The sequence below is a fragment of the Chlorocebus sabaeus genome, chromosome 5 (genome assembly GCF_047675955.1).
Source record: "Chlorocebus sabaeus isolate Y175 chromosome 5, mChlSab1.0.hap1, whole genome shotgun sequence".
NCBI lineage: Eukaryota > Metazoa > Chordata > Mammalia > Primates > Cercopithecidae > Chlorocebus > Chlorocebus sabaeus.
The window spans coordinates 70617390-70737180 of record NC_132908.1 but is presented as its reverse complement, the minus strand read 5'-3'; the positions used below and the strand labels follow the sequence as shown (position 1 = coordinate 70737180).

General features: G+C 47.3%; 3 protein-coding genes and 2 non-coding genes across 17 annotated transcripts; 4 read left to right on the top strand and 1 right to left on the bottom strand.

The window, feature by feature from the left end:
• Nucleotides 1-1684: 1684 nt before the first annotated feature.
• FCSK (fucose kinase) lies at nt 1685-29705 on the top strand. 12 transcript variants are annotated; one of them, XM_038008280.2, is made up of 27 exons: nt 1686-1913; nt 5514-5576; nt 8919-9010; nt 9299-9449; nt 10927-11030; nt 11382-11533; nt 12850-12900; nt 14644-14769; nt 15697-15769; nt 16189-16286; nt 16690-16770; nt 17659-17778; nt 17940-18111; nt 19419-19531; nt 20072-20173; nt 20283-20453; nt 21674-21738; nt 22113-22483; nt 23204-23414; nt 23600-23766; nt 23862-24083; nt 24459-24602; nt 24757-24876; nt 27690-27877; nt 27969-28068; nt 28610-28833; nt 29008-29705. In XM_038008280.2, the coding sequence occupies exons 4-27, from the start codon at nt 9352-9354 to the stop codon at nt 29107-29109; spliced, it is 3375 nt and encodes a 1124-aa protein (XP_037864208.2). In that variant the 5' UTR covers nt 1686-1913; nt 5514-5576; nt 8919-9010; nt 9299-9351; the 3' UTR covers nt 29110-29705. The 12 variants fall into 12 exon arrangements, with proteins under 12 accessions (XP_007991861.2, XP_037864208.2, XP_007991851.2 ...); XM_007993660.3 differs by lacking the exon at nt 9299-9449 and adding an exon at nt 8625-8730; XM_038008279.2 differs by lacking the exon at nt 1686-1913 and adding an exon at nt 1920-2204.
• A 295-nt stretch (nt 29706-30000) lies between these two features.
• COG4 (component of oligomeric golgi complex 4) lies at nt 30001-68863 on the bottom strand. 2 transcript variants are annotated; one of them, XM_007993676.3, is made up of 19 exons: nt 68682-68863; nt 65597-65679; nt 63876-63990; nt 60927-61101; nt 58872-59065; nt 56542-56647; nt 55861-56018; nt 55045-55103; nt 50909-51042; nt 47900-48018; nt 47176-47342; nt 45899-46064; nt 40258-40320; nt 33185-33301; nt 32168-32260; nt 31526-31609; nt 31198-31299; nt 30792-30920; nt 30001-30575 (listed from the first exon to the last, which is right to left on the bottom strand). In XM_007993676.3, exons 1-19 carry the CDS (start codon nt 68850-68852, stop codon nt 30441-30443), a joined length of 2370 nt encoding a protein of 789 aa, XP_007991867.1. In that variant the 5' UTR covers nt 68853-68863; the 3' UTR covers nt 30001-30440. The 2 variants fall into 2 exon arrangements, with proteins under 2 accessions (XP_007991867.1, XP_007991869.1); XM_007993678.3 differs by lacking the exon at nt 40258-40320.
• A 234-nt stretch (nt 68864-69097) lies between these two features.
• SF3B3 (splicing factor 3b subunit 3) lies at nt 69098-119548 on the top strand. Its single transcript, XM_007993675.3, has 26 exons — nt 69098-69235; nt 71167-71306; nt 73373-73699; nt 75200-75372; nt 76870-77011; nt 80091-80203; nt 83686-83823; nt 84455-84558; nt 88139-88304; nt 91192-91287; nt 95064-95136; nt 101121-101272; nt 101719-101874; nt 102827-102982; nt 103512-103655; nt 106936-107058; nt 108085-108239; nt 110296-110470; nt 112040-112245; nt 112343-112499; nt 114352-114477; nt 115509-115721; nt 116267-116365; nt 117230-117373; nt 118340-118444; nt 118919-119548. The coding sequence occupies exons 2-26, from the start codon at nt 71237-71239 to the stop codon at nt 119057-119059; spliced, it is 3654 nt and encodes a 1217-aa protein (XP_007991866.1). The 5' UTR covers nt 69098-69235; nt 71167-71236; the 3' UTR covers nt 119060-119548.
• On the top strand, nt 74007-74085 carry LOC119627772 (small nucleolar RNA SNORD111). The gene has a single exon (XR_005244005.1). It is a non-coding gene; the product is annotated as a small nucleolar RNA SNORD111 (small nucleolar RNA).
• LOC119627771 (small nucleolar RNA SNORD111) lies at nt 83370-83460 on the top strand. Its single transcript, XR_005244004.1, has one exon. It is a non-coding gene; the product is annotated as a small nucleolar RNA SNORD111 (small nucleolar RNA).
• Nucleotides 119549-119791: the final 243 nt, after the last annotated feature.

The window sequence follows — 119791 nt, the reverse complement described above, 5'->3', positions numbered from 1 at the left end:
AAAGGCACCTGAGACTGGTCTCAATCAATTTACAAGTTTATTTTGCCAAAGTTAAGAACGTGTGTACCTGGGAGACAGGTCTGTACCTTTCTCCAAAGATGACTTTGAGGGCTTCAATATGAGAAAGGTCAGATATTGGGGAAAGAGGAAATTTTTTTTTTTTTTTTTTTGAGATGGAGCCTTGCTGTGTTGCTCAGGCTGGAGTGCAGTGGTGCAATCTCAGCTCACTGCAACCTCTGTCTCCCGGGTTCAAGCGATTCTCCTGCCTCAGCTTCCCAAGCAGCTGGGACTACAGGCACGTGACACCACACTCAGCTAATTTTTGTATTTTTAGTAGACAGGGTTTCACCATATTGGCCAGGCTGGTCTCAAACTCCTGACCTTGTGATCCACCTGCCTTGGCCTCCCAAAGGGCTAGGACTACAGGCGTGAGCCACTGCGCCTGGCCTGAAAGAGGAAATTTTTTAAAGGCATGGGTAGGTAAGAGGCAAATGCATTCTTCTGAGCCTTTGATCAGCCTTTCACATGTGAGAGGGGGATAGCGGACTAGCCACTTATGCTTTCATCTAGCTTAGTGAATTTGCATCTTTACATAAGAAAAAATATGCCGGGCGCGGTGGCTCAAGCCTGTAATCCCAGCACTTTGGGAGGCCGAGACAGGCGGATCACGAGGTCAGGAGATCGAGACCATCCTGGCTAACACGGTGAAACCCCGTCTCTACTAAAAAATACAAAAAACTAGCCGGGTGTGGTGGCGGCACCTGTAGTCCCAGCTACTCGGGAGGCTGAGGCAGGAGAATGGCGTAAACTCGGGAGGCGGAGCTTGCAGTGAGCTGAGATCCGGCCACTGCACTCCAGCCTGGGCGACAGAGCCAGACTCCGTCTCAAAAAAAAAATAAAATAAAATAAGAAAAAATAAACATAGGGCAGAGGAAGCAATGAGATATGCATTTGTCTCACGTGAGCAGAGAAATGACTTTGAGTTCTGTCAAAGCCCAGCACCTGTGAAGATAAGTGATCAATTTACATTGCTAGAGTGAAATTCCACAGAACTGTTTGAGGGTACAGATTTTGGGGTACACACGAATTTCCTAAGTGGGCAAATTGTGAGAGCCGGGCCATATCTAGCTTTTTTATCTTTGTAGTTATCTTGTTTAGGAATAAAATGGGAGATAGGTTTGCCTGATGCAGTTCCCAGCTTGACTTTTCCCTTTGGCTTAGTGACTTTGGGGTCCTGAGATTTATTTTCCTTTCACATAGTAACCTAGAGAGAGACACTCAAGAATATTTCCAATTTTCATCTATGACAATCAATGCTACCATTCACAACTTTCCCGAAAGCTCCGCAGATCCTCTCCCCACTACGGAGTTGGAAAGTTTCTTCGCAAAGGACCCACGTGATGAAACCAGCGCAAACTCTTCTAACTGCAAATCCAATGGCAGCTGCTTCCGCTTGGGCAAATTGTGATTTTTTTCCCCCTTCATCAGTGGATTTCTCTCCCGAGGAAAGCGACAGCTCCTGGTGCCGTCCAGAAGGGGTTAAAAAAACAAACAAATAAACAAACCCAAACCAGAAAACAAACAAAAAAGCAACACATTAACCTGGATCCCCGAGTCCCAGAAAAAGGGCCTGTGTCTTTAAGGCGCATCGGTCCTCTGGGAGTTGTAGTTTCGTGGGTCCTGGAGCGGCCCTCTTCCCACCTCCCTGCTGGATCGCAGCCCCGCGCACTTCAGGAAAGCGCTGCCCCGGCCACCCACGCTGGCCTGTGCGGTGGCTCCGAGAGTGTCTTATACCAAGCGGGGGCCCGGCCAGGCGGGGCGCGGAGGTGAAACTACATTTCCCAGCGTGCGCCGCGAGGGTCGCGCAGCCCTGCGCTAAAGAGCCCGCTCCGCCGAGCGCCGGGCTGCTGCAGGTACGTCAGTCCGTGAGGGTCTCCGCAGGGCTTCTGCGCCCCAGCAGCTTCCCGGTGCACCCTCACTGACTGGGAGCACCGAGTCGAGCCGCGGGCCACCCGGGTCCTGACAGGGAAGAGTCCCCAGGGAGCTTTGCGGTGTCCCCGGGAGCCCACAAGGGTTTCGGCGCTCCGGCGTTCCGTTGGCCTGGGTCTTCCAAGGAGCCCCGGGACCCGGCTGGTGTGGCGGGACCTGCGGGCGGCTGGGACCGGGAGGGATGCGGACCTCAGAGGATCCTCACCTTGAAGCAGGTGGGACTCTGGATGCCGGCGCTGCTCTGATTTTACTTTGAGGCCGCTTCTCCTGTCTCAGTTTACCCGGCCAGGGCTCAGTATTATGCACGAATCTCAATGATACGCTGTTGGGTAATTTACAACACGATTTTACTCCCAATTAACTTCTTTCGGTCTGTTATTTCAGAAGGCAGCAAATCAGAGTTCTCCGTGAGCTTTTTTTTCCTCTTTAAAGTTATAAAATGTGCAGTCCCTGACCCACTTGTCTTCAAAAGGTTCATATGAAGAGTTCTTAGTACTTTATTCTCTCTCTGACTCCCCAACCCTATCCCAGTCTTGGACAGACTGGGGGTGAGGACACTAAAAATATTTCAACTTGATCTCAGCAGATGAGGCTCTGTTGAACGTGGGTAGAGGCCGGGTGCCAAAGCTCATGCCTGTAATCCCAGCTACTTGGGAGGCTGAGGCAGGAGAATCTCTTGACCTCAGTAGGTGGAGGTTGCAGTGAGCCGAGATCACCCCACTGCACTCCAACGTGGGCGACAGAGCGAGACTATGTCTCAAACAAACGAACAAACAAAAAACGAACCTTAGGGCCTTAGGGCACACTTTCTCAGTACCTCTTGAGATTGTGTAACTCCAGCGAACTATTAATTAAAAACAAAACAAAACAAAAAAAACCGGGTGAGGTGGCTCACACCTGTAATCCCAGCACTTTGGGAGGCCGAAGCTGGTAGATCACCTGTGGTCAGGAGTTTGAGACCATCCTGGCCAACATGGTAAAACCCTGTCTCTACTAATAATACAAAAATTAGCTGGGCGTGTTGGTGCACGTCTGTAATCCCAGCTGCTTGGGAGGCTGAGGCAGGAGAATCGCTTGAACCTAGGAGGTGGAGATTGCAGTGAGCCGAGATCACGCCATTGCACTCCAGCCTGGCGACAGAGTGAGAGTCTCTCAAAAAAAAAACAAAAACAAAAACAAAAAACAAAAAAGCCAGGCATGGTGGCTCACACCTATAATCCCAACACTTTGGAAGGTCAAGGCGGGAGGATTACTTGAGTCCGGGAGTTGTAGGTCAGCCTGGGCAACAAAGCGAGACCCTATCTCAACAAAAAATAAAAACTAGCAGGACTCACGCATAGTCCCAGCTACATGGGAGGCTGGGATTGGAGGATCGCTGGAGCCTAGGAGTTTGAGGCTGCAGTGAGCTGTGATCACACCACTGCATTCCACCCTCTGGTGACAGAGAGGGACCCTGTTTCTCAAACACAAAACAAAACAAAACAAAACAAAAACCTAGCCTGCCTGTACTATTAAAAGAATGGCAAAAGGCAAAATTACTTTTGTGCCAACCTAATGGCTATGTTTCTGCTTTTTTTTTTTTTTTTTTTTTTGAGACTAGTCTTGCTCAGTGGCCCAGGCTGGAGTGCAGGGGCGCGATCTCGGCTCACTGCAAGCTCTGCCTCCCGGGTTCACGCCATTCTCCTGCCTCAGCCTCCCAAGTAGCTGGGACTACAGGTGCCCGCCACCACGCCCGGCTAATATTTTTTACAATTTTAGTAGAGACGGGGTTTCACCGTGTTAGCCAGGATGGTCTCGATCTCCTGACCTTGTGATCCACCCACCTCAGCCTCCCAAAGTGCTGGGATTACAGGTGTGAGCCACAGCGCCCGGCGTTTCTGCTTTTTAAACTACACTTTTCTTGTCTAGAGCTTCAGTGAGATAAGAGCCAATTCTTAGCACTGATGGGTAGGTCGTATGAAGTGACACTGATGTGCCTTTGCCATAGTGCCTGAGAAAAGCACTCCATATGTATTGGCTACCTGTATCATTTTACCTTTTGTGTTAATCTCTCAGGGGATGCCCCTTAGCCTTGCTTGATTCCCTAGGCCTTCTCTGATTTTTTTCTTCTTCAGGGCAATCTTTAACTCAGAGAATGTTTGAGAGCTTCCAGTCCTTCCCCTTCAGGGACAGGTTAAACTTTCCTGCTTCCTTGCCTGGCTGGAAAGATCTGTCATTCATTGAGCCACTGGTGTGTGCCACATACTTTACATTGTATTTCATGTTGAAAACAGTCCTGGGAAGTTGATGTCTTTGGCCTTAAATTTCAGATTAGGAAACTGAGGCTTAGAGAGGTTAAGCAACTGCTGGGCGCAGTGGCTCATGCCTGTAATCCCAGCACTTTGGGAGGCCGAGGCGGGCGGATCCCAAGGTCAGGAGTTCAAGACCAGCCTAGCCAGCATGGTGAAACCCCGTCTCTACTAAAAATACAAAAAATTCTCCAGGCATGATGGTGGGTGCCTGTAGTTCTAGTTCCTCGGGAGGCTGAGGCAGGAGAATTGCTTGAACCTGGGAGGTGGAGGTTGCAGTGAGCCAAGATCACGCCACTGCACTCCAGCCTGGGCAACAGAGCGAGATTCCATCTAAAAAAAAAAGAAAGAAAAAAAGGTTAAGTAACTTGCCTAGGATCCTACAGGAAGAGGTAGAGATGGGGACAGAGCCTTTTGGGACTGATACTCAACCCAGGACTGTTCCTCTGCCCCTGTCATTAGTAAGGGATACCCTCCCCACTCTGACCATGGCCTGTCACCTGCCCATGCCTCTTCAGCACTATGCTGAGATGAAGACTAGGCTCAGACCTTCTGGGCCACTGGACTCTCTTTGGGGCATTTCTTTCTTTTTTTTTCTTGAGTCAGAGTCACTCTGTTGCCCAGGCTAGAGTGCAGTGGCACGATCTTGGCTAACTACAGCCTCCGCCTCCTGGGTTCAAGTGATTCTCCTGCCTCAGCCTCCTGGGTAGCTGGGACTACAAGTGCACATCACTACACCCAGCTAATTTTTGTACTTTTAACAGAGATGGGGTTTTGCCATGTTGGCCAGGCTGGCCTTGAACCCCTGACCTCAACTGTCCACTTTGGCCTCCTAAGGTGCTGGGATTCCGGACGTGAACCACCACAGCCTGCCATTTCAAGGATTTCTTTCTTGCTGTCTTTTTTTTTTTTTTTTTTTTTTCCCCAGACAGGGTCTGGCTCTGTTACCCAGGGTGGAATGCAGTGGTGCCAGCTTACTGCAATCTCTGCCCCCAGGGCTGAAGCAATGCTCCCGCCTCAGCCTCCTGAGTAGCTGGGACTATAGCACAGTCACTATGCCCGGCTAATTTGTGTGTGTGTGTGTGTGTGTGTGTGTGTTTGGTAGGGATGGGGTTTTGCCATGTTGCTCAGGCTGGTCTCAAACTCCTGGGCTCAAGCAATCCATCAGCCTTTGCCTCTCGAAGTGCTGGAATTATAGGTGTGAGCCACCGTGCCTGGCCTCTTGCTGTCTTTCAGTGCCTTTGCTTGGAACCAGATAACATTATCAGCATCAGCTGAATAAGAATCCAGAAGACCCAGGTATGTTGCCACTTTGACTATTCCTGGCCTCTGTGAAGTGGAGATAATAGGAGATAATATTTATCTTGCAGGGTCTAAGGGTGTTGTCAGGATACAAAAAATCACAGCACCTTAACTGTGGTCCAGAGTGCTCAGTCCTAGTGGCTTTTCCTTCCTTCCTTCCTTCCTTCCTTCCTTCCTTCCTTCCTTCCTTCCTTCCTTCCTTCCTTCCTTCCTTCCTTCCTTCTTTCCTTCTTTCCTTCCTTCCTTCCTTCCCTCCTTCCCTCCTTCCCTCCCTCCCTTCTTTCCTTCCTTCCTTCTTCCTTTCCTTTTCCTTTCCTTTCTGAGGCAAAGTCTCACTCTCACCCAGGCTGGAGTGCAGTGGAACGATCTCGGCTCACTGCAACCACTGCTTCCCAGGTTCAAACGATTCTCGTGCCTCAGCCTCCTGAGTAGCTGGGATTACAGGTGCCCACCACCGTGCCCAGCTAACTTTTGAATTTTTGGTAGAGATGGGGTTTCACCATGTTGGCCAGGCTGGTCTCAAACTCCTGACCTCAGGCGATCCACCTGCCTCGGCCTCCCAAAGTGCTGGGATTACAGGCATGAGCCACCGTGCCCGGCCTATTAATTTTAATTTAATTTATTTTTTAGACAGAATCTCGCTCTGTCACCCAGGCTGGAGTGCAGTGGCATGATCTTGGCTCACTGCAACCTCCACCTCCCGGGTGCAAAGGATGCTCCTGCTTCAGCCTCCTGAGTAACTGGGATTATAGGTACCTGCCATCATGCCTGGCCAATTTTTGTATTTTTAGTAGAGACAGGGTTTACCATGTTGGCCAGGCTACTCTTGAACTTCTGAGTTGAAGTGATCCGCCTGCCTTGGCCTCCCAAAGTGCTGGGATTACAGGCGTAAGCCACTGTGCCTGACCTCCTAGTGGCTATTACTAAAATCATCCCTCCCTTGTATTTGGTTAGGGTTTGTCATAATTATAATAGATAATACATACTGAGCTGTTTACATATATTTACTCCTTTTGTACTTCAGCTCTACAAAGTAGGTTTATTGTAGTGGTTGAGCAAGTGGACCCTGTAGTAGCCTGGGAAGCATGAATTTAAAAATTAATTAATTAAAAAAAAAAGGCTGAGGCAGGAGGATTGCTTGAGTCCAGGAGTTTGAGACCAGCTTGGGCAACATGGCAAGACCCAATCTCTTAAAAAGAAAACAAATAATGAAAACATTAGCTAGGCATGGTGGCGTCTGCCTATGGTCCCAGCTATACAGGAGGCTGAGGTAGCAGGATTGCTTGGGCCTGGAAGGTTGAGGCTGCAGTGAGCTATGATTGCACCACTACACTCCAGTCTGGGTGACAGATTGAGACCCTGTCTTTAAAAAAAAAAAAAAAAAAAAAAAGTAAAAAAGGCATATATAAAAAGAGGCTGGGCATGGTGGCTCATGCCTGTAATTCCAGCACTTTGGAAAGCCGAGGCAGGTGGATCACCTGAGGTCAAAAGTTTGAGACCAGCCTGGCCAACATGGTGAAACCCCATCTTTACTAAAAATACAAAAATTAGTCAGGCGTGTTGGCACGTGCCTCTAATCCCAGCTACTCGGGAGGCTGAGGCAGGAGAATTGCTTGAACCCAGGAGGTGGAGATTATAGTGAGCTGAGATTGTACCACTGCACTCCAGCCTGGGGGATACAGTAAGATCCAGCTCAAAAAGAAAAAAAGGGAATAAAATGGATACTCTGGAAAAAAAGTTTAGTATCAAACTTGGCTCTGCCACTTGCTAGCTTTGGCAAGTTATTTCATCTCTCTATGCTTCATTTCTTCTTGTTTGTTTGTTTGTTTGTTTTGTAGATTCAAGGTCTCCGTATGTCGCCCAGGCTGGTTTCTAACTCTTGGGCTCAAGTGATCCTCCTGACTTGGCCTCTTGGCCTCCCAAAATGCTGGAATTACAGGCATAAGCCACCACACCCAGCAATTTCTTCATCGTTTTTTTTTTCTTCGAGATAGATTTTTGCTCTTCTTGCTCAGGCTGCAGTGCAATGGTATGGTCTCGGCTCACTGCAACCTCTGTCTCCCAGGTTGAAGTGATTCTCCTGTCTCAGCCTCCCAAGTAGCTGGAATTACAGGTGCCTACCACCGCACCTTGCTAATTTTTGTATTTTTAGTAGAGATGAAATTTCGCCATGTTGACCAGGCTGGTCTCAAACTCCTGACCTCAGGCAATCCGCCCGCCTCAGTCTCCCAAAGTGCTGGAATTACAGATGTGAACCACCGCATCTGGCCTCTTTTTTTTTTTTTTTTTTTTTTTGGAGATGGAATCTCGCTCTGTCACCCAGGCTGGAGTGCAGTGGTGCAATCTCAGCTTACTGCAACCTCTGCCTCCCAGGTTCAAGTGATTATCCTGACTCAGCCTCCCGGGTAGCTGGGACTACAGGCAAGTGCCACCACACCTGGCTAATTTTTGTATTTTTGGTAGAGATGGGGTTTCATCATATTGGCCAGGCTGGTCTGGAACTCCTGACCTCGTGATCTGCGCACTTTGGCCTCCCAAAGTGCTGGGATTACAGGTGTGAGCCACCACGCCCGGGTGGCAGTGCAGTTCTAAGACAGTGCAGTTCTACGCTGCCTGCCAGAGGAGTCTGGAATCTCACAGGAATAGGTCTATTTCAGTGTGCCAGCTGTGCTCAGTCATTAGTTTTGAGAAGGTGGGTTGGAAGTGTGGCCTTCATGTAAACAAGGTGGGAGATTCAGATCGTAGCAGCTGGGGGCATCTGTTAGTTAAACTCCCTGCTGCAACTGACCTGAGGGTTAGAGGTGCCTACAGCCATATGGTGAATTGGTGGCAAAGTTGGAGGGAGAGCTTGGTGGGTGTCCTGGGAGAAGCCTTCACCCTCAAGTGCCTGGCTGGGATTTCTAGCTGGAATTTCCCCTCTGGTTTTCTCTTCTGGGCTGAGTAGGGAATGGAGCAATTTCTGTTACTGACAGAGGCTTTTCCTGAAGGTGTGGGTGTTGCTGAGTGGTAGTGTCCTGTCAGCCTTTTCTCTTCTGGTGGCAGCAGAGCCTGGCACAAGAAGAGCCTGTGGCTGAGCTTCAGGTTTCCTGTCACTTTGGCTGGGATGTGGGCTGACCACCAGATGCGTGCTCAGGGCGCAGCTCAGCCAGTGGTGAGCAGCTTACTTGCGTGGTCTTTTCCCATGCTGAGCTTTCAGGGCTGGAGGGAGGAAGTGGGGGTGCTGCTTTGTGGGACAGCAGTGGGAGCCCTGCCAGAGGTGAATGTGCAGGTACTCCTGGGGACTCATTGGTCTCGGGGAGGCCAGGGGCTCAAGAGTCAGATTGGTTTTCCATCTGGCAGGTTGGGGGAGACAGGGGTAGAGGTGAAGCCGAATCTTTGGCCTTGTTTTGCCCCTACTTGCTGAGAGTGCCCTGGAGGAAGATGGCGGGCAGGTAGGGCTGCAGCCCCCGCTGGGCTGGATGAGACCCCTGGGAAGGGAGGTCCCTGAGTGCCCGCTCCTGCAGCTCTGTGTGCATATGTGCTCCCCACAGCTGCCCCCTCTCCAGGGAACCCCCATCAGCTTGAGGAGCCTGAGGGGTGGGGTTAGGCATTTGCTCTCAACCTCCTTTCCCCCTTGCTCTGGGTGGCCCCAACTCTTACCCTATCCTGCTGCCCTCCCTTCCTCCTTCCTGGGCACACTCCCTGGGGAAATGGCACCCATCCACATTTTGTAATGTCAGCAGACACGCTAACCGTGTGACCCACTCGTCCGCCTTGGTGTCCGCCTAGAGAGATGAAATCTTCTGTTCACACGAACCTGTCTCCGGAGGTTCATAGCAGGACTATTCATATCTGCCAAAAACTGGAGACAGCCCAGATGCTCTTCAGTGGGTAAATGGAGAGACATGCGGCCCGCCTGTGCGAGGGAACACTGCTCCTCCGATAAAAGGCTCGGGCCATGGATATGCGCAATGGCTTGGATACGTCTCAGAGGCATCATGTTGGATGAACGAAGATAATCTCAAGAGATTATATTCCATTTTATTTGACTTTTTTTTTGAGGTCTTGCTCTGTCAACCAGGCTGGAGTGCAGTGGAGTGATCATGGCTCACTGCAGCCCTAACCTCCTGGGCTCAAGCAGTCCTCCCACCTTGGTCTTCCAAAGTGCTGGGATTATAGACGTGAGCCACTGCACCTGTCCTGGCCTTTATTTTATTTTAGTTAATTAATTAGAGATAGGGTCTTGTTCTGTGACCCAGGCTGGAGTGCAGTGGTACAATCATAGCCCACTGCAGCCATAATCTTCCAGGCTCAAGCAGTCCTCCCACCTTAGCTTCCTGAGTAGCTGGGACTACAGGCACACGCCATCACACCTGGCTAATTTTTGTATTTTTAGTAGAGAAGAGGTTTTGCCATGTTGGCCAGGCTGGTCTCGAACTCCTGACCTCAGGTGATCTGCCTGCCTCAGCCTCCCAAAGTGCTAGGACTGCAGGCATGAGCCTCTGCGCCCGGCTGACATTTTTTTTTTTTTTTTTTCTTTGAGACAGAGTCATGCCCTGTTGCCCAGGCTGGAGTGCAGTGGCGCGATCTTGGCTCACTGAAAGCCCCGCCTCCTGGATTCACGTCATTCTTTTGCCTCAGCCTCCGGAGTAGCCGGGACCACAGGCAGTTGCCACCACGCCTGGCTAATTTTTTGTACTTTTAGTAGAGACGGGGATTTCACCGTGTTAGCCAGGTTGGTCTTGATCTCCTGACCTCGTGATCTGCCCGCCTCGGCCTCCCAAAGTGCTGGGATTAGAGGCATGCGCCACCGCGCCCGGCCCCGGCCGACATTTTTTAAGTCGATGAAACTAGCTTTAGAGAGCAGATCAGAGGTTGTCAGGGGTTAGGCGGGGAGGAGAGGTTGCACGAGGAAGTTTGTCCGAATGTAGATAGTGGTGATACCAACACGAATCTATACACATGTTAAAATCATAGATTGTATGCAAAAATAATTAATTTTGGCCGGGCGCGGTGGCTCAAGCCTGTAATCCCAGCACTTTGGGAGGCCGAGGCGGGTGGATCACGAGGTCAGGAGATCGAGACCATCCTGGCTAACATGGTGAAACCCTGTCTCTACTAAAAATACAAAAAAATAGCCGGGCGTGGTGGCGGGCGCCTGTAGTCCCGAGCTACTCAGAGGCTGAGGGAGGAGAATGGCGTAAACCCGGGAGGCGGAGCTTGCAGGGAGCCGAGATCGCACCACTGCACTCCAGCCTGGGTGACACAGCGAGACTCCGTCTCAAAAAAAAAAAAAAAAAAAAAAAAAAATTAATTTTAGTTATGACAGTTTAACAAATAGTCATATCTACCCATATTGCCGTCTCAGGAAGCCCCTCTGCTTGGCCAGAATGGAGCAGCCAAAGGGAGTTGATTGGACGGTCGTCATCCTGACCTGCCAGTACAAGGACAGTGTCCAGGTCTTTCAGAGAGGTAGGGGACTCCCCCTTCCCACCTTGCCCCTAATGGAGAACCTCCCTCCCCTTCCTGGCTATGTCCCTCCAACACCAGGTGCCAGGCCAACCTGGGTTCAAACCCAGATCGCACTTCTCCCTAGCCATGTAACAGCATACATGGCATGTCATTCCTTGTGTCTCAGTTTTCTCATCTGTAAGATGGAAGTAATAGGACTTCTCTCACTGAGTTGGGTGAAGATCTAATGGCCTTCTATATGGAAAGCTAAGTCAAGGAAGATCAAACACTGATGATCAATAGGCTTGCTCAGGTGCTTTGGGCCAGGGCAGAGAGCTGGGGGTCAGGTCCCAGTGTCTCTTCTGACCCTAGAACTGGAAGTGCGGCAGAAGCGGGAGCAGATCCCTGCTGGGACGCTGTTACTGGCCGTGGAGGACCCAGAGAAGCGTGTGGGCAGTGGAGGAGCCACCCTCAACGCCCTGCTGGTGGCTGCTGAACACCTGAGTGCCCGGGCAGGCTTCACTGTGAGTGCTCACCAGGGCCACCTCCCTGGTCCATGTCCCTGCTGGAACCAGGTCATTTCTGAGATCCCCAGCTCCTCTGGCTCCATTGCCCTGGCTAATTCAGCATTAGCTTCCGCGTTGGCCTCAGTTTTTGTTTCTGTAAATTGGGTGGACTCATCTTTGCCTTGTTGTCTAAGTGAGGGCAGAAGGCAGGGCCAGCTTTTGCAGTGTTTTTAGAGAGTTGGAGCCAATATCTCAAAGTGAGGCTTTCTGGCTTCTCTTGAAACATTCAAAGCTCTTGCTAGTCAGGGCTGTCATCCCCACATGGCAACTAACTGTTCACTGGAACTGAGATGTGACTGCCTGCTTTGGGCAGAGCATGTGAGTCAGCATCCCACTGGTCCCGTGTCTCCTGTGCAACCAGCCACTTCACCTGGTCACCTCATCTGCATAGCACCTTTGTGTGCAGAGTGAGGGTAGGCACAGGCTTGGACATGCTCTGCAGAGGGAGATGGCACCAGCAGGGGAGGGGACCACTGTAGTTGCTATGGAGCTGACTCCCCAGAGTCACCCAGCCAGGCCCCAGTTGTTGTTGCCTATAACCTCCCCTTCAAAACAGATAGCAGAGGCCAGGCGCGGTGGCTCATGCCTGTAATCCCAGCACTTTGGGAGGCCGAGGTGGGCGGATCACCTGAGGTCAGGAGTTGAAGACCAGCCTGACCAATGTGGTGAAACCCCCTCTCTAATAAAAATACAAAAATTAGCCGGGCCTGGCTGCTCACGCCTGTAATCCCAGCTACTCGGGAGGCTGAGGCAGGAGAATCGCTTGAACCCGGGAGGCAGAGGTTGCAGAGAGCCGAGATCATGCCACTGCATTCCAGCCTGGGCAACAGAGCAAGACTGCATCTCAAAAAAAAAAAAAAAAAAAAAAATTAAGAGGTAGCCAGGCGTGGCAGTACACACCTGTAGTCCCAGCTAGTTAAGAGGCTGAGGTGGGAGGCTCACTTTAGCCTAAGAGACCGAGGCTACAGTGAGCTGGGATCATACCACTGCACTCCAGACTGGGTGACAGAGTGAGACCCTGTCGCAAAACAGCCAACAACAGCAGCAACAAACCAGGCAGCAAGAAGGTGGCCCAGGTGGAGGGCCCTGGGCTGCCTTATCCAGGAGGGACCAGGGCTACCCCTTGCCTGCCTGTGGCCATTGGTTTGACCTTGCTTTTTGTCCCTTGGGTACCTGAGTGAATTTGTGTTGGGGTCTCTCTCTGGATTGGAGGGTACCATCCTCCAGGGCCTCTGCCTGAGGCCTCTGTTCACAGGGCTTTCCCACTCCTGCAGGTGGTCACATCCGATGTCCTGCACTCGGCCTGGATCCTCATTCTGCACATGGTAAATGAGCTTTGGGGCAGGGGCCAAGCAGAAGGCCAGAATCCCAGTTCGTGGAGTTGAGCAGGACTTCAGGCATGTTCTGCCACAGTGGTGTGCAAGGTGAAATCTGGAAGATTCTAAATGTCTAAAAATTGTGAATTGGCTAAATAAATACCACGTATTTTCCCAGCAGAATATCAGATTAAAAGGTCCATCTAGGGCTGGGCATGGTGGCTCACGCCTGTAAATCTCAGCACTTTGGGAGCCCAAGGCGGGAGGATTGCTTGAGCCCAGGAGATTCAGACCAGCCTGGGCAACATGGTGAAACCCCATCTCTATAAGAAATACAAAAATTATGGCCGGGCGCGGTGGCTCAAGCCTGTAATCCCAGCACTTTGGGAGGCCGAGACGCGCGGATCACGAGGTCAGGAGATGGAGACCATCCTGGCTAACACGGTGAAACCCTGTCTCTACTAAAAAATACAAAAAACTAGCCGGGCAAGGTGGCGGGCGCCTGTAGTCCCAGCTACTTGGGAGGCTGAGGCAGGAGAATGGCGTGAACCCGGGAGGCGGAGCTTGCAGTGAGCTGAGATCCGGCCACTGCACTTCAACCTGGGCGACAGAGCGAGACTCTGTCTCCAAAAAAAAAAAAAAAGAAATACAAAAATTAGCTGCCATGGTAATGCACGCCTGTAGTCCCAGCTCCTCAGGAGGCTGAGGTGGGAGGATCACTTGAGCCTGGGAGGTTGAGGCTGCAGTGAGTTATGGTTACACCACTGCACTCCAGCCCGGGTGACTGTCTCAAAAAATAAAAATATAGGCTGGGTGCAGTGGCTCACACATGTAATCCCAGCACTCTGGGAGGCTGAGGCGGGCAGATCACGAGGTCAGGAGTTCGAGACCAGCCTGGGCAGCATGGGGAAACCCTGTCTCTACTGAAAATACAAAAAATTAGCCAGGCATGGTGGTGCATGCCTGTAGTCCCAGCTACTTGGGAGGCTGGGGCAGAAGAATCACTTGAATCCAGGAGGCAGAGGTTGCAGTGAGCTGAGATCACGCCATTGCACTCCAGCTTGGGTGACAGAGCAAGACTCCATCTCAAAAAAAAAAAAAAAAAAAAAAAAATATATATATATATATATATATATATATATATCCATCTAACTCTTTGCATTGATTAGAATCCAGGGTTATCAGCTCTATGACCATGGGGAAGTCACTTAACCCTTTTTAGGCCTCAGTTTCCTCCCAACGTGGATATGAACATTCTGAGACACTACATGTAAATGCTTAAAACAGGGCCTGGTGGCCGGGCACGGTGGCTCATGCCTGTAATCCCAGCAATTTGGGAGGCCAAGGTGGGCAGATCACTTGAGATCAGGAGTTTGAGACCAGCCTGACCAACATGGTGAAACCCTGTCACTACTAAAAATACAAAAATTATCCAGATGTGGTAGTACACGCCTGTAGTCCCAGCTACTTGGGAGGCTGAGGTGGAAGAATTGCTTGAACCTGGGAGGTGCAGCTTGCAGTGAGCTGAGATCGCGCCACTACACTCCAGCCTGGGCAACAGAGCAAGACTTCGTCTAAAAAATTTCAGTGCAATGCAATGCAATGCATAATATAAAAAATATATTGTAGGAGAAAATATCAAGAGAACATTTTTTATAAGCCCTCCACTGGATGGCTTTCTGCCTGCAAAGCTGATGAGGTGGCCTTGGGCTGTCTGCACCGGGGCTTCCTCACCAGTCCCCCCACTCCCAGGGTCGAGATTTCCCCTTTGATGACTGTGGCAGGGCCTTCACCTGCCTCCCTGTGGAGAACCCCGAGGCCCCTGTGGAAGCCTTGGTCTGCAACCTGGACTGCCTGCTGGACATCATGACCTATCGGGTAAGGCTGGGTGGTGACCCCTAGTGCCTTGTCTCAGGTAGAGCCACTTCCCTCCCCCTGTTCCCCAGCTATGATCTATGCTGGCTCAGCTGGGGGGCCCCAGGAGGAATGGTTTTGAGGGTGCCTAGTGTTAGTTAAGAGCTTCGGCCGGGCGCAGTGGCTCAAGCCTGTAATCCCAGCACTTTGGGAGGCCGAGACGGGCAGATCACGAGGTCAGGAGATGGAGACCATCCTGGCTAACACCGTGAAACCCCATCTCTACTAAAAAAAAATACAAAAAAACTAGCCGGGCATGGTGGCGGGCACCTGTAGTCCCAGCTACCCGGGAGGCTGAGGCAGGAGAATGGCGTGAACCCGGGAGGCGGAGCTTGCAGTGAGCTAAGATCTGGCCACTGCACTCCAGCCTGGGCGACAGAGTGAGACTCCGTCTCAAAAAAAAAAAAAAAAGAGCTTCAAGAAGTTAGTTGTGTCTGGGGGCAGTGGCTCATGCCTACAATTTCAGCACTTTCAGAGGCCAGGGTGGGAGGATCACTTGAGGCCAAGAGTTCATGACCAGCCTGGGCAACACAGCAAGACCCCCTCTCTACAAAAGAATTTTTTAATAATTACCTGGGCGTGGTGGCATGCACTTGTAGTCCCAGCTACTCAAGAGGCTGAGGCAGGAAGGTCACTTGAGCCCAGGAGTTTGAGGCTGCAGTGAGCTACGGTCTCACTACTGCATTCTAGCCTGGGTGACAGAGTGAGACCCTGTCACAGTAACAACAAAAAAGTTAGTCACATGGGAGAAGCTGTAAACCCGGGTCAGCCAGAGGGCGGGGCAGACCAGGTCTTGGAGGCCCCTGTTACTTCAACAGCACAGTATCCTTGAGGGCAGGTGAAGGGCTGGGTCAGACACCAGCTGTGTTCTGTCTCCTTCCCCCGCCGCAGCTGGGCCCGGGCTCCCCGCCAGGCGTGTGGGTCTGCAGTACCGACATGCTGCTGTCTGTTCCTGTAAATCCTGGTGAGCCTGAGACTACCTGGGACCACCTTCCCTCGTCACAGCCACAGCGAGAAGCCAGCTCTGCCTTTCTTCGCCCACCTTGCCTCTGGGCCTGCCCCACTGCCCTGTTAGATGGGAAGCTGGAGGGTGTGGAGAATGAAGCCCGGTGGAGTCAGGGCTTCTCCTGCTGTGCCTCAGTCTGTCTGTCTATAGGATGGACAGAAGCAGCCCTGCCCCTTCTGCCCCACAGGGTTCTGCGGAAGAACTTTGGCAGAGGAGGGTTGTCATTTTCCCAGGGGAATGTCCATTTGGCTTGGAAGCCGTATTTCCCTTTAGAGGCGCCCGGGTGCCCCAGCCCTGGGCTCTTGCTTCCTCCTGGTGGGGGACTCCCTGCCCTGGGTCGAGGCCCCTGGGAGCCGTCTGACTGCCCCACCCCACAGGGATCAGCTGGGACAGCTTCCGGGGAGCCAGAGTGATCGCCCTCCCAGGGAGCTTGGCCTACGCTCGGAATCATGGCGTCTACCTCACTGACCCCCAGGTAGTTTCCCTGGGGGCAGTGGAGCCGACTGGGGCAGCCTTCCCCCTGTCACTGGTCAACCTCTCATCCTGGATTTCTTGGCATGCTCCTGAATCCAAGGAGTTTCCTTCATGGCAACGGCGCCAGTGCTCTCTCACTCTGGCCAAAAATACATTTCACACTGTCCGCCTGCCTGGTCTCTGTGCCCGGTCTCTGTGCCCGGGCTCAGGGCTGCGAAGATATTTAAAGCCTGTCCTCCGCCATCATGGAGTAGAAATCTCAGGCCTCCTGAGAACGCCAGCAACTGCCAGCCTTGCATCTTCAGCTTTGCTTTGAAGAACGCCCTTGCTGCTACCTGTGGCTGTGGCCTCCTTCCAGATCCCTTCCTGCTCCCTCCCCTGATTCTGTTTCTCCCTGCATATAGGGCCTCGTTTTGGACATTTACTACCAGGGCACCGAGGCAGAGATTCAGCGGTGTGTCAGGCCTGATGGGCGGGTGCCACTGGTATGGCTGCTGGGCCCAGGTTGTGGAGCTTTGGGGACCTTATGGGATGGGGAGGGAGGGTTTGTCTTCCTTCAATTCCTTCTGGAAGCCTCCAGGACAAGCTAGTGCTAGAATCTGAGGACAGGGTAGTCTTGAAATTCAGGGTCTTGTCCTGAACCAGAAAGGCTAGAACCAGGTGTGCACGGTGGCTCATGCCTGTAATCCAAGCACTTTAGGAGGCTGAGGTGGGTGGATCAGTTGAGGTCAGAAGTTCGAGACCAGCCTGGGCAACATGGTGAAATCTTGTCTCTACTAAAAATACAACAGTTAGCTGAACATGGTGGCGTGTGCCTGTAATCTCAACTACTTGGGAGGTGGAGGCTCGAGAATCGCTTGAACCCAGGAGGTAGAGGTTGCAGTGAGCGGAGATCATGCCACTGCGCTCCAGCCGGGGTGACAGAGTGAGACTCTGAATCAACCCCCTGTCCGCTGCAAAACAAAACAAAACAAAACAAACCTCAAAAGCTCAAACACAAAAAGGAAGCCTAGAACCAGAATGTGAGCAAGTTAAGGAGTGCGACGGGAGGAGGCCTAGAGCCAGACTCTGGGAATGCTTCCAGCATGAGGGGCAAGGATTGGAGAGGCGGGGAAATCTGGGAGTGGGCCACTGTGAGGGTAGAGAGCTGGGTTCGGGAGGAGGCCTGACAGTTGAGGGGGTCCCAGAAGGTGCCTTGGTGGGAGCTGCCCCAAAGAAGCCTGGAGTCTGGGTGCTGGAGTGGTCAGAAGGCGACACTCCCTGCCTGGTGTGGCACTCAGCTTCACGTGGCCCGTCTGCATGTGCCCTCCCTGACTTGTACCAGGGCCCGGTCCAGGGCTCTCCATCTCTGATCCTTTTGGGGTCCCTTCCAGGTCTCTGGGGTTGTCTTCTTCTCTGTGGAGACTGCCGAGCACCTCCTAGCCACACACGTGAGCCCGCCCCTGGATGCCTGCACCTACCTGGGCTTGGACTCTGGAGCCCGGCCTGTTCAGGTGACTGGGGGAGGGCAGCTGGGGGGGCCTGGCCTGGGGATGAGGCCACTTCCCCTCTCCGGGGCAGAGTCTCCACAGACGGGATGGCCCTGGTTTAGCCTCAGAACTTGGGGGCTAAACCCCTGCCACGCCAATAGCTGTGCTTCTTCCCCTTCCCCCAGCTGTCTCTGTTTTTTGACATTCTGTACTGCATGGCTGAGAACGTGACCAGGGAGGACTTCCTGGTGGGGAGGCCCCCAGAGTTGGGGCAAGGCGATGCGGATGTAGCAGGTTATCTGCAGAGTGCCCGGGCCCAGCTGTGGAGGGAGCTTCGCGATCAGCCCCTTACCATGGGTGGGTACTGCCTTTCAGCTCCCTGGGGTGGGGAGACCATGGGAGTGAGGACCCCAAGAATGGAGCTGCTCACTGCATGCGGGGCCAGGCAGCCTAGCACAGGGACTGGGCAGTTCCCCTGTCCTGTGCCAGAGCCCTGCACTGAGCTACCTCCTTCCCCTTCCTGTCTTCCTTTTGTCTCATTCCTAGGCTCTCCCAGCCTGTTCACTTTGTTTGTTTTGTTTTTTGAAATGGAGTCTCTCTCTGTCGCCCCGGCTAGAGTGAGGTGGTGCGATCTCAGCTCACTGCAACCTCCGCCTCCTGGGTTCAAGCGATTCTCCTGCCTTAGCCTCCTGAGTACCTGGGATAATAGCCGTGCATCACCACACCCGGCTAATTTTTGTATTTTTAGTAGAGATGGGGTTTCACCATGTGGGTCAGGCTGGTCTTGAACTCCTGGCCTCAGGTGACCCGCCTGCCTCAGCCTCCCAAAGTGCTGGGTTTACAGGCATGAGCCACCATGCCTGACCCTAAGCTGTCTACTTAACTTTCTTTTCTTTTTTTGAGACAGAGTATGGCTCTGTTGCCCAGGCTGGAGTGCAGTGGTGCAATCTTGGCTCACTGCAACCTCTGCCTCCCGGGTTCAAGTGATTCGCCTGCCTCAGCTTCCTGAGTAGTTGGGATTACAGGTGCGTGGCACCATGCCTAGCTAATTTTTTTTTTTTTTTTTTTTTTTGGTTTGAGACAGAGTCTCGCTCTGTTGTTCAGGCTGGAGTGCAGTGGCACGATCTCGGCTCACTGCAAGCTCTGCCTTCCAGGTTCATGCCATTCTCCTGCCTCAGCCTCCCAAGTAACTGGGACTACAGGCGACTGCCACCACACCTGGCTAATTTTTTTTTTGTATTTTTAGTAGAGATGGGGTTTCACCACGTTAGCCAGGATGGTCTCGATCTCCTGACCTTGTGATCCGCTTGCCTCGGCCTCCCAAAGTGCTGGGATTACAGGCGTGAGCCACCGTGCCCGGCCATGCCTGGCTAAGTTTTGTATTTTTAGTAGAGACGAGATTTCACCATGTTGGTCAGGCTGGTCTTGAACTCCTGACCTCATGATCTGCCTGCCTCGGCCTCCCAAAGTGCTGGGATTACAGGTGTGAGCTACCGTGCCCAGCCAACCTGCCTGCTTTCTAGCTGTGTGGCTTTGGGCAGTTCCTGACTCAGTTTCCCCTAACAGGCTCATTGCCACACCTGCCCCCATGTGTCTCTGCTGCTGGGAGGCCAGCCTGAGTCGCAGCAGGCATGGGGTTGGGGTCCGTACTTATGTCTTTACAGCCTATGTCTCCAACGGCAGCTACAGCTACATGACCTCCTCAGCCACTGAGTTCCTGCACAGCCTCACACTCCCCGGGGCTCCTGGGGCCCAGATTGTGCACTCTCAGGTGGAGGTGAGACCTCCCTGCCCCTCTGGTGCCTGCTGGGTGCCTGGGGTCAGGTGGGATGTGGATTCCCGGGAAGACAATAGCCGGCCTTGGAACAGATGGCCTGAGTGCAGGTGTTACCCCCAGCTTACTCATGAAGTGCTGGAGGCTCAGAGAGGCTAAGTAACTTGCCTAAGGCCACACAGCCAGTAAGTGACCAAGTCAGGATTCTGCATGGAGCTTACCTGATTGAGAAGCTAAAGAAGACCTTTCTTTGGGGTCTGCCTGGGGTGACAGTGGTGGGCCTGGGTCAGTGCTGTGCTGCTGAGAAAGGGGACAGGTAGGGTTCAGAGGTGGCCCCCAGGGTGGCCGGGTTGGGTGTAGCTGGACAGGTGGGATGGGAATAGGCCTCAGGCTGGGGCCAAGGCAGGTCCAGAGAGGAATCTGGGGGCTGCGGGGCAGGGGAGCAGTAGGCCTGGACGCTTCGCCCCCAGATGCTTGGGTTGGGAGGAGAGTTGAGGCAGCCCTGGCCCTCGACCCTCATGCTCTTCCTACCCGGCTGCACAGGAGCAGCAGCTCCTGGCGGCTGGGAGCTCTGTGGTCAGTTGCCTGCTGGAGGGCCCTGTCCGGCTGGGTCCCGGGAGTGTCCTGCAGCACTGCCACCTGCGGGTGAGGCCTGAGCGCGTGGGCATATTGGGGCAAGGGTGCTGGCATCCCGTGTGTGTTGGGGGGTGCTGGGTGCCTGCCCACCCAGGATGTCTGCCCTGTCCCCCGCCAGGGCCCTATTCACATAGGCGCTGGCTGCATGGTGAGTGGCCTGGACATAGCCCACTCCGAGGCTCTGCATGGCTGGGAGCTGCATGACCTTGTCCTGCAGGGACACCGTACGCGGCTACGTGGCTCCCCAGGCCACGCCTTCACCCTTGTTGGCCGTCTGGACAGCTGGGAGGTAGGCAGTCGCCCTGCATTCCCTCACCCCCATCTTCAGGCTTTGGGGAGCCCCAAGGAGTCCTGGCCCCCACCCCACGGCGGGGTTCTCTGAGCACTGGTCCGTGGGACAGGCTGTGAGGAGGGTAGGATGTAGGAAGAGAGGATGAGGGAGGAGGTAGGGTGAGGTTAGGCTGTGAGACCAGCAGAGTCTCCACAGGCTTTCTCCCTCCTTGCATCTGCTCAGCCAGCTGGGCTGGGTGGGGATTTGTTTTTTTTTTTTTTTTTTTTTTTTTTGGAGATGGAGTCTTGCTCTATCACCCAGGCTGGAGTGCAGCGGCCCAATCTCAGCTCACTGCAACCCCTGCCTCCCAGGTTCAAGTGATTCTCCTGTCTCAGCCTCCCAAATAGCTGGGACTACCAGCGTGCACCACCACGCCCAGCCTAGTACAGATGGGGTTTCGTCATGTTGGCCAGGCTGGTTGGGTGGATTTTTTTTTTTTTTTTTTTTTTTTGAGATGGAGTCTCACTCTGTCGCCCAGGCTGGAGTGCAGTGGCGCGATCTCGGCTCACTGCAAGCTCCGCCTCCCGGGTTCACGCCATTCTCCTGCCTCAGCCTCCTGTGTAGCTGGGACTACAGGCGCCCGCCACCACGCCCAGCTAATTTTTAAATGTTTTTTAGTAAAGACGGGGTTTCACTGTGTTAGCCAGGATGGTCTCAATCTCCTGACCTCGTGATCTGCCCACCTCGGCCTCCCAAAGTGCTGGGATTATAGGCGTGAAGCCACCGCGCCCAGCTGGGTGGAGATTTTTATCCCCATTTGGCAGGCTAGAGACTGAGGTTCAGAGAGGGAGGTAACCCGCCTTGGGCTGCAGCCAGTTGTGGTGGGTTGGGCCTGGAACCCAGGGTTCTGCTCCAGATTTCAGGCACCTCAGCAGGAGTGTTGGAGCTGCAGGGCTGAAAGCAATTTCAGAAATTGCTCCATGGCTGGGTGTAGTGGCTCACGCCTGTAATCCCAACACTCTGGGAGGCCGAGGTGGGAGGATCTCTTGAGGCCAGGAGTTCATACCTGCAGTGAGCTGATTGCACCACTGCGCTCCAGCCTGGGTGGGTCAAGTACGTGCTTTGTCTGTCTTTCTTCCCTCACATGAGCACTTGAGCAGCTCCTGGACCCCTGGCCTAGTGTCTCTAACCCTTTCCTGTGGCCCCTGCAGCCCTGACTGCTTCCTCCTCTCCCCCAGAGACAGGGGGCAGGCACATATCTCAACGTACCCTGGAGTGAATTCTTCAAGAGGACAGGTGTTCGGTAAGGTGGACACCCCTAGGGTCTCTGTGACCTGGGCAGCTGGGGTGACTGCTGTTTTTCGAGGTGTGTCTCTCCCCTGCCCCAGAGCAGCACGGGCCGGGCCCTGCTACCATCCAGGGGCCTGGGTGGTTTTGAGATTCTCTCCAGTACTTTCCCCTGGGCAGCTCCCAGTCTCTGGCTGTGCTGACTTTGGCATTCTTGTTCAGCGGTCTGGGAAAGGATGCCAGGCAGCCTGGCCCCAAACCTGAATTGCCCACTTGTGCTACCTTGGAGGAGACTGTCCTGTCCCCATGAACTGACAGGTAGCTCAGGGCTTGGGGAGGAGACTGGAGCTTTTGCTTCCCTCCTGGGAATGTGCCTTCTCCCCACATCAGAGCCTGGGACCTGTGGGACCCTGACACGCCGCCAGCAGAGTGCTGCCTTCCCAGCGCCCGCCTCTTTCCTGTGCTCCACCCTTCGAGGGACCTGGGACCCCAGGACCTGCTGTGGATGCTGAACCGCCAGGAGGATGGGGGCGAGGCCCTGCGAGCCTGGCGAGCCTCCTGGCGTCTGTCCTGGGAGCAGCTGCAGCCATGCCTGGATCGGGCTGCCACGCTGGCCTCTCGCCGGGACCTGTTCTTCCGCCAGGCCCTGCATAAAGCGCGGCATGTGCTGGAGGCCCGGCAGGACCTCAGCCTGCGCCCGCTGATCTGGGCTGCTGTCCGCGAGGGCTGCCCCGGGCCCCTGTTGGCCACGTTGGACCAGGGTGAGTGTGTGGGCTGGTAGTGCTGCAGAGTCAGGCCAGGGGCACCTGCCCTCCCTGTCCTCTGGGCCATCCCCTGAGGGGACTAGGGGGCCATGAGGTGCTCAAGCAGGGAAGGGGCATGCTGGAGTTTACTTTTAGGATTCTGGAAGGCCTCATCCTTGTCAGTGGGGTTTGGTCAGAGGTTGAGGCCTGGCAGCTGAGCTCTAGGTCCTAGGCACATCGGCAAACCCTGCATGTTCTGTACCGGGTGCCGGGATGTGGGTGCAGAGCGTGGGGAGGGGACAGGGCCCCCAAGGGACATGGTCAGTTCTGCATGAGGTCCCAGGCACACTGCTGGGGGCCCACAGCCTTAGCCTCCTAGGCCGTACCTCGTGGAAGGTCCCAGGGACCATGGACATGATTGGTATTGAAGCTACTCACCCAGAGCCACATGGCTAGCTGGTGGTGAGGCTGAGCCCAGAGCCTGAGCTCTTCACCACTATGGGAGTCCTGGGTGGGGCTGAAGAGACACCTTTGGGCTGGGACTCTGGGACTGGCAAGACGAGAGGATCTCTGCCAGGCAGAGAGGAGGGGTGCAGTTACAGTCAAAGATACATTGTGGGCAAAAGCCAGGAGGTGTGAGGGGTCTGGCGCATTTGGGGACTGTTGAGTAGCCTCTCAGGGCAGAGGATTTTGAAGACAGGCCTCCTCCCCTGCCACCCCCAATTCCTGGTCCCTCAGTTGCAGCTGGGGCAGAAGATCCTGGCGTGGCGGCGCGGGCACTGGCCTGTGTGGCGGACGTCCTGGGCTGCATGGCAGAGGGCCGTGGGGGCTTGCGGAGCGGGCCAGCTGCCAACCCTGAGTGGATGCGGCCCTTCTCATACCTGGAGTGTGGAGACCTGGCAGCGGGCGTGGAGGCACTTGCCCAGGAGAGGGACAAGTGGCTAAGCAGGTGGGTACTAACAGAGGTCAGATCCCTTGGATATGCCCCTGGCTATCTGGGAAGTGGCCGCTGATGGATGAAGCCCAGAGAGAGGTGGGGCACCGTTGGGTACCCCAGGACAGTCAGGTCCCCAAAGCCAGGCAATCTGCCTCCAGCTTGGGCTGCATGCCGCCATCCCACCCTCCTTTTGGCAGGCCAGCCTTGCTGGTGCGAGCGGCCCGCCACTATGAGGGGGCTGGGCAGATCCTGATCCGCCAGGCTGTGATGTCAGCCCAGCACTTTGTCTCCACGGAGCCAGTGGAGCTGCCGGGACCTGGGCAGTGGGTGGTGGCTGAGTGCCCGGCCCGTGTGGATTTCTCTGGTGAGCCCCTTGTGGCAGGTGGGGGTGAGGGTACCTGCCCCAGAGCCAGGCTGGCAGCTTCTGTGACCAACTTGAGTCTTGCCACGCTGCCGTAGGGGGCTGGAGTGACACGCCACCCCTTGCCTATGAGCTTGGTGGGGCTGTGCTGGGCCTGGCTGTGCGAGTGGATGGCCGCCGGCCCATTGGAGCCAGGGCACGCCGCATCCCGGAGCCTGAGCTGTGGCTGGCGGTGGGGCCTCGGCAGGATGAGATGACTGTGAAGATAGTGTGCCGGTGCCTGGCTGACCTGCGGGACTACTGCCAGCCCCATGCCCCAGGTCAGGCACCCTGAGACCTCTGCAGGTGGGGCTGGCACACATGGCCAGCTAGGGGTGGGGGGCAGAAGCTAGAGACTGCAAGCCACTGGGGTCTGGCGTGAGGAGCCAGCCAGTCTGGCTGAGGAGCCTGAAGGGAAGGAAGGGGCTGGGAGTCAACCTGCATAGGCACCTACAGACACAGGAAGTAGAGATGACATGTGTCCCTGTCTGGGAGTCCAGAGGCCCTTTTATGGCTTGGGGGTGGGGCCAGTACTGCTGCTGGACTTTTGTCCCACCGGATGAGTCCCACACTGGGCTGGGAAGTCATGAGGGTGGGTGGGTGTCTGCGTCTGCCCTTGGAGACCAAATTCCTTCCTCATGCCTGTCCCTCTGCAGGGGCCCTGCTGAAGGCGGCCTTCATCTGCGCGGGGATCGTGCATGTCCACTCGGAACTCCAGCTGAATGAGCAGCTGCTCCGCACCTTCGGGGGCGGCTTTGAGCTGCACACCTGGTCTGAGCTGCCCCACGGCTCTGGCCTGGGTAAGCGGGCCCTGCCACCTGCTACCCACTGACTGTCACAGCCCTCCAACCTTGCCTGTGATCCCTTTCCCTGGCCTCTGCCCTTAGAGGGAGTCAGGCAAGCCTGGGCAGGGCAGAAGTGTTTCATGCCTGCTCTCTCCTCTCCGCCCTGCAGGCACCAGCAGCATCTTGGCAGGCACTGCCCTGGCTGCCTTGCAGCGAGCCGCAGGCCGGGTGGTGGGCACGGAAGCCCTGATTCATGCAGTGCTGCACCTGGAGCAGGTGCTCACCACTGGTATGTGACTGCCCTGGAGTTGGGGAAGGTCACTGACACTCTCCCAAGGGCCTGCGGGGGGAGTGGGACTCCCCTGGATTTGCATGTGATTGGCCAACAGCCACATGACTGTGCTGCTGTTGAAAATACTTTCCTTCTAGTCACTTTGACCTTCTCTGGTCACTTTCAACTTGAAATGTTCTACCTCCCAACGAGCTGTTTCACGAGCATCTACTGAGTGCCAGATTCTGTGCTGTGCCTTTCTTTTCTTTTTTTTTTGAGACGGAGTCTCGCTCTGTCGCCCAGGCTGGAGTGCAGTGGCTGGATCTCAGCTCACTGCAAGCTCTGCCTGCCGGGTTCCCGCCATCCTCCTGCCTCAGCCTCCCGAGTAGCTGGGACTACAGGCGCCCGCCACCTCGCCTGGCTACATTTTTTTGTATTTTTTTAGTAGAGACGGGGTTTCACCGTGTTAGCCAGGCTGGTCTCGACCTCCTGACCTCGCGATCCGCCCGTCTCGGCCTCCCAAAGTGCTGGGATTACAGGCTTGAGCCACCGCGCCCGGCCTGTGCCTTTCTTTTCTTTCTTTTTTGAGATGGAGTCTTGCTGTCACCCAGGCTGGAGTGCAGTGGTGTGATCTTGGCTCACTGCAAGCTCCGCCTCCCAGGTTCATACCATTCTCCTGCTTCAGCCTCCCGAGTAGCTGGGACTACAGGCGCCCGCCACCACACCCAGCTAAGTTTTTCTATTGTTAGTAGAGACGGGGTTTCACCGTTAGCCAGGATGGTCTCAATCTCCTGACCTAGTGATCCGCCCGCCTCGGCCTCCCAAAATGCTGGGATTACAGGCGTGAGCCACCGCACTGGGCCTGTGCTGTGCCTTTTATGCTTGTTGGAACCAGGTGCTATGCTTCGTGACTGTGCCTATCCAGGGCTGTGCTCAGGTAGGGCTGGGCAGAGCTGGTTTGGACCTTCTGCCTGCCCTTCTGGCATCATGCCCTTACTTGAGATGCGATCACCTGTGCCCCCGCCCCCACGCCCTGGCCATATGGTAGGGCAGCAAGAGCCCAACAATGACTATGATCTAATGAATGTCACCAGTGCCAGGCTTCTCACTCCTCTTGGCCACCGAGCCCCCTGGAACCCATGGCCAGTGTAGAGCAGCCACAGGCTTGTCTGGTTTCAGGTCCACCTCAGGGTGTCAGGCCCCGTCTCCAGCACACGCCTGGAAGGAAACTGCTGCAAAGGCCTACTGAAGCCTGATTGTGGTGTTTTCTGTCACTCTGTAGCTCAAGCCTCTCATTTCACTGTAGTGACTCATATCCCATAATCGGTAGTCATGAGCAAAAGGTGCAGATGGGGAAGCCTTTCCAGCTTTCTTTTGAGGTGTGCCATTCAAGTTCTACATTGGCCAACGGATGACTATTTGTTGAGAACCCACTCTGTGGGGCCCCAGTGATAAAGTGAGCAAAAATGGGGTCCCTGCCCTCAAAAGTCCTGTGGTCTCCTGGAGACAGACATTAATCAGTAACCACTCAGGTGCATGTGTATTACAAACTGTGCCAAGTGCTCTGAAGCAGAGGGGCACAGTTAAGTCTTGACATTTCAAGACTTAGCCACTTTGCAGCCACCAGGTTTTGGCTGCAAAGTTCCAGATGGCTCCTGTCTTTTGCATTTCGTACTCTAAACCCTTGCAGGCCCTTCCCTAAATATCAAGGGTCTGTCCCAGAAGCAACTCAAGTTTTGTTATTTTTAATTTTTTTTAAATTTTTGAGATGGAGTCTAGCTCTGTCACCCAGATTGGAGTGCAGTGGCACAATCTCGGCTCACTGCAACCTCTACCTCCCGGGTTCAAGCGATTCTCCTGCCTCAGCCTCCTGAGTAGCTGGTATTACAGGTGCCCGCCACCATGCAGAGCTAATTTTTTGTATTTTTAGTAGAGATGGGGTTTCACTGTGTTGGCCAGTCTGGTCTTGAACTCCTGACCTCGTGATCCGCCCGCCTTGGCCTCCCAAAGTGCTGGGATTACAAGCGTGAGCCACCATGCCTGGACTAGTTATTTTTATGCAGCTACAAGGAGGAAAATGATACATACCTTTCATTACTGAAGCTGGAAAGATGTATAAGTTAAATACGATAAAAATAGATCCTGATGAGCTTCCTTCCAACATAAACCACCTGTCAGAAGATGGTGCAGGGAGACTCAGGCTATAGGGAAGGTATCTGTCAGCCTCTCCTCTGACTAAAACTCCCCTAGGAGGGGCAGAGGTTAGTGTAAAATATGTATTTTTTGAGCCAGAGTCTCACACTGTTACCCAGGCTGGAGTGCAGCGGTGAGATCTCAGCTCACTGCAACCTCTGCCTCAGCCTCCCCAGAAGCTGGGATTGCAGGGCACGTACCATCATGCCTGGCTAATTTTTGTATTTTTGGTAGAGATGGGGTTTCACCATGTTGGCCAGGCTGGTCTCAAACTCCTGACCTCAAGTGATCTGCCCGCCTTAGCCTCCCAAAGTGCTGTGATTACAGGTGTGCGTCACCATGCCCGGCCATAGTGTAAAATCTTTATCCTTCAATGTGGTTTATCCCAATTCCAATTACACATTAGGTCTAAAACAAAACTCAGGCCTCGGGAATTCCAAGCTTTGCCCTGGAGTGAAACCCATTCCCTTGCTGGGATTGTCCTGGGGACAGAAGCTGCACAGCTCACTGTCCTGTGGAGTTGAGGGAAGCTATCTTTCCATACTGCTCCCAGCAAGGGGTGCAGGGCCGGGAGCCTAGACTGGGAGAATGAAGCTGGGCCAGATAGACTGCAACAGTGACAGGCCCTGGGCTCACAGGAGGTGGCTGGCAGGACCAAGTGGGTGGCCTAATGCCTGGCATCAAGGTGGGGCGCTCCCGGGCTCAGCTGCCGCTGAAGGTGGAGGTAGAAGAGGTCACGGTGCCTGAGGGCTTTGTCCAGAAGCTCAATGACCACCTGCTCTTGGTGTACACTGGCAAGACCCGCCTGGCTCGGAATCTGCTGCAGGTGAGCTCCGGCCCCAGCATGAGGGAGGCAGGCAGGGGGCCTGCCGGCTGGGCCTGGGTCCTCACCACCCCTTCTCCTGCTCCGTCCACAGGATGTGCTGAGGAGCTGGTACGCCCGACTGCCTGCTGTGGTGCAGAATGCCCACAGCCTGGTGCAGCAAACTGAGGAGTGTGCTAAAGCCTTCCGCCAAGGTGAGGGGCTTCTTCCGGGGCGGGGGGGTCAGGGCACCAGGAGCGAGTATCCTGCCACTTGTGGGTTTGAGGCCAGGGTCATCTGCAGGCTTGGCACAAGCTCCAGATATTAGGCCTCTGGGAACAGAAGCCTATTGTCTGTCCTCTCCAAGGTCTCACATTTAGGGGAAAGTCACATCTGAGGACAAAATTTTCATTATGGGAAAGGCCCTCCAGCCCCACCTAACAGGAAGCAGAAAGGGGAAGGGACTTACCCCATGGCTGAGTTCCAGGGAAGTCTGAGCTGGGCAGGGCCCCAGTGTGTCGCTTCACAGCTCCCTAGATGCCGACTGTGCTGGGTGTGGTGTTGGTTGCTTCCTGCACATTGGTCCTCAGGTGGTCTTGGGAAGTGGGCTTGTTACTTCCAGCTCCAGCCAGCACTGAAATCTGGCTTCTTTACCATGACACTGGCTCAGCAGCACGTCCTGGCATTTCATGCAATCTCCAGACGGGTGCTGAGTATCTTGGCCCAGGCACATCACTCCCCTCTGCCCCACCTCAGGAAGCCTGCCTCTGCTGGGCCAGTGCCTGACCTCATACTGGGAGCAGAAGAAGCTCATGGCTCCAGGCTGTGAGCCCCTGGCTGTGCGGCGTATGATGGATGTCCTGGCCCCCCATGTGCATGGCCAGAGCCTGGCTGGGGCAGGCGGTGGAGGCTTTCTCTATCTGTTGACCAAGGAGCCACAGCAAAAGGAGGCCTTGGAGGCGGTGCTGGCCAAGACCGAGGTACTGATGGGGCTGGGGTTGGTCAGGAGACCTCTTGGGGCAAGAAACCTCACTGTGGCCCACCAGTTAACCAGGGGCTATATCTGCAAGTCCCCTGGTCCTGCAGGCTCAGTCCAGCCTCCAGAAGGCCTGGGATTTGTCCAAAGCCTTCTAAATACTTCCTGTCCTGTCCAGGGCCTTGGGAATTACAGCATCCACCTGGTTGAAGTGGACACGCAGGGCCTGAGCCTGAAGCTGCTGGGGACCGAGGCCTCAACCTGTTGCCCTTTCCCATGAAGCTGGCTTCTCTCTGCAACAGGAGAAAACCTGGAGCTACAGTGTCCCCCACCTTCCTTGCCCGATGGGAACCTCCACCTCCTACTCCCCACCCACCTCTGCGAATCTGCTCCCAAAGGAAGCTGACCAGAGCAAGACCTGGGCAAGCAGAGAGTGCCTGGGACAGGACTGACCTGGTGGACAGTGGCCTAGGTATAGCCTCTGTTCCTCCTGGACATAAGAAGGTCCCAAGCTTAGTATCCCATGTGGCCTTTACAAATCCTATGGCTGGCCTTCTCATTCCACGAGGGCCCTGGAAAGGGTTGACAGCCAGCCTTGGCATATGGCTGGGAGTCCCTCGGCAAGGCCAACCCTGAAGAGGCCCTTCAAGGCATTCCCTATGGCCTTCCTTAGAGTTGCAGACTTCACGCTTCACCCTCATGGGAGCGTGGGAGTGAGGGTGGCGGTCCCTTGCCAAGTTGGTGGCAGTGACCCAGCGATTCACTGTCATCCCAGGCCTTAACCAGCAAAGCTATGGACCGTGCCAAGTGACCTGGTGCCTGTGGGAAGTGGGTTCTCAGGACTGGCATTCTTGGAATAAATTCACTCTGTCCTTACAGGTGGTTCTCATAGTCACTTTTGCTCCTCCTGGGAGCAGTTCCCACTTCCCCTACACCATGGGGAACTGGCCCTGGGGTGATCCAGCTTGTGGTGCTGAGGGCCCAGTAGGGGCATGAGGGTCTGGGACTGGATGGGGGCTCCTGCCATCACGTGGGTCCCGGACACAGCCGTGTGCTGCACTGCGTGTGGGAGGAAGCTGAGGTCTTGGGTTTTGCCTTCCTATTTCAGTGCAACTGGTAGACCTGCCCTGCCCCATAGCATCTGGCCCTCCCTGGAAACAGCACACTGGCATCTCTCCAAGGGGTATCTTTATTCAGGGATCATAAACATCACAGCCTTTCCTCGAAGTCAAGTCTAACTGCTAGGTCCCCAGATGTACCCAAGTTGTCTAGGGCTGGCAGGGTAGCTTGTTTGCTGTAGTGTTTGAGGGCAAGAGACTGACCATCCACGCAGAAAGCTGGCCTGGGCTGCCTGCCGCCTGCCGTGGCTTTCCTACCTCATTAGAAGCCCGCTTCTCTTGGTGGGGAGACGCTGCCCCCAGAGCATCACCTGGCCAGGCCTGAGGGCAGAGCATGGAGTGGGTCCAGACCTTGTTTCTCTGCTGCCAGCTGTAGAAAGGTCTGGGCTGTCAGATCTCCCCCAAGTCAGAGAGTCTCGCTCAGCTCCTTGGCTGGGGCCCTTTAGGGAACAGGCCCGGAAGTGTGATGAGCCAGGTGTGTTCACCCAGACAGCTACAGGCGCAGCCTCTTGATATCTTCACTGCGGAAGTCTATGCGCAGGGCCAGCACCTGGCGCACTTCGGCAGGGGTGAGGCGCCACGTCAATGGGCCGGAGTTGGGTCCCCAGTAATCGAGGATCTCAGTCACCTGTGGGGAAAGACATAGAGACCAGTCAGCAAGGTGGGGCTATTCTGAAAGAGGGCTCTGGCCTCTACCAGGGGCAGAGCAGGGGCACCCGGGAAGGGGAAGGTGTCCTGTAGGACTGGCTGCTGGCAGAGACATGGTTTAGAGGGAAGTGGTGGGGATCCATCTTTGCCTCTTTCAGTCACCCCTCCGTGGCTGGGCCAAGGGCGAGCCACCTACCCGCTCCAGATTGAGGATGGTGGCCATCTGGGAGAGCCGGGCAAACTTGTCTCGGATGGTCCAGGTGGTCACCGTGGTAAGGTAGGCAATGAGTGACCTCAGCTCTTTGTCAAACTGCAGACCGCCCAGCTGCAGAAGAACCCAAGCCCAGTAACTACTTAGGCCTGGCCAAGCAGAACTGGCCTCCAACTGCCCCCAGAGCTGGGTGGCAAGGCTGGCCAGGCCTCAGGTGGTGCCCTGTGGCTCCAGTTTGCTCTACAGCTTCAGAAGTGAGGGCAGAACTGGACCCAGACATGCAGGGCCTGTGGGCAGCAGACAGAGGGGATGCAAGTCCTGGCGTGGTGGCATGCCTTGTCTTCCTCAGAGGAGAAACGCGAGCTGCAGACCCATGACCCCTTTACCTTACCCGGTTAAAGGTGGATTTCAGCACCACTTTCTCCAACTCGACGGCAACAAGGCTGGTCATGAGGCCGGTTAGGCTGTCGTAGATGACCGGGGACAGGCTGGCCTGCACACAGAGGGTTGACATCAGAGCCCCACCTAACTCCTCTGCCTCTACGGTGGAGTCTTAGGTGGTGAGGATGGTTAGGTGAGGCCATGGGGCAGTGTTTCTACAGGTTAGGGTTGGAAGGGCTTCCAGGGTTCCCAGAAGGAATGTGATGAGACCCGGCAGGCTGCTGGTTTGGGCAGAGGTGGGTAATTTCCCTAAGTGGATCCCTAGGGCCCCTACTCACCTTGAACTCCGCCATTTGCTGCTCCAGGTTAAGGATGAACTGTTGTACCCAAGGGTCATTGGCTTCATAGTCATTGAATTCTTCCTGTTGTCAGGAAGCAGGACTGGTGGTCACCATGGGCCTCTTTCTAAGAAGTACCATTCACTGCCACCCACCTCTATCCCTCCAAGAAAATAATGTAAAACGTTCTTTCTTTCCTGTGCCTTGACTCATCTAGTTTAAAACCAGCTCAGACACCCAGGCTGGCAGAAACTGACCAGCAAACAGCCCAGCGCTGTAGCAGAGGCCCACATAATATGGTAAAGTTCCTGGCATTTTATTCCTTCTTGGATCTCATGTTCTACAGGAATGAAATCACTAGGCCAGGAGGAAAAAAACGCTTCTAAGTCTATCATAGGTGGGGCAAAAAGAGCTCCAATACAAGGGAATAAGTTAGGTCAAGGCAAACTCCATGTCTTTCTGAGCCCTTCTGACTAGGGACAAACTGTTTCCTGGGAGGAACCTAGTCTTCAAGGGTGAGGGTGGGGGAAGTGGGCTGGGAAGCATGGAAGGTCTAGTCTGTTCAGATGGCTCCGCTCTCTCCAGCTGGGGCTAGGGGCGAGGGGTCACTGGGGCTTGATGGCTGCCTGTGGCCAGGCTAACCTCCTCGATGTTGTGGGAGACGGAGAAAAAGCTGTTGATCCAAGGCTGCACCTGTGGCTTGATGGCTGTGCTGTTGAGCTCCGTCAGCCCTTCCTGCACAAGACAAGGTGGAGACATGTAACACAGAAGGCACACCTCATCCCTTCCCTCTCTCTTCTCCCCATCCCTCCCTTCTCGTTCCCTCCCCATCCCTTCCGTCTCTCCTCTCCTCATCCCTTCCGTCTCTCTTCTCCCCATCCCTTCCCTCTCTCTTCTCCCCATCCCTTCCCTCTCTTCTCCCCATCCCTTCCCTCTCTTCTCCCCATCCCTTTCCTCTCTTCTCCCCATCCCTTCCCTTTCCCTCCCCATCCCTTCCCTCTCTCCTCTCCCCATCCCTTCCCTCTCTAGTCTCCCCACCCCTTCCCTCTCTCGTCTCCCCACCCCTTCCCTCTCTCCTCTCCCCACCCCTTCCCTCTCTCCTCTCCCCACCCCTTCCCTCTCTCCTCTCCCCATCTCTTGACTGCAGGGTGTTCTTCCAGCCCTGAGGCTTTCTGCAGGCCCTGTTGAAGGTTATAACAGAGCTAGTGCTAATGAAAGGAGGAGCCAGGAACATGCCCCTTTCCAGATCTCAGATGATTCAGGTCCAGGGTAACAATGAGGCCTTGAGACTATTCTGATAGACTGTCCCGAGAGATTTCAGAATGCCGGGTGCTAGGCAGCACCTGCGGCTAGGGCCACAGGTCAGAACAACCATGTGGCTCCGCTTCCTCTGAGCATCTTCTGAGGGCTCTTGTCATTGTGGGGCCAAGTGGAAAGTCTAGAGGACCAGAGGTTGGCTTGTCAGTGTGACAACTTCACAGCTGAAAAACCAACAGGGCCTTTAGTCTCAAGGGACCTGCACAACTCCAGGCGTCAGGGCTTGCTTGCTGCTCCCTCACCCGTCCTCCTGGCTTCCTTGCACACGATGAGCCAGCTAACTATCTTCTCAGAGCAACGCACAGGCACAGGATTTAGTCAGCAGTTGAACCTGGGGCTTACCTGCAAGAGGTCTCGGAATTTGTTGGACACGGCGGCCAAGTCAGAAAGGCAGCTGTCAAACTTGGCCTGGGCCTGCTCCCCTCCAATGCCCTGGCTGAAGAGCTTGGTGCAGTCACTCTAGGGGAGAACACTGCTGTAAGACCACCAAGCATGCGTGGGCCATGGGAGTGTGAGGAGAGGCACCAGCCAGTTCTACTCCTCCAGCCTTCTCTGGGTGTAGCTATGGCCTGTCAAGAGTCCTGGATGGGTTTCAGAAAACCTCGATTCTATCCTGGTGGCTATCCACTTGGCTCCCACTTCCCCCTCTGTAATATGGGGGTACCAGTGTTGGGGAAGTGAAGAAGAAACAGAAATACCACAAAGTTTTTCCTATCTTTAGAGTCAGACATTCCTAGGTTCAAGTCCTGGCTCAGTCATGTATTAGTTGAGTGACCTTGGGCAAATGATTTAAAGTTTCTGAGCTTCAGTTTTCCTGTCTATAAAATGGGAACACCAATTCCTGCTCCTCATGTATGAGATGAAGCACAATGTGCCTAGCTCAGTGCCTGGCACAGGAGACACTAGCTATTATTGCTATAGTTGCTCCTTTTTTTCTCTTTTTTCCCACTTTTATATTTATTTACTTCTCTTTAAATTTTATTTAAATTTACCAAAAAACCACAAAAGCCAGTTCTGCTTCTTAAATATTTTGGTCTGGCTACCAAAGGGAGATGGTCAAGATCATAGCTAATGTTTAAGGGCTTATTGTATACCGGGCTTTGTTCTAAGCATTTTGCTTTTATTACAGTACAGGCTGGGTGAGGTGGCTCATGCCAGTAATTCTAGCACTTTGGGAGGCCAAGGTGCAAGGACCACTTGAGGCCAGAGTTTAAGAACAGCAGGGAAACATAGTGAGAAGCCGTCTCCACAGAAAATTAAAGAATTAGTTGGATGTAGTGTTGCACCCCTGCATCCCCAGCTACTGAGGAGGCTGAGGTGAGAGGATCCCTTGAGCCCAAGGGTTCAAGGCTGCAGAGAGCTATGACTATGCCACTGCACTCCAGCCGGGGCAACAGAGTGAGACCAAAGTACCTATTCTGCTTAAAAACCAAACAAAATGAAAACCAAAAAACCCCCACAACTACTTAAGTTACTCTGACCTTCAGAAAAAAAAGTATCTCCTTTATGAAGTAGGTAAAATTATCCCCATTGTACAGATGAGGAAACTGAGGCATAGAAGTTAATAATTTATTCAAAGTCATGGCAATAAGTCATGAAAGGCTGAGTGCAGTGGCTCACTATTGTAATCCTAGGACTTTGTGAGGCCATGGTAGGAGGATCGCTGGAGCCCAGGAGTTCAAGACCAGCCTGGGCAACAAAGCGAGACCCTGTCTCTCTCTTTTTTTTTTTTTGAGACAGAGTCTCACTTTGTCGCTCAGGCTGGAGTGCAGTGGCATGATCTCGGCTTACTGCAACCTCTGCCTCCCGGGTTCAAGTGATTCTCATGCCTCAGCCTCCCGAGTAGCTGGGATTACAGGTGTGCACCACCATACCCAACTAATTTTTATATTTTTAGTAGAGATGGAGTTTTACTATGTTGGCCAGGCTGGTCTTGAACTCCTGACCTCAGGTGATCCACCTGCCTTGGCCTCCCAAAGTGCTAGATTTACAGGTGTGAGCCACTGTGCCCAGCAGAGACCCGTCTTTTAACGTAGATAAATCATGGGGCTGGGACTCTAGACCAGGTATTCTGACTCCAAAAATCCTGTTTTTGTTTTGTCTTGTTTTGTTTTTTTGAGATAGTCTCGCTCTGTCACCCAGGCTGGAGTGCAATGGCATGATCTTGGCTCACAGCAACCTCTGTCTCCCAGGTTCAAGTGATTCTCCCACCTCAGCTTCCAGAGTAGCTGGGATTACGGGCACCCACTATCATGGCCAGCTAATCACTGTATTTTTGTAGAGACGGGGTTTCACCACGTTGGCCAGCCCGCCTGAGCCTCCCAAAGTGCTGGGATTACAGGCGTGAACCACCGTGTCCAGCCCAGAATGCCTGTTTCTAATCACCACACTACAGTGTAGGTGTAGTGCTCTCTAGGGGGAACTGCTTCAAACTTGTGTTTTAGGTTGCCAGGAGCTGCCACATTTCTTGTAGCCTCCTTAGAAAGTTCATGCTATTTTGGCTCCAGAGAGGAAGCAGAGTGGAAGAACTCAGAGGGACTCTTGTAGCAGACAGAGGCCCTTCACTCCCACAGTATTCCTGACACTTACTGTCTTCGAGTAGTCTTGTAACCTCCCCTGTAAGCTGAACGTCATGCCACCTGATCTGCTTATCTCAAAGGGCTGCTGATGGGGCTGAGAAAGAACATCTGTGAAATGCAAATCTAAGGGTGGCTGGGATTTATGGGAATAGGTTTTTCAGCTCTTTTACTTGGCTAATTCTATGAAAGTCATACACTCACGTATGAATTTCTAATATTTCCCCAAATTTTACTTCCAAAACCCAACAGACTCATGTTAAGGATAAGGTCAGAAATAGTCTAAAGTGCCATGACTTAAAAACAATGATAAAAACACGTCGGCTGGGCGTGGTGGCTCATGCCTGTAATCCCAGCACTTTGGGAGACCGAGGCAGGCAGATCATGAGGTCAAGAGATCGAGACCATCCTGGCCAAAATGGTGAAACCTTGTCTCTACTAAAAATACAAAAATCAGCTGGGCATGGTGGTGTGCGCCAGTAGTCCTAGCTACTTGGGAGGCTGAAGCAGGAGAATTGCTAGAACCCGGGAGGTGGAGGTTGCAGTAAGCCAAGACTGTGCCACTGCACTCCAGCCTGGGCAACAAGAGTGAAACTTCATCTCCAAAAAAAAAAAAAAAAAAAAGGCCAGGCATGGTGGCTTATGCCTGTAATCCCAGCACTATGGGAGGCTGAGGCAGACGCATTGCCTGAGGTTGGGAATTTGAGACCAGCCTGGACAGCATGGTGAAACCTCATCTCTATTAAAAATACAAAAATCAGCCGGGCATGGTGGCAGGTGCCTGTAATCCCAGCAACTCAGGAAGGTGAGGCAGGAGAATCGTGGAAGTTGCAGTGAGCCGAGATCATGCCACTGCACTACAGTCTGGGCACCACAGCGAGAATTGGTCTCAAAATAAATAAGTAAATAAAATAAAATAAAATAAAGACAAGGCCAGGAGAGGTGGTTCATGCCTGTAATCCCAGCACTTTGGGATGCCAAGGCGGGTGGATCACTTGAGGCCAGGAGTTTGAGACCAGCCTGGCAAACATGGCAAAACCCCATCTATACTAAAAATACAAAAATTAGCTGGTCATGGTGGCAGGTGCCTATAATCCCAGCTACTCCAGAGGCTGAGGCAGGAGAATTGCAGAAGTTGTAGTGAGCTGAGATCATGCCATTGCACTGTAGCCTGGGCAACAGAGTGAGGCTCTGTCTCAAAAAAAAAAAAAAAAAAAAAAAAAAAAAAAAAACCAACAACGGGCCGGGCGCGGTGGCTCATGCCTGTAATCCCAGCACTTTGGGAGGCCAAGGCGGGCGGATCACAAGGTCAGGAGATCAAGACCATCCTGGCGAACATGGTGAAACCCTGTCTCTACTAAAAATACAAAAAATTAGCCAGACGCTGTGGGGGGAGCCTGTAGTCCCAGCTACTCGGGAGGCTGAGGCAGAAGAATGGAGTGAACCCAGGAGGCGGAGCCTGCGGTGAGCCAAGATCGCGCCACTGCACTCCAGCCTAGGCTGCAGAGCAAGACTCCGTCTCAAACAAAAACAAAAAAAACCAAAAAAAAAAAAAAACCCAACAATGATGACAGCCAACTTGTTGAACACATATGATGTGACAGATACTATATTATCGGTACATTATGCCACCGTATTTATTTTTATTTTTGAGACGGAGTTTTGCTCTTGCCCAGGCTGGAGTGCAATGGCATCATCTTGGCTCACCACCACCTCTGCCTCCCAGGTTCAAGCAATTCTCCTGCCTCAGCCTCCTGAGTAGCTGGGATTACAGGCATGAGCCCCTACACCTGGCTAATTTTGTATTTTTAGTAGAGATAGGGTTTCTCCATGTTGGCCAGGCCAGTCTCGAACTCCTGACCTCAGGTGATCCGCCTGCCTTGGCCTCCCAAAGTGTTGGGATTATAGATGTGAGCCACCGCGTCCGGCCTATGCCACCTTATTTTATTCCATCCCCCATTTTAAGGCTTTTTTGGGGGTAAATTCCTAACATAATCCAGTTTACAGTACTATAAACACCCACCTGACTGTTCTCTCTGAGCCACCCCTCTCTCCTCTGTGTGCTGGCTCCAGCCTCCTCCTCAGTGTGCCAGCATAAGGCCCACACTTCACACCAGGTTGTGCACCGAGCCCTTTGTCTCTGCTGCAAAGCATCCTCCTTTGTACAAGTGTTCACTGTGGAGGCAGGGCCCTGGCCTCACTTCTTTCCTAGAGGCTGAGTTTGGGAGTGGGGAAGAACTGGGCCCCTCATTTTCTAGTAGTTCACAAAGTGATCTCTCCATGCTGTTATTTTTATTTTGTTAAATTTAAATTGATTTTTACTATTTTAACTTTTTTTTTTTTTTTTTGAGACAGAGTCTTACTCTGTTGCCTAGGCTGGAGTGCAATGTCATGATCTCGGCTCGCTGCAACCTTCGCCTGCCAGGCTCAAGCGATTCTCCTGCCTCAGCTTCCTGAGTAGCCAGGATTACAGGTGTGTGCCACCACGCCTGGCTAATTTTGTATTTTTAGTAGAGACGGAGTTTCACCATGTTGGCCTGGTCTCGAACTCCTGACCTCAGGTGATCCACTCGCCTTGGCCTCCCAAAGTGCTGGGATTATAGGTGTTAGCCACCGCACCTGGCAACTATTTTTACCTTTTTTTTCTTTTGAGATGGAGTCTTACTCTGTTGCCCAGGCTAGAGTGAAGTGGCATGATCTTGGCTCACTGCAACCTCCGCCTCCTGGGTTCAGGCAATTCTCCTGCCTCAGCCTCCTGAGTAGCTGGGATTATAGGCATTCGCCACTGTGCCCAGCTAAATTTTATATTTTGTATTTTTAGTAGAGATAAGGCTTTACCATCTTGGCCAGGCTTGAATGCCTAACCTGTGATCCACCTGCCTTGGCCTCCCAAAGTGCTGGGATTATAGGCATAAGGCACTGCGCCCAGCCTATTTTTCCTTTTTAAGTGTTGGGGGGGGTCTCATTATGTTGCCCAGGCTGGCCTCGAACTCCTGGCCTCAAGCAACCCTTCTGACTCAGGGTCCCAAGTAGCTGGGACTATGGGCACAAGCCACCCAGCTACTGTTATTTTGAGATGGAGTTTCACTCTTGTCGCCCAGGTTGGAGTGCAGTGATGCAATCTCGGCTCACTGCAACCTCCACCTCCGGGGTTCAAGCGATTCTCCTGCGTCAGCCTCCCGAGTAGCTGGGATTATGTGCGCATGCCACCACACCCAGCTGATTTTTTTGTATTTTTAGTAGAGACAGGGTTTCATCATGTTGGCCAGACTGGTATCGACTTCCTGACCTCAGGTGATCCACCCGTCTCGGCCTCCCAAACTTCTGGGATTACAGGCATGAGTCACCATGCCCGGCCCAGCTACTATTATTTTTAACTGTTAATACAACTAATAAGTACCACTGCATACCTCTCATGTACTAAGTGGTTCATGTTATCACATTCATCTCGTAACAGTCCTGTGGCACAGAGGTCATTATCCCCTTTTATGAATGAGGAAACTGAGGTTACAGAACTTTTGCCTAAGGCCACACAGCTGGGCAGTGATCAAATGAAGATTTGAACTTGGGGTGTCTGGCTTAAAACCCCAAGCAATTTCCACTATACTCTGCTGCCTTCCTCTAAAAAATAACACCTACCAGCTTTGTATAGGATTAGGCAAACCTTATCTTAATCTCCTACATTTATACAGGGATCGGTCATTTTTATAAGGTGCTTTTGATCCCAATTTTTTTTTTTTTTTTTTTTTTTTTTAAAGACAGAATCTCCCTCTGTCGCCCAGGCTGGAGTGCAGTGGTGCAATCTTGCACTGTAACCTCTGCCTCCCGGGTTCAAGCAATTCTCTGCCTCAGCTTCCCGAGTAGCTGGGATTACAGGCAGCCACCACCACAGCTGGCTCAGTTTTTGTATTTTTAATAGAGATGGGGTTTCATCTTGGCCAGGCTGGTCTTGAAGTCCTGACCTCATGATCCACCCGCCTCAGCCTCCCAAAGTGTTAGGATTACAGGCGTGAGCCACCTCAACCGGCCCTGATCCTGATTTTAAAAAAAAGTTTTTTTTTTTGGTAGAGATGAGGTCTCACTACATTGCCCAGGCTGGTCTCAAACTCCTGGCCTCAAGTAATCCTCCTGCCTTGGCCTCCCAAAATGTTGAGCTTATAGGTATGAGCCACTTGGCCTCAATCCTGTTTTTTCATTGGGCTATCAAAGAAACCCAAATTAGGGCAGGATGGAGCTATGTATCTTATTTCATAGATGAGAGAACTGAGGCTCAGAGGGCTAAGGGACTTGGCCAAGGTCACACGCCAACTGTGTGCTGGAAGATCTAATTTGTGTGTGTGTTATTTTCAGACAGAGTCTGTTCTGTCCCCCAGGTTGGAGTGCAGTGGCATGATCTCAGCTCACTGCAACCTCCGTCTCCTGGGTTCAAGCGATTCTCTTGCCTCAGCTTCCCAAGTAGCTGGGATTACAGGTGTCTGCCACCATGCCCAGCTAATTTTTGTATTTTTAGTAGAGATGGGGTTTTGCAATGTTGGCTAGGCTGGTCTCGAACTCCTGACCTCAAGTGATCCACCCGCTTTGGCCTCCAAAAGTGTGGGATTACAGGCATGAGCCACTGTGCCTTGCCTGGAAGATCTAATTTGAATTCTGATCTTCCAACTCCTGAGCTTTTCCCCCTGGTCCAAGGATGCCTTGCTATCATGTCAGTCACCAAGAAATCCCCTCGAGTGTGGCTCAATGTCACCAGGATAAGCATCTTCACCATGATGTGTTTATAGGGCTGTCTCTCAACATGGGAAAAGGTGGCTGCTGACCACCGATAGGCAATTTCCCTTGTACCTCCAGTGTCTTCTTCAGAGTGGAGATGTTTTCACTGCAGACTTCCACGTTGTTCAGAGTCACCTGGGAGATGAGGAAGGAAGAACATGACTTCCTGCCGACTGTGCCTGCCACCCACTCCAATGCCAGACTGGCTGACAGCTGCGTTCCATGAAGCTCAGAGAAGGGCTGGCTGGAGTTCAGACTCGGGCTAGTGAAAGCCCACACCGCTACATCTAAGCAGGATGCTCAGATCTTGGATTGGGCAGAATGGGGAAGCAGGCTGGCCCTTTCTTCTGTGCCTGATACCAGGGAGCCTAAAGCTATCAGGACCTCAGAGGTAGTGAGCTCAGGTTTCAGGTCTTCTTGTACTGTGTTACCTACAGAGCAGAAATGACTCAGGCATACAGGTCTGGGATAAGTTCTGAGGCTCCAAATGGTCAAGCCCCAGGTCAGCGACACAAAGCCTGACATTCATTAAAGAAAAGCTTCCAGAGAGCCTGCCACCTATGAGGTATTGTCTCATTCTTTAACTCATGGAGTCTGCCAAATACCCCCACAGAACACATATTATCAAGCCCAGTACATGGGAGGAAATGAGACTCCTCAGAAGGTAAAATGATTTGGCCAGGCGCGGTGGCTCACGCCTGTAATCCCAGCACTTTGGGAGGCCAAGGCAGGTGGATCAAGAGGTCAGGAGTTCAAGACTAGCCTGTCCAACATGGCGAAACCCTGTCTCTACTAAAACTACAAAAAATTAGCCGGGCGTGGTGGCGGGTGCCTGTAATCCCAGCTACTCGAGAGACTGAGGCAGGAGAATTGCTTGAACTTAGGAGGCGTAGGTTGCAGTGAGCTGAGATTGTGCCACTGCACTCCAGCCTGGGTGACAACAACAAAACTCCGTCTCAAAAAAAAAAAAAAAATGTAAAATGATTCACCAAGGTCAGACAGCAACTGATTCAGCAAATATTTACTGAGTACCTGGATGTGTCAGGCATGGTTCTGGGCACTGAGAGAAAGCAATTAACAGAACAGACATGGTCCACCCCTCACAGAACTGACATTCCAGAAGGGAAGCCAGATAGTAAACAAATGCATTATATAATGCCAGGAAGAATAATAAAGCAGGATAAGGGACAGACACTCAGAGTGACAAGGCCACAAAGCTGGAGCCAGGCTTAGAATTTGGGTCTCTGAGCTTCCAGATGGATAAACAGGTGAAGGTTCCTGGAGAGCGGCCACCTGGGGAGAGCATGGAAGCTCCATACCCCTTCCCCCATAATTTGCCCTCTTCGTCTCTTCATCTGTATCCTATATAATATCCTTTACAATAAACAAATAAACTAAAAAAATGAATTCAGGTCTCCCTACTCTGGTCCAAAGATGACTTTTTTCATAACACGACTGCCTTACAGACTAGGTGCAGAAATACCAAGATAAAAGTAGCATGGGCACAGTGGCTCACGCCTGTAATCCCACACTTTGGGAGGCCGAGATGGGTGGATCACCTGAGGTCAGGAGTTCTAGACCAGACTGGTCAACATGGGAAAACCCCGTCTCTACTAAAAATACAAAAATTAGTCAGGCGTGGTGGCAGGTGCCTGTAATCCCAGCTACTGAGGGGGCTGAGGCAAGAGAATCACCTGAACCTGTGAGGTGGAGGTTGCAGTGAGCCAAGATCGTGCTATTGCACCCCAGCTGGGGCAACAAGAATGAAACTCCATCTCCAAAAAAAAAAAAAAAAAAGTAGCATGGGGCAAAAGTATTAAGGCACTAATTGCTCTGGCCATTCAGAGGAAAGAACAAACTGTTTTGGTGTGAGGCATTCAAGGAAGGTTCCATGGCAGAGATGGTAGCTGAGCTGAACATAAAAGGGTAGAACACAATTCTGACAGGAGATGAAGGTGAGAACATTTCTCCACCCCCATCAGCTTCTCTCTAGCTCACTGTCCTATTTGATATTTTCTTAACAGTCCTTAGGATTTCCTGACGTTGTCTGGTTTATCTATTTCTTGTCTGCATGGATCTAGCCTGTTTTCTTCACCACTGCATGTCTATACAGCACTGTCTACCTTTCTGGTTGATGGAAATATTCTAACTGCACTGTCTGGTACAGTAGCCCCAGCCATATGTGGCTATTGAGCACCTGAAGCTTAGCTAGTACAACTCAAGAAGTGGATTTTTAATGTAAATGTAAATTTCAATAGCTACCTGTGGCTGGTGGCTACTATGTTGGGCAGTGTAGCTCTAGAACCCAGAACAGTGCCTGAAATTTAGAAGTTTCTCAATAAATATTTGTGGAATGAGTAAGACAGTGAATGAACATATTCTGGAAAGGGGATAATATAAGCAAGTGCAGAATGGCAGAAAACCCAAGAAGGTATTTGGGAAATAGCAGACTCAATTCACAGACACATGAAGGGAAGTGGCAGGACGTACAGCTGCGAGGGGCAGAGCCTGATGGGGACTTGGGTGCTCTGCTCCAAAGTTAGCCCTGTGACCTGTGGACAGTGGGCTGGTACTGAGGATTTTTAAAGCAGGTGAATGCCACATGAGCACAGCCGTGGTTCGAGAATACTCATCTAGAGGCCATGTGTGGGAGGAAATAGAAGGCCTGGGGATCCCACTGCTTGTGAACTGGTGTGCTAGTGGCATGATCAGGAAGGCAGGGGTGAGGTAAGGAGGAGTCAGCCTTCGAGACATGAGTCAGGAGCTTCAGGATTTCAGTGTAAAAGGAGGATCTCAGAACCCCAGGGGCTGTGATTAGGAAGTCCCTCTCATCTTCCCCAGAGTGCTTCCCTTGTCAGTGTCCTGCAGCCAATGCTGAAAGTCATGATGCTGACAGTGCTGCTTAGGCCACTCTGATGTGGACAGATAAGCCTGAAGGTCTTTCTTTAATATGCCATAACATGAGGCCTCTAATGTCACAAGTTTCCAAATCACTGTCCTGTCATGACAGCTGAAGGATGAAGGCCATAAGCGTTTCCAAGGCATTTAAGAGCACCAAGAATAATTGTCATGAGGACTTACGGATTTGAGTTCAAATGGTATTGATTTCAAAGTTTCCCCTGTACTGACAGCCCTAGTAAGCGTGGATTCACTGGGCTTATTCCCTGCCCACAGTGCATGATGTCAGTACAGTTGGAGAATTCATCTTGACAGCCAGATGAATCAAGGTGACATAAAAAATAGGCCCTGCAATGGGAGTGATGACATTTTAAATCCTTGGTGTCAGGAAAACCAGAAACCTGTCACCAAGCATTTAGCATCGCCTTTCTTTTTGGTCTTATCTTCTGGGGCCTCAAACAATGAAACTGTGTTAATGGGAGGTCCTCACAGAGCGAACATGCACTGGCTGCTTTTGGAGACGTGTAGTCAAGTGGTGGAAAATGGAACTGAAAAGGTGGGATGGGTTAGATTTAGGAGGGTTAAACGAAGACATCTAGCTTTGATGTGGTAGGCAGCAAGCAGCCAATGATTATTTCTGAGCACAGAAATGAAAGTAAGTTCTGTAAATAAAATCAAAGAATACAAACAAAATAAAAATTTAAGTTGGTTCATGATGTGATGCTGGTTGCTGGGCATTTTGGCAAAGTTCTCCAAAGGTAACAAATTTCACAGGCAAGTTTTTTGGATCTGATCTGTTTTTGGCAGCAACCATCATACCCTAGATTGACAGAAACTATGCCCAGGGCAAACATTTTCTATGACAGGAAGAGAGTGGGGCTGCCTAAACAGCTTTCGTATTGGATCTGTCTCATAACCTGCTACTATGGGTTCCTCTGCACACGGGTTGGTAGGTATTAGCAAGTTTAGGCTTCTGTCTCTGAAAGTAACAGCTCTGAACTCTTTTGGGGGTCACAGATCCTTTTAAGAATATGATAGCCAGGCACGGTGGCTCATGCCTGTAATCCCAACACTTTGGGAGGCCAAGATGGGTGGATCACTTGAGGTCAGAAGTTCGAGACCAGCCTGGCCAACATGGCGAAACCCAGTCTCCACTAAAAAAAAATTAGGCCGGGCGCGGTGGCTCAAGCCTGTAATCCCAGCACTTTGGGAGGCCGAGACGGGCGGATCACGAGGTCAGGAGATCGAGACCATCCTGGCTAACACGGTGAAACCCCGTCTCTACTAAAAAATACAAAAAAAAAACTAGCCAGGCGAGGTGGCGGGCGCCTGTAGTCCCAGCTACTCGGGAGGCTGAGGCAGGAGAATGGCATAAACCCGGGAGGCGGAGCTTGCAGTGAGCTGAGATCTGGTCACTGCACTCCAGCCTGGGCGACAGAGCAAGACTCCGTCTCAAAAAAAAAAAAAAAAAAAAAAAAAAAAAATTAGCCAGGTGTGGTGGTGCATGCCTGTAATCCTAGCTACTTAGGAGGCTAAAGCAGGAGAATCGCTTGAACCTGTGAGGCGGAGGCTGCAGTGAGCCAAGATCACGCCATTGCACTCCAGCCTGGGGAACAAGAGCAAGACTCCATCTCAAAAAAAAAAAAAAAAAGTGTGATAAAAGCTAAGGACTCTGTGTCCAGAAAAATGCACGTGAACATTTTTGCATCCAACCCCACCTGTGGACTACAGATGACAGCTCTGCTACTAGATGTTTCTTTCAGGCTCTGAGCCTCAGGAGTCAAGACTCAGAGTGTGGCCAATGTGGGGGATGGAGCAGAATGGACCTCGGAATGTGCTACTCCTGTACGTGCTAAGACAGCATGTGCCAGACAGGCCTGATCCTGAGCTTAGGACTCATTTGTATTCTCTCTGGCTCATCATAAACTGGTTGTTGCTTTGTACAAATCTTTTCATCCTTCTGTGCTTCTCCTTTCCACATAACGGCAAGGCTTGCTGCTTTTTTTTTTTTTTTTTTTTTTTTGAGACGGAGTCTCGCTCTGTCACCCAGGCTGGAGTGCAGTGGGCGGATCTCAGCTCACTGCAAGCTCCGCCTCCCAGGTTTACGCCATTCTCCTGCCTCAGCCTCCCGAGTAGCTGGGACTACAGGCGCCTGCCACCTCACCCGGCTAGTTTTTTGTATTTTTTGGTAGAGACGGGGTTTCACCAGGTTACCCAGGATGGTCTCGATCTCCTGACCTTGTGATCCGCCCGTCTTGGCCTCCCAAAGTGCTGGGATTACAGGCTTGAGCCACCGCGCCCGGCCTGCTTGCTGCTTTATCACATCTGTTGTTCCAGGTAGCAAAGGGCTTTAATAAGGCCTCCTTTCCAGAGGAATTGAAAGTCTAAGACATGTGCTAGTAGAGCAGTGCTGGCAGACCTGAAGGACTGGCGCCTGCCCATGCTGCGGGCCTCTCCTCAGAGAAGCAGTCTGATGGCCTGGCACAGATGGTGCAGTTGGTTCTGTGGCAGATGCAAGCCAAGCTTGACACTCAGTGGGCTCCTGAGCAGCTGGGCAGCACTCTGGGGAATGAATGCTAGGTGATAGCTGGGCAGCCCAGCCTCTGTTGTGGCTCAGGCTGTTCAGAATACATCCCTGAGTAAGAAATCGTTTCAGAACCTTCTAGGAGGAACTTCCCTTAAAGGAGGAATTTTCCTCCTATATAGACACTGGAGGAAAGGTCTCTAGCTAGAGGCCAATTATACTGTGGCTTAGCAGTCACAGTGTAACCTCTCAAGATAAACCAACCCAGCTCGTGAGCTGTGGGGTACCTACCAGGAAGGACAGCTTCGCCTCGTCAGTACTCTCGATGCCTTTTGTGTCAAATTTGCCTTGCTGGAGGCTGCTGTGCATGATGTTCACGGCACTTGTTACCCCGCGCTGGATGTCCTGGAAGGTAGTGGCCGGGAAGCCCATCCGCAGCTTGTTACACAGAACATCCCTGGGGGACAGGATGGTATAGAGGGATTGACAGTGCTCAACCTGGCCACCAGGACAGAAAGACCTGTGTCCACCACCCTGACGCAGCAGCACAAGGTGCTCTTTTAGGGAGTATAACCAGTCCTTAAGACCACTGTAGGAGACCTGAGGAGCCAGGGTATGAAAGTAACCAGCAACCCCTCAAGGACACTGATGTGACAAGAACATACAGAGGAGACTGGCCACTCTCCATTGCTTATGAGGCTTTTAGCTATCACCACTGCACTCCAACAAAGCTGTGTGGCTGGCCGGGCGCGGTGGCTCAAGCCTGTAATCCCAGCACTTTGGGAGGCCGAGACGGGTGGATCATGAGGTCAGGAGATCGAGACCATCCTGGCTAACACGGTGAAACCCCGTCTCTACTTAAAAAAAATACGAAAAACTAGCCAGGCGAGGTGGCGGGCGCCTATAGTCCCAGCTACTTGGGAGGCTGAGGCAGGAGAATGGCGTGAACCCAGAAGGTGGAGCTTGCAGTGAGCTGAGATTGCTCCACTGTGCTCCAGCCTGGGCGACAGAGCAAGACTCTGTCTCAAAAAAAAAAAAAAAAAAAAAAAAGAAAGCTGTGCGGCTTAGTGAATGCAGTATCATGTAGGAGTTAAGAACAGGTTTTGAGTCACTCAGTTCTGGATTCCACCTCTTACTCCTAAGTGGTGGATCTTTGACGGGGATGCAATCTCCCTAAAGCCCAGTTTCCTCATCTATAAAACAGAGCTAATAGTTCCTACCTCATAGGGTTGTTATTAGGACCTCAAAAGAGCAGGAGGTTCGCATGGTGCTGGGCCTGTAACAATGGTACCTAGTGGTGGTATTATTCATCTGAACTGCCTGTCTCTTTCCTCCGTCTAAGGGCCCATAGCTCCTTCAGTCTAGTCCAGGGAACAGAAATTTGGCCCATGAGATATATGGCTGATCAACAGCTTCCTGGAGCCAAGGATACTATCTTAGGGATAGGAGCTTACGTCGTGTATATAACTTAACTAGAATCATGAGGACAAAGGGCAGAAACAAATGGGCCTCAGGAATCAACAGGAAGGGCCTTTCTGCCTAGAAAGGAGAAAGGGAGTCAATTGTACCTGAAGTCAGACTCCAGCTCTGTGGTGGCGAGGTTGATCATGGCACAGAGACAGTCAATGCTGGAGCTGGACAGAGCCCGTCCAATGCACTTCTTAACAATGTAGAAGACATCATCCACCATGCTGGACGTCAACTGACCCTTCTCATAGGTGTCCAGAGCCACAGCCTACCCAAAAGGCAAAGTCAACACTAAGGGTCCTAGTTGTGCACGTCATCTTCTAGACAATTCTGGATGGCCCTAGCTCTGCTCCCTTTTCTGTACCTTGTACATGTTTCTCCCAACATGGTGTGTTCTGGTCATGGACTCATGTGCATCCTCCTTGTCAAAATAGCTCACTTCCCTATTGATCGCTAGGTGAACAAATTAAATATTTTGGGCCTTAGCCCTGCAGAGATCCATTACCTGGGGGGTGTAAGACATCTGCAGAGGCCCTACTGCCCTGAGGCTCCTTACCCACAAACCTTCAGGGAGGCAGGGAACAAGTGGGTTCCCTGAAGAGCTGAGCTGTTCTTTTGTAATTCTTGGGAAGGAGGTCCCAGCTGGGTATACAAAGAGCACGACTCCAAAGATGCTCTCTAACAATACAAAGTGGTACCACTCAATCTGCATGCAAGAGTATTCTCAAAGCGGGACCAAAAAATATGACATGCCTCATGCATTTCCTTTAGCCTGGCTTCTTGGACCGGAAACCCCATTTCCAAGCAATGAGTCCTATGTCCTACCTTATTGACAGTCTCCCTCATGAAGTACTCCTCCATGGTAACATATAAGCCAATTAGCTCCTGCATGGTACAGCTCAAAACGCAGTTATTGAGGAGTTTGTCCAGACACTTCTGGTGCTCTAGGGGACAGCCAAGAAAGGAATACTCATTTTTTTTCCCCAAGGGAAACAGAGCAACTTTTTTCATGTTTTCAGGTTTCTTTCTAATCTTTCTTCCAAATATGTACATATTTTACATGGTTATAATCACAATACAGATAGCAATTTTGAATTCTGCTTTAAAAAAGTATATCATAAATATTTTCCATGTTTTCACCTACCTTATTTTTCATGACTATGTGGTATTTCATCACGTGCATAATCCACATTTTAAAAACTACTCTTCTTTTATTTTTAATTTTTTTTTTTTTGAGACGGAGTTTCGCTCTTGTTGCCCAGGCTGGAGTGCAATGGCATGATCTCAGCTCACTGCAACCTCCACCTCCCAGGTCCAAACAGTTCTCCTGCCTCAGCCTCCCAAGTAGCTGGGATTATAGGCATGCACCACCACGCCTGGCTAATTTTGTATTTTTAGTAGAGATAGGGTTTCTTCATGTTGAGGCTGGTCTCAAACTCCTGACCTCAGGTGATCTGCCCACCTCGGCCTCCCAAAGTGCTGGGATTACAGGCGTGAGCCACCACACCCGGCCTTATTTTTAACTTTTATGTTGTTTCATGTGAAATTGAGAAAAAAAACCACTCTATTTTTAGACACCTGGTTATTTCCAAATGTTTTGCCATTACTGGAGATAACAGAATATCACAATAATTGGAGATTATAGTGAATACTTTTGTACAAAAAACTTTTTACCCCTTTTCCATTATTCCCTTACAATTAATTAATAGGAGTCAAAAGATGTTAAGTTTCCATGGCAAAGACAAAAATACATTGGATATAGAATATTTCATTCTCTACACCAGTATTGTCCAACAGAATTTCTGTAATAATGAAAATATTTTGGTCAGGTGTGGTGGCTCACATCTGTAATCCCAGCACTTTGGGAGGCCAAGGTGGGAGGATCACTTGGGTCCAGGAGTTTTGAGACCAGCCTGGGCAATACAGCAATACTCTGTCTCTACAAAAAATAAACAAACAACAAGAAAAGAGAAAACATTCCGTATCTGTTATCTGATATAGTAGCCATCGGTCATGTTAGTGATTGAGCACTTGAAATGTGATGAACATAACTTAGGAACTGAATATTTTTATTTGTTTTATTAAAATTTTTTATTCCCCAGAATCCAGGTGAGAAAGATGGATTTAAAATTTTATTTAATTGTAATTAAATTTGAATTTGAATTTCAATTCATGAATGGCTACGTATTAGGCAGCACAGCTCTGAACAGTGATAGGCATCATTATTGCTTCTCGGTCTTTTGGCTAAGATCAAATGATAGTCATCATTGACATCAACAAGCGAACTCCAAATGAGCAAACAATTTCCTTTATACACTGATTCTGTAACGCCCCTGCCACGTGTTATTGGCACAAGCCATGCGGAATGCCACAGATGCTGGGTGGGTCTCAAGTCCCCAGTCCAAAGAACCCTGCATATATTTGCCCAGCAGGATTTTTTTTTTCCTTTAACTCTTGCTTTAGTAGCCAGCAGGAATTAAATGGTTATCTTAAAAACCTAGCGAGTCAATCTGTAAATGAAATTGGACTCCAGCATACCTTTACAAAAATTTTTTTTTTTTTTTTTTTTGAGACGGAGTCTCGCTTTGTCGCCCAGGCTGGAGTACAGTGGCGCAATCTCGGCTCACTGCAAGCTCCGCCTCCCAGGTTCACGCCATTCTCCTGCCTCAGCCTCCCGAGTAGCTGGGACTACAGGCGCCCGCCACTGCGCCCGGCTAATTTTTTTTTCTATTTTTAGTAGAGACGGGGTTTCACCATGGTCTCGATCTCCTGACCTTGTGATCCGCCCGCCTCGGCCTCCCAAAGTGCTGGGATTACAGGCGTAAGCCACCGCGCCCGGCCTACAAAATTTTTAAGAAGTGTTTATCTTTTATTATTTAATTGAAATTTTTAGAGATGGGGTTTCACTATGTTGACCAGGCTTGGTCTCAAACTCCTGGGCTCAAGCGATCCTTCCTCCTCGGCCTCCCAAAGTGTTGGGATTAGGTGTGAGCCACCATACCCAGCCAAAATTTTTCTTTTAATATAGCGACAAGGTCTTGTCATGTTACCCAGGCTGGTCTTGAACTCCTCAAGCAATTCTCCTGCCTCAGCTTCCCAAAGTGTTGGGATTACAGGTGTGAGCCACTGCACCCAGCCCCCTTTGTTATCAATGTCAATTATTCCTTGAAAAATTGTGACTCGGGGAACTGGGAGACTGAAACGGACAGGAGGATTCCTCTACATTATATACTCTTTTTTTTTTTTTTTTTCTGAGACAGAGTCTGGCTCTGTTGCCCAGGCTGGAGTGCAGTGGCGCAATCTCGGCTCTATGAAACATTTGACCCCTGGAGTTCAAGCAATTCTCCTGTCTCAACCTCCCGAGTAGCTGGGACTACAGGTGCATGGCACCACGCTCAGCTAATTTTTTAATTTTTAGTAGAGATGGGGTTTCACCATATTGGTCAGGCTGGTCTCAAACTCTGACATCCACCCGCCTTGGCCTCCCAAAGAGCTGGGATTACAGATGTGAGCCACTGCACCCGGCCTATGTACTTTTTTTTTTTTTTTAAAAACAACAACAAAAAAACTTTACTGAAGTATAATTTATATCTATACAATTTAAAACAGGGCATCAGTGTCTTCATCTGTAAAGTGATTAGACGGCCTCAACGATCTAGTCCAATTCTAAAATCCAGTACATTTAGATTTCCTCCTGGGAGTCAATTTGTCTACAGACCACCAGGGGCTAATAAGTCCCAATTGTTTCCTTAATAAGAGATCTGTGGCTTAACTATTAAGAAACACTGCCGATTATATCTCAACCCTCCCCAAAAATATGGGAAATATTTTTACCTTGCTTCACTTCTTCTGAGGCCATGGAGTCCCCCACCTCAAAATCAGAGCTAATTCTCTTCCTGAGGAAGCGTAAGTATAGCTCACTGCGGGCATTCATCAGGGTGACCTCAGTCAGGATGGGGTCCAGTTCTCTGAGACACATGGAGCAGAAGGAAGAGGAGGACAGTGGATTCCCTTAGACACAAGAGCTACAGGGAAAACAGAGTCTTGAATTCCCCCTCCCCACTGGGCCCATAAGGAACAGCTCTGCCAGATGACCCTCCCAATTAGATTCAGAGATAGGTGTCAACCACATTTTCCATTTACCTGTTTCACCTAAATCATTCACTCCCTAAAATTCTGCCACACCTAAATAAAAGGTTGGGAGGTGTGTCTTCTTTTCTTTTCTTTTTTTTTTTTTGAGATGGAGTCTCGCTGTGTCGCTCAGGCTGGAGTGCAGTCGCGCAATCTCGGCTAACTGCAAGCTCCACCTCCTGGGTTCACACCATTTCTCCTGCCTCAGTCTCCTGAGTAGTTAGGACTACAGACTACATGCCTGGATAATTTTTTGTATTTTTATTAGAGATGGGGTTTCACCGTATAAGGAAGGATGGTCTCAATCTCCTGACCTTGTGATCCACCCGCCTCAGCCTCCCAAAGTGCTGGAATTACAGGCATGAGCCACTGCGCCCGGCCTGTTTTCTTTTTTCTTTTTTTTTCTTGAGACAGAGTCTCGCTGTCGCCCAGGCTGGAGTGCAGTGGCGCAACCTCGGCTTACTGCAAGCTCCACCTCCCAGGTTCACGCCATTCTCCTGCCTCAGCCTCCCATGTAGCTGGGACTACAGGTACCCGCCACTACGTCTGGCTATTTTTTGTATTTTTAGTACAGATGGGGTTTCACCGTGTTAGCCAGGATGGTCTCGATCTCCTGACCTTGTGATCCACCCACCTCAGCCTCCCAAAGTGCTGGGATTACAGGCATGAGTCACCGTGCCCAGCCATTCGTCTTGCTCTGTTGCCCAGGCTGGAGTGCAGTGGTGCAATCTTAGCTCACTGCAATCTCCGCCTCTAGGTTCAAGTGAGTCTCATGCCTTAGACACATTAGTAGCTGGGATTATAGGTATGTGCCACCCCACCTGGCTGATTTTTGTATCTTTAGTAGAGATGGGATTTCGCCATGTTGGCTAGGCTGGTCTCAAACCCCTGGCCTCAAGTGATCCTCCTGCCTTGGCCTCTTAAAGTGCTGGGATTATAGGCATGAGCCACAACGCCTGGCCTCTTTTGTGGTTTGAATAATGATTATCTATGACCAGGTGTGGTGGCTCACACCTGTAATCCCAGCACTTTGGGAGGCCGAGGCGGGCAGATCACGCGGTCAGATCAAGACCATCCTGGCTAACATGGTGAAACTCCGTCTCCCATCTCTACTAAAAATACAAAAAATTAGCCAGGTGTGGTGGTGGGCACCTGTGGTCCCAGCTGCTCAGGGGGCTGAGGCAGGAAAATGGTATGAACCTGGAAGGTGGAGCTTGCAATGAGCAGAGATTGTGACACTGCACTCCAGCCTGGGCGACAGAGCAAGACTCTGTCTCAAAAAAAAAAAAAAAAAAGTAAAAGTTTGGATGGATTACAGTGGCTCATGCCTGTAAGTGCTTTGGGAGGCTGAGGCAGGGGGATCACTTGAGATCTGGGGTTTAAGACCAGCCTGGGCAACACAGCAAGCCCTTATCTCTACCAAAAATTAAAAAATTGGCTGGGCACAGTGGCTCATGCCTGTAATCCCAGCACTTCGGGAGGCCGAGGTGGGTGGATTACCTGAGGTCGGGAGTTTGAGACCAGCCTGGCCAACATGGCAAAACCTCATCTCGGCCGGGCACAGTGGCTCACGCCTGTAATCCCAGCACTTTGGGAGGGTGAGGCGGGCAGATCGTGAGGTCAGGAAATCGAGACCATCCTGGCTAACATGGTGAAACCCCGTCTCTACTAAAAATAAAAAAAAAAATTAGCCGGGCAAGGTCGTGGGCGCCTGTAGTCCCAGCTACATGGGAGGCTGAGGCAGGAGAATGGCGTGAACCCAGGAGGTGGAGCTTGCAGGGAGCCAAGATCGTGCCACTGCACTTTAGCCTGGGCAACAGAGCGAGACTCTCGTCTAAGACAAACAAACAAACAAACAAACAAACAAACAACTCATCTCTACTAAAAATACAAAAAAATTAACCGACTTGGTGGCACACGCCTATAGTCCAAGCTACTTGGGAGGCTGAGGCAGGAGAATTGCTTGAACCTGGGAGGCGGAGGTTGTGGTGAGCCGAGACCACACCATGCCACTGCACTCCAGCCTGGGCAACAGAGCGAGACTGCCTCAAAAAACAAACAAACAAACAAACAAAAAAATTAGCTAGGAGTGGTGACTGTAATCCTAGCTAGTCAGGAGCTACTCATGAGGCTGAGGCTGGAGGATCACCTGAGTCCATGAGTTGGTGGTCACAGTGAGCTGGTATTCTGTCACTGTACCACTTCACTCCAGCCTGGGAAACAGAGACCCTATTTCTAATTAAAAAAAAAAAAAAAGTAAAAGTTTAAAATTTTAGGATAGTAGTCACCTTTGTGGGAAGGGAAGAGGAGAGTCACTCTGGGGGCTTCAAAAGTGTAGTTATGCTACATAAGGACATTTTGGTCAAAAATGAATTGCTGGGCTGGGCATGGTGGTTCATGCCTGTAATCCCATCACTTTGGGAAGCCTCTGGGAGGTGAGAGAATCACTTGAGCCCAGGAGTTCGAGACCAGCCTAGGCAACATGGCAAAACCTCGTCTCTATAAAAAATACAAAAATTAGCCCAGCGTGGTGGTGTACACGTATGGTCCCAGCTACTCAGAAGGCCGAGGTGGGAGGATTGCTTGAGCCTAGGAGGTCGAGGCTGCAGTGAGCCATGATCATACCACTGTACTGCACTCTGGCCTGGGCAACAAAGCAAGACTCTATCTCAAAAACAAAAAAACAACAAAAAAAACCCCCAAAACAAGAAGAAAAAAAAACTGTATCGGTATACACAAGAGTGTTCCCATGATATTATAATACTGTATTTTTACTGTACCTTTTCTATGTTTAGATATGTTTAGATACACAAGTACTTAGCATTGTGTTCTAATTGCCTATGGTATTCAGTACAGTAATATGCCATACAGGTTTACAGCCTAGGAGCAATAGGCTGCATCATATAGCCTAGGTGTGTAGCAGGCTAAGTACACTCTATGATGTTGACACAATGGAAATCGCCTAGCGATGTATTTCTCAGAATGTACTCTAGTTGTTGACAGGGTATGGTGGCTCATGCCTATAATCTCAGCACTTTGGGAGGCCAAGGTGGGCGGAACACTTGAGGTCAGGAGTTCGAGACTAACCTGGCCATCATGGTGAAACCCTGTCTCTACTAAAATTATAAAAAATTAGCCGGGAGTGGTGGTGCACGCCTGTAGTTCTAGCTACTTGGGAGGCTGAGGGAGGGGAATCACGTGAACCTGGGAGGCAGGGACTGCAGTGAGCCAAGATCATGCTACTGCACTTCAGCGTGGCTGACAGAGTGAGACTCTGTTTCAAAAAAAAAAAAAAAAAAAAGGTATTCCAGTCATTAAATAACATGTGATTGCACTGATTTTTATTTTATTTTGTTTTATTTTAATTTTTATTTTTTGACATGGAGTCTCGCTCTGTAACCCAGGATGGAGTGCAGTGGTGTGATCTCGGCTCACTGCAACCTCCGCCTCCTGGGTTCAAGCGATTCTCCTGCCTCAGCCTCCCGAGTAGCTGGGACTACAGGCGTGCATCACCATGCTCAGCTAATTTTTGTATTTTTAGTAAATAAGGGGTTTCACCATATTGGCCAGGCTGGTCTCGAACTCCTGACCTTGTGATCTGCCTGCCTCGGCCTCCCAAAGTGCATTACAGGCGTGAGCCACCACGCCTAGCTGATTATGATTTATTACACATTTTATTTACACATACTTTTGTTCATGATACATTCCACTGAAAAATAAGAGTAATTGATAAAATATTTCAAAAACACAGACCACATTGTAGCAGAGTCGTCTGAATTATATATACATGGTTACCAATTCAAACTCTTGTGGGCTGAAGAAAAGAAAAGGATTATTACCTTGGTTCGATTTTTTCTGTTGTAGAATTTCTCATCAAGTTGTTCTGAACATGCCGGAACTGCAACATACCACAGGAATGAGAATATTCTTCCCCACTCCCACATCTATTGGCCTTTTGCTGGTCACTCCAAACTTTTGGCATACAAGAACGTTTAGGTTTAGTTTGCTTACCGGGTTTACCTTCCCTTCAAGCCAGCAGTGGCTTTCACGATGACAGGCCCAAGATTTGTTTTTGGGTTGGATGCTAATACTACTCACTTCCATTACTGTGCTTCAAAGTCATGCTAATGGTGTTCCAATAGACTACTGTTTATAGTCTCCTAGTCTGGAGTTCTAGAAATACAATTGTATGAGGCCATTCCTATTTCTATGTTGTACTTTTACTTTCTCTGCTCAAAAGAACGAAAAAATAAAGTTCTGAAAAAGCAAACGTTATCTTTAACATCTAAGGAATGAAGCGGAAATTGGAGACAATTACTTGGACACTTAATAGGACCTCAATAAATAGAATTGTCATATATCACCAGAGGGCACTGTTGCACATTTTATGATACAGAAATGGTCTACTGCTTCTGCTGTGTTCTTTTCAGGAAGCCCTTTTTATTTGTTTTGGTCTTGAACTGAGGCCTTCATCATCTCGACAACACCTCAAGTCCAAGGTAAGCTGGCAATGGGCAAGATGCAGGCCAGTTTGTGCTGAGCATTAATTTTTCTCCTGTCTGCACCTTTCTTCACTGTTCCCCCTCCAAGTTATTCTACTCAATGTTCCTGGCTAAAGCTGCTACCAAACCCTACCTGGAGCTTCCCCTGCTCACCTGCTGGTGGTAGTCCCTTTGCTTGATGAACTTGTCTACCACCTTCTCCACCTGTCTGTCACATTCCACCTGCAGATATTTGATCAGCGTATAGAGTCTCCCTGGCCCATAATAGGTCTCCACTATTGGTTGGTGTGTCTCCACAATGCGGGCAATCCCTAGAAGGGAGGAAGCAAGAAGGTTGTAGTATTCTTCCTACAAAATAAACCTGCTCCATCTGGGACTAACCGAGGGTCTAGCTCAATCCTTTTGGCTGCTTCACTTTCTAAAATGAACACAAAATAGGCCTTGTCAATGCTAGGGGTTGCTAAGCAAATATGTTAAATATGCACAGTGCTTGGTACACCAGCAGGCATTTGGTAAGTTACATTGATACTGTTTTCTACAGCAGCATCTTTGGAATCAGCATCACTCGCTTTCCAGTAATTTATTTTAGGGTTAAATTTATTCTTACGGAGTTTGGGGTTTGAGGGTTAGGTAGGATCAAAACACTGGAGAAACTCTAATCTTTGCTTATCAGGCACTGAATCTGGAAGTTATTTAATTCTCCACTCAATTAATACACAGTAAACTACATGATTAAATTAAAGTCATCGAACTAGAAGGGCGAGAAGAAAGGCTAGGATGCAGGTGTCATATAGAAATGTCTCCAGTCTCTCCAGAGTGGAGAAAGAGGCTCACCTTCAAACAGAAGAGTAAGTGTATCTGCAAAGATGACTGCAGCTCTCCGATCACTCATGTCTGTCCCCAGCACCATGAGCAGATTCTCCTCAGCTTTACTGGCCACCTAAAAAAGGAGAAGACCCACATACATTCCTCAGAAAGGCCAGCCTTACACCAGGTATGTCTCAATTTTCCAAAAAGGCCTCCCATTGGCTTTCTTTTTTTTCACATTTCCCTTGATGTTTGGAAGCCCAGGCAGCACAAAGGAAACTTCCTTGAGGGACAGTCTGAGCCTCAGGCAGGACAAGGAATGTGAGCATGGTGTAGCTCCTCTTCCATTATTTTCTTCTCTTGGAAAATATGGACTGCCATTAGCCAAGGGAGAGAGTCCTCAGTTCCAACAATCTCAAAGTGTAACTTTCTATCATTTTTTAAAATAAGAGACAGGGTCTCACTCTGTTGCCTAGGCTGGAGTACAAGGGAGCCACAGTCATAGTTCACTGTGGCCTTGAACTCCTGGACTCAAGTGATCCTCTCACCTCAGCCTCCTGAGTAGCTGGAACTATAGGCAAGAGCCACCATACCTGGCTAATTTTTAAAAAATTTCTGTAGAGATGGGGGTCCTGCTATGTTGCCCAGACTGGTCTCGAACTCCTGGCCTCAAGCAGTCCTCTTGCCTCAGCATCCCAAAGTGCTGGAATTATGTGAGTCATTATGCCTGGCATGCTATCATTAATAGTGCTTTCTCAAGCAGGACAAAACCTGGGTACTGCAGAAGGGACTTTTACTGGATTAAAGGTAGAAGCCATTTCTAGGTCCCAGGTGGCAAAGTATACTGATAAAAAAAGTACCATAGAGCAGGTTTTTTTCTTTTAAGATGTAATTTCGCTGGTCACCCAGGCTGGAGTGCAATGGCACAATCTCAGCTCACTGCAGCCTCTGCCTCCCGGATTCAAGTGATTCTCCTGTCTCAGGTTCCCGAGTAGCTGGGATTACAGGCACCTGCCACCACGTCTGGCTAATTTTTGTATTTTTTAGTAGACACGGGGTTTCACCATGTTGGCCAGGCTGGTCCTGAACTCCTGATCTCAGGTAATCCACCCGCCTCAGCCTCCCAAAGTGCTGGGATTACAAGCGTGAGTCACCGCGCCTGGCCTGTATTTTGTTTTTCATTAATTTTTTAGAATGAGTAAAACGCATACTTAAACATTCCAAAGGAACAAAGGAATATTCAGTGAAAAGTGGTTCTTCTTCTAACCTGCGTCTCTTAATTTCCCAATTTTCTTCAGAGGTGACCACTGTTAACCCTTCCAAAAGAAATCCTATGCTTATACAAATGTATCTTGATTGCTGACTCCCTCATTTTAAACAGGAATGACAACATATTGTTTTGTACCGTTTAACAAACCACGTTAGAGAATAAAATATGTCACCGCTTAGCGAACGGCATCATTTTTCTTAACGGCATAATAATGGTCTGACAGAGAATTTTTTTGTGGGAGGGGAGTGACACACATAGACATATAGCTAAAAAAACAGCTGGGTGGGGTGGTAGTCCCAGGACTTTGGGAGACTGAGGTGGGAGGACTGCTTGAGGCCACGAGTTCGAGACCAGCCTGGGTAACACAGTGAGACCGTTTCTACAGAAAAAAAAAAAAAAAAAAAAAAAAAAGCAACGCATGGTGGCATGTGCCTGTAGTCTCCACTGCTCGGGAGGCTGAGGCAGGATTGCTTGAGTTTTAAAAGAGTGCTTCAGGCCGGGTGCGGTGGCTCACGCCTATAATCCCAGCACTTTGGAAGGCTGAGGCGGGCGGATCACCTGAGGTTGGGAGTTCGAGACCAGCCTGACCAACATGGAGAAACCCAGTCTGTACTAAAAATACAAAATAAGCTGGGTGTGGTGGCGTATGTCTGTAATCCCAGCTACTTGGGAGACTGAGGCAGGAGAATTGCTTGAACCTGGGAGGCGGAGGTTGCAGTGAGCTGAGATCGTGCCATTGCACTCCAGCCTGAGCAACAAGAGTGAAACTCCATCTCAAAAAAAAAAAAAAAAAAGAATGATTTAACTTGTCAGAGAACTTGCATTTTAATTTCATATGCTTTCATCTGGTCTGTTGGAAATGAATGTGCATTGGCAGATGTCTTGGCCATGCCTGGTACACCGTAGGCTGGCAACAGGTGTGTTGAATGAAGACACGCATCCAGTCCTGCCCGGCTACACAGCCAGGGCAGTAAGGGGAGTCATATCCAGAAGAGAGAAAGTATCCATAGAAAGTGGATCCATCCAGTGCCCCAATCTGCAGGCAGAGAGCCACACAATTATCCTGCCAAGCAATCAGGGTCCATACCTGCTTGCAAAGGTATTCTGAGAACTTTCTTAATCCCTCCTCATGCAAACCCAGCAGTGGGAAGATCTTGAAGAAGCGCTCCACCTGGGGCAGATCACCTTCCTTGGTGGCAATGGCAAACTTCTCTGCCACAATGGCTTTGAGACGTTGCTCAGCTTCCTGCAGCAATTTCAGGTTGGCATCAATCATGCTCCCTGCTCAACAGGGAGAAAATGAAAATTCAAGTAAAGAATGGTACCGTGTCAGGTCCATGCCACTTTGTGTAATACTATTCATCCAGCAAATATGTATTAAGTACTTACTATGTGCAAGGTGCTGTGCTAGTAATATGTATGATTACAAGATGAATCAGCCCTGATCCTACCATCACAGAAGCTAGGATCAAGTAGAAGAGATAAAGTTTGTGTCATAAGAAAGGTGCCAAAGGACGGGTACTGTGGCTCACATCTGTAATCCCAGCACTTTGGGAGGCCGAGATGGGTGAATCACAAGGTCAAGAGATTGAGACCATCCTGGTCAACATGGTGAAACCCCGTCTCTACTAAAAATACAAAAATTTGCCGGGCGTGGTGGCGTGCGCCTGTAGTCCCAGTTACTCGGGAGGCTGAGGCAGAAGAATCCCTTGAACCTGGGAGGCAGAGGTTGCAGTGAGCCAAGATCACGCCAGTCTGGCAACAGAGCGAGACTCCATCTCAAAAAAAAAGAAAGGTGTCAAAAAGTCACATTTCTGGTTAAAGTAATGAGAAAAGGCTTCCTAGAGAAGGTGACATCCCACCTCTTGAAGATGGGCAGGATTCTGATACCTGCACAGTAGGAACAAACATTCCAGGCAAAGGGAATGAAATACATGAAGTGATAGAAGCAGAAAGATGAAAAGAATATTTGCAGAGTATTCCAAGTAGCATATTCTTTGGCATATGGAGGAGCTTGAGAAATACTTGCACAATGAATGGATGCACAAGTGAATACCATTAAACAAGGCTAGAAAGACAGGGTGTGTAAAGATCATGGAAGATCTAAAACATCAGACTAAGAATTTCATTTTATGAGTAGGCAATATGATCAAGTGCAAAGAACCCGCTGGTCAGAGAATCAGTAGATCTGGATTCAGCTTCCTTTTCCATAAAATGGGAATACAGTAGTCCTTTCTTATCTGTAGGGGATCCATTCCAAGACCATTATGGATGCCCGAAACCATCGACAGTACTGAACCTTAAATATATGATGTTTTTTCCTATAGATGCATACTTACGATAAAGTTTAATTTGTAAATTAGACATATTAAGAGATTAACAATAATATATAATAAAATATAACAATATACCATAACAAAAGTTATGCAAATGTAGCCTCTTTTTAAAAAATATCTTATTGTACTGTACTCACCCTTCTTGTGATGAAGGGACAGACAGGATGGCACAAGATTTTATCACATTACTCAGAACAGCAAGCAATTTAAAACTAGTAAGTTGTTTATTTCTGGAATTTTTCCTCAATATTTTTGGACTAAGGTTGACCATGAGTAACTGAAGCTGCAGGTAACTGAAATGGCAGAAAGTGAAACCACACATAGCGGGGACTACTTTAACAAAGCCTGCCCCAGGATGGTACAGGACCTACGTACAGCCTACTACCAGATAAGAAAACTTCCTGGCTGGGCACTGTAGCTTAAGCCTGTAATCCCAGCACTTTGGGAGGCCAAGGTGGGCAGATCACCAGAGATCAGGAGTTCGAGACCAGTCTGTCCAACATGGTGAAACCCCATCTCTACTAAAGATACAAAAAACATTAGCGAGGTGTGGTGGTGTGTGCCTATAATCCCAGCTACTCAAGAGGCTGAGGCAGGAGAATCACTTGAACCCAGAAGGCAGAGGGTGCAGTGAGCCGAGATTGCGCCACCGCACTCTATCCGACAAGAGTGAGACTCCGTCTCAAAAAAAAGAAGAAAAAGAAAAAAGAAAACTTCCTAAAAACTGATGTGTTTTTATTGGTCGAGTCTGCTTATTTCAGATCACAGATGATTTTAACTAAAAACCAACAGTTTGGGATGCTGACCCTCTTTGCCCTGTCGGCTGAGCTCAATGACTGACTTGTCCAGGCACAAGTAGCGATGAATATGGGCTGCAGCCTGCTCATAATCTTCATTCCTCAAAGCAGTCTGAACTCCATCCATGCAGAACTTCAGGTCCAAGATGTCATCAGCTCTCTGAATGGCCTGATAGAGGCGGTTCTGCAAAAAGATTTGGTACTTAGAAACAATGTCCTATTCTTTCAAAAACACCCCTCAAGAAGGTAGGGAGATTCAGGAGCTGAAACTGGTCAACCATATGTCCTTTTAAGCTGTCAATAGCAATCTCACAAACACCACCACTACTGTTAACACAACTGTTATTGATGATGATCAAGACCATTGACAGGTATCACACAATTTTAATAACGTGATCAAATCATTCTCTTTTTTGTTAGACAGTCTCACTCTGTGACCCAGGCTGGAGTGCAGTGGTGCAATCATGGCTCACTGCAACCTCTGCCTCCTGGGCCTAAGCTATCCTCCTACCTCAGCCTCCCAAGTAGCTGGGATTACAGGCGTGTGCCACCATGCCTGGCTAGTTTTTGTATTTTTTGTAGATGCAGGGTTTCACCATGTTTCCCAGGCTGGTCTCAAACTCCTGAGCTCAAGCTATCTGCCGGCCTTGACTTCCCAAAGTGCTGGGATTACAGGTCTGAGCCATAGAGCCCAACTTTTTTTGAGACAAAGCCTCACTCTGTCGCCCAGGTTGGAGTGCAGTGGTGCAATCTTGGTTCACTGTAACCTCTGCCTCCTGGGTTCAAGCAATCCTCCCACCTCAGCCTCCCAAATACTTGGGATTACAGGTGCACACACCCACAACACGCAAATTTTTATAATTTTTGTAGAGACAAGGTTTTGTCATGTTGCCCAAACCCAGGCTGGTCCTGAACTCCTGAGCTCAAGCAATTCACTCTCTTCGGCCTCCCAAAGTGCTGAGATTACAGGAGTAAGCCACCACGCCGGGCCTACTTCATTTTCTTACCTAATTGCCCTGGATAGAACCATAGAACCACCAACTCACATATTAAAGATTTTTTTTTAAAACATGCTTGCTTGTTCTAGAGACACAGTAAGAGAAGACACCCTTGTCTTGTTCCTCATCTTAGGAGGAAAGAATAACATCTTTCACCAGTAAGTGTGATGTTAGCTGAGGACTGTTTTTTTAAAAAAATTTTTGTAGAGATAGGCTCTCACTATGTTCCAAACTTTGGTGGCCTCAAGAGATCATACTGCTTTGGTCTGCCAAAATGTTAGGATTATAGGCATGAGCCACCATACCTGGCCAGCTGTGGTTTTTCACAGATGCCCTTAATCAGGCTGAGAAGTTCCCCTCTAATCCAAATTTGTTGAGTGTTTCTACCATGAAAGGGCACAGAATTTTGTCAAATGTTTTCTTCTGAGTCTATAAGGTGATCATGTGTTTTTTGTCTTTTTTTCTATTAATATGGTGTATTATTAGGTTGGTGCAAAAGTAATTGTGGTCTTAACCATTACATTTAATTGATTTTCAGATGTTAAATCAACCTTGTCTTCCTAGGATAAATTCTACTTGGCCATAGTATATAATCCTCTTTATATATTGCTAGACTTGCTTTGCTAGGGTTTTGTTGAGTATCTCTTTTTTTTTTTTTTTTTTTGAGACAGAGTCTTGCTCTGTCCCCCAGGCTGGAGTGCAGTGGCGTGATCTCAGCTCACTGCGAGTTCCGCCTCCCAGGTTCATGCTATTCTCCTGCCTCAGTCTCCCGAGTAGCTGGGACTACAGGCGCCTGCCACCACGCCCGGCTAATATTTTGTATTTTTAATAGAGACAGGGTTTCACTGTGTTAGCCAGGATGGGCTCGATCTCCTGACCTCGTGATTCACGCGACTCAGCCTCTCAAAGTGCTGGGATTACAGGTGTGAGCCTCCGCGCCCAGCTTGTTGAGTGCCTTTATGTCTATATTATAAGAGCTACTGGTCTAAAGTTTTCTGTGATATTTTTGTCTTGCTTTGTTATCTCACATTAGATTTCTATTGGAAGGTGCTCTTCTAATCTCTAATGTGGTAGCTTTTTGTTTTTGTTTTTTTAATAGAAGCTGGCATTTATTAACTTATTTATTTTTAATTTGCAACTCCACTCTGCAACTCAGGCTGGAGTACAGTGGCATGACCTTGGCTCACTGTAATCTCTGCCACTTGGGGTTAAGCGATCCTCCTGCCTTGGCTTCCCAAGTAGCTGGGACTATAGGTGTGCGTCACCACACCTGGCTAATTTTTGTATTTTTTAGTAGAGACAGGGCTTCGCCATGTTGCCTAGGCTGGTCTCAAACTCCTGGACTCAAGAGATCAGCCTGCCTCAATCTCCTAAAGTGCTGGGATACAAGTGTGCACCACCATGCCCAGTTAATTTTTGTATTTTTTGTAGAGACAGGGTTTTCCCATGTTGCCCAGGCTGGTTTTGAACTCCTGGGCTCAAGCAATCCTCCTCTTTTGGCCTCCTAAAGTGATGGGATTATAGGTGTGAGTCACCACGCACAGCCCCATTGACATTTTGATGTTTGAGTTAGTAGAGGGCAGTAAAGAAGCTACTGGCCAGGCAAGGTGGCTCACACCTGCAATCCCAGCATGTTGGGAGGCCGAGGAGGGCAGATCACCTGAGGTCAGGAGTTTGACGCCAGCCTGGCCAACACGGCGAAAGGCGGAAGGATAACTTGAGCCCAGGGGTTCAGGATTGGCCCGGGTAACATGGCAAAACCCCATCTCTACAAAAAATACAAAAACTAGCTGGGTGTGGTGGTGGATGCCTGTAGTCCTAGCTCCTCAGGAGGCTGAGGTGGGAGAAGTGCTTGAGCCCAGGAAGTCGGGGCTGTAATGAGCTGTGATTGCACCACTGCACTCCAGCCTGGGCGACAGAGCAAGACCCTGTCTCAAAAAAGAAAAGCTCGATGTATTACCTTTGCCAGGTCAAGCTGACGAACTTTGCTGGACACATTCTCAGCCAGGTTGCAGGTAAAGGTGATCATTCCAGCCAGCTGCTTTGCGTCTCCCTCAATCAGCTGCAGGTTAGGACTAGAGAAACACATAGTCAGCATACACATAACCATAGGGCAGAGGGTAAGAGATAGAAACTTTTCTTTGCACTGTGTCTTCTACTTCTTTCATACCTACCTATAACTCTTAGCTCAGTTTGCTCTGCACTCAGCTTTTTCTCAAGAATGTTTGACTGTAAACTCAGACCTATACTTGATAAAAAAAATTAACTCTTTTTTTTTTTTTTTTTTTTTGAGACGGAGTCTTGCTCTGTCGCCAGGCTGGAATGCAGCGGCGCGATCTCGGCTCACTGCAACCTCTGCCGTCCAGGTTCAAGCGATTCTTCTGTCTCAGCCTCCTGAGTAGCTGGGACTACAGGCGCGTGCCATCAACCCCAGCTAATTTTTGTATTTTTAGTAGAGACATGGTTTCACCAGGTTGGCCAGGAGATGGTCTTGATCTCTTGACCTTGTGATCCACCTGCCTCAGCCTCCCAAAGTGCTGGGATTATAGGTGTGAGCCACTGTGTCTGGCCAAAATTAACTTCTAAAACCAATAAAGACACCCGTAAATAGGTACAACCAAAGAATTAGAGAACAAATTCTCTCAATTGCTAAGTGAGCAAAAGATGCACTAACCAGTACTCTGTGAGAGGATGGTGAGATCAAAGAACAACTTGTTTTTTTTTTTGAGACAGGTTCTCACTCTGCCACCCAGGCTAGAGTGCAGTGGCACGATCATAGCTCACTGCAGTTTCCAACTTCTGGGCTCGAATGATCCTCCTGTCTCAGTCTCCTGAGTAGCTGAGACTACAGGCGCACACCACCATGCCCAGCTAATTTATTTATTTATTTACTTTTATTTTCTGTTTTTGAGACAGGGTCAAAAGTGATCCTCTAGATGTGGCCTCCCAAAGTGCTGGGATTACAAACATGAGCCACTAGGACCAGCCAAGGAACGATTTGTATGACTAACAAATATACCCAGTCTATAAAAATGGTGGTTCTCAGCTTGGCGTGGTGGCTCATGCCTGTAATCCTAGTACTTTGGGAGGCCAGGCAGGTGGATCACTTGAGGTCAGGAGTTTGAGACCAGCCCGGCCAACATGGTGAAACCCTGTCCCTACTAAAAATACAAAAATTAGCTGGGCATGGTAGCACATGCCTGGAATCCCAGCTACTCGAGAGGCTGAGGCAAGAGAATTGCTTCAACCCGGGAGGCAGAGGTTGCAGTGAGCCGAGATTGTACCACTGCACTCCAGCCTGGGGGACAAGAATGAAGCTCCAAGTCAAAAAAAAAAAAAAAAAAAGGTGGTTCTCACACTTGGGCTGTGCATTAGAATCACCTGGCAGGCTTGTTAAAATACATCTTACTGGACCCCAGCTCTAGAGTTTCTGATTTTGTAAGTTTGGTGTGGGGCCCTAGGATTTGCATTTCTAACAAGGTGTGATGCTGGTACTGCTGGTCCAAGGACTCTTTGAAAACCATCGAACTAACACCCTTAGTTGTTCACTTTACCTTGAGATAATACCCTTTATATTTCAAGCTCAACTGGTGTTTATAACAGAAAGCTTAAAAAATGGTCACTTGTCCAATTGACCCTGTTGGAATTTACATTAGCTCTTTCTGAGATGCACAGACTCACCCCATTCGGTGGAGAGTGACCATCTTACTTTCAATGCTGTTTTGCTGTTCCAAAAGAGCATCCAGCTCTCTCTCTACCACTTTCTGAAACACAGAGAAACATCCCGTCAGCAGAATCATCAGAAGGAACCTTAAGAGTTATCTAATCCAATTACTTAGCTGAAAGGTGAATCCCATTTCCAAATCCTTTTTTCCTTCCACTATGCTCTCCTTAGACTTTAACAATGCTTCATTTTGTACTTATGTTGCATGATTGATATCTTACATGTATCATATTCCATCTGGCAGATGAGCACCATAATGGGCAGAAATAAACTTTTAGTCAGTATTATTAGCATAGTGTCTAATACAGCAAGGCATTTAAAATACAATGCCTGGCCAGCACTGGATCCCAAAGTAATCCCAGCACTTTGGGAGGCCCAGGTGGGCGGATCACCTGAGCTCAGGAGTTCATGACCAGCCTGGCCAACATGCTGAAACCCTGCCTCTACTAAAAATACAAAATTAGCTGGGTGTGGTGGTGGGGGCCTGTAATCCTAGCTACATGGGAGGCTGAGGTAGGAAATCACTTGAATCTGGGAGGTGGAGGTTGCAGTAAGCTGAGATTGCGCCATTTCACTCCAACCTGGGCAACAAGAGTGAAATGCCGTTTCAAAAAAAAAAAAAAAAAAATGCCTAAACAAATGAAATTTCCAGTGACAGTTACCAAAAATTTTCTTCTTGGTGCATAGTCAGTAGCCAGAGGTTACAAATCTAATTCTCTCTCATTCAAGCCATTTACTGTGCAACCTCAATTAATGTAACATTTTTTGCTTCAGTTTTTTCATCTGTAAAACAGGGACAGCAAAACATATCTCATTAGGCTGTTGAATCAGTCAAACAGGAAACCACACAAAGTGCTTAACATGATATGTGGCATATAGTTCAACAATAGCCATTAAAATTAACCATACTTTTTTTTTCTTCTTTTGTGGGGGGTGCTCAAGCACTCTTCCTACCTCAGCCTCCTAAATAGCTGTGACTGTTGGCATGCACAACCCTGGTCCACTGTTTAATTTTTTGTAGCGACAAGGTCTGACTATATTACCCAGGATGGTCTCCGACTCATGGGCTCAAGCTATCTGCCCATCTCAGCCTCCCAAAGAACTGGTATTAGAGGTGTGAGCCACTTGTGCCTAGCCGGCTATACATTTTTTTTTTTTTTTTTGAGACAAGTTCTCTTTTGCCCAGGCTAGAGTGAAGTGGTGTGATCTTGGCTCACTGCCACTTCTGCCCCCCCGGGGTTCAAGCGATTCTCATGCGTCAGCCTCCCGAGTAGCTGGGATTATAGGCACCCACCACCACACCCAGCTAACTTTTGCATTTTTAGTAGAGACTAACATAGTTTCGCCATGTTGGCCAGGGTTGGTCTCGAACTCCTGACCTCAGGTGATCCACCCGCCTCAGCCTCCCAAAGTGCTGGGATTACAGGCGTGAGCCACTGCACCCAGCCAGCCATATACATTTTTATTAAAATCGTTCAGTAGGTTCCAGAGGGAGACTTCCTCTTGACAGTCATCAAATACAGATACAGAACTTATATTATTTTGTCTGTAGGATTTCCATAATTTTCCACCCAACATATTGAATGACTGAATGAATGCAAGCTTAGGAATGTTAAGATACTAAAAAACATATATATATACACATATATACAGACACTAAAAAAAATTTGTGTGTATATATATATATATATATATATATATATATTTTGAGACAGAATTTCACTCTTGTTGCCCAGGCTGGAGTGTAATGGCACTATCTTGGTTCACTGCAACCTCCACCTCCCAGGTTCAAGCGATTCTCCTGCCTCAGCCTCCCGAGTAGCTGGGATTACAGGCATGCCTCACCAAGCCCAGCTAATTTTGTATTTTCAGTAGAGACTGGTTTTCACCACGTTGGTCATGCTGGTCCTGAACTCCTGACCTCAGGTGATCCTCCCGTCCTGGCCTCCCAAAGTGCTGGGATTGCAGATGTGAGCCACCGCGCCCGGTAAGATACTAAATTTTAAAACACATCTTGCTGAGGCCAGACAAAAAAAAAAAACCCACACACTAAACTAGCCAGGCATGGTGGTGTGCGCCTATAGTTTCATCCACTCTGATTGCAGCACCACAGCACTCCAGCCCGCGCAAGAGAGTGGCCCTGTTTCTAAAAATAACAAAACAAAAAACACCACACACATCTTGCTGAAAATGTATCAGAAACTGCTAGAGTTACTGCAAGTTTACAATCAAAGATATCAACGATCCCCTCTTCCTCAGGCTAAAACCGCCTTTCGTGCTCAACTCTGCTAAAAGTTTGGTCTTAGATTAGAGCTTAGATCTCTTTTGACTGGCAAGGAACCCAACTGACATTTGAAAGTGAATTGACAGCATCGACTTGCCACTGAAAATTAAAGGAGACGGGAGATAGAACGTTATGAACTGAAAGGTACTGGAGAATCTAGTCCATACCCCTCATTTGATAAAATGTCAAGGTACAAGAGATGAAGTGACCTGTCCAAGATTAGAGAATTGTGCCTTAGTCTTAAAAGCTTAAACCTCTACAAAGATGTGCATTTGACCGAAACGCTAAAATCACACCCCAAATCACTCCCCACAAGGAGAATTCTTAAAACGGTTCAAGAAGTTTACCTGCAAAGACTTCCCTCTTAAATAACAGGATGAAACGCTTTTCATAATTTTTAAATTAAACCAACGCAAAAGGGCGCTTATTACTTTGAGAACCAAGCACTTTGGCAAATACTCTCGGACTAACTTCACTCCCGTGGAGAAACTGGTGATCATGGATCAGGAAAATCAATGGGGGTCTAGGCAGGAGAGGCTGTAGATCGCCCAGATATCAGGGAAAACAAGCTCGGCGCGTCCGACAGCGTAAAAAGAGTTGAGAGGTCTACTCATATACCCGACTACGCTTCCGCTTCTTTGTTTTCCCGCTTTTTTGTATCCCCCAGCAAAGAGAGCTTCCCACAGCCCGGATTCCCCGACTGAAGGCTCCCACTCTCCCTAGATCCTCCATGAAAAACAAGAGGCTTGGCCCCGCACCTCCTCGCCGCAGAGCCGTTCGTATACAGCCTCCAGCTCCTGCAGCTCTGTCAAGGAGCGAATGAGCTCAGCGGAGATTTCGGAGCAGCGGCCACCTCCCACCCCCTCAGACGGCGGCTGCACCCCGGATAACTTCGGAGGCGAATCAAGGTCCGCCATCTTGGTCCGCATTAGGCACTTCCGGTCCCTCGAGGCCCCCTCTTCGTTGGCGCCTCTTTGGGGCAGCCCACAGAAGTGCCCAATGAACGCCTGTGTTTTTTTTTTTAAAGTCTACTTCTAAAAACCTATTAATTTTCTGTTCTCCTGGAAAAAGCAAAGCAATAAAGCATGTTTAAATAATTTTTAATGCGGTGTGGAAGCAAGACAGAAGCATTCTTTAAAAATTATATATATTCTTCAGGCGCGGGTTGGGTGCCTTTTTCTGCCGCGCGCCACCGGAATGCCCCTGTCTTGCGGTCTAATGGCGGACACCAGTATGTTGGAGTTAGTGGTGGCTTAAGTTTTGAAGGGAGGTAGCATCCGTCGGATATCCACACCATCCTTCTCGCTGCAGGGTAAAAAAACAGCCTGGAGACTTCCCCGGGCTCGGGGAGGCGGAGAGCGGCGATATGGAAGGGGGGCCCGAGACTTTGGCGGGGGTCACGGGCAGTCTAGGCCCGAGAGGTCCGAGGTTGGGGACCAGGAGGAGGTGCAGAGGGATGGTTGGGGCGCGAAAACGGCTTCCTGCAATCATCTGTCGCTTCCATCCACAGGGTGGGAACATGTCCTAGCTCAAAATAGGGCTCGTGGAGATTGCTTTTAACGTCTGGGGTCTCTGATACGGGGGAGATGTTACAAGCAGCGGGAGGCATGGATGTCTCCCTCTGGGTAAATGGTACACCGATGGGAAGATGGAATGATGGAGCGTGTTAAAAGCGTAAATAACGGAAACAGTCTTCAGAGCCAAGACTCCAGTTTGAATTTGTATTTTGGTAGTTGGGCAACTTGTCTCCTCCCCTGAGCCCCTATTTTCTCATTTGCAAAATGGAGGATAGAGTTTAAATGCGATGATGTTTCCTTAGAGGACAGAGAAGATGCAGTGAGCAGTCATACAAGCTTTTTGTAATAATGGTAAACAGACGTGGGGGAAGTTTTTTGTTTTGTTTTTGAGACGGAGTCTTGCTCTGTCCCCCGGACTGGAGTGCAGTGGCGCGATCTCGGCTTACTGCATCTCTGCCTCCCGGGTTCCAGCGATTCTCCTGCCTCAGCCTCCCGAGTAGACTACCTGGGATTACAGGCGCGTGCCACCACGCCTGGCTGATTTTTGTATTTTTAATAGAGACGGGGTTTCACCATGGTGGCCAGGCTGGTCTCGAACTCCTGACCTCAGGCGATCCAGCCACCTCGGCCTCCCAAAGTGCTGGGATTACAGGCGTGAGCCACCGCCCCCAGCCCAGACGTGGGGGAGTTTTAAAGCTTACCAAATTTATCTGGTGTATGTTTTTTGTTTGTTTGCTTTGTTTTTGAGACGAAGTTTCGCTGTCGCCCAGGCTGGAGTGCAGTGGGGTGATCTCGGCTTATTGCAGCCTCCGCCTCCCGGGTTCTAGCTGTTCTCGCGCCTCTCAGCCTCCCCAGTAGCTGGGATTAAAGTCGTGTGTCACCACGCCCGGCTAGTTTTTGCATTTTTAGTAGAGGGGTTTTCACCGTGTTGGCCAGGTTGGTCTTGAACTCCTGACCTCATGACCCACCTGCCTCGGCCTCCCAAAGTGCTGGGATTACAGGTGTGAACCACTGCGCCTGACTGTACGTTGTTTCATGTTTTGAAATGGACTCTTACTCTATTGCCCAGGCTGGAGTGCAGTGGCATGATCTCGGCTCACCACAACCTCCGCCTGCTGGGTTCAAGTGATTCTCCTGCTGCAGCCTCCTGAGTAGCTGGGGCTACAGGCACACAGCGTCATGCCCAGCTAATTTTTGTATTTTTAGTAGAGACGGGGGTTTCACTATGTTGGCTAGTCTGGTCTCGAACTCCTGACCTCGTGAGCCACCGTGCCCGGCCACATATGTTGTTTCTTTTTTTTTTTTTTTTTTTTTTTTTTGAGACGGAGTCTCGCGCTGTCGCCGGGGCTGGAGTGCAGTGGCCAGATCTCAGCTCACTGCAAGCTCCGCCTCCCGGGTTTGCGCCATTCTCCTGCCTCAGCCTCCGGAGTAGCTGGGACTACAGGCGCCCGCCACCTCGCCCGGCTAGTTTTTTGTATTTTTTTTTAGTAGAGACGGGATTTCACCGTGTTAGCCAGGATGGTCTCGATCTCCTGACCTCATGATCCGCCCGTCTCGGCCTCCCAAAGTGCTGGGATTACAGGCTTGAGCCACCGCGCCCGGCCCATGTTGTTTCTTAATAGGGCTTGCTCTACTGGTTCTGCTGTCTTCATCCAGAATTTCCCATACAGAAATGTCTGTTGAAGTAATAGTCTCCCAGCTATTTTTCTGTTTTCTATTTCCTTAGCTTTCTTGGACTCGGTACTGTTGGTGTAACCAAGGCCTGGAGGTCTGGGTGACTCAGATTTCCTGCAACCATGTTTCTGTACAACTTAACCTTGCAGAGAGCCACTGGCATCAGCTTTGCCATTCATGGCAACTTTTCTGGTAAGTTCTCTCGTTACCATCTTTTGAAATTTTAAGTGAATTAATACATACCTTGTTTAGTCTCTTGGGCAGGAAATGTTTTCCATTTATGACAAAGCAGTTGGTAAATGTAAACAATTCAGATTATGAGATGAGGTGTTAAGTTCTGGTGCATTATTTGTTACCTATTTCAGATGCATTTCCTAGCTCACGTTGTGCAATGATTCTTGTCAGGGCACACAATTCTTGCCTGCTTATTGCAGTGAGACATACTGAGATGTGTAAGACCTGGTCCTTGATTTTGAATTTGACATCAGGTTGGGTAGAAAGAATGTCTGAAGGTGTTTGTCAGGTTATCAGAGAGTAATTTAAATAAAGGGAAGGTTGGACCTTGGTTTGGTGTTTGAAGAGATAGAACTTTTGTATGAGAGAAAAGGGAAAGTGCAATTTAGGTAGGGAGTGCTGTTTGCATGGAAACAGATCATTTGCTTATGTTCACCATGTGGGGGATATTTTTGTAAAGATGGATTAAGGCCAGGTTTGAATTGTGTGAAATTTCAAATATTGGATTAGGAAATATAAATACGAAGTTACTGAAAGCGAGATACTAATCTTTATATAAAAACTTTTTCTTGCCATTTGCAGATTTAACATTTGTAAGTCAATCCAAGTAATGCAGGAGGTTCATGATTGTGTAGAGTATGACACAATTTTGTTTGAGGTTTAAATCTGAATACTTAATGTGTGATAGTGAGCAGCAGCCTAACTGACCACACAGCGTTCATATTTCATGTTATTTTCTCTGATCCTCATGGCTCTTTCTGTGGGTTTGAGGCTTCATTTGGGTAATTTAGTTATTCTTTGCTGCATTTGATTAAGGAAATACGTATATGGGAATTTGGAGATTTGTGACTGACTTCACTATGTGATGCAATGAATCTCAGCTGGAGTTTGGATAGAAATTTTGAAAGCTTTTTTTTTTTTTTCTTGAAACAGAGTCTTGCTCTGTCACCTAGGCTGGAGTGCAGTGGCGTGATCTTGGTTCACTGCAACCTCCGCCTCCTGGGTTCAAGCGATTCTTCTGCCTTAGCCTCCCGAGTAGCTGGGATTGCACACGTGCGCTGCTACGCCTGGCTAATTTTTCGTATTTTTAGTAGAGACGAGATTTCACCATGTTGGCCAGGCTGATCTCGAATTCCTGACCTCATGATCCACCCACCTTGGCCTCCCAAAGTGCTGGGATTACAGGCATGAGCTACTGTGCCTGGATGAAAGCACATTTTTAATACTAATTTTATCTTTCATATTCCTTTTCCAATTCAGTCTTCCTTTTTATCTAAAATGATAAAGAAGTTTACTTTTCTTTTTTTCTTTTTTTTTGAGACATAGTCTTGCTCTGTCGCCTAGGCTGGAGTACAGTAGTGTGACCTCAGCTCACTGCAACCTCTGTCTCCCAGGTTCAAGCGATTCTCCTGAGTCAGCTTCTCAAGTAGCTGGGATTATAGGCATGTACCACCACACCTGGCTCATTTTTGTATTTTTAGTAGAGATGGGGTCCCACCATGTTGGCCGGGCTGGTTTCAAACTCCTGACCTCAAGTGATCTGCCTGCCTCAGCCTTTCAAAGTGCTGGGGCTGGGATTACAGGTGTGAGCCACTGTGCCTGGCCTTTTTTTTTTTTTTTTTTTTTTAATGGAAGAGGTCTTGCTGTGTTTCCCAGGATGGAGTATAATGGCAGGATTATAGCCCACTACATTCTCTGAGCTCCTGGGTTCAAACTATCCACCCACTGAAGCTTCCCAAGTAGCTGGAACTAGAGGCACATGCCACCACACCTGACTAATTTTTTTTGAGACGGAGTTTTGCTCTGTTGCTCAGGCCGGAGTGCAGCGCCGCAGTCTTGGCTCACTGCAACCTCCACCGCCTGGGTTCAAGCACTTCTCCTGCCTTAGCCTCCTGAGTAGCTGGGATTACAGACATGCACCACCACACCTGGCTAATTTTTGTATTTTTAGTAGAGACAGGATTTCACCATGGTGGGCAGGCTGGGTTCTGGTTGTTTGTGATCTCTATTTTTTGGTGATCTAGGAACCAAACAACAAGAAATTGTTGTTTCCCGTGGGAAGATCTTGGAGCTGCTTCGCCCAGACCCCAACACTGGCAAAGTACATACCCTACTCACTGTGGAAGTATTCGGTGTTATCCGGTCACTCATGGCCTTTAGGCTGACAGGTGGCACCAAAGACTACATTGTAGTTGGCAGTGACTCCGGTCGAATTGTTATCTTGGAATACCAGCCATCTAAGAATATGTTTGAGAAGATTCACCAAGAAACCTTTGGCAAGAGTGGATGCCGTCGCATCGTTCCTGGCCAGTTCTTAGCTGTGGATCCCAAAGGGCGAGCCGTTATGATTAGTAAGTGATTTACTCTACTTGCTGTGTGTGCTTAATTTAGGATAACAATGCTGTGATCTTGGTGGTGTGCCAGTTCCAGTTAATCACTTACATGGGTTTGGCATCATGTTTGGATTTACTCTAAGTTTAAAGTTGCATTTCCTTTTTAAAAGAGTTGTTTTCTTTTAAAACAATGGGAAAAATCTTAACATACTTTTCTACTTCCCATCTAGTTGGAAATGAGTGTTTTTCAGTTTCTTTGTCTTTGGCAAAAAGACTAAAATGAAATGATCTTATGTTATTAGACAATGAATTTAGTTGCCTTCCTCAGCCTGAAGTGATGATTCACATTCATGTCTCTTCTCTGATAAATTTTTGAAGACAATTTTGTATATCTGATCAGGCCTCTAGAGGGCAGTCGTCTCTGAGTAGTCATAAAATTGTTAGATTTAGTTCAGAGAATAAAACTAATGATAATTTTTATGAATTACTGTTTTTCAGTATCCTTAAATCTAGGACTCATTAAAAAATTTTGACGAGTTAGTGGGATATTTAAGATCCATATTAGGAAGGAGGGGGCCACCACGATGCCATTGTCTTTAAAAAAAAATTATTTATTTTTAGGAGATGGATGTCTCAGCTGGACACAGTGGCCATTTATTTTTAAAAGAGATGGGGGTCTCACCCTGGTGCGGTGACTCATGTCTGTAATTTCAGCACTTTGGGAAGCCAGGGCGGGAGAATCACCTGAGGTCAGGAGTTGGAGACCAGCCTGGCCAACATGGTGAAACCCTGCCTCTACTAAAAATACGAAATTAGCTGGGTGTGGTGGCGCGTGCCTGTAATCCCAGCTACTTGGGAAGCTAAGGCAGGAGAATCGGTTGAACCTGGGAGGCAAAGGTTGCAATGAGCCGAGATAGCGGTACTGCACTCCAGCCTGGACAACAGAGTGAGACTGCATCTAAAAAACAAAAAGAGATGGGGAATTCACTATGCTGCCCAGGCTGGTCTTGAATTCCTGCGCTCAAGCAATCCTTCTGCCTTGGCCTCCCAAAGTGCTAGAATTACAGGCCTGAGCCACTGTGCCCAGCTCCATTATTGCTATTCTTTTTTTTTTTTTAATGAGACAGAGTTTCGCTCTTGTTGCCCAGGCTGGAGTGCAGTGGTGCGATCTCAGCTCGCTGCAACCTCTACCTCTCGGATTCAAGCGATTCTCCTGCCCCAGTCTCCCAGGTAGTTAGGATTAGAGGCATGTGCCACCACACCTGGCTAATTTTTTGTATTTAGTAGAGATGAGGTTTTACTATGTTAGGCTGGTCTTGAACTTGTGACCTCAGGTGATCCACCCGCCTCAGTCTCCCAAAGTGCTATTCTGATGATAGAAAACAGAATGCTGAGTTGTTATAGTTGTAGAGTTACTGCTGTTAATAATGATTAAAAGAAAAGCATGATGTGACTCTGGTTTTGTAAGTGTCTCTTCTCATCTGGGAATCTTGTATGTTTTATCTCCTTCAACTACAGGTGCCATTGAGAAACAGAAATTGGTGTATATTTTGAACAGAGATGCTGCAGCCCGACTTACCATTTCATCTCCCCTGGAAGCCCACAAAGCAAATACTTTAGTGTATCATGTAGTTGGAGTAGATGTTGGATTTGAAAATCCAATGTTTGCTTGTCTGGAAATGGATTATGAGGTAATGGGGACCCCGTCTCTTTGCATTTCTTTCAGTCACTTCGTTATTTTTTTAAAGATTGTTTTCTTCCTTGTGCATATGTGTGTGTTTTTTTTTTTTTTTTTTTTTTTTTTTTTTTTTTTTGGGGACAGAGTCTTGCTCTGTTGCCCAGGCTGGAGTGCAGTGGCACAGTCTCAGCTCACTGCAACTTCTGCCTCCCGGGTTCAAGTAATTCTCCTGCCTCAGCCTCCTGAGTAGCTGGGACTACAGGCACTGCCACCATGCCCAGCTAATTTTTGTGTTTTTAGTAGAGATGGGGTTTCGCCATGTTGGCCAGGCTGGTCTCCTGACCCCAGGTGATTGGCCCACCTCACCCTCCCAGACTGCTGGGATTATAGGCCTGAGCCACCTCGCCCAGCCCCTTGTTCATGTCTTAATTCTGTCCTGCTAGCACATCTTCTCCATATTCCAAATGCCTTACTGAAATTCTTTGGGATGCTTCAGAGGTTAACCAAGTATTTAATAGTCTTTCTCTGATTTAAGTAATCTCTATGGAAACGAGATGTTTATTGGGAAAAGCTTCATGAAAAATGTGAAGCTGTGTTTAAGGTATTTTTTCACAGAGCATACTATTCTTTGCCTTGAATGGAAGGCAGTGTTCTCTAGTAGAGAGATCCCTGGATCCAGAATTTGGAGATTGCAGTTCTCATTCTAGGTCTGCCATTATCTTGTAGCATAAACTTTGTCAAACTATTTGGCATCAGCCAGGTATGGTAGCATGTGCCTGTAGTCCTAGCCGCTTGGGAGCCTGAGGCCCAGGAATTCTAGGCTGCAGCGAGATAAGATTTTACCACTGTGGTCAGGTGCAATGGCTCATGCCTGTAATCCAGGCACTTTGGGAGGCCGAAGCGGGCGGATCACCTGAGGTCAGGAGTTTGAGACTAGCCTGGCCAACATGGAGAAACCCCGTCTCTACTAAAAATACAAAATTAGCCAGGTGTGGTGGCTCATGTTTGTAATCCCAGCAACTCAGGCGGCTGAGGCAGGAGAATCGCTTGAACCCGGGAGGCAGAGGTTGCGGTGAGCTGAGATCGTGCCATTGCACTCCAGCCTGGGCAACAAGAGCGAAACTCCATCTCAAAAAAAAAGAAAAGATTATACCACAGGGGGAGGGGGGAGGGATTGCATTGGGAGTTATACCTGATGTAAATGACGAGTTGATGGGTGCTGACGAGTTGATGGGTACAGCATATCAACATGGCACAAGTATACATATGTAACAAACCTGCACGTTATGCACACGTACCCTAGAACTTAAAGTATAATTAAAAAGAAAAAAGATTATACCACTGCGCACTGCAGGCTGGGTGACAGAGTGAGAACCTGTCTCTCAAAACAAAAAATAAAATTGACGTTTGTGGACTTCTGTTTTCTCATTTGTAAATTGGAGTCCTGATGTACTTTCCAGATCTTCGATTTTATGCTGCTGATTAGTTTTTATGCCACTGTTCTCTGTAGGAAGCAGACAATGATCCGACAGGGGAAGCAGCAGCTAATACCCAGCAGACACTTACTTTCTATGAGCTAGACCTTGGTTTAAATCATGTGGTCCGAAAATACAGTGAACCTTTGGAGGAACACGGCAACTTCCTTATTACAGGTACTTTTCTTTCAGAGCTGCTTTGTATACCCTTTTACTTGGTTCATTTTATGCCCAAACCTAATAGGTTTTACTTAAAGGGTTTGGGAATTAATCCATTTGTCGTGAACCTGAATACCTTGTCTATCTTTTGGACAGGTTAGAAGTTCATGTGGTGGAGTGATTTTAAAAAGTGTTGGGGATAAAGAGTGTTTAGCTCCTTAATAACTCATTTCCTACTGAGGGCAGGGAAGAGAAGTTGAAGGGAGCAGTCAGCTTGGAATATTCATTACTGTTAGTAGTTGTGACAGTTTGACTGTAGTCAGTTTTTCCCCCTCTTTCAAACCTAGCTCTTTGAAAAGCCAAATGAAATGGACAAACCCAACAAGATAAAACTTGTGAATATGAAAACTTAAACAAAATGGAAATATTTTTGAAGATGATTACCAGATTGATCCAAAAATAAATTAAGAACCTCAATAGACCAGCATTAGAGAAATTGAAGCAGTAGTCCAAAGTCACTCCCAGAAGACTGAGGTCCAGGATTTTCAGGAAAGCTTTTATTTTCTTGTTGAGGGATATATATGTATTCTGTTTTAAAATAAGTTTCTTGGCTGGGCGCAGTGGCTTATCACCTGTAACCCTAGCACTTTAGGAGGCTGAGGCAGGAGGATCACTTGGTCTCAGGAGTTTGAGACCATCCTGGGAAACAAGGTGAGACCTTGTCTCAATGAAAAAATAAATATTTAAAAAAAAAAAAAAAGTAAAACAGATTTCTCCAGAGTAGAAAAAGAGTAAATGCTACTGTACCACTCTGTGAGTCTAGTATGACTACAATATCAAAACTGGATGGACAGTAACAAAAAAAATTTGCAGGCTGGTTCATATGGTTGTAGATAGGAAAAGCTAACATTCCAGCAAATCAGATTCAGTGTTTTAAATGCACATAGCTAAGTAACGTTTTGGAGGAGCTAAAAGATGGAAAACACTTTCACAGTTGGAAATCAGTTCATAGTTGGAAATCAGTTCACCATTGGGAAATCCACATTACTAATTCATTATATTAAAAGACTAAAGGAGTGAAGCTATATTTGTGGTCGTCTGCATTTCAGCAGGCTTGGGGAAAACTGATCTGTTCTATTTTGAATCATTTGCACTTGAATTGATGTCTAAAATAAGATGTGTGGGGAAGATATTGGAGAATAAAAATAAAGGACAGCACTTTGAGTATTAATCTTAGAGATTGTTAATACATTAAGCAGATGACTTACGGAAAGTGGATTACACATCTCATTACTTGTAACATATTACCATACCTTTCGTTCACAAGGGCTTTTTCATTCTTTCAACACATTTTTATTGAGCCTGTGCAATCAGTATGTGCTAAGTCCATCTGCTGGATCTTGGGACTTCAGTGGTGAAAAATTAGATGTGGTGCCGCCTTTATGCAAGATTGAGTCTAGTGGTGAATAGAGATAAATAACCAATTACCAGAGACTGTGCCAAATGCCATGATAGCACAGAGAAGTTCCCTAAACAGGGAAAGGAAAGGAATGTGTTACAGAAAGCTTGCTGGAGTCTCTAAGCTGAAACCTGAGGGCTAGTTAGGAGTTAGCTAGGTGCAGTTGGAGTGGGAGAGGAAGTTTCAGTTGTAAGCAAAGGAAACAGCATTTACAAAAGCCTAAATACAAGAAATAACGTGGTTCATTCATAATTAAATAATTAAAATAATTAAAAGCTTATGATTTAATTAAGGGACTGGGATAGGAGTAGGGGTGGGGTGAAAGCTACTGAAGGATTCTAAGTAGGGAAATAATCTGATAGATTGACAGCCTTAGATTAATTGCTTATACTTTGGCTATGACAACCTTAGATTAATTGCTTATACTTTGGCTAATGAAATGGATAATATTAAGACTGAAGGCAGGAGACTGATCAGGACATTAAACTAAGAGATACTGGTAGCTGCCAAGGAGGTAGAATCAATAGGGCTGTGGGAGGAGAGAGAATTGAAGGATTATATTCAGGTGTCTGGTTTGGTCTGTTAGTTGATGGTAGTATTCTCTAAGGTGGAGAATCTAGGAGGTGCAGCAGGGTTGGGAAGGAACCTGAGTTTGTTTATGAACACACGGTTGTTTTATTTTTATTTTTTTGAGACGAAATCTCTCACTGTCACCCAGGCTAGAGCGCAGTGGCATGATCTCGGCTCACTGCAACCTCAGCCTCCTGGGTTTAAGCAATTCTCCTGCCTCAGCCTCCCGAGTAGCTGGGATTACAGGTGCCCACCACGATGCCTGGCTAATTTTTGTATTTTTAGTGGAGATGGGATTTCACCATGTTGGCCAGGCTGGTCTCGAACTCCTGACCTCAGGTGATCTTCCTGCCTCGGCCTCCGAGAGTGCTGGGATTACAAGTGTGAGCCACCGCGACTGGCCTATTATTTTATTTTGCTTATTTTAATTTAATTTAATTTTATTTTATTTATTTATTTTTTTGAGATGAAGTCGTACTCTGTCGTCCAGGCTGGAATGCAGTGGTGCCATCTCAGCTCGCTACAATCTCCACCTCCTGGGTTCAAGTGATTCTCCTGCCTCAGCTTCCTGAATAGCTGGGATTGCAGGCATGCGCTCCCACGCCTGGCTAATTTTTGTATTTTTAGTAGAGATGGGGTTTCACCATGTTGGCCAGGCTGGTCTCGAACTCCTGACCTCAATTGATCCTCCTTGGTCTCCCAAAGTGCTGGGATTACAGGCATGAGCCACCATGCCTGGCTTGAACACACTGTATTTTAAAAATACCGGTGGAAGGTCCATGTCCAGTAAGTGATTTGATGTATTATACATCTGAAGATGAGAACTGCATTTGGGTTTGGAGGTAAACATTTGGATACGTTATCCAGGCTGATCAAACCTTCTATGTAAACACAAACTATGCTTCATCCTTATCTACCATGAGCATAAGGGAGGAGAAACACTTGAAATGTTTCTTAGCATTAGGCACATTACCATCATGAAGTTGTGCTGAAAGAGAGGAGGAATTGAAAGCTGAAGAAATTCATGTCTGTGTCAAAGTCCCTGCTAAGTTTTATTTTCTCTCACAGTTCCAGGAGGGTCAGATGGCCCAAGTGGAGTACTGATCTGCTCTGAAAACTATATTACTTACAAGAACTTTGGTGACCAGCCAGATATCCGCTGTCCAATTCCCAGGAGGCGGGTAAGATATTTGATATAAGAAGAGAGATATTTGTGTTTTAATTTTTGTGATTGCAGTGTAGTCTCTTAGTTTGTTACCAAGTTAGTTTTTTTGTAAAGTAAAAAAAAAATTCAGTGACCCCGGGACAGGGACATAAATGTTGTTTTTAATAAAGCTGCTAAAATATTTTAGTAAAAGCCAAACAGATTCGTTTAGAAAGGGGATTAAAACTAATCTAATATCTATTTCAGAGGAACCTATGGACAGTTATTAATTTGAAATTCCTGAACGTTTCTAGTTTGGAGAAACCAGACATATTTGTTAGAGATAGGTTGCCTTTTATTCTGTTTTGCTTGTTTTTTTCCCAACATTTTTATTTTGAAAATTCCAACATACAGAAAGTTTAAAAACGATGAAAACAATGAATTCCCACATGCCTATCATTTAGATTAATCAGTTATTAATATTTTGCTACATTTGTTTTTTCTTTTTCATGTTATGTCCATATACTTTTCTAGGCTAAGCAATTTGAAAAGAAGTTACAGGCATTATGATGCCTCACTCCAGTAATCTTCTGAGATGACTCCCGAGAACAAGGACATTTTCCTATATAACCAGATTGCCAATATCATACCCTAGAAATTGTAACATTTTGTGTAGTACAGTTACCTTATGTTTAGTTCATATTCATATTTCTGTCATCCCAAAAAGTTCCTTTGTAATTGGCCTTTAGTCTCCCTTAGTTTGGGATATTTCCCTCTCACCTTTTTTTTTTTTTTTTTTTTTTTTGAGATGGAGTCTTGCTCTGTTTCCCTGTTTCCCATACTGGAGTGCAGTGTTGTGATTTTGGCTCCCTGCAACCTCAAGTGGTTTTCCCACCTCAGCCTCCCAAGTAGCCAGGATTACAGGCGTTCACTGCCACACCCGGCTAATCTTTTTTGTATTTTTATTTTTTGTATTTGTATTTTTAAATTTTTATTTCGGCCGGGCGCGGTGGCTCAAGCCTGTAATCCCAGCACTTTGGGAGGCCGAGACGGTTGGATCACAAGGTCAGGAGATCGAGACCATCCTGGCTAACACGGTGAAACCCCGTCTTTACTAAAAACAAAAAACTAGCCGGGCGTGGTGGCGGGCACCTGTAATCCCAGCTACTCGGAGGCTGAGGCAGGAGAATGGCGTGAACCCAGGAGGCGGAGCTTGCAGTGAGCTGAGATCCGGCCACTGCACTCCAGCCTGGATGACAGAGCGAGACTCTGTCTCCAAAAAAAAAAAAAAAAAAAAATTTATTTATTTCTTTATTTTATTATTTTTTATCTGTGCTTATTGCAGGCTCCACCTCCTGGGTTCACGCCATTCTCCTGCCTCAGCCTCCCGAGTAGCTGGGACTACAGGTGCCCGCCACCACGCTTGGCTAATTTTTGTTTGGTATTTTTAGTAGAGATGGCGTTTCACTGTGTTAGCCAGGATGGTCTCGATCTTCTGACCTCGTGATCCGCCCACCTCGGCCTCCCAAAGTGCTGGGATTACAGGCGTGAGCCACCACGCCCCGCCTTATTTATTTTTGAGACTGAGTCTCGCTCTGTCACCTAGGCTGGAGAATAGTGGTTCAGGCTCACTGCAAGCTCTGCCTCCTGGATTCACCCCATTCTCCTGCCTCAGCCTCCCAAGTAGTTGGGACTACAGACATCTGCCACGCGCCCGGCTACTTTTTGTATTTTTAGTAAAGACGGGGTTTCACCATGGTCTCGATCTCCTGACCTCATGATCCGCCCGCCTTGGCCTCCCACAATGTTGGGATTACAGGTGTGAGCCACCGCACCTGGTCCCCTTTTTGTATTTTTAATAGAGATGGAGTTTGCAATGTTGGCCAGTCTGGTCCCAGACTCCTGACCTCAAGTCGTCTGCCTGCCTTGGCCTCCCAAAATGCTGGGATTACAGGTATGAGGCGCCCTGCCTGTCTGGGCTAATTTTCTTTTTTTTTTTTTTTTTTTTTTTTGAGGTGGAGTTTTGCTCTGTTGCCCAGGGTCGAGTTCAGTGGCGCAATCTTGGCTCACTACATCCTCGACCTCCCAGGCTCAAGTGATCCATCTCAGCCTCCCAAGTAGCTGGGACTACAGGCACCTGCTACCATGCCCAGCTAATTTTTGTATTTTTAGTAGAGGTGGGGTTTCACCATATTGGCCAGGTTGGTCTCGAACTCGTGACCTTTTGATCTGCCTGTCTTGGCCTCCCAAGTGTTGGTATTACAGGCCCGAGCCACCGTGCCTGGCCAGCTAATTCTCTTATAGTCTGTCCCATAGTCTGTTTCCTCATGATTATATTGAGTTTAATATTTTTGATATAATAAGTGCAGAGGGGGTGATGTATAGGTGATATATATTCTCCACTATGTCACACATTGTGTATCCATAATGTTGGTTTATCTGATTGAGACATTAAATTGGTCACTTTGTTAAGGTGGTGCCTGCCCATTGTCTTCATTGTAATGGTGTCTTTTCTTTTTTGGTAACTGACAATGGAATTTGATGGTGATCTTTGAGACTAGTGAATGTCCCTCATCCTGAGACTAGTAAATATCCTTCTTCCTGAGATTAGTGAATATCCGTCTTCCCCAGCGTCTTTTCACCCAGTGGTTTTGGTGTGGATCCTTTGAATCAGTTATTGCCATCTCTCCCCTCACCCCTGGATTATTTATTTGCTGTTAAATATTTATCTGTCCTGGGGTTGAACTTCAGGATTTAATTTAATCTAGTACGTAGTATGTAAGATTCCATCAATATTAGAAAACCTTAGAAGAAATTTGGCAAGTTAAATTCTTCTTGTTAAGGGACAGGAAGTCACTAAGTTGATTAGACGTTGAGACCTAACTGTGCCAGGCACCGTACTTGGCTTTGCAATAACAAAGTCTAAAACTCTTGCCGAACTTACTCGGTGAGAGAAATAGAAACTGTTGGAAACGTTAAAAAACGCAAGCCAGGCGCAGTGGTGTTCGTCTGATCCCCAGCTACTTGAGAGGTTGAGGCGGGAGGATCCCTTGAGCCCAGGAGTTAGAGACCAGTCTGGGCAACATAGTGAGACCTTGTCTTGAAAATAAAAAAAATTCAAAATCATATGTAAGAAGGTGCCTTTTAGGAATCAGGCATTTGATGTAGAACACAGTAGTTTGGATGGAGCAGTGCTTCATTCACAGCCTGAAATGATGACTCTTTAAATTTCATGTCTCTTCTCTGACATTTTTCTCTGGAGATAGTTTTTGCCTTATGGATCTGATCAGGCTGTAGTGAAATTGGGACTCTTTTGGTTACCCAGAGTTTATTAGATATTTGTAGCAGGAGAATTTTGAGCTGTGGAGTTCCAGTGCTCTGGCTGGCAGGACACTCTGGATCAAAGCTTGTGCCTTTAGGCCTTTAATGTCATGTGTAATCCCTATTAGTAAAGTGTTGAATTCCAGAACTAAGAAGTACTCATTTCTAAGACGTCGATTGTGTTTTTGACTTTGCTAGAATGACCTGGATGACCCTGAAAGAGGAATGATTTTTGTTTGCTCTGCAACCCATAAGACCAAATCGATGTTCTTCTTTTTGGCTCAAACTGAGCAGGGAGATATCTTTAAGATCACTTTGGAGACAGATGAAGATATGGTAAGTAGATCATGGAAGGACCAGTACAGCTACTCTATGAGATGAGATAGGCAAGACAGGTAATAGTTTACAAGTTAAAATAATGGGAATTAGAAAGTAGTTGCCTTTGGAACCGGTATATCAGTATAGATTTTCTCTCTGGTTATTAGATTTTTTTGTCTGGTAATCTTACATACAATGTAAGAGTGGTAATGCCACTTGTAGTGATTATTTTTAGGTGATAATAATTGGTGTGAAGAAGATAAAGGTCTCTGTTTCTACTGAAAACTGGTAATAAACGTGATCTGTTACTAGTTTTATCCTATGGACGAGCTCTGTGAATAGTTGGGCAATTTCTTGGATAGCTGTTTGGATCAGGAATTGGCAAACATTTTTTTGTAAAGGCCACATAGTAAATATTTGCAGCTTTTGTGAGCTACGTAGTCTCCGTCTCAACTACTCAACTCTGCCGTTACGGCACGAAGATAGCCACAGCCGGTAATAATTGACATGACTGGCCCGTGAGCTGGAGTTTACTGTCCCCTGGTCAGATATGAAATACAGTATTTTATTTGCTACTCAGCCTGTGCTGTCTTATAATATGGGGCTCACTTCACTTGTTTGTACAACAGAATGTTTCTTTTCTCGCCAGGTTACTGAGATTCGGCTCAAGTATTTTGATACTGTACCAGTTGCTGCTGCCATGTGTGTGCTTAAAACAGGATTCCTTTTTGTAGCATCAGAATTTGGAAACCAGTGAGTAATCCTTCTGTTACCCTAGTTCACCCTGGTTGCGATAAAAGTTGGCAGCAGAGGCTGGGTGCAGTGACTCATGCCCGTAATCCTAGCTCTTTGGGAGGCCGAGGTGGGTGAATCACCTGAGGTAAGGAGTTCGAGACCAGCCTGGTCAACATGGTGAAACCCCGTTTCCACCTAAAATACAAAAATTAGCTGGGCGTGGTGGCTGGCACCTGTAATCCCAGCTACTCGGGAGGCTGAGGCAGTAGAATCACTTGAATCCGGGAGGTGGAGGTTTCAGTGAGCTGAGATCACGCCACTGTACTCCAGCCTGGGTAACAAGAATGAAACTGGATCTCAAAAAAAAAAAAAAAAAAGGTTGACAGTAGGAAGGTCTGACTTTGAGGCTTAGGGAGCTTTTCACAAGAATGTGTTCTTTCAAAAGAAAAGTTTGTTCTCTCCCTTTAGAGTCTTTCTTTGTCTTACCTTCCTTTATTTTAGTGGCTTCAGTCAGTACCTCTGTGGGTATCTCCAGAACTATCTTTTGATGTCTCTTCTGAGTTTTTGGCTGAACATTTCATCAAATAAATTTTTTTTTTGAAATGGAGTTTCGCCCTTGTTGTCGTGGCTGGAGTGCACCGGCATGATCTTGGCTCACTGCAACCTCCGCCTCCCAGGTTCAAGCGCTTCTCCTGCCTCAGCCTCCTGAGTTGCTGGGATTACAGGCATGCACCACCACACCCAGGTCATTTTATATTTTTAGTAGAGACAGGGTTTCTCCATGTTGGTCAGGCTGGTCTCAAACTCCCAACCTCAGGTGATCTGCCCGCCTCGACCTCCCAAAGTGGGTGGATTATAGGCGTGAGCCACCACACCCGGCCATTTCATCAAATAAATACTTATTGAAATACTTAAGTACTGCTGGGCTTAGTGGCTCACGACTGTAATCCCAGCACTTTGGGAATCCAAGGTGGGCAGATCACCTTAGGTTGGAGTTCGAGACCGGCTGGACAACATAGTGAAACCCTGTCTCTACTAAAAATACAAAAATTAGCCGGGCATGGTGGCGGGTGCCTATAATGCCAGCTACTTGGGAGGCCGAGGCAGGAGAATCGCTTGAACTTGGGAGTTGGAGGTTGCAGTGAGCCGAGATTGTGTCATTGCACTCCAGCCCGGGCGTTGAGCAAAACTCCGTCTCAAAAAAGAAAAATTAAATTAACAAAATGAAATGCTTACTATTAAAGAGATGTTCCATAAGCACTTGACAGGTACCTATCTAGGGTTGAAGCTTACCAGCACTTAGCTGCCCACCCATATCAGCAGCCCTCCCATCCTCACTATTTCTGTTAGTGTCTAATAGACTAGTTATAGCAACTAAAGTGTGAAATCTCAAATTTTTTTTATTGTCCACCGCTTTCAGTCATGTGCTAAATTCTATTTTTACCTCTGTACCCCTTTTCATAATGCTAATCTGAACTAGTTCACTAGTTTTTTTATTTCATTGCCTTTCCTGTAAAACTCAGCCTTTTGTAGCATCATCTCATCTAGCAGACAAGACAACCTTGAATAAATAATTTCCCCTATCCCTGTATCATAATCATAAGTGGCTTTTCATTGCCAAATGGAAGAAATCTGAATTCTAGCCGCAAATTTAAGACCACTGTCTAAGACTACAAGTTACTTACACAAGATAAGGTGACGTGGTCTTGCCAGTATCTGCTAAAGTGTAGTCATACCACTTTACTAATCTAGTGCTCAGTTTCTTCATAATTAAAATACTGTCTAGGATTTTGTGCCATTTCTGCCTTGTTTCTAGCTATTCTCTCAATCTTAAATAAAATGCCTTTTACTCCTCAGTGACTTTTTTCTTTCATTTTTAAATCAAGATAGGGTGTCACTATGTCTTCCAGGCTGGTCTCGAGCTCCTGGACCCAAGCGATCCTCTCCCGTTGGCCTCCCAAAGTGCTGGGATTGTAAACTTGAACCACCACACCTACCTTTCAGGTTTTTGGTCTTTTTTTTTGAAAAAAACTCTATCTATCACTCAGGGTGGAGTGCAGCGATCTCAGCTCACTGCAACCTCCACCTCCTGGCTTCAAACGATTCTCCTCTCTCAGCCTCCTGGGTAGCTTGGACTCAGGTGTGTGCCACCATGCCCAGCTAATTTTTTTTTGTATTTTTTGGAGAGAACAAGGTTTTACCATGTTGGCCAAGCTGGTCTTAAACTCCTGACCTCAAGCGATCCATCCACCTTGGCCTTCCGAAATGCTGGGACTCTAGGCGTGTGCTACCGTGCCCAGCCGAGTCTTCTTAGCTTTTTGGGTTTTTGTTGTTGTTGTTTGTTTGAGACAAGAGTCTTACTCTGTTTTCCGGGATGCTGGAGTGCAGGGGCACAGTCTCGGCTCGCTGCATCCTCGACCTCCCAGGCTCAAGGTGATCCTTCCATCTCAGCCTCCCAAGTAGCTGGGACTATTAATTAGCAAGGCACATGCCTGGCTAATATTTGTATTTCTTGTAGAGTCTCAAACTTCTGGACTTCAGCAATCCACCTGCCTCAGTCTCCCAGTGTGCTAGGATTACAGACTTGAGCCACAGTGCCTGGCTGATATTTGTCCCTTTGTATCTAGCTCATTTTACTTGGCATAATATTTAGAAGATTCATGTTTAAAAAAAAAAAAAAAGAAGATTCATGTTTTGGTAGCCTGTGTCAGAGCTTCATTCCTTTTTATGGCAGAATTACTCATTGTATGTACATACTGTATTTTGTTTATCCATTCTGCTGCTGATGTACACTTGGATTGTGTCCACCTTTCACTATTGGGAGTAATGCTGTGGTAGATGTTGCTGTGCTAATACCTATTTGAGTCCCCATTTTTAATTTTTTGGTATATATGTAGGAGCGGAATTACTGGGTCATGGTAATTCCGTGTTTAACTTTTTGAGAAGCCACCAAACTTTCTCATAGCAGCTACATCCATTTTACATTCCCAACAGCAGTATATGAGGGCTCCAGTTTCTCCACATCCTTGCCAACTTGTTTTCCACATTTGTGATTATAGCCATCCTGCTAGGTATGCAGTGGTGGTATGAAGTGGTAGCTTTGCCTTTCCCCGGTGATGAGTGATGTTGAGCATCTTTTTGTGTTTATTGGCCATTTGTGTATCTTTGTTGGAGAAATGTCTATTCAAATCCCGTTGCCCATTTTTTAAGAATTGTCTTCTTATATTTGAGTCTCTATGTGTTCTGGGTACTAAACCCTTGTCAGAAATATGATTTGCAAATATTTTCTCTCATTTTGTGGGTTGTCATCTTACTTTCTTCCTTTGATGCACAAAAGTTTTAAATTTTGATGAAGTCCATTTTATCTGTATTTTCTTTGTTGCTTGTGCTATAAATAAAACACTCAATGCACTTCCCAGATCTTCTCCCTGAATTGTTTTGAAACAAATCCTAGCTGTCTTACTTAATGTTAACACCTAAAAATAATAACAGTAGTATCTTAATATAATCAAATAGCTTGTGCTTTATGTTGATGTCAGACATTATCGTCAGGCAGAGAACTCGTTACCAAACGTTTCTCTTCTCTGCTTCTTCCCAGTTACTTATATCAAATTGCACATCTTGGAGATGATGATGAAGAACCTGAGTTTTCATCAGCCATGCCTCTGGAAGAAGGAGACACATTCTTTTTTCAGCCAAGACCACTTAAAAACCTTGTGCTGGTTGATGAGTTGGACAGCCTCTCTCCCATTCTGTTTTGCCAGGTTGGTAGGTCTTTCCAGTCCCTTCCACAATAAATCTAAAGTTAAACTGAGATCTAGTCTAAGAAATAGCTTTATTAGTATTTCCATGAACTCGCCAGTGTGTAAAGCAGTTAGAGGTAGAAGTGTGAGCACAAAAAACCATTAATAAATCCTTGGGCTTTTTTTCCCATAATGATGAAACTCACGTTTAATGTAAAAATTCAGATCATATTCCTGTACAGGTTGCTGGGGAGGCAAAAAAATCAGACCATATAAAAAGTGAAAAATAAAAGTCCTCTCCAAAATCTTCTCACCCGACCACTCCATTGAACCATATTGCTTATATTAACAACTTGTTGTGACTGCTTCCAGGTGTTTTATCTGCATTTAGAATCATGTATATGTTTATGTGTTCTGTCTTCTTCTTTTTAAAGTAAGTGGAGTCATATACTCCACAGTATTCTGTGGTTGACCTCTTGTCATATAACAGTCTACATATAGCTGTATTCATTTTACCACGGTTCCTCTTTAAAATAGTTCTGAGACATTGGGATCAGTTGGTAACAGAAAGTTTTGAATCACCTTCTCAAGGAGGAACCTGAAGTGGCACAGAATGAAGATTGTGTCTCTCATTGCTGGTGCTCAGTTGTGACAGTCAGGAATTTGATCATGCTGTTGCATCCTCAATTGCCAGGGTTTGAGTGACCATTAGGGACCACCTGTGTAGTTAATCACACTTCTGATGGGAGAGGAGCTTGTTCACTGGGTACTGGGGAAACAAATCAGCATTCAGACAGGTTTAATTACACTCGTCTGAAATTAATTGCTTTGTTCTTCCTTTCTGAGAAATGATTAGTCTTGAGGGCAACAGAAAATAAGTGTGACTAACTTCTTTCCTTTCTTTCTTTTTTTTTTTTGAGACGGAGTCTCGATCTGTCGCCCAGGAGGCTGGAGTTCAGTGGCGTGATCTCAGTTCACTGCAAGCTCTGCCTCCCAGGTTCATGCCATTCTCCTGCCTCAGCCTCCCTAGTAGCTGGAACTGCTAGCGCCTACCACCACGCCCAGCTAATTTTTTGTATTTTTAGTAGAGGCCGGGTTGCACTGTGATCTGACCTCGTGATCTGCCTGCCTTGGCCTCCCAAAGTGCTGGGATTATAGGCGTGAGCCTCCACGCCCGGCCAAGTGTGACTCATTTCTAATTTGATTATTAGTGATTTTTCCACCTTCATTGCAATTTGAATAAATAATGTGTGTAAATAGTTTATTCATCAAGAATAAAATTAGCCAGGCGTGGTGGCTCATGCTTGTAATCCCAGCACTTTGGGAGGCTGAGGTGGGCAGGTCACCTGAGGTTGGGAGTTTGAGACCAGCCTGACCAACATGGAGAAACCCTGCCTCTACTAAAAAAAATAAAAAAATAAAAAACAAAATTAGCCAGGCGTGTTGGCATATGCCTGTAATCCCAGCTACTTGGGAGGCTGAGGCAAGAGAATCGCTTGAACTCAGGAGGCGGAGGTTGCGGTGAGCCGAGATCACGCCATTGTACTCCAGCCTGGGCAACAAGAGCACAACTCCGTCTCAAAGAAAAAAAAAAAAAAAAGGCCGGGCGTGGTGGCTCATTCCTGTAATCCCAGTACTTTGGGAGGCCGAGGCGGGCAGATGACAAGGTCAGGAGATTGAGACCATCGTGGCTGACGTGGTGAAACCCTGTCTACTAAAAATACAAAAAAATTAGCCAGGCATGGTGGCGGGCGCCTGTAGTCCCAGCTACTTGGGAGGCTGAGGCAGGAGAATGGCGTGAACCCAAGAGGCGGAGCTTGCAGTGAGCTGAGATTGCGCCACTGCACTCCAGCCTGGGCAACAGAGCCTCCGTCTCCAAAAAAAAAAAAAAAAAAAAAAAAAAAAAAGGCCGGACGCGGTGGTTCACACCTGTAATCCCAGCACTTTGGGAGGCTGAGGCGGGTAGATGACCTGAGGTCAGGAGTTTGAGACCAGCCTGGCCAACATGGTGAAACCCCATCTCTACTAAAAATGTAAAAACTAGCCAGGCGTGGTGGTGGGTGCTTGTAATCCCAGCTTCTTAGGAGGCTGAGGCGGGAGAATCGCTTGAACCCAGGAGATGGAGGTTGCAGTGAGTTGACATAGTGCCACTGCACGCCAGCCTCATTGACAGAGTGAGACTCTGTCTTAAATAAAAAATAAAAATAAAATTAATGAGAAATTAAAGTGTCTATAGCAGGGCTTCTTCACATTTATTTCTGTCTTGGATCTTTTTGCTACCCTGAAGCATCTGGATCCGATCTGAATGTTTTACTGTTTTGTTTAGTTTTTTAAATTTTTTTTGAGATAAGAGTCTCACTCTGTCACCCAGGCTAGAGTGCAGTGGCACAGTTATGACTCACTGCAGCCTCAGCCTCCTGGGCTGAAGCGATTTTCCTACCTCAGCCTCCTCAGTAGCTGGGACTATAGACACAAGCCACCATACCCAGCTAATGAGTGATATTTTAAAATGCTTATGAAAATATACATAGATTCAGAATAGCAAAATATTTTTTAAAGTTGTGGAAAACAGATGTGCTTTATTGAGGCTTTATAAATAATAAGATGATACACTTAAAATGGGTGAGTTAATTTCTTTTAGGAGATTGGAGTAAAGGCTGTGTACCCTCAGTACTCACATGCACATCTGTGTTACGGTAGGCTCCATTGCTTTGCAGAGAGAGTAAAGAATTTTCATTTGAACTGTCCAGTTTGTCAAAACTACAATACAGATGATTCACCTCTTTTCACTTATTGATCAACAGATAATTATATTGGAAAGCAGCTGGATGTCTGGGATACTAGAGAATCAGAATTGTGTTTGAAAACAGCACTGTAGACGTTTCTTCCTCTAACTTTCTCTGTGCAGATAGCTGATCTGGCCAACGAAGATACTCCACAGCTGTATGTGGCTTGTGGTAGGGGACCCCGATCATCTCTGAGAGTACTAAGACATGGACTTGAGGTAAGATTGCAATTTCTAGATAATCTGCAGGGTTTGGAGGGAAGCATTGACAAAGTAGTTTATGGGTTTACTCTGATGTTGTCAAAGACATAGTTAAGGTGTCTGTGAAAAAGTGTGTTCTTTCTCCCTGACTTCCCCAGAGTTTATACTTGAGATTTTCTTTTTTTTTGTCCCTGAAACCGTCTCACTGGTGTGCAATTACACAGTCTTGGCCCACTGCAGCCTTGACCTCCTGAGCTCAAGTGATTGTCCTGCCTCAGTCTCCCAAAGTGTTGATTACAGGTATAAGCCACTGTGCCCAGCCTGTGCTATTTTCTATTCCTTAACTTGTTAGCATGATAGCCCACGTGGTCACTAGTCATGACATGGAGGCTAGGAAATCTATATGGAACATTTCACTGTCTCTATACATCTAGTCTTAGTTAAATCAACTGTGTCAATGCTATATATATTTTTGTATCTTATTAAATTTATTCCTTATTACTATATACTCTTAAATAGCATACTTTTTATTTATTCATTTATTTTTGCAATGGGGGTCCCACTCTGTTTCCCACGCTGGAATTCAGTGGTGCCATGATGGCTCACTGCAGCCTTGACCTTCCTGGGATCAGGCGATCCTCCCACCTCAGCCTCCTGAATAACTGGGGACTACAGGCATGTGCCACAACATCCAGCTAATTTTTGTATTTTTTTGTAGAGACCAGTCTCTGGCTGGTCTTGAACTCCTGGAGTCAGGCAGTCTGCTTGCTTTGGCTTCCCAGAGTGCTAGGATCACAGCCTTGAGCCACTACACCTGGCCAAGTGGCATAATTTTTAGTGTTTCTGCAAGATTTCACCAAAGTGGGTAGATCATAATTTATTTAGTGAATCTTTTATTGCTGGGCTTTTTAGGTAATGTGGACACTAAAAGTAACCTTCTTGAATCCCATATTCTCTGTGTATCATAGTCCTAATGTTAATGCCTTCTAGTGAGGGCCCTGCACTTGAACTTGTTAGGAATAAAATAAAAAGCTTCCTATAACAGTTTGTTTTGAGAGCTTGGGAGTGGCAAACTGAGCTCTCAAGAGGCCTGCTACCTGTTTCTGTAAATTTTTATTGGAACACACCCAAGATAATCTGGGTTTTGAATTCTGGCTCTAACACTTAATAGTTATTACTGAGTTTCTGTTTCTTCTGTAAAATGGACTTAATACTGGTACCTGCCATAAAGAATTGTGTGAATTAAATGAGATGATACATACAAAGCTCTTAGCTTAAGATATGGCATGAAGTGTTCAATAAATGTTAGCTGTTAACATTGCTGTTTCAGGGAATTTGAAAATGTTTTGTCTCTGCCAAAATATATCATCAGTTGACCAAAATTTCAATGACTCAGACCCAATTTAGAGCCATAGGTCTGTTGTGTGTGTTTTTTGTTTTTTTTTTTCTTTTGAGTGCAGTAGTGAGACCTTGCTTCACTGTAACCTCCAGCGCCCAGTCTCAAGCAAGCAGTTCTCCCACCTTAGCTTCCCGAGTAGCTGGGACTGCAGGTGTGCGCCACCACGCTTAGCTAATTTATTTATTTATTTTGGGTAGAGACAGGGTCTTGCTATGTTGCCAGGGCTGGTCTTGAACTCCTGGGCTTAAGTGATCCTCCCACTTCACCCTCCCAAAGTGTTACGATTACAGGCGTGAGCCACTGCGCCTGGCCAAGAGCCATTGCTCTTGATTTGTTAGTTACTTATTTCTCATTGGATCCTAGTGAGCATATGATGAAAGCTAGTGCTTTATACAAAAAATGCATATGTGCAGTTGGGCACAGTGGCTCACGCTTATAATTCTAGCACTTTAGGAGGCTGAAGCGGGCGGATCACCCGAGGTCAGGAGTTCGAGACCAGCCTGGCCAACATGGTGAAACCCCTTCTCTACTAAAACTACAAAAATGAACTGGGAGTGGTTGTGGGTTCCTGTAATCCTAGCTGCTCAGGAGACTGAGGCAGGAGAATCGCTTGAACTGGGAGGTGGAGGTTGCAGTGAGCCGAGATCATGCCACTGCACTCCAGCCTGGGCAATAGAGCGAGACTGTCTCCAAAAAAAAGTGCATATGTGCATTAACAGAAAATTTTTGTACAGTGTAAGAGATAAAGGGCTCAAGAATCATCATTTTTTAGTTTCCTGGTATTTCTCTCCCCACTTCAAATCTATAGACACACCTTTGTTATATATAAAAATATTTTCCGAGGCAGTCGGATCATGAGGTCAGGAGATCGAGACCATCTTGGCTAACACAGTGAAACCCCGTCTCTACTAAAAATACAAGAAAATTAGCTGGGTGTGGTGGCGGGCGCCTGTAGTCCCACCTACTCAAGAGGCTGAGGCAGGAGAATGACATGAACCTGGGAGGCAGAGCTTGTGGTGAGCAGAGATTGTGCCACTGCACTCCAGCCTGGGCGACAGAGCGAAACTCCGTCTCAAAAAAAAAAAATTGTTTTTAATTGTTGAACGTTGCTTTATTCCTGTATATCTATTTGTTACACCTTGTTATCTAACTAGATTGTGGTCTCAATTGAGCCAGGGTGACTGACAGTTTTACGTTTGGTATAGAGTGTCGCATATTTGACAGTTGAATTTTATTGATTACGTTCTTAGGTCTTTCTTCTAATTAAATTATACCAGTAAACTAGGAAAAGTGCTAATCCTTCTGTGAATATACATGAGTTCTTCCTGTAAGATGTAGGTTACACGCTGTATGTAAGTGGCTAGTTTATTGTCTCTAGATCATTTAAAAACAATAATTTTAATTTCATAATGATTTTACATTTATTAAAAAATTGCAAAGGTAGTAAAGTGAGTTCCTGTATAACCCACACCCAGTTTTCCCTTCTAGATCATTTTGAATTTGGCTTAGATGTTTTGTTTACTCTTGTGTTTGAGAACCTATAGGACATGTAGAGAATCATTCATTCTGACTTTAAGGGGCATAGAAAGACAAAACAGTTAGTGCCCTGAGATGGTGACTGTGTTCTTTCTTTTTTTTGGAGACGGAGTCTTGCTCAGTCACCCAGGCTGGAGTGCAATGGTGCAATCTCAGCTCATGGCAACTCCGCCTCCCAGGTTCAAGCGATTCTCCCACCTCAGCCTCCCAAATAGCTGAGATTACAGGCACCTGCCATCATGCCCGGCTAAGTTTTATTTTGCAGAGACAGGTTTCACCGTGTTGGCCAGCTGGTCTAGAACTCCTGATCTCAGGCGATCCACCCGCCTTGGCCTCTCAAAGTGCTGGGATTGCAGGTGTGAGCCATTGGGCCCAGCCGGTGGACTGATTTCTATGAGTGCTTATGGAAGAGAGAAGTGACTGACTGCCAGTCAAGGAGATAAAGGAGTAATTTTGCTACAGGATCTGGCATTTGAATTGATCCACATGGGATTTGGCCTTACAGGAGCTAGGGAAAGAAACGGGATGCTAATTTAGATGGCCTGATTCATTCCCAGTGGTTACTGCTGTTCTGGGGATGATCAAGGCATGTTGTACTTGAAGGAAAGGGGTATGGTTTTGGCTGCAGCAACTGTACCCTCTCAGACATCCTGTGACTTTTGCTTAAGACTGTCATGGGGATTGCCACCGTCTCCAGCCTGTTTCGTTCTTAGATTCTTCTTTCACTAGATGGTTTCATCTTTTAAATCCAGCATACATTGTGAACCCTGCCTTTGAGATCTTATTTTTTGATGTGATTATAAGCAGGTAGCTGAGTTGCATGCTCACTGGATCTGTGGCTTCCCTCCTCTCCTGTCAGGTGTCAGAAATGGCTGTTTCTGAGCTACCCGGTAACCCCAATGCTGTCTGGACAGTGCGTCGACACATTGAAGGTAAGCAGCTCTTTCCCAGTAGTCAAAATGAGGGTCTGGGTGCCATTGACATAGAAGGCTTAAAAGGCTGCGTTCATAATACTTCTGTATCATTTCATTTAGCACCATATACCAGAAACTTTCTGGCCCAACACCGTTTTTGAGGCTCTTTCAGGATGCCTTCACCTACCATTTCTTTTTGTGCAGGTGGGAAAGAGGGGACATAGGTTGGCTGTTATATTTTAGTACATATAGGTTTCAGTATCATAGAGCTGTCAAATGTGATGTTGACTTTGTATTCATAAAGGTACTGGTTTCATCTGTAGGAGGTATGATGTGAGGGAAAGTTGTGCTTTTTCATTCTTCTTCAACTATATTCTTTTAAATTGTTTTGAAACCACAGTGAAATTCAAGGTGGTGTTCTAGGAATTAAGAGATTTGGGAAAGCTTGTTAGTCAGTCTTGCTAGTGCTTAAGGAAAGCAGAGTGGAATTGAGTGGAATTAGAATTTTAGTGTGAGTGGAAAATCGGGGATGGGAAAGGAGAAGGGAGTTTGAGCTCCTGGATGTAAATGGTCACCTGATCCTAAAACTTTGAAAGTAATAGGAGAATGCCTAGTAGTTAGTGCAATAACAGGGAAGTCTTGTGACAAGACTTGAATTGCAGCCTCATAGAAAGAAAGCTCAGTCTCATTTTTCCCTTGATTCACATTGGAGGTATGTTTTTCTCTTAGTCTCTCAGGAATATGGGATGGGTGAGTAAGATCATCCTTGCCAGCAGACAGCTTTTTTAAGAAAACAGCTGTAATTCTGCCTGATAGATACTCTGCCTGTATGAAACAGATTTAAGGAGTTGGGAAACATGTAGGAGGAAAACAACTTACTATTAGTAGAATACTCATTTTTGTGGATTTAACTTTCATTGTAGGCATTTGAATCATATCCAAGTTGAGTAGAAAGGGAAAAATGTGAATGGGAAATGGGTAGGCTTATAAGCTGAAAAGATAATTATTAGGCACCTGGTTTTGTGTGTAATATCTACATAGAAGTTGGTCCGTGTTGGTGTTTTACTTTGGTTTGGTGGCTTGTTGACATTATGGCCCTTGAAAGCATTGTCTAGACTGTTCGAATTAGAAATGTGTTTTAAGATAACCTATTGTGCTCCTTCTTTTTTCCTTTTAACTTTTTAAATAAACTTATTTTAAAACAGATTTAGGGCCGGGTGCGGTGGCTCATGCCTGTAATCCCAACACATTGGGAGGCCGAGGTGGGCGGATCGCCTGAGGTCAGAGTTTGAGACCAGTCTGGCCAACGTGGTGAAACCCCATCTCTACTAAAAATACAAAAGTTAGCTGGGTGTGGTGGTGCACGCCTGTAATCCCAGCTACTTAAGGGGCTGAGGCAGGAGAATCGCTTGAACCTAGGAGGCGGGGGTTGCAGTGAGCCAAGATCGCACCACTACAGTCCAGCCTGGGTGAGAGAGTGAGACTCCATCTCAAAAAAAAAAAAGAAAAAGAAAATAGAGTTAGGTTTATAGAAAAGTTAACTCTCACTTTTATGAAGAAGACAGGAAGTTATAGGGGTTGAGTGTCTCAAGATAGTCTAAGTGATGGGGATAGAAAATCCTGGCTCCTGAATCTCAGTCGAATGCCCATTTTGATTAACTGCAGTGAGATTCTGTGGATCTTGGTTTCTTTCAGGATAAATTTAGTTGTTTGAGTGCCCACCATGTACTCAGTAACAAAGACTCTTTGCCTCAGAGCATTTACCATCTAAAAAAACAAGACAAGTATACAGAACTGTTGTGTGTTGTGAATGTGGTGAAAGGCACAGGTACATTGCTGGGAGGGGTTAAAGGACAGGGCATGTGTTTGAAGGTCAGGACAGGCTCTTTAGAGGGACAGCATTTGCTAACTCAGTGATAGGCAGTTTGTTGCATTATGTAGTTGAACATTTTTCTCCTTTATTAAATGTCAGAAGTCTTGGAAAGGACTACATCCTGCTAAATTTTACTCTTTAGGTACTGTAATTTGGGAGTCACCTGTAAATACAGGTCGGGTTCTCTTGGTTCACTCACTTTCCAGATACCCCCACTTACTATTGAGTGAACATTCCTTCTGCCCGCACATGCTGCAGTCTTCCAGGCAAATACTAACCTTGGCTGGTACTTGGTGATGCACACTACCAATACCAAGCCTTTTTTTCTCTTCCACAGGTGGCTGGTGAAGGTGCTGATCACCACAGGTGTGTACCTACTGCTAGGGTCGATTGTGGGGTCTTATAGTTTATCCAAGGAGAGGGACCTGCACAAAATATTGAGGCTGCCCTGATGGTGTCTTTTCAGAGGGTAACTGCAGTTGGATGTCACTGGGCATAATAGTGCTACACACCGTCTGCCTGTGCATCAGATGGTCTAAGGCAGGAGTCTGCCTCTCTACTTCCTCCCACAGATTTTGTCATGTATGGTTAATTTGCCTTTTACTAAGCTAAAAGAGTCTCTAGCTAGAGAACTTTAGCATCATACTCTCTTGGAGTTGTACATTCCAGGTATACTGACTGAAAGATCAGGACCTGGAGAAAGCTTTTGAGTATATTCAGGACTTGCTGAAGCAAGATAAGTATCAGATACCCTTGTCTATGAAGTGAGAGTGAGTTACTGGAGCTTCAGGTATCTGGGTGATCACTCACTTTACCTTTTGGAGTGAGCTGCTGATTCAGCCTCAAATCCTAAGGCAAGGCAAGTAGAAGAGAAAAGTATTCCCTCCTCTGGGGTCCTCAGCAGTGTTCAGACAGATGGGAGCCCTGTTGAATTGAGACCTACAGATACATTCTCATACCCTGATAGATTCTTCATTGAGGTATGAATTACTGTTTTTTCACATGAGACTTACATTCCTTAGAAAAGGGCAGTGTGGATGGTACAGTTCCTAGTCATTTACCTTGACTAAAGCCTGGCTTTGCTCTGAACTCCAACGTTGTTTTAAAAATAATTTTTTGTAGACTGGGCGTGGTGGCTCACGCCTGTAATCCCAGCACTTTGGGAGGCTGAGGTGGGCGGATCACCTGAGGTTGGGAATTTGAGACCAGCCTGACCAATATGGAGAAACCCTGTCTCTACTGAAAATACAAAATTAGCTGGGCGTGGTGGCACATGCCTGTAATCCCAGCTACTAGAGAGGCTGAGGCAGAAGAATCACTTGAACCTGGGAGGCGGAGGTTGTGGTGAGCCGAGATCGCGCCATTGTACTCCAGCCTGGGCAACCAGAGCGAAACTCTCTCCAAAAAAAAAAAATAAAGTTTTATAAAGTTGGGATCTTGTTATGTTACCCAGGCTGGTCTTGAACTCCTGAACTCAAATGATCCTCCCTCCTCAACCTCCCAAAGTACTTGAATCACCGTGCCCAGCTTGAACTCTTAACTTTAATCTGCAGTCACTCTAGTACATAAGAGTTAATCTACTGCAAGTCTTCTTCACTGTAGAAGGAAGGGGTAGAAGTTACAGTGTGCTTGATAGTTACAGGGCAGTGTTTATTTTGAGGAAATCTGTAATGTAAAGTAGCTTTGAGACGTCGTTGACTCTCCTTGTTGAATTGTCTAGCAAAAGTATGACCGTATTTAAGTTCACTGAGCATTTATTCTCTTTTATGTTTGAGTAGTCTGAAGTCTTGGTCAAAGGAAAGGCACCCCTCCTCCCTTCTCTCCCATGAAAGTCAAAAGTTGTATGGTCTGTCTTTTGGAAGGTCCCTTTTTCCTTTTGGTGAAGATCCAAGACCAGAAATCCTGGCCAGTTACAGCCTTTTGTTGCTTGACTTTAATTTGCTTTGACACAGCTTTTAAGGTTAGTTTCAGTATTGAGAACATGGTAAATGATACTGTATTCATATAATGTTAAAATTAAACAACTTCTGTTATTTTTACACAACAAAAATTTCTAGTACAAAAACTGAGAACTGGAGTAAAGATTCCAAACTTGGTGTTACATAGAGACGGATTTTGGTTTCGTTGTAAGCTACTGAGCAATCCATTTCAGAGATAACCATGTCCTTACTTGTTTTATGATAGTGAGTGGTGCTTAGTCTTACAAAGCCACCTTATGAGACGTGCCCAAGGCATTTGATATATGTTGACAGTTCTAGCAAAATAACCCAAAACCAAGTATCTTCTTGTCCAGTATTATTCCTTATGATTTGGAAATTGAACCTTTACTCTGTGGATTCCTGGTCTAACCATTAGAGCAGGCCCATTGGGAAAGATCTTTAATCCTTGTTTTTCAGCAACCACAGTACGTATATATATATGTAATATTAACTGAAACAAAAATTTCACGAAACAGTAGTTATCCTACTATATATGAAGCAACTTTATAAATTACATTTATTTCTGTTAAGAAGTGCCTATTGTGCAACACGTTAAGTTGATTTTCTGTCCTGCTAATAGGGCAGAACACTGCTGTTGACCATGCCAATGATACATATTCTTTTTTATTTGTTTGAAGACAGTCTCATTCTGTCGCCCAGGCTGGAGTGCAGTGGGGCGATCTCGGCTCACTGCGGCCTCTGCCTCCCGGGTTCAGGCAATTCTGCTGCTCACCCTCCCGAGTAGTTGGAATTACAGATGGCCACCACCACACCCGGCTAATTTTTGTATTTTATTTGATTTATTTTTTAGTAGAGACGGGTTTCACCCTGTCGGTCAGGCTAGTTTCAAACTCCTGACCTCAGGTGATCCGCCCACCTTGGCCTCCCAAAGTGCTGGGATTACAAGCATGAACCATCATGCCTGGTCGAATGATAACATCTTCACTTGACTCCTGCTTCTGTAAAGAATGCTGATTCTGCAGAACTGATCTGTAACCTTAGTTCAGCTGAATCTCATGTGAAGTCATCAGAGCCAAAAGTATGCCCTTCATGTAGTTGGGTGGACTAGCCCTGTGGCATTGAGCTCTTGACAAGTGCTTAGGCAGACAGGGTCCTATAACTGCTACTGCTAGGAGTGAGGTGGCTACTACACTGTGTGGTGCCTTGTCTTGTTCTGTCCCTTTTTTACCTGATTTCTGGGTAAGGGGGTGTTGATACAAAAATTCAAATGTAAAGGAGGAAAATCTCAACTCCTTTAAAAAATTAGCATGCCTTTAGTCAACATTTATCAAGCTTTATGCCAAACATGGTACTGGATGGGGACACTTGCAGAAGCTGTTGTATGTTGTAGGGTGAGAAACATGGAAAATAGATGGCCTTTATGGGATCTGCAGAAGAAACTGAGGGTTTCTGGTATACCTCAAGTTGTCTGACTTCCTTGAGAAACTCGTTAGTGTTTATTCAACCACATTTAATTAGAAGAAGCAGTTTCTAATAGGATTGCTTACGACCACACGATTGTTCTGTTTCTAAATAGTGAAAAACCAGAGAGGTCAAGGAATAACAATATAAACAATCCCCACCCCCCATTTCCTGGTTATCTAGTTTTCTTACATCATTCTCACTGGGACTAGGATTCTCAGCTTCCAACCTTAGAATGAGTTAGTGTCACAGAGGCTTAAGTAATCTCTGTTTTATTCGTTAGAGCTTATGTTCATTTCCACATAAGCTGCTTTTGGAAGAAGTTAGGGGTCTTTCCTAGTTAGAAGGAGTATCTCTTCTTAGGAAGGGGTTGTGTGATTGGCGACTGGCACAAATAAATGAAGCTCTAGCTCAGTATGTTCATGTATTAGTATTGTAGTATTTAAAATGTCCTCGTGCCTCTGATTCCCTTGCTTTGTCCCTCTCACTTCTTTAGCAGATGTCTCAGGAAAATATTGAGGAAGCAGGGTATATCTATAGGCTCTTATGACCCCTAGTTTTCTTCTGGATCATCTTGCTCTGTGTGCATGTGTATGTGTGTATGTGTGTAATAACTACACATAGAAGAAGTGCCTTGGAAGGTTTCTGAAGAGAACTCTTAGTGTTTCATTTGGCTTTGTAATTCTAATGAGTTCTTATCTAACCAGCTCCCTTCTTTTCTTTTTCAGATGAGTTTGATGCTTACATCATTGTGTCTTTCGTGAATGCCACCCTGGTGTTGTCCATTGGAGAGACTGTAGAAGAAGTGACTGACTCTGGGTTCCTGGGGACCACCCCGACCTTGTCCTGCTCCTTATTAGGAGATGATGCCTTGGTGCAGGTGAGGGTTCTCAGAGCTTACCTACTTGGCCTGCTTTGTTCTTTCTTGGCCTTCATTGTGATGTGGCTGCTGCGTTCATGTCTCTTCACTCTCACCTTCCAGTAAGCCTTGGGACGGAGCTTATGATTTTGGCACATAACATCCCCCTCTGTATTTGCCATTTTTCTGTTACAGTGCCACATCACTGCAGCTTTCATCTCTAGTAAAGATCTTTATAAGTGTTTGGTTAATAAACTTTGAACTTCTTTGAAGTGAACACCGCAAAACATTAACTATTTAAAAGTTAACCTTGCCTGGGGCCTACTAACTCTTTTGTCATTGATTCAACTGGTGCCTCAAATGCAGTGGCCCCAGATCTGATTGTAGTGACAGATCTGATAGATGTGAGGGTCATTCTGAGTGATGAATCAAAATTGTTAAAGTCAGGTTTCTTTCTGTTACTCTAGGTCTATCCAGATGGCATTCGGCACATACGAGCAGACAAGAGAGTCAATGAGTGGAAGACCCCTGGAAAGAAAACAATTGTGAAGTGTGCAGTGAACCAGCGACAAGTAGTGATTGCCCTGACGGGAGGAGAGTTGGTCTATTTTGAGATGGATCCTGTATGTTATTTTATCATTCACTGTGGGACTTAGTGTAGGGTCCAGAGGGAAGGATGGGCATTGTAATCTAGTCATTTAGATGACAGTGTGGTGAAACCCTATCTCTACTAAAAATACAAAAATTAATGGGCCTGGTGACACACACCTGTAGTCCTAGCTACTCAGGAGGCTAAGGCAGGAAAATTGCTTGAACCTGGGAGGCGGAGGTTGCAGTGAGCTGAGATCATGCCACCACACTCCAGCCTGGCAACAGAGTGAGACTCCATCTCAAAAAAAAAAGAAAAAAAAGTGAGTTGGAGTGACAGTGTTCACAAACCAATTTGGCCCTTTACAGAGATGGGGAAAAAGGGTAAATTGATGTCTAATTCTGGGTAGGGTTATGAATTCCCCTGTTAGCAATGAAACACTTGCTCCTCCTGCATTTCACTCTCTACTTTTCCAACAAATATTTGGCATAGAATTGATTTCTGCAGTCTGAATCCATTTCAGAAAACTTCTATATGGAAGAATGTTCAGTACACATAATTACCTTGCTCTCAGGAGGGCTCTAGTGTGGCCAGATTTGTAGCCTGACTGTACCTTTGGTTGCGATTTCTTTGTCTTCAACCATATTTGAATTCCCTTCAACCAAAGTATTCTTGTAAACACATAAACAGTTTTATATATCTCCATTTCCTGAGAGCAAAGTTGGCTAAGAAAATTTGTGGCACATTGACCTTGTTCGTTCTCTTATTGATGGAAGATACTCATTTTGCTTGCTGTGAGCCTATTAAATTCAGTCTTGAGAACTCAGAGAAATTCTTGTCATTGATTATAGGAAGAGGAGTGAGAGTATGCAGAACAAAATACAACAGCCGTCCTTCATTCTCTGGATCCAGGGTTTTGGGGTGAATTGGAGCATCTAGATCCACCCCTTTGTAGTTTTGACCTCGCTCTGTCTTTCCTCTTATAGTCAGGACAGCTGAATGAGTACACAGAACGGAAGGAGATGTCAGCAGATGTGGTGTGCATGAGTCTGGCCAATGTACCCCCTGGAGAGCAGCGGTCTCGCTTCCTGGCTGTGGGGCTTGTGGACAACACTGTCAGAATCATCTCCCTGGACCCCTCAGTGAGTGACACTCTGAGCTTCAAGGATCATCTGGTTGGAAGCTGAGCATCTGGCCCACTCCTGATGTCCATCTCTGAGATCAACTGGGTTAGACCCCAGAATCCATACCTGCTACTTCTCTTGTCATTGCAGTGTGTTCCAGGAGTTTCCTGCTGTGGTTTAAGGATATGATCTGAGACTACAGAAATGTTTCTTTGGCTTAAACCTCAACTCCCTTTTTTTAGTTAAAAACCGAGACTGCATAAATTTGACTTGCTGCAGGACCCTAGATGACTTTTCGGGAGGTGTGCTTTGCTTAATTACCTTTACCATTATCTTCTTTGACACGAGGAGGAAAGCATGATCTTCCCGAAGCTTATTCTGAGATTGGGTATAACTAATAACCCAATACTCTCTTAGAACTCACTCCCGGGGTTTTTTCTGTGCATAAGGAAGTACTTTTTCAATCCTAGAATTAGATTTCTCTGTGTATGTTTTTTTCCTAATAATGTCATTTTCTGTGTTTTTATGATTTTTCTCTCCCTCTCAGGACTGTTTGCAACCTCTAAGCATGCAGGCTCTCCCAGCCCAGCCTGAGTCCTTGTGTATTGTGGAAATGGGTGGGACGGAGAAGCAGGATGAGCTGGGTGAGAGGGGCTCGATTGGCTTCCTATACCTGAATATTGGGCTACAGGTAAGAGATCCAGAGGCCCACATTGTGGACATCAGTCCTTCTGTAGGTTACACACACTCCTTTGTTTGGTAACAGGCGTTTCCTCTGCCCGTGGTTTCACATCCTCACCTATGAAAAGTAAACAGTGTCACTCTGGGTTCCACTTTTCTCAGCTCTTTAATTTGAACAAATCAGGCTGGGAAAGAAATATTTTGATCAAGTGCTTTTTGATAGCTACTCTAAGTCAGAACTGGCTGGGTTCCTCAAGGATCGACTGTAGTTCCCGCTATTCATTAGTTTCAGAAACAGAAACAAATACCTCTCAGTTCATCATTGTCTTCATTAGCAATAAAGGACCCCTAAATGTTCTCTGTTGTCAAAGTTGCTGAGCTCTTTGTGCCGTGAATAAAAGGTATGCTTTGACCCTAAGAGTGTCAGGATTTTTGATCATATGCTTTTCATTTTCCTTAATGATTATTGACTCAGACATCTAAGTAATCTAGCCCAGGTACTTTTTGCTTTTTAATTTTACTTCCTAATGTAGAAATCTCAAACATAGCCAGAAGTTAGAGAGACTAATACAATGAACTTCCATGTACCCCATTTTTTGGGGGGAGGGTTGTTATTATTTTTCTTTTTTAGTTTTTTTTCTTTTGTTGGATTTTTGTGGGCTGCCACATGAGTTTTCTGTCTTTTTTAGTTTTAACAGCTAGCAACAACATTCTGCTGTTGTTTTGTCTTTTTCCTGGACTATTTTAAAGCAAATCCAAGATCTATCATTTCATCTATAAATACTTGATAATGTAGCTCCAACAGATGTCTGTTTTTGTAAGATATTAGTATTATGCTCAGCAAAATATAATAGTTCCTTATTACCATGTTCCAGTTTTCCCTGTTCTTCTTTCCCCCAATGTGTCTTTGTAGTTCATTGTCCTCAGGATCACAGCATAGCAGTCTATGCTTTTTCCATTTGCTTCATCTGTCTTTTTATGTCTCTTAAACTGTCCTACCCCATTTTGAAGCATTACAAGATAAGATCATTTGTCTTGTAGCATTTCCCACCTTCTGGACTTTAAAGTCATTCCTTGTGTGTTCAATGTTCCTGTATCCTCTGTATCAAGCTGGTGGGTAGAGTATTAGACCATGCCGTCCCTTAGAAATACAAGGTGAGCTACAGGTGTAATTTAAATTTTCTAGTAGCCACAAACAGGAAAAAAGTAATTTTAATGTTTTTTTTTTTTTCCTTTAAAAAAAAAAAGCAGAGACAGGGTCTCGCTGTGTTGCTCAGGCTGGTCTTCTCTTGAACTCCTGGCCTCAAGCAGTCCTCCTACATTGACCTCCAAAAGTGCTAATGGGAATGCAGGCATGAACCACTGTGCCGGGCCAGTTTTGGTGTTTTATTAACTCTGTATATCTAAAATCATTCCAACATGTAGTTAATATAAAAATTGCTGAGCTATTTTACCTTTTTTTCTCTCTCTTTTTTTTAAACTAAGTCTGAAATCTGGTATTTGGCACTTTATACTTAACGTCTTAGTTCTCTTTAAAATTTATTTTTGTTAAAAAAATAATTTCTTCCTTGAGACAGAGTCTTACTCCATTGCCCAGGCTGGAGTGCAGTGGTGTGATATCAGCTCACTGCAGCCTCTGCCTCCTGGGTTCAAGCGATTCTCATGCCTGAGCCTCTTGAGTAGCCGGGATTACGGTGTGCACCACTACTCCTGGCTAGTTTTTCTTGTGTCTAGTAGAGATGGGGTTTTGCCATGTTGCTCAGGCTGATCTTGACCTCCTGAGCTCAAGCGATCCACCCGCCTTGGCCTCCCAAAGGGCTGGGATTACAGGTGTGAGAAACCACGCCGGGTCCTGTCTCAGTTCTGACTAGCCACATGTGGCTTGGGGTAGCTATAGTATCGGATATTGCAGAAGAAGAAAGTTGGTTAGATTCAGATTTCATTATTAGGGGAGGGGGACAGGAATATAGGTGGTGCTGTTTACTCCTATTGCATCATGTCAGGAGGTGTGTAATGTCTGGTTGTCCCACTCACAGTGATGTTGGGATGTTTATCTGTATCTGTGTTAAAGTTCCCATCAACCTTTTACTTACAGCTATTACACACATTGCCTAGGTTCATTCTTTCTTTAGTAGTTGGAAAATGATGATTTTTTTTGGGATTTAATTAGTTGGAGTTCTAAAGACAAAATTTGCATCATCTCTTTGCTTACTCTCAGTTCATACAGGAAAAGGAAAAGTACTTTTTTTCCCATTGTTCACCTGTTTTCAGGATAAGGAGTGAGAGCCACAGCACTCCCTTCAGTGGGGACCCGTAAAGTGGGTTTTTTGCTGTTTTTTAGAGTAACGCTGGTCAGGTGCTGTAATCCCAGCACTTTGAGAGGCTGAGGTGGGTGGATCGCTTGAGCTTAGCTCCTTGGGAAGCTGAGGTGGGAGGATTGCTTGAGCCTGGGAGGTGGAGGCTGCATTGAGCCAAGATTGTGGCACTGTGCTCCAGCCTGGGTGACAGTGAGACCCTGTCTCAAGAAATAAATAAAATTAAAAAAAAAAAATAGAGTAACATCATAAACTTGTGGATTTTTATGTATTTGTGCTTAAAACTCCTCTTTTTTTTTTTTAAACAGAGACAGAGTCTCACTATATTGGCCAGGTTGTTCTTGAGCTCTTGGCCTCAAGCAGTCATCCTTCCTTGGCCTTCCACAGTGCTGTGATTACAGATGTGAGCCACCTCACCTGGCTTTTTTTTGAGGGGGGTGGGGGTTGGTAAATTGCCTCATTCTAGAAGAGTGGGAATTTCTATTTGAAGTTAGTTCCTTTGTCCTTTTAACATGACCCCACAATTTGTAGGGGTTTCCTTGCCTTGTTGCACAAGAAAGTGTCCCCACATAACATTCTTGCCCCAGCCCCAAACTAGTCATTCCTTTTAGGAACCTTGTTCCTTTAAGAAGAAGTGCTGTTTAGGAACCATGGTCTTTGTGGTTATTTAATTATTTATTTGAAATATACAATAGTGAAGAAGGGTTTAACATACATGGTAAAAAGAAATATTAAGAAGATATAGTGAAAAATAAGTGTGTTTTTACTTAGTAGATGCTCCATAATTTTGAATGATTAAGTGATTAATGAGAGAATTAATGAATGGCTATCTGATTGTTAGGATCTTTTTTAAACAACCAAGTCATTTCTTTCCATCTGCTCTAATTTCTTATATGAAGTAGCCAAGGGAGAGATTTTCCTGTCATAGCTGATAAACTTCCATAAGGCTTCACCTGCTCCTCTCCTTTTGATTAGAACGGTGTGCTGCTGAGGACTGTCCTGGACCCTGTCACTGGGGATTTGTCTGACACTCGCACTCGGTACCTGGGGTCCCGTCCTGTGAAGCTGTTCCGAGTCCGAATGCAAGGCCAGGAGGCAGTAAGTAATGAAGGTTGGGGACAGGCAACATGTTTGGGATTTTAGTGGCACCATCTGAGAACAATCTTTGTTGTAAGCTTTGCTTTTACTCATTTGCCACTCCATCTTGATTGGTTTCCTTCATGTGGGAAGTCCTGAGTTTCCTAACCTAGAGCTTCCTCACTGGGGCTCCATGGCACCGTGTCATGATTTGGTTATAGTTGGGTTGAGATACCGATCCCTTTAGCCCTCTGGCTGGTCAAATAGGGCTGGAAACCTCCCCTCTAGGACACCACTAGCCATGAGAATTCTCAGGTTTTATCCCAGTCTTAGATCAGTGTCAAGTTTACTACCTAATGTGAAAGAGATTAGGAAACATTGTATCCTTTATAGTTAAGAATGTTAATGTTTCTGGGCACTGTGCTAACTGATTCCATTTAATTCTTTTTTTTTTTTTTTTTGAGATGCAGTCTCACTCTGTTGCCCAGGCTGGAATGCAATGGTGCAAGCTTGGCTCACTGCAACCTCCGCCTCCTGGGTTCAAGCGATTCTCTTGCCTCAGCCTCCCGAGTAGCTGGGATTACAGGTGCATGCCACCAGGCCCAGCTAATTTTTGTATTTTTAGTAGAGATGGGGTTTCACTATGTTGGCCAAGTTGGTCTCGAACTCCTGACTTCAGGTGATCTGCCCACCTTAGCCTCCCAAAGTGCTGGGATTATAGGCATGAGCCACCACACCTGGCCTTCATTCCATTTAATTCTTGCAGCTGTCCAGCCTTGTGGTACTATTTTCATTTTATACGCGCGGAAGCAGGCTTTGAGAGGTGAAGTGATTAGTCTAGATCATATGGCTCGTAGCCCATGCTTTTCACATATGCTAAGCCATGGTGCCTCTCTGTAGCCCTCTTTTTCTTAAGATAGCCTGTTAGATTTCTAGAATATCTTAGGATACTCTGCAGACTGAAATTTGGGGATAGGGCTTTTGATCACCTTACCATGTTTGTATTTTTTCCCAAACCTTATTGGAGCTGTTTTTTTTTCCCCTCAGGTATTGGCCATGTCAAGCCGCTCATGGTTGAGCTATTCTTACCAATCTCGCTTCCATCTCACCCCCCTGTCTTACGAGACACTGGAATTTGCATCGGGTTTTGCCTCGGAACAGTGTCCCGAGGGCATTGTGGCCATCTCCACCAACACCCTGCGGTGAGTGAGTGAGTGAAGCTCAGCAGGAAGCCTTTCTGCCAAGGGCTCAGACTGGTTCTGCCAGAGTGTTGGAGGAGGCTGTGAAGAGGTGGCAGAGAGACGACTTTACCATGAAGCTTGTGTGTTGCAATTGAAACCTTCATTTGGCTCAGCGTTTTAGTACCTGAGAGCCAAGTTTCGGTGTTTTAGCTTCTGTTAAGACTTTCAAGGCAAAGCTTTAATACAGTCCAATCTTCCTGAGATTTCAGATTTTTGTTTTCTAGTGAAAGGGCATTGCCATTGGATTAGTTTTAGAGCAAGTATTGGATCTCTGCATTGATAACCTTTCTTACTCTTGTCTTGCCATTTGTGGTATTAAATCTTAAATTTTAACCTACATGAAAAAAGTTGATGGAACTGTTCTTCCTGATAATATTGATGTGAAGTTTGAGCACTATATGTAATATTGCTTGCAAGATGGAAAAGAACCTAAAATAACCCAGTCAGTTTGGCTTCCTCAAGTTTTTGGGGGCTTTTAAAATTAAGCGACCAAAGTTGTTCACATCCTGGTTATAATTATTGGCTGTTCATAATGAAACTATGGCCTCTTGATAGATTAATCACTATTGCTTATCAAATGAGCTCTCAAAATTTCTTTGCAGCAACTTTCAGCGTCTTTTTATGGTCATTGTCCTTTTTCTTTCTGTCATCTTTGTATTTATCTTCTGCTCTAGCAGAATTGATCTCCGTGCACTCCTCTACATCACTTAATATTTTTTAAATCTCTGCCTGTGCTGGAATGCTTCACCCACATGCATACGTGCCTGTCAGTGTTCCCCTTGTCTTTTAAGCCAGCCTTGTATCCTCATCTGTGGTCCCTACCTCCTGAATTCCTATAGATTTAGATGATCCCTACAGATTTTTAGGCTTTCCTAGGAGCAGAACTTACTTCCCCCCAAAACTAAATCAGGGAAGATGAAAGAGACATAAAAGCATAGTGCTTGGGGGCAGTTCATTTTTTAAATTATTTTTATTTTTAAATTTATTTTTTTGAGACAAGGTCTTGCTCTGTTGTACAGGTTGGAGTGCAGTGGTGTGATCATGGCTCACTGCAGCCCCAACTTCCTGGACTCAAGCTATTTCTGCCTCAACCTCCCAAGTACCTGGTGGGACTATAAGCGCATGCCATCATGCCCGGCTAGTTTTTGTGGTTTTTTAAATAGAGACAGGATTTCACCTTGGTGCCCAGGCTGGTCTTGAGCTCCTGAACTCAAGAGATTCTCCCACCTCAGCCTCCCAAGTAGCTGGGACTACGGGTGCGTGCCACCATACTCAGCTTTTTTTGGGTATTTTCAATAGAGTTGGTGTTTCCCCATGTTGCCCAGGCTGGTCTTGAACTCCTAGCCTTAGGTGATCTGAGCGCTTCGGCCTCCCAAAGTGCTGAGATTACAGTCGTGAGCCACTGTGCCCAGCCCGTATCTTTTTAAATGTAGAGAATAAACTACAAATAAAACTCCATCATTAGAGATCAGGTAACTATATTTTTTAGGGTACCTGGGTTCTGCCCGTTTTGCACATAGTTTGGCTTATGTGTGCATCTCTGTCCAATTCGATAGAAATTTGTAGGTCCCCTATTTGCTGTCTCTTGCATTGTCAAAGTTTTCCAAAACTGAGGTGATTTTTGTTCACAAAGGCATCCACTTTATTTAATGAAGCAGTCACTACAGATACCATATATGTTCAGGTAATTGCAGTGTTCACAACAAATTTGGGATTGGGCGCTTTGTTATCATTAGAGTGATTAAAAAAAAATCTTTTGACAATCGTTTGTGTTTCATTGGTGAGAACTAGAATTGCCATGAATTGTGGTAGGGTGTTGCCAAATGGGAAGACCCTTCCCGGATCTCTGTGTCTGCAGTGCAGTTTTCTAGATTAGGAGGCTGTTGTTTAATGTTGCCTAATGCCAACGTTAGAGCTTCAGGGATTGATGTGTTTACGGACTGCTCAAAGCCTATTTCACCACCAGTTTCTAGGTCCTGAGTGAGTATTAAATAACTGCCTTGCTTTTCTGTCATAGCATTTTGGCATTAGAGAAGCTCGGTGCTGTCTTCAATCAAGTAGCCTTCCCACTGCAGTACACACCCAGGAAATTTGTCATCCACCCTGAGAGTAACAACCTTATTATCATTGAAACGGACCACAATGCCTACACTGAGGCCACAAAAGCTCAGAGAAAGCAGCAGATGGCAGAGGTAATGAGACTAACGTTCAGGGGTTCTGTTAAAAGATGTGTGAAATTATGTTGAAAAGTTTAAACTGCTCAGCACTTTGGGAGGCTGAGATGGGAGGATTGCTAGTTTGAGACCAGCCTGGGCAACATAGCAAAACCGCACCTCTATTAAAAATTTTGAAAGATAGCCTGGTGTGTTGGTGCACTCCTGGTATGTTGGCGCACACCACTGCATACCAGTGGCACTCTGGACATGAGACTCTGTCAAAAGTTTAAACTCCTGTAATTGTTGTTATATTCTTTGTTTTTAAAGATCTAGGCTCTTTTCAGCTTCTTTAAGCAGAGGCCTTTGCCCCAAAGTACTTCATGTTAGAGCCTTTCTTGTAACCCAGGACTATAGTTTGACCTCCATTTATTCGCAATTAAGTTCCCTCTCTGAAACAGAATTCTCCAGTCTCTGAGCTTCCAAAATAGACTGTATTTCCTGGATTTGGGCCCAAAGGAGACAGCTTTCATGTTCTCCACAATACCAGCTCTTTCTAGAACTCATTGCCTAGCAAAAACCAAATAGCTACAACCACGTAGTACTGTATCCAGCCTTAAAGAGTGGAGACAGAGTAGTCTTAGTAGGGGAAATCAGATGGGTTGGATAGAAAAACGGAGTTTCTGGCCGGGCGCGGTGGCTCAAGCCTGTAATCCCAACACTTGGGGAGGCCGAGACGGGCGGATCACGAGGTCAAGAGATCGAGACCATCCTGGCTAACACGGGTGAAACCCCGTCTCTACTAAAAAATACAAAAAAAAAACTATCTGGGTGAGGTGGCGGGCGCCTGTAGTCCCAGCTACGTGGGAGGCTGAGGCAGGAGAATGGCGTAAACCTGGGAGGCAGAGCTTGCAAGTGAGCTGAGATCTGGCCACTGCACTCCAGCTCGGGTGACAGAGCAAGACTCCGTCTCAAAAAAAAAAGAAAAATGGAGTTTCCATTGTCATTTTCTCAAGCCACTAGTCACAGCTATTGTTCTCTTTGGTGTTTTCTACTAATATGTAACTAGCAATGTCTGGATTTCCCTTTTGTGATCTTCTGTCTTACCTAGTCTGTACACCTCTCCTTTTAATATTCATGTCGGGAAATCCTAGTTGGGACTGCTGACTTTGCTGCTTTATGTATTAAGAACCCCTTGGGGCCGGGCGCGGTGGCTCATGCCTGTAATCCCAGCACTTTGAGAGGCCGAGACGGGCGAATCACAAGGTCAGGAGATCGAGACCATCCTGGCTAACATGGTGAAACCCATTCTCTACTAAAAATACAAAAAAAAAAAAAAAAAAAAAACTAGCCGGGCGTGGCAGCGGGCGCCTGTAGTCCCAGCTACACGGGAGGCTGAGGCAGGAGAATGGCGTGAACCTGGGAGGCGGAGCTTGCAGTGAGCTGAGATCGTGCCACTGCACTCCAGCCTGGGCAACAGAGCGAGACTCCTTCTCAAAAAAAAAAAAAAAAAAAAAACCCCTTGGAGTGTTCTTGCTACCTATCCTCTTCTCAGCAAGCCCCTACCTCCGAACATGCCAACTCAGTTTTTTGGTGTTTTGGGTTTAGGAAATGGTGGAAGCAGCAGGGGAGGATGAGCGGGAGCTGGCCGCAGAGATGGCAGCAGCATTCCTCAATGAAAACCTCCCTGAATCCATCTTTGGAGCTCCCAAGGCTGGCAATGGGCAGTGGGCGTCTGTGATCCGAGTGATGAATCCCATTCAGGGGAACACACTGGACCTTGTCCAGCTGGAACAGAATGAGGCAGCTTTTAGGTAAGGAACCCAGGACAGTTCAGGGTTTGGTAGCCTGGAACAGGAGCTCTCTGGGTTTTGACGAAGGCCTTACTCTTGCTTCTTACTCTGTGTGTAGCGTGGCTGTGTGCAGGTTCTCCAACACTGGTGAAGACTGGTATGTGCTGGTGGGTGTGGCCAAGGACCTGATACTGAACCCCCGATCTGTGGCAGGGGGCTTCGTCTATACTTACAAGCTTGTGAACAGTGGGGAAAAACTGGAGTTTTTGCACAAGGTAGGAATCAGCCAGTGAGTGGTTCTCCTAGATCTTAAGTCCTATTGAATTCTCTCACTTTTGCTTATGTTATGGGTCAGGTCTTTTGGGGACCAGCTCCTTGATTCCAATCCATCTCTTACCAGCACATGGAAAATGCTGGGGCCTTCTAGCTGCGGTGATGCTCTTGTGCCTGTGCATTCCACAGTAAGGCTTTGTGCTAACCACCCATAATGGGGAGATGGATGCACATTGAATCGGTCCCTTTCTTACTGTTTTAATAAGCGGGCAACAATTTGTGACCAAAATTCAGTAGTTTAAATAATTAATATTCTGGCTGGGTGCGGTGGCTCACACCTGCAATCCCAGCACTTTGGGACCAGCCCGACCAACGTGATGAAAGCCCATCTCTACTAAAAATATAAAATCAGCCAGGCATGGTGGCATGTACCTGTTATCCCAGCTACTTGGGAGGCTGAGGCAGGAGAATCACTTGAACCCGGGAGGCGGAGGTTGCAGTGAGCTGAGATTGTGCCATTGCACTCTAGCCTGGGTGGCAGAGTGAGACTGTCAAAAAAAAAAAGATTTAGTATTCTTTTCCATCTGCATTCTCTGGGAAGTTACTGTTTAATGGGTACAGAGTTTCAGTTTGGGAAGATGAAAAAAAAGCTGGAGATGATAGTTACACCACAGTAAATGTGCTTAATGCCACTGAAGTGTATACTTAAAAATGACTGGGCATGGTGACTCATTCCTGTAATCCCAGCACTTTGGAAGGTCGAGGTGGGTGGATCACCTGAGGTCAGGGGTTCAAGACCAGTCTGGTCAACGTGGTGAAATCCCATTTCTATTAAAAATAAAAAATCAGCCAGGCATGGTGGTGGGCGCCTGTAACCCCAGCTACTCCAGAGGTTAAGGCAGGAGAGTTGCTTGAACCTGGGAGGCAGAGGTTGTACTGTGCTGAGATTGCGCCACTGCACTCCAGCCTGGGCGACAGAGTGAGACTTTGTCTCAAAAAAAAAAAAAAAAAAAAAAAGGATTAAGATGGTAAACTTTATGTTATGTCTGTTTTACCATAATTATAAAAATAAAAATAATATTCTCCTCCACACTGACAGCATGTGAATTCCTTCAACCCTACCATAAGGAGGGTATCCTCTAAGAAATACTTCATAGACCCTTTTGCGTATAAAATTTGTCTCTCCTTTACAACTGAGATGTCACTAGGCTGGGTGCAGTGGCTCACGCTTGTAATCCCAGCATTTTGGGAGTCTGAGTCGAGCAGATTACTTGAGCCCAAGAGTTTGAGACCAGCCTGGACAATGTGGTGAAACTCAGTTTCTACAGAAAATACAGATAATTAGTTGGGTGTGATGGCACATGCCTGTAGTCCCAGCTACTCGGGAGGCTGAGGTGGGAGGATCACCTGAGCCCAGGAAGTCCAGACTATAGTGAGCCGTGATTACGCCTGCCACAGCCCTCCAGCTTGAGCGACAGTGAGACCCTGTCTCAAAAAAAAAAAAATGTCATTTTTCACTAGCATTTCTTTCCTGTCCCTCCACAAATTACAGTCACTTCTTAGCTACTAAGGCTTCACTATTATTTCATGAGGCCAGTTAAACCAAGCACAGGCTCTGGGCAGCTGTCATCAGGTACCAGAACTTCTTGTCACTTGTAGCATTGATCCCTCTGCTGGGTGAATGCAGCATGTGGGACCTGTTCACCCCAACACGCTGATTCATTAGCAAAATAAGATCACTGGTATGTTTCTTAATGATAGGCTCCTGTGAAAGAAGGCATTTCTAGGCGGAGAGGTGGGGCCTGTGTCTGGCTGGCATTTGTAATAGCTGTATTACGTGCTTTTCCTCTATAGACTCCGGTGGAAGAGGTCCCTGCTGCCATTGCCCCATTCCAAGGGAGGGTGTTGATTGGTGTGGGGAAGCTGTTGCGTGTCTATGACCTGGGAAAGAAGAAGTTACTCCGAAAATGCGAGAATAAGGTAAGTGTGCTGGCGTTGGTGCTGAGATCTAGCTCACATGTCAAGGGTGGGGGCATTGGTGGGGTGGTGGGCATTGAGTTTTAAAATCTTATCTTTATTAGGACTTGTGTTACCCCAATTCCAGCTTCAGAATTATGCCCTTTATTTTTTTTCGAGATGGAGTCTCGCCCTGTTGCCCAGGCTGGAGTGCAGTGGTGCAATCTCGGCTCACTGCAACCTCCGCCTCCTGGGTTCAAGTGATTCTCCTGCCTCAGCTTCCCAAGTAGCTGGGATTACAGATGCATGCTGCCTCGCCTAGCTAATTTTTTTTTTTTTTTTTTTTGAGACAGAGTCTCGCTCTGTTGCCCAGGCTGGAGTGCAGTTGCCGGCTCTCAGCTCACCGCAAGCTCCGCCTCCTAGGTTCACACCATTCTCCTGCCTCAGCCTCCCGAGTAGCTGGGACTACAGGCGCCCGCCACCTCACCTGGCTAGTTTTTTGTATTTTTTTTAGTAGAGACGGGGTTTCACCATGTTAGCCAGGATGGTCTTGATCTCCTGACCTCGTGATCTGCCCATCTTGGCCTCCCAAAGTGCTGGGATTACAGGCTTGAGCCACCGCGCCCGGCCAGTTTTTTGTATCTTTAGTAGAGACAGGGTTTTACCATGTTGGCCAGGCTGGTCTCTTAACTCCTGACCTCGTGATCCGCCCACCTTGGCCTCCCAAAGTCCTGGGTTTACAGGCGTGAGCCACCGCACCAGCCCTTGAGTTTTGAGAGGAGCAGGAGTAGAGAATTCTCATTTCTTGACTTACCAAACAAGAACCAGCTTTCTATTTTGCTAGCTTCTGTAAGGAATGTAACTCTGAGAGTTAGGCGTATATTTGCACTATATTAAAAGCTGTTTGGCTCTTTTTCCCACCTAGAATTCATTGCTAACTGCTGTTTTTTGATATTTGCTGTTCTGCTGACCCTATATATGTCATACGGAAAGCTGGACTTTCTTTGGGTTCTGAACCCCAAGATTACACCCACTATTGTCCTTGTTTTCCCCAGCATATTGCCAATTATATCTCTGGGATCCAGACTATTGGACATAGGGTAATTGTATCTGATGTCCAAGAAAGTTTCATCTGGGTTCGCTACAAGCGTAATGAAAACCAGCTTATCATCTTTGCTGATGATACCTACCCTCGATGGGTCACTACAGCCAGCCTCCTGGACTATGACACTGTTGCTGGGGCAGACAAGTTTGGCAACATATGTGTGGTGAGTTGATGTTGTTCACTTGGGTTACAGTGATGTGTAGGAAAGCTGGCTCAGTTTGTTGTGGGTAAAGCCAAAGATGAATCAATTCTGGGGAGTAAAAATGGATATAAAATTCCATCCTACTAAAGCTAACTCTACAAGCAATCTGTTCTTTAAGCCTTCTTACTAGTCTTGGATTTTTCTCTGGTTTATCGCTCTCCTCTCTACTGAACATGATTTAATGATAGGTTTAGTTTGAGCTAATGGCTAATATTTCTTTTTACGTTTTATAAGAACTTTGGAATGTCTGTTGTCTGTGTTGTGTGGTTTTGGTATTATCCTTAGCTGTGTTAAACTCCTGCTCATGGGTCGATTCTTTTGAGTTTCTTGCTCCTCAGACACAGCTCCTGCCCACCAGAGCAGGTGCAGGACACACAGGCTCAGGCCTCTGTCTAGGCAGTGCCCCTATGGCTGACTTGGCAAGGACCTGGGCCAGACCTGTTGCTTGGCGACCCAGGTGAGCAGGTCTGGGCCCCAGCACTGTGACTTGTGTCACTTCCTTGTAGGTGAGGCTCCCACCTAACACCAATGATGAAGTAGATGAGGACCCTACAGGAAACAAAGCCCTGTGGGACCGTGGCTTGCTCAATGGGGCCTCCCAGAAGGTAAGATTGCAGAATGGGCCCCAGGGAGGGCGCTGCTTAGCACTTCTCCTATTGCCGTCACTGGAGAAATTGCCTTTGGTGAATTATTCATAGTGCACACGACTGTGCTTGAGTGCTGTCCTTCCACAGTCCTTTCTTACCAATCTGCAGAAATCTCCTTGGAGAGTAGCGAGTTCCTTCGAGAGAGTCCATTCCTAGTCCTCTGCTCTGAGGTGTGTCCAGGGCTTTACTTTCTCCTGTAGGTATATGCTGCTTTAACAGAGGATCTCTGGACTTTCTATTTTAGAAGATAAGCCTAGTGATTGCTGTTTTCTATAATTTTCTTTGTGTTTTCCTTTTTTTTTTTATGGCAAGCTTGATAAATTTAACAAAATGGTTCTTATCGTTTTAAGAGATGATGAACACTAAGTTTAGCATGTTTTATGAGGCATTAAGCCTTAAGTAAATGTGAGAATTTTAAAGTATTTTTAGGTTTTAATAATTTTTGGATTTATTGTTTGTTTTTGAGACAAGGTGTCGCTTGGTCGCCTGGGCTGTAGTATGGTGGTACGATCACAGATCACTGCAGCTTCCACCTCCTGGGCTCAAGTGATCCTTCCCCCTCAGCCTCCTGAGTAGTTGGGACTAGAGTACATGCCACCAAACGTGGCAAATTTTGTGGGTATGGGTTTATGAGGCCTCACTGTGTTGCCCTGGCTGGTCTTGAAATCCTGGGCTCAAGCAATCCTCCCACAGTTGGCCTCTATAATAGTTTTTGGATGTTAATAGATGGTGAAATGTGCCTTAGGGAGCACTGCATGCTCTCGGGAGTCCAGGGAGGCTTCTGAGGGCACACACAGTCACTAGTCTGTTTCTGACTCACAGGCAGAGGTGATCATGAACTACCATGTCGGAGAGACGGTGCTGTCCTTACAGAAGACTACGCTGATCCCTGGAGGCTCAGAATCACTTGTCTATACCACCTTGTCTGGAGGAATTGGCATCCTTGTGCCATTCACGTCCCATGAGGTGAGAGCACCCACATTACTCTGGCCTTGATTTTTAAGGTTGTTTCTTGGTGTTGAATCTACCTAAGAGGTCAAATTCATTTGTCCCCACATATAATTAATAATGCTCTGGGAATTATAGACTGACGGAAGTACTTGGGGAGATAGGAATCTTGATTCCCCCGCACCCAGGGAAGGCCCATTTGTTGTTGTTGTTGTTGTTGTGTGTTTTTTTTTTTGGGGGGGGGGTTGGAGTCTCCTGTCACCCAGGCTGGAGTGCAGTGGCACAATCTCGGCTCATTGCAAACTCCGCCTTCCAGGTTCACGCCATTCTCCTGCCTCAGCCTCCCAAGTAACTGGGACTACAGGCGCCCGCCACCACACCTGGCTAATTTTTTGTATTTTTAGTAGAGACAGGGTTTCACCATGTTAGCCAGGATGGTCTCGATCTCCTGACCTCGTGATCCGCCTGCCTTGGCCTTCCAGAGTGCTGGGATTACAGGCATGAGCCACTGCGCCCGGGCAGGCCATTTGTTTTTATACTGTACTAGGGTTTGCTTCAGTCTGATGCGAGTTTACAAGGTTAGCCTGAGCCCAAAGCTCTAGAACCGGACTCCACAGACTAGGATTGCCAGGATTGATGGGATGATCCCTGCTGGGGCACACATCACCATATGGAGTCCAGTCTAGGTTTGCCAGAGTTCGGCATGTTTTATTCCAGCAAAGGAAGCTGGGATCAGGAATCTGACCTCACAAACCATTCTTTATGTGTGGCATTCTCTTTTGCACTGCAGACAACACGAGGTCTCCTTTTGGATTTTAACTATCGTGTTGTAGCAGAAAAACCTGTGATTATCAGAAAGTGATTAGATATTTCCCTTGTGTTTGTATGGTAAAAATGAATGGCTTGTCTGTTCATTGTGCTTGTGGAAACTCTAGACTAGTTGAAATCACTTCTCAGTGACAGATTTTTTGTTTCTTCTGCCAGGACCATGACTTCTTCCAGCATGTGGAAATGCACCTGCGGTCTGAACATCCCCCTCTCTGTGGGCGGGACCACCTCAGCTTTCGTTCCTACTACTTCCCTGTGAAGGTAGGTTGGGGGAATCTGAGCTGGAAAGGGAGATCCTGAGTAAAGGAGCAGCACAGGCAACAGAATGATGGGAATAGTACCAGGGAGGGTGCTCCCTTCGGGGCAGACCACAGCCAGAGCAAAGGCTTCACTGCTTCTGCCAATCTGAACTCTGAGTACCAAGAGTCAGCTTAGATAGAGTTCCTGGATCTACAAGCGGGGTTCAAGTATCGAGTGGAGAATAAAAAGCTTTCCCTGTCTGGGCGTGGTGGCACACGTTTGTGGTCCTAGCCAGTTGGGAGGCTGAGCCGCAGAGTTTAGAGAGTGCAGTGAGCCATGATTATCCCACTGCACTGCAATCTGGGTGATAGGGTTTGAGACCCTGTCTCAAAAACTAAAAAATAAAAACAGCTTTCCCTACAACTGCTGCTTTAGCATGTGCCATTTTCTTTGGGCATCTCACCATTTTTTTCCTTCTGTTTCTCCATATCTTAGAATGTGATTGATGGAGACCTCTGTGAGCAGTTCAATTCCATGGAACCCAACAAACAAAAGAACGTCTCTGAAGAACTGGACCGAACCCCACCCGAGGTGTCCAAGAAACTCGAGGATATCCGGACCCGCTATGCCTTCTGAGCCCTCCTTTCCCTATGGGGCTTGCCAGAGACTGTGTATTTTGTTTCCCCCACCACCATCGCCGCCACCTGGCTTCTGCCATGTGGCAGGAGGGTGGCTGGATAATTAAGACTGCATTATGAAAGCCAACAGCTCTCTCCCCTCACCTCTTCTCCTGGAATGACTGGCTTCCCCTCAAATTGGCGCTGAGATTGGCTACACTTCTCCCCACCTGGTACATGATACATGACCCCAGGTTCCAGTGTGGAACCCAGTTCCCCCATTCCCCAAAGCCATCCCTACATTGATATGTCTGACTCTCCTGTCTACTTTTGCACACACCCTTAATTTTTAACTGGTTTTCCTGTAAATACAGTTTTATACAATGTTATCTCTGTGGGAGGAAGGAAGGAAGGCTGTGGTGGGACTAGATAGGATATAATATCACTCCTGAGTTCTCCTGCTCTAGGATCTAACCAGAAAGAAACAGAAACCTAGTTTTTAAGGTGACTGGCGTCCGTGTGTCTTGTTCTGGAGATGAGGATGTAGGTGGGAGGTTTGAGCCCAAGTTAGAACAGGACTCTTAAGTTAGAGTAGACTCCTTCCTTCCAGATGCCTACTTGGACTTGGGACACTCTGTGGCTCCCTACCCCCAGGTCTGTGGTGGTTTCTTTGTTTTTTCCTGGTTCTTTTTGCTGTGCTGATGAAACATGGGCTCAATAACCATGTGGATACTCACCCCTTTTCCCACTG

Excerpts from the sequence above, each read along its gene's own strand:
- FCSK (XM_007993660.3), top strand. The coding sequence starts at position 8,683 with ATGTGGGCTGACCACCAGATGCGTGCTCAGGGCGCAGCTCAGCCAGTG. Across the intron at positions 16,287-16,689 it reads TCTACCTCACTGACCCCCAG|GGCCTCGTTTTGGACATTTA; the intron begins GTAGTTTCCCTG and ends CCCTGCATATAG. Across the intron at positions 27,878-27,968 it reads TGGCTCGGAATCTGCTGCAG|GATGTGCTGAGGAGCTGGTA; the intron begins GTGAGCTCCGGC and ends CTCCGTCCACAG.
- SF3B3 (XM_007993675.3), top strand. The coding sequence starts at position 71,237 with ATGTTTCTGTACAACTTAACCTTGCAGAGAGCCACTGGCATCAGCTTT. Across the intron at positions 73,700-75,199 it reads AGGGCGAGCCGTTATGATTA|GTGCCATTGAGAAACAGAAA; the intron begins GTAAGTGATTTA and ends CTTCAACTACAG. Across the intron at positions 101,875-102,826 it reads TCTATTTTGAGATGGATCCT|TCAGGACAGCTGAATGAGTA; the intron begins GTATGTTATTTT and ends TTCCTCTTATAG.
- COG4 (XM_007993676.3), bottom strand. The coding sequence starts at position 68,852 with ATGCGGACCAAGATGGCGGACCTTGATTCGCCTCCGAAGTTATCCGGG. Across the intron at positions 56,019-56,541 it reads ACTTACTCTTCTGTTTGAAG|GGATTGCCCGCATTGTGGAG; the intron begins GTGAGCCTCTTT and ends CCTCCCTTCTAG. Across the intron at positions 51,043-55,044 it reads ACAGAAAAAATCGAACCAAG|AGAACTGGACCCCATCCTGA; the intron begins GTAATAATCCTT and ends CATGTGTCTCAG.